Consider the following 144,179-nt stretch of genomic DNA (forward strand, 5'->3'; position numbering starts at 1 on the left):
ATTGGGGGGGTGTTTTGGGGGTGGGGGGGTTTGGTGTATTGGGGGGGTGTTTTGGGGGTGGGGGGGTTTGGTGTATTGGGGGGTGTTTTGGGGGTGGGGGGGTTTGGTGTATTGGGGGGGTGTTTTGGGGGTGGGGGGGTTTGGTGTATTGGGGGGGTGTTTTGGGGGTGGGGGGGTTTGGTGTATTGTGGGGGTGTTTTGGGGGTGGGGGGGTTTGGTGTATTGGGGGGGTGTTTTGGGGGTCGGGGGTTTGGTGTATTTGGCTGTGACGGGGCGGGGCCTAGCGTGACATCACGTGTTGTGAAGGGAGGTGGAGGCTGGAGAGAGCGCGAGAGGAGGAGGGGGCGGGGAGACAGTTTAGGCCGGGGAGAGGTTGTGGGTATAGCCTTTAGAGGCTGCTTGAGCGGATACGGTATTGACAACTGCCGGGAAGGGTACTTGGGAAGTCGGGGAGAGAGAGTCGGTATCTCCGGGAATGCCCGGGGAGAGGCCGAGGCTGTTGGAGACATGTTTTCGACATGGAGAGAGAGTAACTGGCACCCCGATATGGAGAACGCAGAGGCGGACGAGTGCAGGTACCGGCCCGAGTCCTGGCTTTAGCTTCTTGTAACGGGCAGCACCTGGGAAATCCCCTCCTCAGTCACGTTTTACAAACCTTGCATATTACTCAGTCTCCGGGTTATAATTTTTAGTGATGCCTTCTCAAGGGCAATTAGGGATGGGCAACAAATGCTGGCCTTGCCAGCGACGCCCACATCCCATTAGCGAATACAAAAAAGTAACTGACTTTACTTCATCTCTAGATTATAATTTACTCAGTAACAGGAACTGCTGTAATGACAGGTGCTTCCACAGCAAACCTGACCCTCTGCTTGGGCTACAGAAAGGCTCAGAGCAGTTGTCCAGATGGGCAAGCCGCAGATTTCCATAACATAATGTATTCTCTAGTAACCTTTGCTGAAATGTGAGACTGAATTTTGCATATTATGAGATTTATGTGGGCATAAACATGAGGATATTTGGATTTTTAAATTTTTAGATCAGTAAATAATTTCGAGATGCAGTTTCACCAACTTAAGGCTAGAAGGGCAGATAGGTATTGGTGTCTAGTTTGAATCCTTTAAGAGGTAGACTGAGGACACATATGATTATTCATTCAATCTGTTAATGCCTTGAATGGGTTTGGGAGGTTTTCACAAGCCACCATTCAAAATGATCCGACTTATCATGTATTTTGGAAGTATTCTTTTATGTATTATGAATGGTGACCTCCAAGGAAAGGGATGTTAGTGCTAGAGAACGGAATTTTTTTAATTTCAGCACCACTCCCTTGACCTTGCTACAATCATATGCCCCATCCACAGCCTCGGAAGAGCACCGTCTTGCACCATTTGTGGCATTTTTTTTCCATTTCCCAATCCAGGCATCCTGCTCTGTTTGTGAGATTGAATTAACAGAAGCATACTGTTATTGACAATGTTGATTTGTCTTGAAAAAATTGAATACTGTTGTATGAATTGAGCAGTTTTAATAAAATGAGGTTTTCTGCACTAATTCAATTCATAGAATTTAAATTATAGACATTTTGAAATAAGAGGTACAGACTACAGTGCCGAATTAGGAATAGTTTTGTGCTGCAGGCCCAGGCCCACTAGAAACTAAGATGAGGCTGCCCAAATTTATTTTGTAAGATCTTTACAGCCAGCAAAACGTTTTATCTGATTAGTCTGGGCACAATTTGAACCTGTGTTCTAGAGGAGAAAGGTCAGTATCTAACTCACTATAGCACCCTGTTACATGTTTTCTTTCCTTTCAAAAAGATTTTCTCTGTTGTTTAGGATCTTTTTGAGCTGCGCACCAACTGTGACTGATAGCACGGCTAATTTATTCCTAGGCCAGTTCTGCTGATGTTTTGCAACTGAGTGGTCTTGTGTGGTCAGGCAATCTGATTTTTCCCTGTCCATACATTGGAAACTGAATGCTGTTGGGGGATTGTGGAGAGGATCCCACATCCCAACTTGGTGGTGCTGCACTGCCGAGTGATCTTTTCTAATTGTGATTTTCTTGTTGCATGCCAGTTTATTTGCACCAACTGGTACTGCTGTTCCGCCACATCGAATTGAAGTCCTGCCACATCTGCACAGCTCTCACCAGTTAAGCACAGAATGTTATTGTCAGATCGGGTAATTGCCCATTCCTCTTTGTCCAGCGTTTGTCTTTTGACAAAATGGAAGCTTTTTTAAAAAACAAGGGTAGGGCAGGGTATCGGATCAAAATGTGATCTAGTGACTTGTGTCGTTTGTTACCAACTTCTTTGCGGAATACCCATCTTATTCAGATTACATTTTGTGTGCTAATATATTTACTGTGGTTATTTACTGAGCTGAAGCATGTTTCTCTATTATAATCTAATTCTTGCCAGTCGTTTGCTAGAGAGAATGGATGTAGCTAGATTAAATGTGTGCACATTGCTGTGCCTTGTTCATACTGGTGACTCCTCAACATAAATTATTTTTCTCTTATGGTCCTTTGTTCTGAGGTTGGCATATTGAGAGCCCAGGGTAGCTCAGCACCACTCATCCCTTTCCTGTACAAGCTGCAGCTTTTTCTGCTGTTACTGGTGCTAATTCCCTGACTGCTTGCATGATTGGTTGTACTCCCTTTATTATAGGGGTGGCTATTAGTAAGAATTCACTAATGCAGGTGATAAAGCTTTTTTTTAAACTATTGAGGACATTACATATCCTTCAAAGGTACCTTCTCCTTTACCACCAGTGTATTCTAGAACCTCAACCTCTTCTTTATTTATATACTGCCACTTAGTGACATTGTCCAGAAGCAGGGATCAGGTTTATATATATGCTGATCACAAGTAGCTTTACCTTTCTACTTTCTCTTGATTTCAAGGTTATTACTTGATCCTCCAATTGACTGTCTAACATAAAAACAGAAAATGCTGGAAATACTCAGTTTTGTGAATGGGAAATCGTATTTGACTAATTTATTAGAGTTCTTTGAGGAAGTAACAAGCAACGTGGATAAAGGGGAACCTGTGGATGTTTTGTTCTTGGATTGCCAGAAGGCATTTGACAAGGTGGCACATCAAAGGTTATGAAACAAAATAAGAGCTCATGGTGTAGAGGGGAGCATATTAACATGGATAAAGCTAACAGGAAACAGAGAGTAGGCATAAATGGGTCATTTTCAGGTTGGCAAGTTGTAACTAGTGGAGTGCCAAAGGGATCAGTGTTGGGGCCTCAACGATTTACAATTTATATCAATGACCTGGATGAAGGGACGGAATGTACAGTTGCTAAATTTGCTGATGACACAAAGATATTAGGAGAGTAACTTGTGAAGAGGATATAAGGAGTCTGTAAAGGGATATAGATATGTTAAGTGAGTGGACAAAGGTTTGGCTGATAGATTATAATGTGGGAAAGTATGAACTTGTTCACTTTGGCCAGAAAAATAGAAAAGCAACATATTTTAAATGGAGAGATTGCAGAACTCTGTGGTTCAGAGGGTTCTGGGTGTCCTAGTATACGAAACACAAAAAGTTAGTATGCAGGTACAGCAAGTGATTGGGAAAGTAAATGCAATGTCACTTATTGCAAGGGAATGGAATATTAAAGTAGAGATGTTTTGCTACAGTTATACAAGGCATTGGTGAGACCACATCTGGAGTATTTTGTACAATGTTGGTCTCCTTACTTAAGAAAGGAAAGAATTGCATTGGAACCAGTTCAGTGGAGGTTCACTTGATTTATTGCTGGGATGAGAGGATTATCTTATGAGGAAAGGCTGGACAGATTGGGTCTGTATTGGAATTAGAAGGATGAGAGCTGATCTTATTGAGACATATAAGATCCTGAGGGGACTTGACAGGGTGGATGTTGAAAGAAAGTCTCCTCTTGTGGATGAGACTAAAACTAACGGGCACAGTTTAAAAATAAGGGGTTTCCCATTTAAGACCGAGATGAGGAAATTTTTTTCTATCAGAGGGTCGTGAGTCTGTGGACCTCTCTTCCCTGGAGAGCAGTGGAGGCAGGGTCGTTGAATGTTTTTAGGACAGAGGTAGACAGATTCTTGACAAACAAGGGAGTTGAAGGGTATCGGGGGTAGGCAGGAGTCCACAAACAGACCAGCCTTGATCTTGTAGAATGACGGAGCAGATGCGAGGGGCCGAGTAGCCTCTAGTTCGTATGTTCATAGGTCTGGCAGCATCTTTGAGGAGAGAAACAGCGTTAATGTTTCAGGTCTGTGACCTTTCATCAGGACTGCCTGTCAAACATCTAGACTTAGATGCGTTTAAATTTCTTCCAGTTTAATGGAGATAAAACTGAAGCCATCCTTTTTGACTGCTTTCAGCTTTTACATTTTTCTCTTCCTGAAGTACATCAGCTTCTCTGACTGACACCTCACACTGAGCCCAAAGTGCAAAATGCGGACAGGAAACAAAGTAGGGATAAATGGGTCTTTTTCAGAATGGCAGGCAGTGACTAGTGGGATACCACAGGGATCGGTGCTAGGACCCCAGCTATTCACAATGTATATTAATGATTTAAATGAGGGAACTAAATGTAACATCTCCAAATTTGCAGATGACACAAAACTGGGTGGGGGGGGTGAGTTGTGAGGAGGATGCAGAGAGGCTTCAGGGTGCTTTGGACAAGTTAAGTGAGTGGGCTAATGCATGGCAGATGCAGTATAATGTGGATAAATGTGAGGTTATCCACTTTGGTAGCAGAAACAGGAAGGCAGATTATTATCTGAACGGCTATAAACTGAGAGGGGAAAAGGCAGCGAGACCTGGGTGTTCTCGTACACCAGTCGCTGAAGGTAAGCATGCAGGTGCCACAGGCGGTAAAAAAGGCAAGTGGTATGTTGGCCTTCATAGCGAGAGGATTCGAGTACAGAAGCAGGGATATCTTATGCAATTATACAGGGCCTTGGTGAGGCCTCACCTGGAATATTGTGTGCATTTTTGGTCTCCTTATCTGAGGCAGGATGTTCTTGCTATAGAGGGAGTGCAGCGAAGGTTTACCAGACTGATTCCTGGGATGGCGGGACTGAGGTATGAGGAGAGATTGAGTCGGTTAGGATTATATTCACTGGAGTTCAGACGTGTGAGGGGGGAGCTCATAGAAATCTATAAAATTCTAACAGGACTTGACAGGGTAGATGCAGGAAGGATGTTTCCGATGGTGGGGAGGTCCAGAACCAGGGGTCATAGTCTAAGGATATGGGGTAAACCTTTCAGGACTGAGATGAGGAGAAATTTCTTCACCCAGAGAGTGGTGAGCCTGTGGAATTCGCTACCACAGAAAGCAGCTGAGGCCAAAATATTGTATGTTTTCAAAACGGAGTTAGATATACCTCTTGGGTCTAAAGGGATCAAAGGGTATGGGGTGAAAGCGGGAACAGGCTACTGATCAACCATGATCATCATGAATGGCAGAGCAGGCTTGAAGGGCCGAATGGCCTACTCCTGCTCCTATTTCCTGTGTTTCTATGTTGATAGATGCAGAATCAGGTTTTCTTCGCCACATCTATTCCCTTGTCTAAACTGTTGTCTTCACCTTTGCCGTAACCTGTTCCCTGCTGCTGCTGAATCTATTGATGCATTTATCGCTTGAAACCCGACCTCTCTTAGGCCCTCCTAGCAGGCCTCCCAGCTTCTACTCTCTATAACTTGCAATTAATTCAAAATACTGCCACCTGCATTCTTCCTTGCTCAAAGTCTTGTACTTTTATAGTCCCAATATTGGCCATGCTTTCTTGCCTCACTGTGCTCTTTTGTTAATTTTGAAATCCTTGCCCTTATTCAAATTCTCTATAGCCTTACTCCTCCATATTTCAGTAACTTGCATCAGGCCTATGTTACTGCTTGCACACTTCACTCCTCTGTCACTTTTGTATTCCTTGCTCCCTGTCCTCTTCCATCCACCATTGGTGGCCATTCTTTCAGCCACCATGCTATTGCTTTTTGGAATTCTCTTCCAAAATTTCTCCGTTCTACTTCCTACCTCCTTGCTTTCAAAAGCCTCCTCAATTCTCTGTCGCAAGTCTTTTGGTTCCTAATTCCATTCTTCCCTGCCGCCCTGTGTCTTTTTATCTTCTGCTCTGGTAAGTCTTCTGATGCCTGATTTTCAATGTGCGGAATAGTATATAAATTCAAATTGCTGTAGATACAGGTTTTATCGTGGCTTGCGTATTTATATACACGGCTCGAGGGGCTGAATTGCCTACTCCTCCTTGTTCTTATATACACAATCCATGTGTTGAGTTCGATTTGCTAGCTGGCCTGCGACTTGCAGTAATATAAATGGACTGTTCAGGCAATTATCTGAAATGAGTGAAGTTCATTTTAGGGAATGGTCCTCATTTAAAGGAACCAAAATGCCTTCTCTTAGATGGCTCTATTTTCAAGGTTGGTTTAATGGCTGTTTATTTTGAATCCCTCTCCACACCATGCACTACTTCTGGCTGTTAAACTGATGCATTCTTTACACGCAAGGTCATTAGAGGAGTTGATTAGCGACTGTTGACCATACAGTATAATGAACTTTTTATTTTGCACAACGTAGTATGCCATCATTTGTTGTAATAGAAAGTGACCTGGGCAATGGGGCCAAGAACAACTGAATTTTGAAGCACGTGTTCTTAAATGAGGTTATCTAGCCTAAGTCTTAAGTTCGTCATATGTCTTTTGCTTTTTCAATCTACTGCAGGCAAGAGCATTGGAAGCTCCTGGGACGACTGAAGACTACTGTAGAGGGGCTCCTGTCAACAAACAACCCCAATGTCTGGTCAAAGTATGGAGGATTGGAGCGACTCTGTAAGGACATGAACAACATTATGTGTCATGGACTCCTAGAGGACGAGGTCTGGTTATTGTATTTTCCTCTTGCAGTAGGGTGGAGAGCTTGCTACGATTAAAGCTTAATGACTTTTATTTATAGTAGCAAACAGAACTTGAGTCCATGAATTATTTAGCCATTGTAATCAAGAATTCCAAAGAAACTAAATTATCATACTTTTTGGTTCTCACTCCACACATTCCATTGAACAGACTAGATTGGTGAAGGAGTTTTGGTTAATAGTAACCTTTACAAATGGATTCAGTTTGTTTGAGCCATGGGAGAAAGTAACTCAAATATGAAAGGGCTTTTTCTTTTACGATCGATGTGAGAGACTGCAGCAGATTAAGTAATTTTTTTTGGTTGCACATTATGATTAATGCTCCTTTGTGATCGTTTTCTGAGGTTAGTAATTTGCACAGTTACTATGGTAACAAACAAGGAAATGGCAGAGACTTTGAACAAGTATTTTGCATCTTTCTTCACAGTAGAGGACATAAAAAGCATCCCAAGAATAGTAGAAATCAAGAGGCAAAAGGGAGGGAGGAACTTGAAACAATCATGATGACTGGAGAAAAAGTACTAGGAAAACTAATGGGACTAAAGGCTGACAAGTTCCATGGACCTGATGGCCTGCATGCTAGGGTCTTAAAAGAAGTGGCTGCAGGGATAGTGGATACATTGGTTGTAATCTTCCAAAATTCCACTGTTGTTTGTGATATACATTAATGATTTGGAGGAAAGTATAGGTGGACTGATTAGCAAATTTGCAGACGACACTAAGATTGGTGGAGTAGCAGATAGTGAAGGGGACTGTCAGAGAATACAGCAGAATATAGATAGATTGGAGAGTTGGGCAGAGAAATGGCAGATGGAGTTCAATCAGGGCAAATGCGAGGTGATCCAATTCAAGAGTGAACTATACAGTAAATGGAAAAGTCCTGGGGAAAATTGATGTCCAGAGAGATTTGGGTGTTCAGGTCCACTGTTCCCTGAAGGTGGCAACGCAGGTAAATAGAGTGGTCAAGAAGGCATACGGCATGCTTTCCTTCATCGGACGGGGTATTGAGTACAAGAGTTGGCAGGTCATGTTACAGTTGTATAGGACTTTGGTTCGGCCACATTTGGAATACTGCGTACAGTTCTGGTCGCCACATTATCAAAAGGATGTGGATGCTTTGGAGAGGGTGCAGAGGAGGTTCACCAGGATGTTGCCTGGTATGGAGGGCGCTAGCTATGAAGAGAGGTTGAGCAGATTAGGATTATTTTCATTAGAAAGACGGAGGTTGAGGGGGGACCTGATTGAGGTGTACAAAATCATGAGAGGTATAGACAGGGTGGATAGCGAGAGGCTTTTTCCCAGAGTGGGGGTTTCAATTACTAGAGGACACGAGTTCAAAGTGAAAGGGGAAAAGTTTAGGGGGGATATGCGTGGAAAGTTCTTTACGCAGAGGGTGGTGGGCACCTGGAACGCATTGCCAGCGGAGGTGGTAGATGCGGGCACGATGGAGTCTTTTAAGATGTATCTAGACAGATACATGAATGGGCAGGAAGAAAAGAGATACAGAACCTTAGAAAATAGGCGACATGTTTAGAGAGAGGATCTGGATCGGCGCAGGCTTGGAGGGCCGAAGGGCCTGTTTCTGTGCTGTAATTATCTTTTGTTCTTTTGTTTTTTTGTTTATTCCAGCGGATTGGCAAACTGCAAATGCAACACCCCATTCAAGAAAAGAGAGAGACAGAAAGCAGGAAACTATAGGCCTGTTAGCCTAACATCTGTCATAGGGAAAATACTGGAATCTGTTAAGGAGGTAGATGCAGGACATTTACAAAATTATAATGCAGTCAGGCAGTCAGCATGGTTTTATGAATGGGAAATCATGTTTGACAAACTTATTACAGTTTTTTGAGGATGTAACAAGCAGCTTGGATAAAGGAGAACCAGTGGATGCAGTGCATTTGGATTTCCAAAAGGCATTCGGTAAGGTGCCACATAAAAGGTTACTGCACAATATAAGAGCTTATGGTATTGGGCGTAATATATTAGCATGGATAGAGGATTGGCTGACTGACAGGAAGCAGAATTGGGATAAATGGGGCACTTTCAAGTTGGCAAATTATAACTACTGAAGTGCCACAGGGATCAGTGTTGGGGCCTCAGTATTTGCAATCTGTATTAACGACTTAGACAAAGGGACCAAGTGTATTGTACCTAAATTTGCTGATGATACAAAAATAGGTCAGAAAGCAAGGTGTGAGGAGGGCACAGCATGTCTCCAAAGAGTTAAGTGAGTGGGCAAAAAAGTTGGCAGATGAAGTATAATTTGGGAAAATGTGAGGTTGTCCACTTTGCCAGGAAGAATAGAAAAGCAGAATATTTAAATGGAGAGAGACTGCAAAATGCTGTGGTACAGAGGGATCTGGGTGTCATTGTACATGAATCACAAAAAGTCAGGATGCAGGTGCAGCAAGAAATTAGGAAGGCAAATGGAATGTTGGCATTTATTGCAAAGGGGATGGAATATAAAAGTAGGGAAGTCTTGCTACAACTGTACAGGGCGTTGGTGAGACTGCACCTAGAGTGTACTGTTTTGGTCCCCTTTCTTAAGGAAGGATATACTTGCATTGGAAGCAGTTCAGAGAAGGTTCACTAGGCTGATTCCTGGTATGAAGGGGTTGTCTTATGAGGAAAGGTTGGGCCTATACTCATTGGTGTTTCGAAGAATGAGAGGTGATCTTATTGAAGCACATAAGATTCTGAGGGGGCTTGACAGAGTGGGTGCTTACAGGATGTTTCCCCTCATGGGGGAATCTAGAACTAGGGGACATAGTTTCAAAATAAAGGGTCTCCCATTTAAGACGGATATGAGGAGTAATTTCTTCTTTGAAGTTGCTAATCTTTGGAATTCTCTACTCCCAGAAAGCAGTGGAGGCTGGATCATTGAATCACTTCAAGGCTAAGTTAGACAGATTTTTGATCTGCAAGGGAGTATAGGGATATGGGGGGACTGGCAGTAAAGTGGAGTTAAGGGTTCAATCAGATTATCCAAGATCTTATTGAATGGCGCAGCAGGCTTGAGGGGCCAAATGGCTTACACCTCCTAATTCTTATGATTGCATTTAATAACTCAAACTTTTGCAATTGGGTTGTAACTTGCATCTTGTAGCACTATACAACTGGGCCTTGCTGATTTGATTATGCTCCTATGTAGTTTTTAACATCTGATGGAGTGTCGTTATGTTATTGCAAAACTCCACAGAACAATTTTACAAATGATTTAAAAGGTTTTTTTTACTGCTGTTACGGCCAGGTGAGGAGGGGCTCACAGTCGCCCCTTTTGCCCATCCTCTTATTTGACCGCATCAGGGTTTATTCCTTTTTAAACAGTGGTTGTACTTACCACCTCTGAGTGTTTTACCTTTTACGTTTTAATTTGATCGTGAAAGAACCAGTTGGGCAAGTTTTAAGTTTAAACAAGAAAAAGGTAAGTTGATTACACTTAAAACTCTAACCCTGATCTAAAAATAATTTAAAAAAATACGCTGCACATTCACGCACGCATTTACACGAGGATCACACACACGCACAAATAGATTACATGGTGGAAGCTAGGTTTTTTGGTTGGATTAGAGTCCAGAATAAATAAAACTTAAATGCACAGTCTGTGGACTTGGATGATTTGCTGATCTTCCGGCTGAAGCTGCACTCTTGAACTTTTCAGCTGGTCAGAGTGCACTTAGTAGCTGGCCCACTTGTCTCAGGGTTTTCTTGGAGGCAGACTTGTAGGTGGCTCTTTTCCCTTGGTCTCTGTAGCAATCTGTAGGCTTGCAGGGTCCACAGTCGCAGACAGTTTTCAAACTTGATGTTTTCTGGAGAGGGAGAGAGAAAAGGGAGGCACACAGCCTTTTTTGCTGCTGCACACTCAGTTATTGTTTGTCTCTTGTGTGCAACAAAACTCCCAGTTTTACACAGCCTGGGGAGACAGTCACATGGTTCTCTCAATCCCTGTTGTTTCTAATGAGGTCCAAACTTTAAAACCCAAAACCCCTCTCAGGTGGTGCTGCCAGTGTTTATCCCCTGGAAGGACATCTCCACTCATGAATGTCTCAAGATGGCTTTGAATGTTCCGCTAATAAGGGTGATCTGGATAATCTACTTAGTTGGCCAAAGCATTGTCCTGGCTGGGCTTCTTGTTAGACTTGTGTCTCCAATTTGATGTTCTGGAATGTGAGGTGTTTCGGATGCAAATGGTTGTTAGTTTTTTAAAAAATTAACTGTAGGATTTTATTCCCATTCTAAGGTTAATGTAAGTTTCCAGCCGATGAATTGATATCCCATTTGGGATATTGTGTTTTCTTGACAACTGCACATGATTTGGCTCAACTGAATCCAGAATGAAACCAGAGTTTAGGTTTTGCTTTGGACTATACTCATGATGCACTAAAGCTTTTCTTTCTTCTCTTTATCTTTTTCGTCACAACCTAACACAAAAATTTGAAAACTTGTCTGATTATGTTTCAGAGTAAGAATTGTGTAAAAGACCTGCTAGGATGATCTATCAGTTTTTCCTTCAACTACTGTTACTAGTTTCTTAGAGAGAGTTCAAAGAAAATTTCCAGGTCCTTCTCTGTGAGGAGGGGGCTTCATTGTATTTTGCAACTTGACTAGGTTTCCATGAACTCAATAGTCTTACTACTGGGTGTACTATATCATGGAAGCAATATTTTTACTCAAGTTGTTTGGTTTGTACAACATACTGGAAATGTGTTAAAATTCTGTAGCAGGTTAAAGTGTAAATTTAAATTCAACACCTTTGTCAGAAACTTCTAGTGGTAGCCCACAGATGGTGACAGTAACTGGAATTGAGTTAAGACTATTTGAGCTTACATTGTTTATCTAAACTTAACTTTCCTGACATAAATTGGAATAGATTTTGACGAGGATCCCATTGGATAAAGCACCATGTTCTGGTGCATTGTGCTTGGACAAAGGAGGAAGGTGTTTTTATGTCACTGAGCTTCAAATTAAATTTTTTTGCTGTGTAACTCTGTGCTGAGCTGTTTTGGGATGAGGTGGTCCTGTGAATTTTCCCTTCCCTGTCAAAAGGATTTTTGAGGCTCCAAAAGAAATATTGCTATAAATTTATAAATATCCTTCAATACATAGAACTCACAATCAGTGTCAGTGAGAATAAAAGTTTCCTTTATTTTTTGTGGTAACCTGTTGAAACTAATTAACGTGGGTATGCTGCAAGACTATGATATAATAATTAAGAGGTGTAGATGATCTGAGCAACTAAATTGTGTATCATTCTATTTGAAAGTCTAATAACTGGCTCCATGGCTATGTTATGTGAGTGCAACTGCAGTACTGTTGCACTATATGACTCATACTGCAGATGTGGGGGGTTTTTACTTACTGTTTAAAATAACAGTATGTCAGATGGCTCCTTACCACACTCTATTCAAGCGAGCTATTTTTCCTTCCTCTTGGGAATTAGCAGCTTCACCCGTATATGCACAGCTCAAATCAGGAACTTGAAGAAAATGATTGACACAAATCCATATGTCGTGATATGGTATATTAGACTTTTAACAAAGTGTGGAGTCTTTTAGTTTTGTATTCCTGTTGCTTTGATTGCTGTTTGTTGGAGCCACTGCATTTATTGTGACAGAAGAAAACAGTATGTATTTTACCAGAATTGTTTTTTAATTCATTCATGTGATGTGGGCATCACTGGCTAGCACAGCATTTATTGCTCATCCCTAATTTCCCTTGAGAAGGTGGTGGTGAGCCGCCTTCTTGAACCGCTGCAGTCCATAAGGGGTAGGTACACCCACAGTGCTGTTAGAAAGGGAGTTCCAGGATTTTGACCCAGCGACAGTGAAGGAATGGCAATATAATTCCAAGTCAGGATGGTGTGTGGCTTGGAGGGAAACTTGCAGGTGGTGGTCCCATGCAATTGCTGCCCTTGTCCTTCTAGGTGGTAGAGGTCGTGGGTTTGGAAGGTGCTGTCTAAGGAGCCTTGGTGCATTGCTGCAGTGCAACTTGTAGATGTGTCAGTGGTGGAGAGAGTGAATGTTTGTGGATGGGGTGGCAATCAAGCAGGCTGCTTTGTCCTGGATGGTGTCGAGCTTCTTGAGTGTTGTTGGAGCTGCACCCATCCAGGCAAATGGAGAGTATTCCATCGCCCTCCTGACTTGTGCCTTGTAGATAGTGGACAGGCTTTGGGGAGTCAGGAGGTGAGTTACGCGCTGCAGGATTCCTAGCCTCTGACCTGCTCTTGGAGCCACAGTATTTATATGGCTACTCCAGTTCCGTTTCTGGTCAATGGTAGCCCCTAGGATGTTGATAGTGGGGGATTCAGCGATCGTAATGCCATTGAATGTCATGGGGAGATGATTAGATTCTCTCTTGTTGGAGATGGTCATTGCCTGGCACTTGTGTGGCGCAAATGTTACTTGCCACTTATCAGCCCAAACCTGAATATTGTCCAGGTCTTGTTGCATTTCTACACGTACTGCTTCAGTCTCTGAGGAGTCACGAATGGTGTTGAACATTGTGCAGTCAATATTCATTATTTTAAGTGTATTTGACTATGGGCTTATGTAACAAAATGCCAAGCAGTGGACAAAAATAGGCATAGATAAAGAAGGATCTTTTGTAGAATATATTTGATTCTGTACTCTGCACACCATACGAACTAGGAGCAGAAGTATGCCTTTCGAAACTGCTCCACCGTTCAATAAGATCATGGCTTATCTGTTTCTGTCTCGAATTCCACACTCCCATCTACCCCCGATAATCTTTTATTCCCTTTCCTAACAAGAGTAGGTTAAGTCTGTATTTGTAGGGCGGCGCAGTGGTTAGCACCGCAGCCTCACAGCTCCAGCGACCCGGGTTCAATTCTGGGTACTGCCTGTGTGGGGTTTGCAAGTTCTCCCTGTGTCTGCGTGGGTTTTCTCCGGGTGCTCCGGTTTCCTCCCACAAGCCAAAAGACTTGCAGGTTGATAGGTAAATTGGCCATTATAAATTGCCACTAGTATAGGGAGGTGGTAGGGAAATGTAGGGACAGGTGGGGATGTGGTAGGAATATGGGATTAGTGTAGGATTAGTATAAATGGGTGGTTGATGGTCGGCACAGACTCGGTGGGCCGAAGGGCCTTTTTCAGTGCTGTATCTCTAAACTAAACTAAACATAATTTTGTGCGAGCTGCAAGGCAGTTATTGATACGTCACTTGTTGACATATTATTGTGCTTAGATGAGAATTAAGGTATTTTAAGGCTGTGTGCGAAGATAAGTAAGTACTTAACAACTTTCAGGGTTTGCTTTTGGAGTAAGGTTGCCATTGTGACTAGAGGACTGCTACCCAACCCGAACCCGACGGCATGTGTCGGGGTCGGATTGGGTCCAGCTCTTGGGCTCGGGTCGGGGCGTGTCTGGGTTGTGCTTGGGTTGAGTCAGACCGGACACACATGGTAAGTGCTCTGCAGACAAGTATTAAAAATAAAAAACTTACCTGAGCTGGGAGTCGGGGATGAAACTGAGTCTGCGCAGTGAGAGTGCTGCTTCGTGGAGCTTCCCAGTCGGCAGGTAAGTTAAGGGTTGGTCGGGGCGGGTTCGGGTTAGGTCGGGCTCGGGACAAAATCAGAGGGACTCGGGCCAGGTCGGGTTCGGGTCGGGTTCTTTTTTCCGCACCTGAGCAGGCCTCTAATTATGACTGCTAGTAATTGAGGATGAATCTAAGAGAAACTAAATGTCAAGAGTAGACTGTTAATGTTAGAGTTCAGTATGTAAATGTTTAATTATGATACTTTTCCAATTAAACAGGTATATTCACAACATAAAGATTACTGGCCATTTGTGAAAGATGTCCACTGGGTTCACACTCACCTTGCTCATATTGAGCAGGTAAGCCAGAGAGACTTGTATACTATTATTGTTAGTATAAAATATTGACTGTTTTGATGCTTGATCTATTTATTTTTATTTAGAGATACAGCACTGAAACAGACCCTTCGGCCCACCGAGTCTGTGCCGACCAACAACCACCCATTTATACTAATCCTACATTAACCCCATATTCCCTACCACATCCCCACCATTCTCCTACCACCTACCTCCACTAGGGGCAATTTATCATGGCCAATTTACCTATCAACCTGCAAGTCTTTGGCTGTGGGAGGAAGCCGGAGCACCCGGTGGAAACCCACACGGTCACAGGGAGAACTGTTCATTGTGCTTAATCCTTTGACTACTCCAGTGGGATTGTTTTACAGACAAATAAGCTTTCACTTTCTCATGTTTCTCTGTTAATTTGTTTTTTTTATTGCTATGATTTCTTGTTTTGATAGCTGCCGAAGCAAATTAGCACTTAGTCTTGAAATGTATTGTAGATTTTCATGCGCTCTTTGTCAATGTATTGACAAATATGACTCAATTGTAGTATTTCCCACTTTGCAGGCAGTTTTATAGTAAAATGTACCAATACCTCCCTTTTTCAATGAACATAATTGTTTTAATCCTTCAACTTTTGAAACGTTCTCGTGGTCCTTCAAATTCAGGTGTACTATCTTGCTATATGGAGCTAAATGATGCAGGGAGATGCCGTTGGTCGGGTGTTTTTCTTATTTCTGTGCTGGCTCACAGAAAGTTGGTTGGTTTTTGGAAAGAAGTTGGCTTTGAAAGCAGCTGGACTCAGGAGCAGAAAGGCCATCAGGAACCAGAAGTGTAAGGCCCAGGCTCAAGCTGGGAAATCCAGATTCATGAGGTGTTGACAGAGAGTGGGAGGTTGCCTTGCCGAAAGCTAGAGGGAGAATCCCCAGGAAAATCTCATACCTCAAAAATTAGCTGGCAAACTAAGGAAAATCAAAGTGAATTCCCAAAAGCTGTGGTACACTTTGGATTGGTCCCAGGAGAACTGAACAAACCGCCAAGATCCTGTAAAGTATAAGGGAACACTTGGGGTGGAAGTAAAGGTCAAGGTCAAATTTTTTTTTTAATTCATTCATGGGATGTGGGCGTCGCTGGTGAGGCCAGCACTTATTTCCCATCCCTAATTACCCTTGAGAAGGTAGTGGTGAGCTGCCTTCTTGAACCGCTGCAGTCCATGTGGGGTAGGTACACCCACAGTGCTGTTAGGAAGGGAGTTCCAGGATTTTGACCCAGCGACAGTGAAGGAACGGCGATATAGTTCCAAGTCAGGATGGTGTGTGACTTGGAGGGGAACTTGCAGGTGGTGGTGTTCCCATGTATTTGCTGCCCTTGTCCTTCTAGTTGGTAGAGGTCGTGGGTTTGGAAGGTGCTGTCTAAGGAGCCTTGGTGCATTGCTGCAGTGCATCTTGTAGATGGTACACACTGCTGCCACTGTGCGTCGGTGGTGGAGGGGGTGAATGTTTGTAGATGGGGTGCCAATCAAGCAGGCTGCTTTGTCCTGGATGGTGTCAAACTTCTTTAGTGTTGTTGGAGCTGCACCCATCCAGGCAAGTGGAGAGTATTCCATCACCCTCCTGACTTGTGCCTTGTAGATGGTGGACAGGCTTTGAGGAGTCAGGAGGTGAGTTACTCGCCTCAGGATTCCTAGCCTCTGACCTGCTCTTGGAGCCACGGTATTTATATGGCTACTCCAGTTCAGTTTCTGGTCAATGGTAGCCCCTAGGATGTTGATAGTGGGGGATTCAGTGATGGTAATGCCGTTGAATGTCAAGGGGAAATGGTTAGATACTCTCTTGTTGGAGATGGTCATTGCCTGGCACTTGTGTGGCGCGAATGTTACTTGCCATTTATCAGCCCAAGCCTGGATATTGTCCAGGTCTTGCTGCATTTCTACATGGACTGCTTCAGTATCTGAGGAGTCACGAATGGTGTTGAACATTGTGCAATCGTCAGCGAACATCCCCACTTCTGACCTTATGATTGAAGGAAGGTCATTGATGAAGCAGCTGAAGATTGTTGGGCCTAGGACACTACCCTGAGGAACTCCTGCAGTGATGTCCTGGAGCTCAGATGATTGACCTCCAACAACCACAACCATCTTCCTTTGCGCTAGGTATGACTCCAGCCAGCGGAGGGTTTTCCCCCTGATTCCCATTGACCTCAGTTTTGCTAGGGCTCCTTGATGCCATACTCTGTCAAATGCTGCCTTGATGTCAAGGGCAGTCACTCTCACCTCACCTCTTTAGTTCAGCTCTTTTGTCCATGTTTGAACCAAGGCTGTAATGAGGTCAGGAGCTGAGTGGCCCTGGCGGAACCCAAACTGAGCGTCACTGAGCAGGTTGTTGCTCAGCAAGTGCTGCTTGATGGCACTGTTGATGACACCTTCCATCACTTTTCCATCACTTTACTGATGATTGAGAGTAGGCTAATAGGGCGGCAGTTGGCCGGGTTGGATTTGTCCTGCTTTTTGTGTACAGGACATACCTGGGCAATTTTCCACATTGCCGGGTAGATGCCAGTGTTGTAGCTGTACTGGAACAGCTTGGCTAGGGGCGCTGCAAGTTCTGGAGCACAGGTCTTCAGCACTATTGCCGGAATATTGTCAGGGCCCATAGCTTTTGCAGTATCCAGTGCCTTCAGTCATTTCTTGATATCACGTGGAGTGAATCGAATTGGCTGATGTCTGGCATCTGTGATGCGGGGGACTTCAGGAGGAGGCCGAGATGGATCATCAACTCGGCACTTCTGGCTGAAGATTGTTGCAAATGCTTCAGCCTTATCTTTTGCACTGATGTGCTGGGCTCCCCCATCATTGAGGATGGGGATATTTGTGGAGCCACCTCGTCCAGTTAGTTGTTTAATTGTCCACCACCATTCTCGGCTGAATGTGGCAGAACTGCAGAGCTTAGATCTGATCCTTTGGTTATGGGATCGCTTAGCTCTGTCTATCCCATGCTGCTTATGCAGTTTGGCATGCACGTAGTCCTGGGTTGTAGCTTCACCAGGTTGACACCTCATTTTGAGGTATGCCTGGTGCTGCTCCTGTCATGCCCTCCTGCACTCTTCATTGAACCAGGGTTGGTCTCCTGGCTTGAGTGGGGGATATGCCGGGCCATGAGGTGTGTTCTGTTGCGGTTTAAGAGTTTTTAAATATATGTCTTCATGTTCTGTTAAGATTTTAAGTTTAAAGTATGTATTTTAAATTATAGTGTCAAGTTAATAGTGTATTTTGCTTTGTTAAACTGTGGTGCACTGAAGTTTTTTGTTTAAAACGTGAAATGTCATGGCGAGATTCTTATAGTAATAACTGCGAGTTTGAATTTCTTTTTTAAAAAGTTACTGGTCTGTAATGGGATCCTTCTTTTTCTTTTGGGCCTCCTTATCTCGAGAGACAATGGATACGCGCCTGGAGGTGGTCAGTGGTTTGTGAAGCAGCGCCTGGAGTGGCTATAAAGGCCAATTCTGGAGTGACAGGCTCTTCCACAGGTGCTGCAGAGAAATTTGTTTGTCGGGGCTGTTACACAGTTGGCTCTCCCCTTGCGCCTCTGTCTTTTTTCCTGCCAACTACTAAGTCTCTTCGACTCGCCACAATTTAGCCCTGTCTTTATGGCTGCCCGCCAGCTCTGGCGAACGCTGGCAACTGACTCCCACGACTTGTGATCAATGTCACACGATTTCATGTCGCGTTTGCAGACGTCTTTATAACGGAGACATGGACGGCCGGTGGGTCTGATACCAGTGGCGAGCTCGCTGTACAATGTGTCTTTGGGGATCCTGCCATCTTCCATGCGGCTCACATGGCCAAGCCTAACAATGGGATCCTAACAGTGATTTATGAGCACTTCATCCTCATTTTACCATTCTTAATTATTTCCCGAAATATTATCATTTTGAACAAAAAAGCAGTGTTTAAGATGTGCTTCGTTTTTGCATTTGTTATAATGGCTCCATTTTCAGCTGAAACTACACTGTGTTCCAGGCATCTCATTTCTTCCACATGCACAATTGCTGTCAATAATGGGTTTGCAATCAGCATAACTTTAATGGGACATGACAAATGGTATTTTTCTGAATGGATGGAAAATCATGCCATGGGAAGTGCTCTCTGAATGACTGTTGGCATGACAACTTAAGTTTCCAGAGGCATTGCTGGGAATATCAGAGTATCCAGATTTGTAACATTTATAAATTCATTACCAATTGCAACTTAAATTTCCAAAGACAATCTGGTTTTGCACTCCAATCTGTGCCATATTATGGGATGCCCTGTTTTTGTTGACCAAAATGAGGGTAAATGTAATTGTTAACAGAAGTTGTACTTTTATCGATAAAGCTGGATCTTTTTCATTATAAAGGCTGTAACTAAAAGTTAAAATGGACATGATTAAAATTATTTTTGGGATTAAAACAAAGTGATCAGTAGTCCCGATTGAACCAGATGAATAAAGCCCTAGTTGTCATTCAAGCATTATTTTTTAATGCCTCTTTCGTCTTTGGTTTTTTGGGAAGTGAAACTACTGCACGTTTAATTCAATTGTGCTATTTTAGAACTTTACAGAGGAAATTAAGCTCACTAGATTTGCATTTAGGAGGACTGCCAATGTGGTGGCACAGCATATCGGAGATCTTCTGTGTCGCACTGCATGTTCATCGGGTGATTTCCTCCAAATTAATTCACCATTTAAAAACTGAGACAAATAACAAAGCAGTGAGTGGGGTATCAGTGATCAAGGGAAAATGTGTAGGAAGCAGAGTAAAAACAGCCTATTTAATTTGCCGAGTTTGGGGGATGGGGGGGTGGGGGGATGTTGGTAGGGGGAGCAAACTACTCAGCATATATATTTAATATCCACCTCCAATCCTTGTTTCCTTTCTTAACCTTAGTCTTATTAGTGTTTGCACTTCCTTGGCTCAGTGACTACTGAAGGAGATTTTTTCTTTTTTAAAAAAAAAATTGATCTTTTGGGTTAAATTTCCCTTTTTTGTAGTTCAAGTAATAGGCTGTGGCAATCCTGCAGAAGAATTTACGGTCTGACTGTTCAAGTATATTTTACCTGTAAGTGGTGACTAATTCAATCCTTTTCCAGTATTGGAGAAAATAGAGCCACAATCTCGAGAATGGCTTGGATATTAGCACGTGGAAATAGTAAAATAGGCAAATTGGAGAAATGGAGTAAAGCCAAGTGGATTGGAGAAGGATAAGTGACAAACCAGAGAACCGAGAAAAGCCAATGTTTTTTTTTCAGTAACAAAGAGATTGGTGTGTGCTTTCTTTTGTGATATCACTAAGATAGAAAAGAATTGAAGACAAAGCAATATAAACCCAGTCAGATAGGATGTTGAACTTGAGCTTTTAAAGCCCTGTAAATTAGAGGAGGGAGGAAGGTTTTGACATCCACATTTCAATGCTGAATTGTTTCTTTTCCCAACCAGAGAAAAGGTGTTCAATTTAAGGGGAGTTGAACTGAAGCAAATGATTTTGTAATTTAAGTTTTTTTTGTTTCTCCCTTCAGTTTATGGACAGTGACGAACATTCTGTCCCAAAGAGTAATCCTCAGAAAGCACAGTACTGGCTCTACCACAGCCTTCAATTCCACTGTCTGTCATCACAGCTAAGGCCATTGCTCAGCAACTGTGAACACACTAGGAAATTCTACAAAGGTACAACTTAACTTAATGCACTGTAGACTAATATATTATGTAGGATTGGAACTTAAAACTTCTTAATGCATAAGATCCTGAACATGCATAGCTTAAAATTGAGATTTTTTTACACTTTAGGCTTGAGATTCTTCACTTCTAACCCATAAATTGGACACATTGGTATAAATTATCTATAGCTGTGAAATAAGTATTGTTATGAAAGTGTTTCTGTTTTTGTTAAATATATTTTTTGAGGAATTCATAGTCAAACTGAAGAAGTGTTGGACCAGTTTTTTTCCAGGAGAATCATAAAGAGGACACTGAAAGGACTTGTTTGACAACAACATTTACTTGTTGTCACATGACTCAAGTTAAAACTAGGACAGAAACCCTGGCAACTGTGGAAGATGTGTGTAGAGAAGTGACAGGTTGGAAGGTGGACTTTGTTTCTGGCTTCATTTTTGAATTATTTGAAGCTGGGAATGAACTGTTTAAAAGGGGTTGGAGTTTAAAAAAAAAAAAACATTTTAACTGAAAGAACCCCAGCTCAGCTCAGCCCAGCCTGTTCCATCTCTTTAAAAAGCCTGCAGAAGAAGTAAAGAACTCCCAAGGAGGGGCAAGAACACCACAACCCAGCTCAGTTTTCCAGAACCTCTCTAAAAGACCCTGAGAAGTCCACGGTGTCAACTCATTTCGTCTCCTGTCTTTGAAGAAAAGCCTGCTATATTCTCAACGCCGCCTGAAAAGAACTGTTCTAAAAGGTCCCAGTGTCCCATCTACGTGTACTCAGAGGCCAGACTGTATGCCAGTTTGGAACACAACATATCTCATCTGCTGTTTCTTCAAGAATGAGAAAGTATTCAGCCCAAGTATTTTTGTCTGCAACAGAGCTCTAAACAAAACTCTCTATTTTTCCGGTTAACTGGTGTGAATGTCAGTGTGAGGGGCTAAAGTAAAAAGGGAACTTCAATTTGTGTGTTTGTGCTTTGCATCTTTACTGGTTAAGACTTGTTTTGTAATAAACTGATAAATTTTGTTGTTCATTAAAGAAACCTGGTTGGTGTGTTATTCTGGGATAAGAAGTCTATGATTGACCTTCTCAGTAAGTGGGAAAACGTTTAATATGGAGGGTAGGCGGTTCTTTGGCCTCCTTAACTCGAGAGACAATGGGTAAGCGCCTGGAGGTGATAAGTGGTGTGTGGAGCAGCGCCTGGAGTGGCTATAAAGGCCAATTCTAGAGTGACAGGCTCTTCCACAGGTGCTGCAGAAAAATTTGTTTGTCGGGGCTGTTACACAGTTGGCTCTCCCCTTGCGCTTTTGTCTTTTTTCCTGCCAACTGCTAAGTCTCTTCGACTCGCCACACTTTAGCCCCGCCTTTATGGCTGCCCGCCAATATAGAGGGTAGGCGGTGGCGTAGTGGTATTATCACTGGATTAGTAACCCAGAGACCCAGGGTATTTCTCTGGTGACATGGGTTCGAATCACACCACAGCAGAAGGTGGAATTTGAATCTAATTAATAAATCTGGAATTAAAAAGCTAGTCTAATGATGGCCATGAAACCATTGTCGATTGTTGTAAAAACCCATCTGGTTCACTAATGTCCTTTAGGGAAGGAAATCTGCTGTCCTTACCTGGTCTGGCCTACATGTGACTCCAGACTCACAGCAATATGGTTAATTCTTACATGCCCTCTGAAATGGCCTAGCAAGCTGCTCAGTTGTACCTAACCGCGACAAAGTCAATAAAAAGGAATGAAACTTGACGGACCACCCGGCATCGACCTAGGCACCAGAAACGACAACGGCAAACCCAGCCCTGTCGACCCTACAAAGTCCTCCTTACTAACATCTGGGGGCTTGTGGCAAAGTTGGGAGTTGTCCCACAGACTAGTCAAGCAACAGCCTGACATAGACATACTCATGGAATCATACCTTACAGACAATGTCCCAGACACTGCCATCACCATCCCTGGGTATGTCCTGTCCCACCGGCAGGGAGGGAGTTGCCCTGGGAGTCCTCAACATCGACTCCAGATCCCATGAAGTCTCATGGCATCAGGTCAAACATAGACAAGGAAACCTCCTACTGATTACCACCTACCGCCCTCCCTCAGCTGTTGACTCCGTACTCCTCCACGTTGAGCACCACTTGGAGGAAGCACTGAGGGTGGCAAGGGCACAAAATGTACTCTGGGTGGGGGACTTCACTGTTCATCACCAAGAGTGGCTTGGTAGCACCACTACTGACCGAGCTGGCCGAGTCCTACAGGACATAGCTGCTAGACTCTGTCTGCGGCAGGTGGTGGGGGAACCAACACGAGGGAAGAACATACTTGACCTCGTCCTCACCAATCTGCCTACCGCAGATGTTTCTGTCCATGACTGTATTGGTAGGAGTGACCACCGCACAGTCCTTGTGGAGACGACGTCCTGCCTTCACATTGAGGGTACTGTCCATCGTGTTGCGTGGTACTATCACCGTGCTAGATGGGATAGTTTCAAACAGATCTAGCAATGTAAAACTGGGCATCCATGAGGCGCTGTGGGCCATCAGCAGCAGCAGAATTCTACTCGACCACAATCTGTAACCTCATGGCCCGGCATATCCCCCACTCTACCATTACCATCAAGCCAGGAGACCAACCCTGGTTCAATGAAGAGTGCAGGAGGGCATGCCAGGAGCAGCACCAGGCATACCTCAAAATGAGGTGTCAACCTGGTGAAGCGACAACCCAGGACTACTTGCGTGCCAAACTGCGTAAGCAGCATGCGATAGACAGAGCTAAGCGATCCCATAACCAACGGATCAGATCTAAGCTCTGCAGTCCTGCCACATCCAGCTTTGAATGGTGGTGGGTAATTAAACAACTAACTGGAGGAGGTGGCTCAACAAATATCCCCATCCTCAATGATGGGGGAGCCTAGAACATCAGTGCGAAAGATAAGGCTGAAGCATTTGCAACAATCTTCAGCCAGAAGTGCCGAGTTGATGATCCATCTCGGCCTCCTCCTGAAATCCCCCGCATCACAGATGCCAGACTTCAGCCAATTCGATTCACTCCACGTGATATCAAGAATCGACTGAAGGCACTGGATACTGCAAAAGCTATGGGCCCTGACAATATTCCGGCAATAGTACTGAAGACCTGTGCTCCAAAACTTGCAGCGCCCCTAGCCAAGCTGTTCCAGTACAGCTACAATACTGGCATCTACCCGGCAATGTGGAAAATTGCCCAGGTATGTCCTGTACACAAAAAGCAGGACAAGTCCAACCTGGCCAACTACCGCCCCATCAGCCTACTCTCAATCATCAGTAAAGTGATGGAAGGTGTCATCAACAGTGCCATCAAGCCACACTTGCTTAGCAATAACCTGCTCAGTGACGCTCAGTTTGGGTTCTGCCAGGGCCACTCAGCTCCTGACCTCATTACAGCCTTGGTTCAAACATGGACAAAAGAGCTGAACTCGAGGTGAGGTGAGAGTGACTGCCCTTGACATCAAGGCAGCATTTGACAGAGTATGGCATCAAGGAGCCCTAGCAAAACTGAGGTCAATGGGAATCGGGGAAAACCCTCCGTTGGCTGGAGTCATACCTAGCGCAAAGGAAGATGGTTGTGGTTGTTGGAGGTCAATCATCTGAGCTCCAGGACATCACTGCAGGAGTTCCTCAGGGTAGTGTCCTAGGCCCAACCATCTTCAGCTGCTTCATCAATGACCTTCCTTCAATCATAAGGTCAGAAGTGGGGATGTTCGCTGATGATTGCACAATGTTCAGCACCATTCGTGACTCCTCAGATACTGAAGCAGTCCATGTAGAAATGCAGCAAGACCTGGACGATATCCAGGCTTGGGCTGATAAGTGTCAAGTAACATTCGCACCACACAAGTGCCAGACAATGACCATCTCCAACAAGAGAGAATCTAACCATCTCCCCTTGACATTCAACAGCATTACCATCGCTGAATCCCCCACTATCAACATCCTAGGGGCTACCATTGACCAGAAACTGAACTGGAGTAGCCATATAAATACTGTGGCTCCAAGAGCAGGTCAGAGGCTAGGAATCCTGAGGCGCGTAACTCACCACCTGACTCCCCAAAGCCTGTCCATCATCTGCAAGACACAAGTCAGGAGCGTGATGGAATACTCTCCACTTGCCTGGATGGGTGCAGCTCCAACAACACTAAAGAAGCTCGACACCATCCAGAACAAAGCAGCCCGCTTGATTGGCACCCCATCTACAAACATTCACTCCCTCCATCACCGACGCACAGTGGCAGCAGCGTGTACCATCTACAAGATGCACTGCAGCAATGCACCAAGGCTCCTTAGACAGCGCCTTCCAAACCCACGACCTCTACCAACTAGAAGGACAAGGGCAGCAAATACATGGGAACACCACCATCTGCAAGTTCCCCTCCAAGTCACACACCATCCTGACTTGGAACAATATCGCCGTTCCTTCACTGTTGCTGGGTCAAAATCCTGGAACTCCCTTCTTAACTGCATTGTGGGTGTACCTACCCCACGTGGCCTGCAGCGGTTCAAGAAGGCAGCTCACCACCACCTTCTCAAGGGCAATTAGGGATGGGCAATAAATGCTGGTCTGGCCAGCGACGCCTACATCCCATGAATTAATTTTAAAAAAAATTTTGTGACCTGTGGAGAAGTGGAACTAGAATAAACAGTGCACTCCTCCTTCCTCCGACTTAAAAGTCGGTGGCGAACCTGCTTCCGCCTGGCCTGAGGATCCGTCCAGCATTTTTCGGTTCCCAGGATTTAATTAATTGTTCCAAAGTGGGATGTCCATCTGCTTGAGGGAGGAAGTCCCGCCTCCTTGAGTTGCCAGCCAATCAGCGGGCCCGCAGCTCTTAGTCCCAGCAATGCCACTACTGGGACTGCAGTCCACCTGATGCCATGGATCCAAGAGGGAAGGTAAGTTGGGCTTGCCTGGCCTGGCAGATCGGTCCTTCCCTGGTGAGGCTGGAGTGGTCGTTTTCAGGGGAGTGTGGGGTGGGTTGTGAGGCTGGGGTGGCCCTCAATTGGGCACCCTGTGCCCGACTGCATGGCAGCTATTGCTGGGCGGCCTTTCACGTTGCCAGCACGCCCGCTTGCCATGGGTAAAATACCCATGGAGGCAGGCGAGGGCCCGTAAGTGGCTGTTAAGTGGCCACTTAAGGGCCTTGATTGGCGTCGGGCGCACAGGCCGTTTCCCCCCCCCACGATTCTGCAGTCGGGCACTGCAGTGCCGAATGTCATGGTTAAGAAATACGAAACCTACAAGGGCTGGTTTTTCAATTTTAATTTAATTGGATGGGTCGTGGTGGGCCATTGATTTCCTGACTAGCACTCCATACAAGTACTCAACTAACAAGAAGCATTCAATTGGAATCAGCCCAAATATGAAAGTCTGTTGGGCTTACTCTGAAAGGTACATACTGTTGATCAAGGCCACTGGATGAGTAATGAAGTGCCATATGCTGGAAGAGAAAGGTTGTCTGAACATTTCTTGGAGAAGCATACTTCTGTATTTGAAAAAGGTGATGTGACAGAAGGAGTTTGAGGAGAGCGAGAGTATAAGTGGAGAGCAGTGGGTACTTCAGTTAAGTGACTTATGTAAAAAATAAAGATAATTTCTCATCGTATAGAAAGAGCAGGAATTGACTTTATATCACATTATACTTAGATTATTGCTTCAGAACCTTTTTTAAATGAACTTCATGAAATTCAAAAAATCTCTAAAATGAACTCTGACTGCAGCAGTGAATTTTCATTGTAGATTTTGAAATAAGGATTCACAATAACACCTGTATAATTAATAAATGGCACATATCTAGCAGAAGCTTTTAATGAAGTGCAGTATATTCATGAATTGAAAAATATTAAATCTGAAGTGCTGGCTGTGTTCTTTTAAAGGCTAAATCACATATAACAGGGCTCAGGACCTAATGTTACCTAATGTATTAGTTATTGGAACAGATTCTTCTGTGTTGTCTCTAGTTTACCATAAGTTTGATACGAATAAAAATCATTGTCGGCTGTTTGTCTCTTGCAGACACTGCTTTTCTGTTGAGCGACTCCCATGTGACTGCTATGTTCCAATATCTGGAGGCTGTGGAACTGAATGATGCTAAAATTTTAGCTCAGATTGACACATCTGTGGTAAGACTGGCCTTTTCCTTAGAAAATAATTAACTGTGCACACAGACTATACTGCAGAGCTTTTTTTTTAAAACACAAATGATGTTTGTAACAGAAGCCAACTTTGAGATCAGAATCATGTCACAGATTTATTCAGGCTTCCGGAGATGGTTCCAAGCTCCAGTACACTGTGTATTCATTTTTCTCTCTCCAGTTTTGGATTTTCTTTTGTGCCCCCCTCACCCCTACTCCTCCATTCCTGAAGACTTTGAAGCACGTTGGAATGGGTTTTAGCTCCCCGATGTCTTGTCCAAGTGGTTATTTTACATTTGAGACTGGCCAGTAAGGCAACTGGCTATCAGTCTTCTAATTCCATACATTGGCTACAATGCTGTTAATTTTGTAAGAGAAAAGATTTTATCTGAACCATCAGAATGCTGCCCCTGAGTCGATATTTGTGCTCTGTGCTGTGCTTCTTGTCCTTGCAAAATCGCGGGCTGAAAAGCTTCTGGCTTTTCTGCTGTCCTTTTTTATAAACAGAATGAGCCAGGGAACACAGCTCGGTGTATGGCGATGCAGTATTCCTTGCTTGATCAAACTGGACTCACTAAAATAGCCACATATTTGTGTCAAAGGGAACAAGACTGCTGCAGCTTTTCAGGTTGTTAAGTTCAGCGAGATATGGAGCCAGCACTTGAGAGAGATTTCTGATGCAGAGATTGGGAGGAAGAGACAGGGTTGGAAGTATATACTCAGGAATACGATTTTATTTCTATCAAGTTTATTTTCTACCACCTTTGGGGTTTTGAGTCAGCCGTAACTGAAAATGGGGTTGTGACCTGCTTCCAGGCCTCTACTATTACTACTTGTCAATTTGCTAGGTGTGCAAGAATACCTAGAGACATCTCTAATTTTACCTATCACTAGCAGAGAGTTGTTTGACTTTGACCTTTGCTTTTCCACAGCAGTATGAGTTAGTTACACAACTTTGCATAGCACAGACCCTAGCTTCATCCTTTGTAATTTTACAGACAAATGATCAATCATGTTGTGTATAGCATCATCCAAGGTGACAAGGTTAAGTTATTGTTTCTCCCTGCACTTTAAATTCAAAGATCCACATACTCTGTACTGTTCCATGTATGTTTATTGCAGCCTGTATTTATTTTATTTAGAGATACAGCACTGAAACAGGCCCTTCGGCCCACCGAGTCTGTGCCGACCAACAACCACCCATTTATGCTAACCCTACAGTAATTCCATATTCCCTACCTACACTAGGGGCAATTTATAACAGCCAATTTACCTATCACCTGCAAGTCTTTGGATGTGGGAGGAAACCGGAGCACCCGGGGAAAACCCACGCAGACACAGGGAGAACTTGCAAACTCCGCACAGGCAGTACCCAGAATCGAACCCGGGTCCCTGGAGCTGTGAGGCTGCGGTGCTAACCACTGCGCTACTGTGCCGCGCTATAGAGTGTTGCAGCTGAGCATTTGAGGGAAAACAAAAAATTGAGTGGTATTTTTCCAACACATGTTTGAACCTCAATGGTAGTGTCCACCTCTGCTCTTTTTTTTTTCACACCTCCACCTAAGCATTGCTTGCCAAACCACTGCAGTGTTGCTTGAACAACCTAATGGAAATGCCCCATCCAGCTTTCACCTAGTTTGTGTGGAGATACCTAGCTGTGTTTAACACATTGCCATTAAATATTGCAAGAATGGGAAACTTTAGAATGCTGGTTGAAACCCAAGGATCTCCAGGTTTTACATGTAAGAATCAATATTAGTCAATTTTTTTTTTAAAAGAGAAAATTTTCATGGCACCAAAGTGAGTTTGTTGCATTGAGTAGCAATATCTACACAATGAATGTTCCTGGCTTAGGTCTGCCAAAGATTTAATGTACCTATTGCTTGTGGTTAGACAAGATGGCTTGCACAATTAAATACTCACCGTATCATGAGTGATGTGGCAGGAGCACTAGAAACATATTCAAATAAGCTGACCCCACATTATCAGGCCAAGTCTGTTCTTTTGTGAAATAGGTGCCCAGAGCATCTGAAGTTGCTTATTGGCCCCATAGTGTCATATACAAGAATAAATGCTTACATTGAAAACATTTAAAAATGTTCATTCTAAGGTATATGTTGCTTGGGTAATATTATGTTTTCTAAACCTTCAGCCCCAAACTACTATGATTTTCACAGTAACATCACTGGTTAGCCCTTAGCTGGAGTATTGTGGACAATTCTGGGCACTACTCTTCATGAAAGATGTAAAGGCTTAGAGAGGGTACAGAGGGGGGGTTTTCCAGAATGTTACCGGGGATGAGGGGCATCAGTTATGAGGAGAGGTTGAAAAAGGTAGGACTGTTATGTTTTTCTTCGAATGGAAAAGGTTAATAGGTGATCTACTAGATGTTTTCAAGATGATAGGTTTTGATAGAGTAGATAGAGAAAACTTATTCCCTCTGGTGTGTTGGTCAGTAACCAGAGGTCATGGATTTAAAATCATTGGCAAAAGATCCAGAGGAGCGATCAGGAGAGTTTTATTTTTACCGAGTTGTCAGGATCAGGAACACAGTCTACCTGAAAAGCTGCTGGAAGCTGTTTTCATAATTTTAAAAATGGATTTGAACAGATTCTTTGATGGGAAATTTACAGAGTTGAGAGCAAAAAGGTGAGGGTGTGGGAAGAAGCGTTACTGCTCTTTAGAAGTGCCAGCACAGGCATGATGGGCCGAATGGCTTCCTGTTGCTGTAAGTTTCTATGAAAAATGTTAGAATTGCAAAATTCAATTCCTAAAATGTTGCTAAAAATTTCGCATTATCTTGTATAGTAAAATAGAAATGTACTTTGTTTCTTTTAAATCTCTGGCCCTATTTCATTATTGACAAAGTTTTTTTTTGTAAGGAATCAAGCCAGTGTAAAACAGCCAGCCATAAGAAAGTGCATGGCTAAAATTTGCAGTTGATAGTGCTGTAAAATTTGTTGTATTACAGCAGTAGCATCCAAAGGGAGCCAATTATGAATTGATTCATGTATAACCTTTTCAGTTCCAGAAATGAAGATGAACCATAATCTGCAGTGTGTTTCTCATCTTAATGTATTTACAATGTTTAGTTTGCAAGGAAGTGCAATTCCTCCTTACCAATGGTGAAAAGCCAAAGTCTGACTGCTCTACCTGGAACCAAGTGCTTGTCGCTTGCAGAGGGAGGCCATCAAAGACATACAACCTCATATACCAATCTCTCAGGTCATTCTACTACTTTGAACATTTCGGGTAAGTGAAGAATAATTAAAAATGTTCGTTGTGTATCGTGCATACTCATGAATGGGCCTAAGGCTGCTACTTTGGGTCTTGAAAAGTACTCAGTCTACCTCAGATTACACAGGAAGGGTAACGCATCTTTGAGCACCAGGTGAAGCTAACCATTTCACACTGCTGCTGTGCAGTAGCAACATAAGTGGTATTATCCATAAAAAGGATGCTGCCGCCAACCCAAAAAGACGTTCTGCCTACCACACAAATGAGTAGCGTGGTATGTGAATTCCAGTGCTGGTGCGATGCCAGGTACATAGGCTGTGCATCCCAACGACTGGCGGATGGCATCAAACAGGACGTCCCTTCGGCTATTTGCAAAAGGAAGAGTACTGACCCTATTCAACCAGCCCATACTTGCAAAACTCAGAACACAGTGTCTAACATTAGATTGGGCAGCATTTACTGAACAATCCTGAGTGTGCTAAGAATTACGCTAACAGCCATTTTAGGGTTATCAGTAGGGCTCACAATGTGACTCACTTACGCTTGCTAGAAGCTACATATATTCATATACAAAGACCAGTCCTCTGCAGGCAAAAGGAACATGTCCAGGCATTGAGCCTTTTTTGAAGTAAACAAAAGTGTGAGTGACCGTAGTTCCCTTGTGCATTGTTTTGTTTGAGATACAGCACTGAAACAGGCCCTTCGGCCCACCGAGTCTGTGCCGACCATCAACCACCCATTTATACTAACCCTACACTAATCCCATATTCCTACCACATCCCCACCTGCCCCTATATTTCCCTACTACCTACCTATACTAGGGGCAATTTATAACAGCCAATTTATCTACCAACCTGCAAGTCTTTTGGCTTGTGGGAGGAAACAGGAGCGCCCGGAGAAAACCCACGCAGACACAGGGAGAACTTGCAAACTCCACACAGGCAGTACCCAGAATTGAACCCGGGTCGCTGGAGCTGTGAGGCTGCAGTGCTAACCACTGCACCGCCCCTTTCTCCAAGGCAATGCCGCGACCAACCAGAGTCAACTTGCCAACCAATCAGCACCCTCTTCTCATGCAGTAAATTGTTGCTGCCTTTGAAATTTGGCATTCTTGCATCTGTCCTGATGACTGCAAGATGAAAAGCTTTGACAGCCTTTTTTTTCAGCAGTACTCAAGTTCTGTACTACCAAATGAAAAATGTATTTTTTGTTTTTAGTCTTTTTCTTCCTCCTCCTGGGATATTATGTTAAATATAAGAATAGTTTTGGAAGAAACTTGAGTATAATCTGGAATACTTCCAGAAAATAAAGTATTTTACTAGTTCAACCTTTTGAACTATGTTGACCAGATAATTTGTTTCAATCGTTTGAGCTGCCAACTAGTTATCTTATTAGTTGGATGGTTGGTGTATTGTTGCCTTCTATGTGTCGGTCTGCAATTCGTGCCAAAGTTTTATCTGCGTACTTAAGCAATGTAATCTAATACGGTTATAACAAATTTATTTTTCATCATTACTGTTCATGAGCCAAAACTGAAATCTTAAAAGACTAGTTCTTCAAGTCTTTGCAGAATTCCCCGAAGCTGTTAACAACTAGAGGGTATAAATCTCGAGTTACATTTGTGAGAATGTAAATCATCCTAACTATGTACAAATAATCAACCAAACCTCACTGAACTTGGCCCTTGATCACATAGTCGATTTAGATGGTGGGTTTCTCGCACTCCTTTCCTTCTCTTCCACCACCACCACCACCCCCCACCCCCCCATCAGTTAGAAAGGGCAACTGGAGTAAAAATCCAAATGAATACATTGCAATATATGAGAATTTTATTCTCATGGCAATGTGAAATGACAAATAAAGCTATAAAAATTCGAGCATTTGGACAAAAATCAAGTAAAACAATATGAATAGACATTGAAGTAAAACTTCCAATGTCCTGACTTTGCTCGTCTTCATTGAGAAATACAGTCTAGTTCTTGCAGATATTTGTTTTACTCAAGGAAAATCAGTACATGAATTGGACAAATAATTTATTTTCAGCAGAAGCATAAATTGTCTATAGTCAAGCATGCAGTATAAATCCATTTGAATTGTAAAAAATGGAACTGATCCTTTCTCTCTTTCTCTTCTCTCATTGATATAGGTGCTACACCACAAGATTTCATTAAAATAAGTTTTGTTCAGCAAGAGACCAAAAAGAGGGCTCATTTGACATTTTTTCCAGATTCCACAGACACACTGGTACCAGATCAGGTGTCTCGCATCCACCAATTCAGTATTGGCCCCTCTATAGAACCATTTTCTCCAGTCAGTGAGACAACAATTAGTACCCCAGTTAGCCATGGCGAGGACTCTTGGGGTGAAGTACAAGATGAGGGATCAAGTGAAATGGATGATGGACCAGAGTATTTGGCTATTGGAAACCTGGGACGGAGGGATCACAGTTCAAGCCAATGCAGCAATAGCTCCTCCTCTTGTTCTGGAGGTTCACAGAAACTAGTTTCATCTGCAGGGCAAGTTTCTAAAATCACTGTGAGCTGCAGTGAATCTCTACTGAATCTTCCAAGACGTTCCAGCTTCTCTGAAACCCAGAATCTGGAACAACATGGCAGTTTCAAGAAGAGCCATATCCGATCCCATTCTGATACTGGTATAGCAACGACAAAGGAATCAGGTACAGTGAAATTTATTTCAAAGATTTATGTACATCAAGATTTACCTGCTGCAAGGCATGATGATTAGAATTTTCTTTTAGTCATGCTTTGTGCTAACTAAAAGAATGAGGTGGAAAATGTAATTATTGGTAGCTCCCTCAATGGATGGTGCTGGTACTGAGGCCTGTAGACCATTTCAATGCCTGGCCTGTACTTCATCCTCTGATGAAAAGGTGATCAGGTTCAGCCCTACGTTAAGTCTCTGTGTCTGGACTATCGAGGAGAAAAGTCAACCAGAGTTCCTACTCCTAATGTTTATCCAGTGACCTCTTCCAATACAGTATGTGAGTGGCAGGTGAAAACAGGACAGGATAGACTCCACCATGAGTTCCTGTGGTTGGTAAGCCTGCCAACGTTTCCTGTTTCAACTCTGTAAGGGTGCTAACTTAGTAAAGGCATCATTTGGTATCTGAAGCTTGGGGAACCATGCCATTCTATGAGGCACTACCTTCAGGAAAGAGTGATTGGTTTGAAGTTGGAAATCAACTTAATCTGAAAAATGAATTCTCTAAGTCTGTGTACAGACCTCAGCACTCTCCACATGAAGTGGTAGGATAGGCTTGTGCACTGTTCCACAAGGTTAATTGATTTTGGCAGATACCAAAAAAGAAAATTGGAAGAATTGTCACTCCAGCTGTTCTTTGTGTCTGGTTTTAGAGCTGTGTTGGTGGAAGCCTGAGGAGGTTTTTTGCTTGGTTTCAACTCATAGGTTGTACATTATCTAAGGAGGCTTTAAAAAGCAAGAACAAATGCTGAAAAAACTCTCGTCCAGTTAAGAATCTTAATATTAAGTAACTGAACAAAAATGTTTATATGTGCTTTGTTGCACTTAGTTTGCAGCCTTTACAAAACAATGAACAGCTGTTGTTATCCAATATGTAATGAAACTAATCAGCCAGAGTATTACAATAATCGTGTCTGGTTCCAATTTTTGATTTCTGGTCTAAATTGACGTTTACACTTAGCTGTAGGGACAGGTTTCACAGTCTTGGCCTGGTCATTTGGAGGAGGGAAAGGAAACTAGAGAAAGTTGCCTTCTCACATTACAAAGGTGATGCTTTGTGGCAAGTGAGCCAAGAAGTAATGTTAACTGAATGTACAGGTGTGTTCATGAGTTATAAAATATTGCAGTGTTGGCTTAAGAAAGTAATTATTTTTGGATGGGGGAGCAGAGGGAGCAATAGTCTAATTTGGCACTAACCTCTAATCCTTCTGTCTTGTAACCTTTCATTTCCCCATTTTTACTCTTCGGCTTTCTCAAGGAGACCTCCGGAAAATCACTATTATAGTTGAGGACCCAGTAGAAGGTTTGCATATGGCTGTCATAAATTTCATTTTCAGTATGATGAAGCAGCATGCAGTCTACACCATAACTATACCAGCAGTGTCAGCTTTATCATATGTAAAGTGCAGAAATGGAACTGTTTGGTGGTCTATGTTTTTGAGGTTGCTTCAGCCAATAAAATTCCCCCTTTACCGTCTTTCTGTGATATTTACCAATTAACTCAAAAAATTAGTTTTTATTTTTTAGAAGGATTTTTAGAAAAGTTAATATAGCTTACAGTTTCAAATGGGAATAAAATCTTTATTTAGCTCATCCAGATAATTGAACGTAAAGAAAAACTTCATTATTTTATAATACAATTAAATATGCATTTAGTCTCCATTATGTCCATACTCAGGCCTGCATAGTCCACAATTGCATGGTGTGTGGCTTCAGTATTCTGTATGTTTTGCTTGTGCTGACACTTAAGAAATTGTGTGCGTGCACGTGTCTGTCCTAATGGCAAATGCATAGATAGCATTACCAATGAAAAAGTAATCTACTTCTAGGTTGGGGGGGGTGTGGGGGAATTGCACCTCGCAAAAAGTAAAAGATTTTCTACAGAAATTTCTTCCATTTCCCCGGTAAAAGTGAATTTCTCCAGAGACCTGACAGTAAATTCAAAAATGGAGACAAAAAGTCTCTGAGTTGGCTATGAAATTTAGTTTTTGATCAATTTTAAACTAGAGTGCTTTACAATTTTCTTTGCCTGTTCCTTGAGGGGAAAAAAATGCCTCTGTTGGCTTTTCCCATTGTGCCACTTTGCAAGCTAGAATATTTGTGAGGAATTGCAGTTCCATCAATGGGTGGTGCAACTTGTTGGAACATCAGTGTTGTTTTCATAATATGAAAATAGTACCTCAAACCTGCAGTCAAAAAACCCACTTGAATTTCCTTCAGTCCCGAGTTCAGCAGTAGAACATAATGCACATGTAGGAGACATTAGTGCCACAGGCAGTGCTAAAAATTCCATTTAGGAAATGGTTTTTGGAGGCTGCTCCAAATGGGGCAGGACTGCCAAAAGTGAACATAAACAATCAGAGCAGCTACTTTTCTGAATCATGGGTGGCTGACCTCTGCAATTTTCTCATTGCTGGCCTGAACAAATCATGGAAGGTCAGTGATTAGAAAGGTGGCTGCGATAATGCTATACGCTGCCCTTAGTGTCTTTCTTGTCGGTAATGTTCTGAAATTCATGCACAATGTAAATGAATTGCAATCCTGAGCAACATGAGACCGATTACATTGTAGACATGTTTCCAGTATACACAGGTCATAATGTTTCTTTTGCCTTTTTCCTTGGAGGTGTCAGTTAACTATATGGGTGTGACTAGAACTTAGGTGCTGCTGTCTGACTGGAATTTCTTGATGCACTACTTTGGTTGACTGGTGCCACCTGAAATTAAAATTTGTTTTATTACCTCAGTAATTGGATTGTTTAATCCACAGCTACTATTTTAAGAATAACCTCTGAACTAAATAAAAGCAACTGCAGAATAATTGGTAAAATAAATATCCTGATGAGGCTTGATTGTTGGCTTTTAAATGATTGTGTAGAAAGTCATGGTCTTGAAATGAGTTATTTCAAGATGCTGAGGCTGCATGTTCCCCTCCTCTGATCTAATTGAATCTTCTTGTATCTACTGAAAACACTGAAAGGAAGCCCTTGGAAAAATGTTTCAATGTTAAGCACTATTTAGGCCAAAATTATCTAACATAATTATGTAAATTGCAGAACATACTTTTTTCTAAACCCTTCCACTGATATTGGTTGATGCTTACTTGATATGACCACAGGCACCACTTCTGTGCTTAACTTTACATTTCATACAATTGTGCAGTTCTTTTTTTTTCTAGTTTATCTGACTTGCATGGTGGAATCAATTTCAGTGTTTGTTTTTGTAAGTATGGATATTGTTTTGCCTCTTGTCCTCCCTCTGTGGTGAGATTCCCTTTTTTTTTTGTTTGCCCTGGCTCCTTGAAGCCAGGTTCCAATGTCAGGCAGATTACTTAAACAAAAAAGCTTAACTTGATCTTTAAAAACGCTCCTTTTGTTGTAAAGCATGTTTTCCTATTGTCTTAATGTAATACTGCCAGTATATTCTGATTAACATATTTTTCGATTCCCAGTATAGGAATATAAATCTCAAATTGGCTGACACTGTGAAATGTAATTATTTAAGAATAAAAGCTCCTGCAGTAAAATCAAGTGTCTAGACTGACTGACTGTTTTCTATTTTAGAATCACACCTGGGAGTCAGAAACCTGAAGGAATATGGTCCTTTCTCAGCTCAAAGCTGTGAGGTCAGCACTGCTAGCTCTCCCTATATGGAAGCTGGTAAATGCTATTTAAAATAGTTTTTGTTGCTGTTTTAAGTTGTGTGCTAAATTTCTTTTGCTTTGGATATTTCTGGTCATACCTAGGGATTTGGTAGGTCATAAGAACGTGGGAACAGGAGCAGGCCATCCAGCCTGTCGAGCCTGCTCCGCCATTCAATTAGATCATGGCTGATCATCTACCTCAACGCCACTTTCCTGCGCTTTCTCCACATCCTTTAATGTCAATTGTCTCTGGAAATCTATCGATTTTCTGTCTTGAACATGCTCAGTGATTGAGCTTTCGTAGTCCTCTGGGGTAGAGAATTCCAAAGATTCACCACCCTCTGAGTGAAGAAATTCCTCTTCATCGCAGTCTTAAGTGGCCTACCCCTTATTCTGAGACTGTGTGCCCTGGTTCTAGACTGACCAGCCGGGAAAACTCCTGTCTACATCCACCCTGTTTTGCCCTGAAAGAATTTTGTAAGTTTCAATGAGATCACCTCTCATTCTTTGAAACTGTAAAGAATACAGGCCCAGTTTCCTCAATCTCTCCTCATAAGGCAATCCTGCTATCCCAGGGATTAGGCTGGTGAACCTTCGTTGTGCTCCCTCTATGGCAAGTAAATCCTTCTTTAGACAAGGAGACCAAAACTGTGCACAATACTGTAGGTGTGGTTTCACCAAGGCACTATACAATTACAGCAAGACATCTTTACTTCTGTACTCAAATGCCCTTGCAGTAAAGGCCAACATGCCATTTGCCTTCCTCATTGCTTACTGCACCTGCACGCTAGCTTTTAATGATTCATGATCAAGGATACGCAGGTCCCTTTGGATTTCAACACTACTCAACCTCTCCACCATTTCAGAAATACTTATCTCTTTTTTTTCTACCAAAGTGAATAACTTCACGCTTATTCACATTATATTCCATCTGCCATGTTCTTGCCCATTCACTTAGCCTGTCCAGGTCCGCTTGACGCCTCCTTGCATCTTCCTCACAACTTACATTCCCACCTAGTTTTGTGTCATCAGCAAATTTGGAAGCATTAATGTTATGAAAGTGCTTCTATTTTTCTGATTTTTTTTTTTTGGAGGACTCCTATCTTAGAATTATAGACATTGGTTCATTTGGAAAAACTGAAAAGGTTCCATGGATATGTTTTTTTTATACTGTGTAACAGCCCCGACAAACAAATTTTTCTGCAGCACCTGCGGAAGAGCCTGTCACTCTGGAATTGGCCTTTATAGCCACTCCAGGCGCTGCTCCACACACCACTGACCACCTCCAGGCACTTACCCATTGTCTCTCGAGATAAGGAGGCCAAAGAAAGAGACGGTGAACCGCTGAAAACACGGCTCAGTGGTCCATATAAAGTGGTCAAAAGAATTGGTAAAGTAAGTTACTTGATTGACACCCCAGATTGCCAGAAAAAGAATCGGCTGTGTCATATCAATATGTTAAAACAATATCGCTAGGAGCAGAATAAGCAAGCAGAGGTATGTCAGGTAGTAAGGACAAGGAAGGATGAAAGGGATAATGAGGATGAGGTAGAAGGAGGCCTAGACAATTCTCAAATTGAACCTCCGACTATCAGTTTAGCTAATACTGAATTGTTAGAGAGATTAGACATTATGCTTTCATATTTAGATGCAGAACAATGAGAAGACCTAAAAAGTGACTCACAGCATTTAAAGGAGTCTGTAGGGACAGCCCAGGATGTACAAACTGAGCCATACATGATGTGGATGTAGGGGAATCCTTTTACTATAAAATAGCATCCTTATCACGTAAGTCCAGCGAAACAGGCCCAGGTGAAAGCCGCAATCCAATACATGTTGGAAAACCACCTAACTGAACCCAGTCAAAGCAGCTGGAGATCCCCAGTCATGTTAGAGCCGAAACCTGACAGTTCAACTAGATTCTGCATAGACTACAGAAAGGTTAATGCAGTAACAAAGGCAGACTCTTACCCAATTCCTCACTTGGAGGACTGTGTTGACAGAGTGGGCAATGCCACGTTTCTTACAAAAATAGGTTTGTTTAAGGAATACTGGCAGGTTCCTTTAACACCCCGAGCTAAAGAAATATTGGCCTTTGTCACGCCAGACAGTCTTTTCCAATGCCGAAGATGGAATATAATGTGAAAAAATGTGAGGTTGTCCACTTTGGTAGGAGGAGTAGATGTGCAGAGTATTTCTTAAATAGTAAGAGATTTGAAAGTGTAGATGTACAAAGGGACCTAGCTGTCCTTGTCAATAAGTCACTGAAAGCTAACATGCAGGTGCAGCAAGCAATTAGGAAGGCTAATGGTATGTTGGTCTTTATTGCAAGAGGATTTGAGTACAGGAGTAGCGAAGTCTTGCTTCAATTGTATAGAATCTTGGTTAGACTGCACCTGGAGTAGTATGTGCAGTTTTGCCCCCCTTACCTTCGGAAGGATATTGCCATAGAGGGAATACAACGAAGGTTCACCAGCCTTGTTCCAGGGATGGTGGGATTGTCCTATGAAGAGACTTTAGGGAAACTGGGCCTGTATTTTCTAGAGTTTCGAAGAATGAGAGGTGATCTCATTGAAACCTACAAAATATTTAAAGGGATCGACAGGGTAGATGCAGCTAAGATGTTTCCCCTGGTTGGGGAGTCTAGAACCAGGGGACATAATTTCAAAATAAGAGGGAAGCCACTTTGGACAAAGATGAGGAGAAATTTCATTACTTAGAGGTTTGTGAATCTTTGGAATTCCCTACCCCAGAGGGCTGTGGAAGTTCAGTCATTGAGTATGTTTAAAGTAGAGATTGACCGATTTCTAAATACAAATAGGACGGCGCAGTGGTTAGCATCGCAGCCTCATAGCTCCAGCGACCCGGGTTCGGTTCTGGGTACTGCTTGTGCTGAGTTTGCAAGTTCTCCCTGTGACCGCGTGGGTTTCCGCCAGGTGCTCTGGTTTCCTCCCACAGCCAAAGACTTGCAGGTTGATGGGTAAATTGGCCATTGTAAATTGCCCCTAGTGTAGGTAGGTGGTAGGAGAATTGAAGGAAGGTGGGGATGTGGTAGGGAATATGGGATTAATGTAGGATTAGTATAAATGGGTGGTTGATGGTTGGCACAGACTCGGTGGGCTGAAGGGCCTGTTTCAGTGTTGTATCTCTCTATGACTCTAAATGACATAAAGGGATATGGGGATAGTGTGGGAAAAAGGCATTGAAGTGGATGATCAGCCATGGTCGTATTGAATGGTGGAGTAGGCTCAATGGGCTGAATGGCCTACTCCTGCTTCTATGTTCCTCTGAATGATGCCATTCGGGCTAAAAAAAAAAATGCCCCAGCTACTTTTCAGAGACTAATGAACCAAGTGGTAGCCAGTGTCCCTAACTGTGTGGCTTACCTTGATGTGCTGGTATACAGTGACACTTGGAAGGCCCACTTGGAACAACTAGAAGCTCTGTTTAGAAAATTACAGTCTGCTGATTTAGTGATGAACCTTGCCAAAAGTGAATTTACAAAAGCGAGGGTAACTTGCCTCAGGCATATAGTAGGACAAGTGTTGCCAAGAGCAGCAAAAGTACAAGCAGTGGTGGAGTTCCCTGCCATTAAGACTAAGCAAGAAATCATAAGGTTTTTGGAGATGTATGGTTTCTACTACAGATTTGTACCAAATTTTAGTACTATGACTGCTCCACTTACTGCTTTTCTTTTTTTGAAGCAAATCAAACGAGTATGGTCAGGGGAGTGCCAAGCATCTTTTGAGAAGCTGAAAGCCATTTTGATTAATGAACCAGTGTTGGCTTCCCCACATTTCACTAAGTCCTTCAAGGTAGCAATTGATGCTCATGACCTGGGGGTCAGTGCAGTCCTATTGAAAGATGAATTAGGCATAGAAAGGCCAGTGGGATACTTTTCCAAAAAGCTAAATCGCCACCAAAAGAAATATTCAACAGTGGCAAAAGAAACCCTGGGCTTATTACTAGCTCTTGAGCATTTTGGAGTATATATCCGCCATGACTACAGAGAGACACTGGTATATACTGATCATAACTCCCTAGCCTTTGTGGAAAAATTCAAAAACTAGAATGCTAGACTATTTCGATAAAGTTTACTATTGCAACCTTTTCACTTAAAGATTATCCACGTAGCGGGAAAAATAATGTAATTGCAGAGGCTTTGTCTAGAATTTAACTTGGCTTTGAGTTATCTGAGTGCAAAAAGGTAAGAAGCAGAATTGTATTAGTTACAGGTAAAGAGTTGAATGAGAATGAATGTGTAAATGTGTTTTAAGATTTTTCGTCTTTTTTCACACTTTGTAATGAAACGCATTTTAAAATGGTGTTTCATTCCTCCAAGAATGGAGGTGTTATGAAAGTGCTTGTTCTTAAAAATATTTTTTTAAGCACTGGTACTTTAGAATTATGGACATTGGTTCATTTAGGAAAACTGAAAAGATTAGATGGATGTGTCTTTTTGCAAGGGTCACTGAGAGGTCTTGTTTGAAAACAAACCTTTACTTTGTATCACATGCCTTAACCTCAATAAACGACAGAAACCTTGGTGACTTGGGGAAGATGTTTACAGAGAAGTGACATGCCAATATTTATGGTGGTCCGGAGGTTTTGTTTTTGGGATATTGTTTTGGTTCAATTGGGGTGTGGACTGTGTTGAAAGCAGTTGGGTTTGTAGTCTGCTGAAAAATACCCAGCTCCTCATTCTCTACGTTTTTGGAAAAGCCCTGTGAATCCAGTGTGTGAGCGCTAAACCCCTGATGCCGCTTTACTCCTGAGAAGCTCCTGGAAGGCCTGCCAGATTAATTCCTGACGCCACCTGAAAAGAATTGCTCCAGAAAAGATCCCAGTGAGCTGTCTCTGTGTACTTGGATGTCAGACTGTGGGCCATTTTTGGGACACAACATTGCTCAATCCTTTTCTTGAGGAGTTCACAAGTATTTGGCCAAAGTATTTTTTCTTGTCTTTTTTTGCAAAAGACCTCTACAGAGAATATTTCTTTTCTGTGTGTGTGTGTTTTAAAAAGGGAACTTTCACATTTCAATCTGTGTGATAATGCTTTGCTGGATAAGTCTTGTTTTATAATAAACTGATAATTTTGTTTATTAAAGAAACCTGGTTGGTGTATTTTATTCTGGGACAAAGAGTAGAGTATATGATTGACCATATCGATAACTGGGTAAGCATTTAAATATATGTTGTGACCCGGAGAAGTAGAATTGCGGAGAGTGCACTCCTCCCGCCTCGGTTGTAACATACAGCTAGAAGGTCATGAGGCATGTTCCAGAATTTTCAATAAAACAATTTTCAATTAATTGAGGACTGTTGCAAATTTTCTCTTCCACTTTACACAAAGGTACTAGCTTAACTAATTTGGCAACTTCTAGTATGTTCCTGTAATTTTCCTGGACGAGCAGCTAAATCACGTTTTTGTGCTATAGTACCGAACATAAAATCATTGTACTAATTAGAACAGCTCATGAGTAGCCCAGTCTATTCAGAGATTTACAAGTTTTTTTTTAAATCTAAAATTTAGATATGTATGGAATCTTCTAGTTATGTAGTTTGGGACCTCATATTTTTGCTGGATTTCTTTTAGACTCCAGGTTATTTTGCTTCATCTGGTGCAGAATTCCAGAGTTTACTGAGATTTTGGCATTGAGTGTTACTTTATAATAAAACACTTAGAAACTGGGCTGGGAAACTAGGCAATAAACAGTCACAGACTAGCGAACATTAATGTCTTCAGTCCTGTTGCCCCAGTGATTCAACTTACACTTGCAATTTTGGTTTACTTTGTTCTAGAAGGTACCCATTACACACACCGTTCTGATGGAATGTTTCGCCGACCGTCACAGGGCCAGTCTCTGATCAGTTATTTATCGGAGCAGGACTTTGGAAGCTGTGCTGATTTGGAAAAGGTATATTTATGTTTCCTTCCTTAACAATAAATATGTGACGTATTTCTGTTCTTTTTTAAAAAAAATTTATACTTCGTGCACTGGAAGATTTTAAAGGTCGAAATAAAGTGGGGCGTAGTGGTATTTTGGGCTTTCCATCAACTATGGGCTGCATGTTACCATAGTGCAGCGCTCTGTGACGGCGCACTTTGAAGTTTGCGGCCTTCCGACACAGAAGTGCCACCGCAGAGCCCTCATGATATCGCCTGCGGGGGTCATTTAAATGGAGGGGGCCCAACGACCACCCCCGATGACGTAGAGTGGGTGGCCACCACATAGGGGCCAGCGCCATTTTTAAAGGTATTCAAGATGACATTTAAACCCTCACACCACACCCCCCCCCACCCAAAGATGAATCAATGGATTAGTTGGACATTCCCCCCCAAAAAGGTTTTTTGGTCTGATCCTGACCTCCCCCAACCCTTAGCTACTTTGAACCTTGGCCCCTTCCCACCATCCCCCACCCGCCACCCCCCACCCCCCCCACCAATCAAAAGTCTTTTCGCCGCTTCCCACCCCTGCCCTGAAATTTGCACTCCTCCCCTCTCCCCATCAGTGTCTCGCCTCGGAACTCTGTACGTTCCTCCAAAGGGTTGCGGTCATCGCTGGTAATATCACTGTGGGATGGGTGCCATGACCAGGTAAGTTCATTATCATTTAATTTACATTGTCGATTATTCAAATGAAAGCTGCACCACCAAGCAGCGGGGGTGGGGGCTGCACTGAGGCCCTGCCGCTGCCAGTAATATGCAGTGGGGCTTTCTCGGCGTCGTGTGTTGTGGTGGCCCGCTCCCGCAAATATTTTACGGGCCTCCCCGCCACGATCCACGATGTCGAGGGGCTGGTAAAATCCAGCCGTATGTCTTTTAATCCTGATTTATGTAAATTCTTGGGATTCACCACTTATTCCTGGTCAGTTTTAGTTCTGTATTTAAAAAGCTCTTGCCTGTTGGCTCATTTTCTTTCATCACCACATCAATTCTTTTTTTTTTACTCATTCAGGGATGTGGGCGTTGCTGGCTAGGCCAGCATTTATTGCCCATCCCTAATTGCCCTTGAGAAGATGGTGGTGAACTGCCTTCTTGAACTGCTGCAGTCCATTTGGGGTAGGTATACCCACACTGCTGTTAGGAAGGGAGTTCCAGGATTTTGACCCAGCAACAGTGAAAGAACGGCGATATAGTTCCAAGTCAGGATGGTGTGTGACTTGGAGGGGAACTTGCAGGTGGTGGTGTTCCCATGCATTTGCTGCCCTTGTCCTTCTAGTTGGTAGAGGTCACGGGTTTGGAAGGTGCTGTCTAAGGAGCCTTGGTGCATTGCTGCAGTGCATCTTGTAGATGGTACACACTGCTGCCACTGTGCGTCGGTGGTGGAGGGAGTGAATGTTTGTAGATGGGGTGCCAATCAAGCGGGCTGCTTTGTCCTGGATGGTGTCGAGCTTCTTGAGTGTTGTTGGAGCTGCACCCATCCAGGCAAGTGGAGAGTATTCCATCACACTCCTGACTTGTGTCTTGTAGATGGTGGACAGGCTTTGGGGAGTCAGGAGGTGAGTTACTCGCCGCAGGATTCCTAGCCTCTGACCTGCTCTTGTTGCCACGGTATTTATGTGGCTACTCCAGTTCAGTTTCTGGTCAATGGTAGCCCCTAGGATGTTGATAGTGGAGGATTCAGCGATGGTAATGCCGTTGAATGTCAAGGGGAGATGGTTAGATTCTCTCTTGTTGGAGATGGCCATTGCCTGGCACTTGTGTGGCGCGGATGTTGCTTGCCATTTATCAGCCCAAGCCTGGATATTGTCCAGGTTTTGCTGCATTTCTGCACGGACTGCTTCAGTATCTGAGGAGTCACGAATGGTGCTGAGCATTGTGCAATCATTCCTTCTTAAACTTCCTGTTTCTCTCAAGGTGCGCACACCTGGACCACCTACAGCACAGTTTGGATGGTGCAGTGCAGTTTCTTTTCTACTCTGATCTAATATTTGTACTGGGCTTCAGAGGCACTTTCTGTATTGCAGTAGCATGATGTTTCATTTTCTAACGTGCGATTATATGAGCTCAAAATTACACTCGCAATGCTAAATTATACTTTGTTTTGTTCTGTGAGCTCTTGCCCACCCAGATCCGGATTTAACAACGTGACTGATGTGTTGTGGGCAGACTTGTGGCCCAACTGCTTGGATTGGGTTTAGGTCCCAGGGTAAAAGGATAGATTGCAATCTATTCCGTTTCAGTCCATTTTGTCTTTCTCCTAATTTCAGGGCTAGTTTACATGGTGATAAACAGGTTGTTGGAAATTTTTATCATCTGTGAAATAGATAGGTTTAGGATAAACATCAGTTCATTGTAAAATTATGTTTTGTTTTCGGACATGTTTGACTTTTAATGCCTCCATTTCTCGTGATTCACATTTTAAGTTGACGTAGATTTTAAAATGCAGTTTGTACCAGATACCAAATTGTTAAACATGTTAATAGCATCCTGCTTACTGAAGATTCAGTCTGTGCAGATGTGCAGTAAAGCTGTTTTGGGTCTTTTAAAGTAACTGAGATCGAAATATGGGCCAGTAAGTTTTTAATCATTTGAAAGTTGGCTAACTTCTTTATTCTATCTTTGCTTAACCTACATTTTTTTACCAACCAAATATAGTTTAAAAGAATATGAATGTGATAAAGCTGGCCTGAGTCTCTTCATCCATGGTGCGGACATCCACAATGAGCTAGGAAAAGTAAGAAGAAGGTGCAAGAGGCCCAGTTCTGAACCAAATTCAAGAGAAAAGTAGTGTTTCTTTGGGAGATGACTCATAAGATGAATCCAAGGACAAAGACACAGGATTCATGCTTAAAATTATAAGCTTGATAATTATCTTAAGTTATTGTTCAGGGAGGAAGGATCTTCCAAAGTCCTCTTACCTGACTTTGAGCTCCAAACAAGACCCTTTTTCTTTTGGAGATGCGAGGGCCTAGAACTAACTGGGTGCTCCCATTTCATCAGCTGCAAAGATGTCTAAAGTTGGCTTTCGGAAAATAAGTATCCTAGTCTAATTTGTGGTTTGGGGATTCTCTCATTAATCCTCCTCTTCTGTCCCTCCCTGTTGTATTTACAAAAGATATTGATAATTTGTAAACTTAACCCTTTGTTTAGGAGAATGCCCATTTCAGTATCTCTGAATCACTGATTGCTGCCATTGAACTGATGAAATGCAATCTGATGAAGAAACAAATAGCGGATGATGATGAAGAGGACAGTGACAAAGAAATAAGAGAACTAAAACAAAAAATCCGTATTCGACGGCAGCAGATCCGCACAAGAAAGCTCCAACCTGGAATCCGGGACGCTGAGTCAGACAGTATGTATGGCTGTGTAAATGTGGTATGTTAATAGGTCAAAACCTTTTGAATATTGAATCAGCCCCGATATATGCTGAAGTGGCAGAATCTTGGAATGCAAACCACAGGGTATGTAAATTTAATTTCCAGCACTGATGAAAAAAAATCCATTTGCCTTTGTTGACTAAGTAGGTGGTACCTTGGGGGATGGTTTCATGGTAAATTGTGTTATCTTTGACGAATTTAGCAGTATGACCCCTGTCATGCTATCCAGTTACAGAGGAGTTTTAACAATGTTGTTGGAGGATCTCGGAACAAAGATAATCTGTTGTTTGCTCCTAAAAGTACACTTTTTTTAAAGCATGGAACCATCCTGCATGAGAAGGAAATAACTACAAAAGAAATGCATGAGGAATGAGTATATAAAAATGCATAAAATGTTGAATTGAATCATTCTGTTCAACATTCTTCACCGCTGCAGATAAACAGGGACCATAGCAGAAATTTACTTCAGTGGAATAATCCTTTAGGAAGAAAAATTGAAGTTGGATAGCAGTATTGAATCAAGATATATAATTTCAAATATGACTTAAATCATGGTAAAATGCAAAACTCTTGAGAGGTCTTCAAATTATTAAAATATTAGAATATCTACATTCTACTATGAAATCAATATCTGATAATTTCTGGTTTTAAAAAATATCAAAATTGTAGTTGAGAATTCTGAGTCAGTAATACCAACTTGCAAGGGTTTCTGGAAACCGATAATGTGGTGGAGCTGAAGCACCATCTCATCCTGAGTGATCTGGAGTCACGTCAGAATTTAAAAAAAACATTTCCAACTGTGACCCTCTAATGTGCATAGACACATTCTGAATTGCTGTAAGATGGATTTTCTTTCCTTCCAAAATTTTATATCAAACATTTAAGGAAGGAAGGAAAAACTTCCATTTATATACCACCTTTCACAACTTCAGGACATTCCACAGTGCTTTACAGCCAGTGAAGTGTAGTCACTGTTCTAATTTAGGGAAATGTGGTAGCCAGTTTGCATACAGCAAAGTCCCACAAATATTGAGATAAATGTCCAGTTATTTGTTTTTAAGTGGTGGTTGAAGGATAAATTTTGGCCAGAATTGTGGGGAAAACTTTCGCAGCTTTTCAAATAGTGCCATGGATTCTATTCTGCCTACCAGAAAGGGCAGATGGAACTTTAGCTTAAAGTCTCATCAAAAGACATTACTCTCTCAGTACTGCACTGAAGTGACAGCCTTGTTTATGTCACAAGTCTCTGGAATGGGACTTGAACTCATTGCTTGCCTCTGAGTCAGAAAGTATTCAGCCATGGCATATGGTAGTGTTAATTCTTCATGGGCTTATCTACATGCTTATTAACTTTCCATTTAGTTGAGTTGCTAAGTGAGCCCCTAGTAAATTGCAACATTTTCACAAAAATGTTTTCTCCTCTACAGCCTGCACCACAGAGAGTGGGTCCCCTATTAGTTCCCATGATTCTGCACCACTATCAGATTCTGGATCTACTGATGGAGTGGATGAATTTGAGTTAAAAGGTATTGTTATAGCTAAAAGAACAAATTGTGGAACAGGAGTTCATTTTGCTTATGTAGCTGCTCCTTTCAGTAGACTATATATAAATGCACTGTCCTGGACTTGCCCCAACTGTTTAATTTTATGAGAAAGGTAAGTAACCATAGATGAAACTTGTAAGTAGACAAAATTCTGAAAATCTTCCATGAATTATGATAATTCGTAAAACTCCAGGGTATCTACATTATTCCACAAATGACATTCTAATGGTCTGAGGGGATCAAAAACTCATGTTCGCTGTCTGTTTCATAAGCTTATATATCGCAATTATTATTGATTCATTGCTTGTGAATTAAATATCTTTGGCATTTGGTTCATATATCTAGCACTTGGTGAGGGAGAGCAAAGGACATTCTTATTATAGTCTTCCTAGTATTATACTCAACTTTTATTGAAGAACTTGTTCAAGTTGGGTAACTTTCATTTTAAATATTTCAGAACCTGGATTCTGTATCTCAGTATTTTCTCCAATGAGAATAAATTCAATTCTGTTAACATCTGCTTTGTAAGTTTGTGTTCTGAACACTGAAAGCAGCTTTGTTAGTATTCGCTGTGCTCCAGTGCAATTACATCCTTTTTGAAGAAGTCATCACTGTTTAGGGCAAACACATTTGACAAAGGGCATCTTCGTCACTTAAGCAGGATGGACTATAGCCAATTCAACTATCATTGGTTACTTTATCCAGAGCTTTTCTTGTCATTCAGTTTGGACTTGATACTCTATTTTGCTATACATTGTCATCCATCTCCACTTGTAAAGATTTTTTTGAATGGGAAATTTAAATTAGCCATATTTGCACAAAAAATTTGACTTTGTTTTAGAACTTGAATTGTAAGCTCATCAAGAGGATGGTGCTTTAAAATAGAACTTTTAGTCTAGAGAAAGGGTCAGATGCTCTCACTTCGGGTATGTTGCCAAGTCTATGCAGCATGAGCACTCCCAAATATGAGGAAAGAATGCTAAAGAACACATCCAGAATGCAGATGTTAAGCGAAAATTCAAAACCAACAAAAAAGTCAAGGGAAGAGCTGTTTGTCTATTCGAAAGCACCACATGATAAAGTTGGATCCCAGAAGACTGAGCTCAGCTACAAACAGACAAGGAAAGAAACACCAATTATATTGTATTTTATTCTGTCCAATCTGCAGCAAGGTATTCATGAGACCAGAAACAGAGACTCCATCGAATTTTGTGATGTACTTCAAAATATCAAATTATCCTCCTTTTTCCTCCTTCCCCAAATTGACGACCTCTTGCTTGGTTAGATACACAGCTGAGAACATTCTAACATTGGTCACAGGTTCTTCCTCTATCTGTACTCCTTTAGTAAGAGAAACTTACGCTGAAGATTATTAGTGATCATTTTTTTTTACAAGGTTTGTCTCCATGTGTTATCATGTGCTGTGGTTTATCAGAATTAACAACATCTCTCAAACTTCTTGTACCCGAATCTTAACCACTGTTAATTTTTTGTGGCTATATATACATAACATTAATGCAACTGACTGGCATTAAATGTGAAGTAAAGAAAATCTGACCGACAGTGCCTTAAACAGCTGTATAGTTATTGCACTCCAAAAATGGTAATTTGAGGGTGCCATTTTCACAAATAGTTTGACATCTGCAAACTCAACAAGGAGGTTTTCTGTTAATTTTTTTTCTCTTCTCCACCCTCTCACCACTTCATCAAATGGCATAGTTGGAGCAGTGTCACAGCTGAAGTTGTCTCAAAATCTGTTCGTCGTTGATCTGCGGTGAAAGTGGGAATGGGAACTGGTCAGCAATCATGAGTGTACAACATTTTGAGGGGAAAAAATCTTCTAATGACTCTCAAATTAAGTGTACTTTTATTTTAAAAGTTCTGCTGTTGAACATTCCCTTAAAGTGTAAATTCTGTTTTATTTTTTCTGTTAAAGCCATGATATTTTTTTAATTCAGCACAGTAACCATTAAGTGGATAAGTACTCCAGAGTGGTAGTTGTAGTTTAGTTTTGGTTTTATTGGGCAGTACTTTACTACCAACCTGCCTACTGCTCTTAAACTGCTGCTGGGAAAAGCCGTTGGAATGATGTGAATCTTATTGTCACTGTGTCACACAGATTGTATTGATGAGTCAAACCTCATTCATATGTCAGCGAATGGGCTCTCAGCATCAATGGCATCATTGTTTTCAGGTATTTCATTAGTGATTTAGATGTTTGATTTTTGTTCCCAATGCTTGTTTTCCACAGTACTTAAGGGAGAGCTCAGTCTGCTAACAATAGGTTTTTAAATTTTCTCATTTTTCCCCTTTTAACTTCACTCATATTTTTTTGTGTTTCAGTCCGATTTTCAATGAGCGCCTAACACAATCCTCGAAGACTTATTTATTATTTTCAAACTTTGTCATTTCAAAATAGCAATGAGTGTGAGATGTAAGGCAGGTTTTGTGCTAAAAGAAATAGTGAATCCTTAACATTAGACAGATGAGGCCTGCATCCTATTAAAGATGAAAAAGTATTGCTTTAGTGCTCTGTGTATTGTCAGGCAAAGGGACAAAGTTCTGTCTTTCTAAATTTGAAGGAAAACTTTGGTTTCAAAAGACTTGTACTTAATGCACAGTACATGCGAGTGTCCAGTTTCTCTGACTTCTGCTACTGTTGGATGGTGCCATGCCGTAACCAAGTGCTTCCCCACATGGAGGCAGAGTGGTTGAGAATTGGTGGGTTGAAAGTTGTCTTTGGGCAACTGTTCTATTCTGGAAAGCCAGTTGGTGAAGGATGATATTGGAGCCAATATTTACTCAATCTTACATTTGTTTAGAGTGAAACATTACAAGCATACACCTCAACTCAATCACACACCACTTTCAGTAAGTTGTCTCTTTTATATATGCTCAAGTGAAACACCAATTAATGCTCTCCACCAGCACATAATTAAACGCAGTTGATATACAATTAACAACTGCTGCATGTAGGCAGCCAAAAGCAGCACTGAATGAGGTCTGAGCAGGCTGATGGCATGGGAGAGAGAAACAATAGAGGGCAGAAAAAATAACTTCTACCATTACAAAAAAAATTGGGATTTGTTATTGGAACAATTATTTTGTGTGCTTAAATAACAGTTAATTAAGGGTGAAGTTATTTAAACCAAGTCCTGAAGGACCACAACAGCGCTTATTTTCTGAGTGGTGATCCCTTTATTTTGGCACCTGTTTGGTACCTTAGTAATTTTTACCCCTCCCTTTAATGTAGCAGTTCCATAGGTATCAGTCGCCCTTGTCCAAGTGGCCATTTATCATCGTATCAATGTTATTAACAAGCGAGGCTAATACAACTCTAGAATTTCAATGCACTAAGTTTCTGGAAGTTGTCTCCAGGTAGCATTTTGGAATGAGGACCCCTGGGTGGTTGATTTTGCTTGCTCTAATTTGGAGATGTTCAGACCACTTTTGCCTTCAATGCTACCTCAACAAAGATCATCCAACTCAGTGCAGCTATTGGGGATCTTGAGTGTTGTGTTTATTGATAAATTTGTAGTTTTTTTTCCTTTGGCAAATTTATAATAAAAGACTTCAGCTCTCCCTAGAGTTCTCTGGCTCTCTGTTTTGTGTTGGTTTTTGTTGTAGTTAGGCTCCAGAAAGGACCTTTCCTTGAGAAATGTAAAAGTCTATTTATTATTTGGGGTAGGTGGAATCTTATCTTTACACTCTATTATACTGGTGTGCAGTTACTAAATCAGAGTAATGCTTAATGTTCTTCCATTTTCATTTAATTATCATCGCTGGCAAGTATACGGGGAATGTTGGCAAAATATGCTAAACTCACTAATTAGGAAAAGTGCCTCTGAAAATAATTACTGTGAATTCTCCTGTACTGCCATGACACAGCTCAAAATTAACTGATCATCTAGACCAGGCAGTAAGTTTCTCAATAGACCAATTGCCATTTGAGTTTCTCTGGTCTGATGTATTGGGAAAGCATTCCAGTGTTTGGCACATTCATTGTGTAGTCCTCATGCATACGATTAAGATCTCTTCCTACGGCATTTTGCAAATAGGCCTGCGACTTGGGGGTAAAAAGTAGATTACATATGAATTCTGTCATGTTGGCAGACCACGACTGTGACTGAATCCTGGCTTCTGTAGATTCTGCAGTCTTGTGAGCCCTGCTGAGAGAGATAATACAATTAATTACATTTGCACGAATGGTGAAATTCACCATCTTTTGTTCCAACCTAAAGCATCTGGTTCATATTCAGCACATTGATTTTAACATTTAAATTTGTTCTCCCATGCAGTCAGACTGCATGGGAGTTTTAAAAAAAAATGACAGTATATTTCTTGCAGTTTTAATGGGGTAACTTTTAAAGTTTGATCCTACTATGTTACAGTTTTAAACTGTTAGCTGTGTTCTAAGGAATGGTCCTTTTGCAAGTATTGTGCTGTCTTAGTGTTCTCCATTTTCACTGGATTTAATCTGAATGTGTCCATTGTTAAACTTGATGGAAGTTAGGTTTGTTGCTGAGTGTTCAATGTTGCCACTTTTCAACTGCTTTTTGAATATTGTTTCAGGGTTAGCTAACCATCTGATTCAACTTAGTGCTCTCTGGGTTTGAATTTACTGTAGAATCTTTTAGCTCAGTTGACATTCCTGTTCACAAGAATTATTTTGTACAGTTTTTTCAGACATGTGCCAATGACTATGCATGATAAAGCTCAACAAGACGTAACAAATAAGCTGCTTCAGTTTCTTTACCGTGAAGAGAAAGTAATTTGAGCAGTGTTGACCTATTATTGTCTATTGGTCACATGGCCTCTTACAAGTGTTACCTACATGGCATTTACACCCAAGGGCTTTTTTGTTAATTTGCAGTTTGCAGGATGTGCTAACTATATAGTGGAGTATAACTCCCTCATTTGATATTCACTATGTGGAAGGAATGTCACCTTTTATAGTGAAACAAATTTGGCAAAATCACAACTTCTCCATTGCTATTTCACAGTTGTGTAAAAAGTTGATCACACCACTGGACAGTCGGTCACTACAATTTGCTTGAATTAATGTTTAAAATAGTTCTGATTTTAGTCCTGGCACATTTTTTCTTTTCCTTGGCTAAAGTGGTGAACAAGTGGCATTTAGGGTTTTAACCAATGTCACTGACGACTCGGAATAGCACAATGATTTCTTTTCTCCACTTCCCTGGTCCTGTTGGAAACTCATTATGTAGGAAGTAACAGGCATAAGCATGTGTCCTACTGTTCTGTGATCCAGTATTTTAGACATTCAGTACAGTGTGCTGCTCACATTTCAGTGCCATTAATCCATTGGTTTTGTTTGAAAATCTTCAGTTGATTTAGTTGAGTTCCAGATTGTAAATTGCATTTTTGGGTTTACATGCAGTAAAATACAACTTTGCCTAGTTCACTCGCACTCTGAAAATTAGGATCTGTATTTGCAGAAGCTTTATTTAAACTGTTTCAAACTGCTGTATTAGTATTGAACTATTCCTACATACGTTTGGAAAATGGCCTTTTCGGATCAGGCTGTAATCCTTGAGTGCATGTCTTGAGTGCTGTGTGTTTGTTTTATTTTCCAGATGCAGATATTAGGAGGAGTTTGGCTTCAAGGAACAAGTCAATGATGAGCTCAGAGTCCATGTAAGACTGAATAAAATCTGTAGTAGAAACATTTTCACTTAGAGTTCAACTCTGCATAAATCTATGTATACTTGATGTGAAATGCCAAAGCGTGGACAAATTGCACTTCGAGGTAGTAAATTTCACCTTCGCTGTCTTATAGAACCCTCCTAATTTTAATTTATATTGATTTGTCGCAATTATAACAATTCTTCAAAGCTGCTGACCCATTCCCACCAACTCTAGGGAGTACGCTTTAAGTCAAATTATGAGCCACTAATCTAAAAGGTGCTGATTACTACATGATATGGTATAACCTCCCAGATTTAGTTTCATTGAGGTTGCGTAGAACAAAAATAAGTAATAGGTCTATAATCTGATTTATTTGCTATAGTACTGCTATTATCAAATTTCTTTTAAATTGCTTGTCTCACTGACTAACACTGTATAAATGGAGTACTGATCCTTTGTTCACACCATCCTCAAGGATTCATTCTTGGATCCCTTCTTTGCTGTTTCTTGGCAACACCACAGACATGGATCAACTTCCACATGTATTTTGGTGATACTCAGCTCTAGCTCTCTACCAGTTCTCTTGTCCCCTTCTGTCTTTGTGCTGTCGAACTGTCTGACATCCAGTCTTGGATGAAATGCAATTTTCTCCAGATAAACATTTTTGGGTTTACATGCAGTAAAATACAACTTTGCCTAGTTCACTAACACTCTGTGAAAATTAGGATCTGTATTTGCAGAAGCTTTATTTAAAGGACTGAAGCCTTGTCCTGGATCCCCAGCACAAAATCGGTAACCTTGTTAATGACTGCATTCAGCTTCTTGGCCACTGTCTAAGGCTGAACCAGACTGTTTGCCACCTCAACATCCTGGTCAGTCTTGAGCTAAGCTTCCAGCCCCATTTCCCCTCCATAACTAAGGAAACCTACATCTACCTGTGTAACATCACCCGCTTCAGCCCATGAACTGGAGACCATGAATAACATTGTTCTAATGTAAATGAAGCATATTATTTCAAAAATTCAATCATTAGTAACTAATTAGAAATTAAAACCGGAAACTACAGCATTAAGTCAAGGCATAAACAGACTTCTTTCTGTTAAATTTAGGACTATTATGTACTTCCTATTGAGGGCAACAAAATTTCAGCATTTCTGGAGTTGGGCTTGAAAATTTGGAAGGCATTATTAAGCCCCAAGTCAATAGAAAATGCTTAAGGCTACAAACTTATGATGTGAAACATTACAATATATTAATTAAAACTGAATAAATGGTCCATGCTGGAATAAAATTGAATAGATCTAACTCCTGTTTAAGTCTTCTGATGAGGCTGCTGAACAGAGGAATAACAACTTCGACTGAAAGATAACTTGCCGCAAATGGATACTTGATGATGGCTTTGGCTTTCTGGCAAAGCCATAAGAAACTGTATAAAATGGTCATGTAGTTACAAATGAGGTCATTTAGAAATGTACACCAATGAATCATTGTGGAACATCAGGGAGGATGAGTGTTTCCTGGATTGTACATTCCAGGAAGTGGTCACCCCTGGCAGCGAGAGTTCAGAATAGTAAATTAGTGGCCATTCAGAAGAGTAGGAAGAGGCAGAAAGTGCGGGAGTCTTCAGGGTGTGTGCCAGTCTCAAACCGGTACGAGGCATTGGAGACTACTGCAATGACGCATTGAAGGAGTGTAGTCCAGACCATGGCACCAATGTGCAAGGGACTGCACAGGAGGGAACAGCCAGGAGTAGAAATGCCATCATCATAGGAATTTTTATAGTTAGGGGGTCAGACAGGCATTTCTCTAACTGCCATCGTGAGTCCCGCATGGTGTGTTGCTTCCCTGGTGCCAGGGTAAAGGACATCACGGAGATGGTGTCGAATATTCTGCAGGGGAAACGGAGTAAGCCAGAAGTTGTTGCACACGTGTTGAAATCCTACAGTCAGTCAGATTTTCAGGAGGTAGGGAGGAAGTTTAAAAAGTAGGACCTTGGAGTAATCCAGAGATTACAACCTTCCAGTGCCACTTGCTCGCAAGAGTAGGAATAGGAAGATCAGGAGGATCAATGTTTGGCTTGAGGCATGGTGCAGGAGGGAGGGCTTCAGATTCCTGGGGCAGGTTGCATCTCAACAGGACTGGGACCAATGTCCTCATGGAGAGGTTCACCAGTGTGGTTTGGAGGCTTTAAAATAAAGTGGCATGGAGTTGGGCACCGGCATATGGAAGTAGAAGAGAGGGATAAGGTGCGTAAAGGAGTTAGTGCAAGAGAAGGAAGTAGTACCGTATTAGATAGTAGCAGACTAAGAAGGGCTACGAGGAATACAAGGACAGGTTTAGAATGCATGTATGCAAGCGCACAAAGTGTGAATGAATTCGGTGAGCTACAAGCACAAATAGCCGTGTGGGAATCTGATGTAATGACATTGATGGAAACGTGGCTTAAAAATGGTGAGGACTGGGTGCTTAATATTCAAGGATACAAAGTATTCAGAAAAGATAAGGAAGGAAAAATGGGAGGTGGGGTGGCATTACTAGGGAAGCCGTTGTGTTGGAAAGAGGGGATGTCCTTGAGGGGGCCAAAGACATTTGGCTAGAGCTGAAAAGCAAAAAGGGTATGATCACATTATTGGGGGTATTCTTTAGGCCTCCAAATAGTGAGAGGTATTTAGAGCAGCAAATCTGCAGGGAAATTAGAGATGCGCAAGAACTGGGCGACTTTACCCAAACATTGAGATAATTCTAGAGTAAAGGGTAAATAGGGGGAGAAATTTCTGATATGTATTCAGGAGAACTTCCTTCATCAGTATGTTCTGGATTTAACTTGGAAGGAGGCATTGCTGGGTCCGGTGCTGGGGATGAGTTGGGCCAAGTGTCTATGAGGGAGCAGTTGATTAAGAGTGATCATTGTATCATAAGGTTTAGATTAGTAATGGAGAAGAGCAAGGAACAATCTAAAGTAGAACTTCTAAATTGGAAGAGGGTTAATTTCGATGGGATGAGAGGGGATCTAGCCATAGTAAAATGGAACCGAAGTCTGACGGCAAAAGCGGTAACAGAACAATGGGTAATCTTTTAAGGAGGACATGTTTAAGGTACAAGCTAGATAGGGATAGCCAATGAGCATGAAAGATGGGGAAACCAAAGTGAGGGCTCCTTGGATGACTAGGGAGAGAGAGAATATTATGAAACAAAAAAAGAGGGTGAATGATGCATGTCAGGTGAATTCTTCATGAGAATCGGGCCAGATACAGTGAGTTGAGAGAGGAAGTGAAGAGTAAAATAAGACTGGCAAAGAGCGAATAAGAATAGAATGTCGGTTAACATAAAAGGGAGCTCAAAACTCTTCTGCCAGCATGTATCTAAAGAGGCGGGGTGGATCCTTTTAAAGACAAAAGAGGGTGATGTATGCTTAAAAGTACAGGGCAAGGCTAGAATACTTAATGAGTACTTTGGATCAGTGCTTACTACGGAGGAGGAGGTCGTCAAAATATTGATAGAAGTGGCGATGGTAGATAATGGATGGGGTGAAAATTGATAGGCAGATGTACTGGAAAGGCTGGCTATGCATAGAGTGGATGTCACCTGGTCCGAATGGCTTGCATCCCAGGTTGGTAACGGAAGTAGGGCTTGCCCTAATCTTCCAATCTTCCTTAGATTTGTGGGTGGTGCTAGAGGATTGGAGAGTGGCAAATGTGACCCCCTTATTCAAGAGAGGGTGTAAGGACATTCCTAGTAACGATAGGCTGGTCAGTTTAACATCAGTGGTGGGTGAGGTTTAAGAAACAATAATCTGGGAAAAAATCAGTAGGCACCTGGAGAGGTTTGAGTTAATTAAGGAGAGTCAGCTCAGATTTGTAAAAGGAAGATCATATTTGACTAATTGGATTTTTTGATGAAGTAGTAGAAGGTTGATGAAGAGAATGCAATGTATGTTGTCTATATGGATTTTAAGACACCGTTCGACAAAGTACCACCTAAAAGACTGGTAAACAAAATTGAGGCTTATCGAATAGGAAGATTAATGTCATCTTGGATAACAACTTGGTTTAAGGACAGAAAACAGAGTTGTGGTAAATTGTTTTTCAGACTGGAGGATGGTAGACAGTGATATTTCCTAAGGGTCAGTGCTAGGACTATATATAGATAGATATATATGACTTGAATCTTGGAATACAGAGTAAAATTTGCCAGTGATACCAAACTTGGAGGTGTGGCAAACAGGATGGTATCAATCGACTGCAACTGTATGTAGGTAGGCTTGCAGAATGGGCAGACAAGTGGCAGATGGGATTTAATAGAGAGAAGTGTGAGGTGAAGCATTTTGGCAGAGGCAGTTTGGACTTAATGGCATAGTTCTAAAGAGTGTGCAGGGGCAGAGAGACCTGAGGGTCCATGTGCACAGATCTTTGAAGGTAGCAGGACATATTGAGAGAGTCCTTAGCAAAGCATATGGGATTTTGAGCTCATATATGGTTGGAATGAGTATAGTGGGGGAGGCAGTAGCGTAGTGGTATTGTCACTGGACTGGTAACCCAGAGACCCAGGGTATTGCTCTGGGGACATGGGTTCAAATCCCACCACAGCAGAAGGTGGAATTCAAATTCAATTAATAAATCTGGAATTAAAAAGCTAGTCTAATGATGGCCATGAAACCATAGTCGATTGTTGTAAAAATCCATCTGGTTCACTAATGTCCTTTAGGGAAGGAAATCTGCTGTCCTTACCTGGTCTGGCTGACATGTGACTCCAGACCCACAGCAATGTGGTTGACTCTGACATGCCCTCTGAAATGGCCTAGCAAGCCACTCAGTTGTATCTAACCGCTAGCACTGTGGGTTTACCTACCCCACATGGACTGCAGCGGTTCAAGAAGGCAGCTCACCACAACCTTCTCAAAGGCAGTTAGGGATGGGCAATAAATGCTGGCCTGGCCAGCGACGCCCACATCCCATGAATGAATTTTTAAAAAAGCAGGGAAGTTATGTTGAACCTTTATAAAGCTCTGGTTTGGCAAAAACTAGAGTATTGCATCAAGTTCTGGTCGCCACACTCCAGGCAGGACATGAGGGTCCATGAGAGGTGCAGAGGAGATTTACCAGAATGTTTGCAGGGATGATGGATTTTAGCTACAGGGTTAGGTTAGAGAAGCTCGGATTGCTCTCCTTCGAGCAAAGGAAATTGAGGTGAGTTTGACAGAGGTGCATAAGATTATAGGAGGTTTAGATAAGGTAGACAAAGAAAAGCTGTTCTCATGGTACAAGACCAGGGGACACAGATTTAACCTTTTGGGCAAGAGATGCAGTGGGGCTGTGAGAAAGAACTTTTATGCATTGAGCGGTAATGACTCTCTGACTCTAGGCAAAATAAAGTTGAAGCAAAGCATCACTCGACATTGGGGAAATACAGTTGCTAAATGTGGTTTGACATGGAGAGGTGGTAGGTTTAAAAAAAAAGATTTGCTTTCAAATTTATTGTCAAACTATATAGCTGAAATGGAGCTGATGTGCACCAACCAGTGCAGATTGGAATTCATTAAATTGGCTAAATTGCAATTCATAGACACAATGACAGTCGCCAAAACTTAATGTAGCAATGGCATCTGATGTGTGTCTCTTTTAGCAATTTGAAAAAGGCTGTGTTTGCTGACAATGCAACCACTAGGTGGCGCAGTAGTGGCACATGCACAAATGCAGCTTCATCGACTGAAACCTCACTGTCTGCGACTTCTTGAGCAGTTGCCAGTAATAAAAATGGCGCTGCTCAATTTGACATAAATTGAAAGTTTTGGGCAAAGGATACAGGGGAATATGAAGCACTTTTTTGCGCATCGGGTGGAAATGACCTGGAACTCGTTGTCCACAAGGATGGTGGAAGTGGAGACGGTCAATGATTTCAAGAGGAGGTTGGATGGCCACCTGAGAGAAATAGACTTGCAGGGATATAGGGATCGAGGCAGGGAGTGGGATTGACTGCAAAGCTCTGTGAAGAGCCGGCATGGACTCGATGGGCAGAATTGCCTCCTTCTGTACCGTAAATGACTCTATGACCTGGAACTCACTGCCTACAAGGGTGGTGGAAGTGGAGACAATGAATGTTTTCAAAAGGAAATTGGATGGGCACTTGTGGGAGATAGAGTGGGGAATGGGACTGACTGGATTGCTCTACAGAGAGCTGGCATGGTCTTGGTGGACCAAATGGCCTCCTCCTGTGCCGTTATGACTCTGGCTCTATGATATCACCATTTGCTAAAAGAGGACACTTGTGCCTACCCAATTTTTTTAATAGTATAGATAGAATGGTATCTTCCAGTTTCTTGCTCTGTATTCCCCTCAATGTAGAGTGTTGTTTGATTTCACAGGCTCTTTATTGCAGCAAAATACTTAAAATCTTTGTTCTGAATAAAAATGAGACTTTCAGAAATAACAATGTTGCATTTTCAGGTAAAATTTTGTGGTAATTGTGTATTTTTGTTGCAGTTCATTCTCATTCCTGCATTCAAACTCGGCTGAGGCAGTTGCCATGGGTCTGCTCAAACAGTTTGAGGGCATGCAGCTTCCTGCTGCTTCTGAGCTGGATTGGTTGGTTCCAGAGCATGATGCTCCTCAGAAGGTAGGAAATAAATTAATCTCGCCACCTTGCAAATATAGAAAAACTTGATACTATGACTAGTGGCTTGGTAATCACTGCTAAATGAAACCAGTAGTTTTAGAATCCAGGATCCCACGAAATTTCATAAAATAAAATGTACCTGGCTTTCTACATGTAAATTAATATTAAAAACAGTGGCAGCTTGATTATTCACTTTGCAGAAGGTACTCCTAGTGATTGTGGCACAGTGGTTAGCACCGCAGCCTCACAGCTCCAGGGACTCGGGTTCGATTCTGGGTACTGTCTGTGCGGAGTTTGCAAGTTCTCCCTGTGACTGCATGGGTTTTCGCCGGGTGCTCTGGTTTCCTCCCACAGCCAAAGACTTGCAGGTTGAGAGGTAAATAGGCCATTGTAAATTGACCCTAGTATAGGTAGGCGGTAGGGAATATGGGATTACTGTAGGGTTAGTATAAATGGGTGGTTGTTGGTTGGCACAGACTCGGTGGGCCAAAGGGCCTGTTTCAGTGCTGTATCTCTAAATAAAAATAAAGAATAGATCATGAAGTCACCAAAGAACACTGCTGATCACTCAATTAAAAATGTGTTGCATTTCCCACCTGACATGCACTCCGTTCTCTCAAGTAGCACTTGGCAATTTTGTTGCTTTTTGCAAATTTAGCTGATGGTGGACTAACCATTTTAGTTCTCTGTCAAGTAACTTCCTTCTTGTAGCTTTTGCCAATTCCAGACTCCTTTCCGGTATCTCCTGATGATGGTGAACACGCTGATGTTTACAAGCTACGAATCAGAGTGCGAGGAAATTTAGAATGGGCACCACCTCGGCCACAAATAATCTTCAACATTCACCCATCGCCCAAGTAAGCTTTTATACACATACCTGGCTAAACTTTCTCTACATTTACACAGTTTTAAAAAAATATATAAGTTGAGACTATATATGGTAAGATAATGTTTTTGTCGTTAAAGGAGGAAGGTGGTTGTTGCCAAGCAAAATTACCGTTGTGCAGGATGTGGTATCCGAGTGGAGCCAGGTAAGTAATGTTCAGGAATTTCGCAATGTGGTGATGAAGTTGTGCTTATACTTGCTTATACTTCAATATCCTACTGCCTGTAAGGTGTTGTACTTTATTTAGAAATTCTGTTAATGTAAATATTTTATTTTTGTAGCTAACAGTTCCCCCCACTTCTGCGCCCATGATGACTTCCACCCAGAGAGAATGGGCGGTAGGTTTGCTGCCAAACCACTGCCTTGTGCCTTTTAGTATTCGGTTTAAAAATGATACTGCTGGATGCTGAGAAACAATTTTTGTTCAACCATTATAGAAAATAGATTGCTCATTGTTTGAGAGGAGAAAGAATGAGCCATATCCTCACAAAAAATACATGTAGTTTACTGTAGACTTACATTTCTTTGAAAATTCTTCTGTACTGTGGATTTTGATGCAATTCCATGGTGAAGTTACTCTTTCCCCAACAGCTCCTGAACTTGCAAACTTTTCCTCCCTTTTCCTTCCAGACTACATAAAGAGACTACGGTATTGTGAATATCTCGGGAAGTATTTCTGTCAGTGCTGTCATGAGAATGTCCAGTCGGCAGTTCCAAGCCGTATATTGCGGAAATGGGACTTCAGCAAGTATTATGTCAGTAACTTTTCCAAGGATTTGCTGAGTAAAATATGGAATGATCCACTCTTCAATATTCAGGACATTAATAGTGCTTTGTATCGAAAGGTGAAGGCTCTGGATCAAGTCCATGTAAGCAATTTTAAGACATTTTCCTTATTAGGACTGTAAACTAGATTATTTCAATGATTAGAATATGCAGCTTTCCTGATATGTGTGAAAGAGGAACAATGGCAGTGTCTGTGGCATGAGTGCACCATTATTGTTGTATTGCCACCAGTGTGGTATTCATTTTTAGTGTTTATAGTTAGTATCTTAATTATAGTTTTAAAAACATCCACAAATACACTGTGCTCCCCAGATTATTGATAAATTCATTTGTATGCAAAATTATTTTCAAGTGTTAAATTTGTTCTATCTAGTGAGTTAAAATAACAATGTAGAATATATTTTTGTTCATCAGTAGTCTGTAGGGTCTAAATATTGTCACGGGATGTCAGTTTTTCTTTTGCTTACTATATTTCATAAAGTATCTAGCAATAATCTTGACATATAACTATCAATCCTGCTAATTTTCAGCTGACTCTGCATTATGCAAAGGTGTGAGAATTGTTTTGTCCCATTATAATCCCAGTGGGAAGGCGTTAAAAATTTCTCTGATAACTCTCAGTTGGCTGCCAGTAAACCTATTCTGTAGTTGCCTACAGGGGGATAGCAAGATTGAAGCTTCCCCCAAGCTGTGCTTTGTTTATTTTTTAGCAAAACATATAATTTAATAAATACGTTAAATCTTTTCTATTCTTCAAAACATTTTCAGATGCTGAGAATCCAGCTTGTTCACATGAAGAACTTATTCAAAACCTGCCGGCTGGCAAACAAGTGAGTTAGGTTTTTGTAAAAATAAACATTTTGATTCCTTCCAGTTTCCATATTTGCTATATCACTTCTGTGAAATATAGCATAGAGAAGGGAGGAGAGAGTGAAGGTTGATTTGTGATGCTGCCGCTGGCTTGATAATAGAGTATTGTATTCAAGTACCGCCAGCTGGACATGCAAATTTAACTAAATGTGACACATTGCTATTAGTAACAAGACTACCAAATCTCCCATGTATGGACAGAAAGTGACCTTCTGATGAAAGGTCACTGACTTGAAACATTAACTGCTTCTCTCTCCGCAGATGCTGCCTGACCTGCTGAGTATTTCCAGCATTTACTGTTTTTATTTCAGATTTCCAGCATCTGCAGTATTTTGCTTTTATCCCTCATATATGGAGTTTCTTTGTCATCAAAAAATTACTGCACAAGATATACCACATATGGATTCCATTTATTGAGTACTGATGTACATTGCTTGAAAAACTGTGCAGAAAATTGCTTTTAGATTATCTACTGCCTGAAGCTAAAGACCAGTTCTATGAACAACTCCATAACATCATTAGCAGCATCCCCAACACCGAACACCTATTCCTGCTGGGGGACTTTAATGCCAGGGTTGGGGCCGACCATGACTCATGGCCCTCCTGCCTTGGGCGCTATGGCGTTGGAAGGATGAATGAGAACGGGCAGAGACTGCTTGAGTTGTGTACCTATCATAACCTCTGCATCACCAACTCGTTCTTTCACACTAAACCCTGTCACCAGGTTTCATGGAGGCACCCAAGATCACGTCGTTGGCACCAGCTAGACCTCATTGTCACAAGGCGAGCCGCCTTAAACAGTGTTCAAATCACACGCAGCTTCCACAGTGCGGACTGCGACACCGACCACTCCCTGGTGTGCAGCAAGGTTAGACTCAGACCAAAGAAGTTGCATCATTCCAAGCAGAAGGGCCACCCGCGCATCAACACGAGCAGAATTTCTCACCCACAGCTGTTACAAAAATTTCTAAATTCACTTGTAACAGCCCTTCAAAACACTCCCACAGGGGATGCTGAGACCAAGTGGGCCCACATCAGAGACGCCATCTATGAGTCAGCTTTGACCACCTACGGCAAAAGTGCGAAGAGAAATGCAGACTGGTTTCAATCTCATAATGAAGAGCTGGAACCTGTCATAGCCGCTAAGCGCATTGCACTTTTGAACTACAAGAAAGCCCCCAGCGATTTAACATCCGCAGCACTTAAAGCAGCCAGAAGTACTGCACAAAGAACAGCTAGGCGTTGCGCAAACGACTACTGGCAACACCTATGCAGTCATATTCAGCTGGCCTCAGACACCGGAAACATCAGAGGAATGTATGATGGCATGAAGAGAGCTCTTGGGCCAACCATCAAGAAGATCACCCCCCTCAAATCTAAATCGGGGGACAGAATCACTGACCAACGCAAACAGATGGACCGCTGGGTTGAGCACTACCTAGAACTGTACTCCAGGGAGAATGCTGTCACTGAGACTGCCCTCAATGCAGCCCAGCCTCTACCAGTCATGGATGAGCTGGACATACAGCCAACCAAATCGGAACTCAGTGATGCCATTGATTCCCTAGCCAGCGGAAAAGCCCCTGGGAAGGACAGCATTACCCCTGAAATAATCAAGAGTGCCAAGCCTGCTATACTCTCAGCACTACATGAACTGCTATGCCTGTGCTGGGACGAGGGAGCAGTACCCCAGGACATGCGCGATGCCAACATCATCACCCTCTATAAAAACAAAGGTGACCGCAGTGACTGCAACAACTACCGTGGAATCTCCCTGCTCAGCATAGTGGGGAAAGTCTTTGCTCGAGTCGCTCTGAACAGGCTCCAGAAGCTGGCCGAGCGCGTCTACCCTGAGGCACAGTGTGGCTTTCGTGCAGAGAGATCGACTATTGACATGCTGTTCTCCCTTCGTCAGATACAGGAGAAATGCCGTGAACAACAGATGCCCCTCTACATTGCTTTCATTGATCTCACCAAAGTCTTTGACCTCGTCAGCAGACGTGGTCTCTTCAGACTACTAGAAAAGATCGGATGTCCACCAAAGCTACTAAGTATCATCACCTCATTCCATGACAATATGAAAGGCACAATTCAACATGGTGGCTCCTCATCAGAGCCCTTTCCTATCCTGAGTGGTGTGAAACAGGGCTGTGTTCTCGCACCCACACTTTTTGGGATTTTCTTCTCCCTGCTGCTTTCACATGCGTTCAAATCCTCTGAAGAAGGAATTTTCCTCCACACAAGATCAGGGGGCAGGTTGTTCAACCTTGCCCGTCTAAGAGCGAAGTCCAAAGTACGGAAAGTCCTCATCAGAGAACTCCTCTTTGCTGACGATGCTGCTTTAACATCTCACACTGAAGAATGCCTGCAGAGTCTCATCGACAGGTTTGCGTCTGCCTGCAATGAATTTGGCCTAACCATCAGCCTCAAGAAAACGAACATCATGGGGCAGGATGTCAGAAATGCTCCATCCATCAATATTGGCGACCACGCTCTGGAAGTGGTTCAAGAGTTCACCTACCTAGGCTCAACTATCACCAGTAACCTGTCTCTAGATGCAGAAATCAACAAGCGCATGGGTAAGGCTTCCACTGCTATGTCCAGACTGGCCAAGAGAGTGTGGGAAAATGGCGCACTGACACGGAACACAAAAGTCCGAGTGTATCAGGCCTGTGTCCTCAGTACCTTGCTCTACAGCAGCGAGGCCTGGACAACGTATGCCAGCCAAGAGCGACGTCTCAATTCATTCCATCTTCGCTGCCTTCGGAGAATACTTGGCATCAGGTGGCAGGACTATATCTCCAACACAGAAGTCCTTGAAGCGGCCAACACCCCCAGCTTATACACACTACTGAGTCAGCGGCGCTTGAGATGGCTTGGCCATGTGAGCCGCATGGAAGATGGCAGGATCCCCAAAGACACATTGTACAGCGAGCTCGCCACTGGTATCAGACCCACCGGCCGTCCATGTCTCCGTTATAAAGACGTCTGCAAACGCGACATGAAATCGTGTGACATTGATCACAAGTCGTGGGAGTCAGTTGCCAGCATTCGCCAGAGCTGGCGGGCAGCCATAAAGACAGGGCTAAATTGTGGCGAGTCGAAGAGACTTAGTAGTTGGCAGGAAAAAAGACAGAGGCGTAAGGGGAGAGCCAACTGTGCAATAGCCCCAACAAACAAATTTCTCTGCAGCACCTGTGGAAGAGCCTGTCACTCCAGAATTGGCCTTTATAGCCACTCCAGGCGCTGCTTCACAAACCACTGACCACCTCCAGGCGCGTATCCATTGTCTCTCGAGATAAGGAGGCCCAAAAGAAGAAGAAGAATAAGATGTACATTGCTTGAAAAACTGTGCAGAAAATTGCTTTTAGATTATCTACTGCCAACTTGCAATTGTTTCTCAGAAATACTTTATAATTTCAGCTTGAAGTATTTCTTTAAAGCCTTCCATGCCTCAGAATTGCTGTAACTTCTTTAAATCCTCCAACTTGAATGGTGTTGGACAGTTGGTATTTACACTGCACTTTGCAGTTGCTTGTTTAGACCCACACTGTGTTTTAAGAGGATGAAAACTTATTGCACGAATTCTTAAAGCCAGTGACGGACTGTATTTTCTAGCAGAGTTTACGATTTCAGTAATTAATGCACAAATATCATCCTTTCTCTTTTGTGTTGTGGTGAACTCCAGCCTGTAATGTAGATTGTGGGAGGACACCATGTGGTAGATCTTCTGAGTCCTCACGTTTGGAGAGGCACCTCACTACCAGCACGTATTGGAAAATCCTAAGCATATTGCCCACAATTTTCTGTAGATTCATTTCACTTCAATCGACTAAAAAACATGTGTTCACAGTGCAGTGGTTGAGGTACTCAGAAAATGTACCCTCGTTGCTTCTCCATCATCCAATGCAACATGGACACCTGTGGTAATGTGATGATTCGTGCAGTCTACCATTTTGCAGTCTAATTTTCTACAGAATTTTGGCTCCAGAAAATTATTCAATCAACGATCTGAATTTTGGAGATAGTTTGAATTTTCTATATGTCAATCTTTGGTTATTTTCTTGGTCTGCTCCTTGCCCCAAATGTTAACATTCACTTTTTGTTTTGACACAATCCCGGGCTGTTTAGCAATTTGCACTGACTTGTTTGACCAGTCTGTTAGAGTAAAGACAATGTTTCTGAGGATGTTCCTTGTTCATTGTTTGGTTTACATAAAAAGTGGGAAGTTGGAGAATTCAGCACATGCAGAATGGCCACTCGAGTGAATGTTGTTAGTGTCCAATCCTGCGCACTACACTTTAGGAACGGTGTGAAATCCATGGAGAGGGTTCAGAGGGAATTTGCTAGAATGGCATCAGAGATGAGGAACTAAAGCTATGTGTATAGACTAGAGAAGCTGAGATTATTCTCCAGTGAAGATTAAGGGAAGATTTAATTGAGAGGCTTTGATAGAGTAAGTAGGGAGAGACTGTTTCTATAGTGGGGACTGTAATAGCAAAATTCTTCACCTGCAGTTGAGTATGAATTGTCAAGTATTTTAACAATTATTTAAATTAGCATTTAAAAAAGGAAGACAGTCTTCAAGAACAGAGGAGACGCATTGGAGGAGTATGATGTTGGTTGACTGTGTCAAACACTGCAGAGAGGATGAGGAGGAATAATGCAATATAGTCACAGAGAATGTCATTCATGACTCTCCTTAAGGGCTGTTTTGGTCCTGTGGAAGTGACAGCTAAATCACGATTATCAGCTATATTGATGAGCTTGCTATTTTAATTGAGATCTATTTTAAAACTATTGTGTTGATGCGCAAAAGCTGTGTACTGTGACTAGCTGTGTACTGTGACTGTTTAATTTTAAACTGCTTCTGAAGGAGTAGCAATCCTTAAAATGCACAATATTATTGGAGCAAGTGGCAATGTCAAAAATCTTTTTTGCCAGGGCAGTAAAGGTCCTTTAATCACAATTGTAGAATATTGTAATATTCATCCCTTGTAGTCTGCTGGACAAATTTGACACAGAACCAGGCCACCTGACTGAGGATCATCATCTATATTCACTGAATGATCTCACTGCTGTAAAGAAAGGGGAATTGGCTGGAAGGCTGAAGGAACTGGTGAAAATAGGAGCAGCACACGTGGAGAACTGCATGGTATGTACAAAAGAAACCATTAATATGACTATATATGCCACATATTCAATGTAAATAAGCAGAGATTCATTTAAATTATGTAGTTTGTACATAAGCATGCAACAGTATTGTAAATAAGCACATAATGCCTTCAAAGGATGTGAAATGTGTGTGACTTATGAATATTTCCACTATTTTATATGGTAGATTGAGAGAGATATGTGCTGTTTTTATTCTAAATACTTAAACTAATGGTGTTTCCTATGAATAATCCATTTGGAAGCTGTCTTCTGAAGTGTTCTGACTTTATTTTTTTTTCCAAAAATATACTTTATTCATAAAAATCTGTAAACAAATACATTTCAAAACAGCTCCAAGTTGACATTCCAGAAAGTGCAAAGGAAATCAGTTTTCTTCAATACAGAAGTGAGTTGCCTCATAACCCTTCCATTCCATTTTACATGCAATGTACATTTTACAGCAAAACCATATTTTGGTGCATACAGCCTGAGGGGTTTTCCATGGGTTCCAGTCCCTTGGTTCACTATGGTGGGAGGACCTTACACAGTGGTATTTCCCCATTGGGCCTTTGTGGCAGCTGCACCAAGCTTTAGTGCGTCCCTCAGCACGTAGTCCTGGACCTTGGAATGTGCCAGTCTGCAACACTCGGTTGGTGGACAACTCTTTGCACTGGAAGACCAGCAAGTTTTGGGCAGACCAAAGAGTGTCTTTCACTGAGTTGAAAGTCCTCCAGCAGCAGTTGATATTTATTTTGGTATACGTCCCTGGGACTTTATTGTTTCCTTCATGGTGGGATTACACTGCCCATGAATGGGTTACATCCCATTCAAATAAGGGTTTGACTTTAAAGTTTCCTCCTCTTAGTGAGGCTGCCAACTAAGATTTTGAGCCGCGTTAACTGGAGCACAGCAATTTTATGATTCACAATATTATTCATAGCTTCCATTTTGTAGTCACATTGAGTCCTCTCACTTACTAGTTTCTGCGATTTAAGAATCCACACAAGCAGATATTCAAATCTAGGAGTTTGAATTGTTAGTATTTTATCAATTCTCACAGTGCTATTTGCTGAGGCTCTTTGTAAGTTGATTGGAAAAATCTCTTTCTAAATTGGAGAGCTTTGTAAGTGACTCATATCTGTCTAAAGGAAGCACATATTTTGAGGGTGAAATTACTTGGTGAATTATTTTTCATGAATTAGTTAACATTTTAAGTGGCATTTCTATGTTCACTGTCTTTAATGTATTTAACCTGTTCGGGTTCATGACTTTATAAGAATAGTAAATATAGAAATGTCATTTTACCATGTTAACATTTGCTAAATACCACAGGGTAATTTCTATTCTTTATATTTTCATATCCCTCTTTTTTTTTTCCATCCTGCTCTTCATGTTGCATGATCTTTAAGTTCTGAACAAGTTGAACTGTGGCTATCCAACAAATCCTGTATAGGAGAGAAGGTTTCAGTGATGATGTGCTCCTCTTACTTTATCATGAGTACAATTCAAAGCTGGAAAAATATTTAATTTTATTCCTTGCCAGTTTGGGAAAAGGCAAGTGCAAATTTCTCCCAGGACTTTGAAATCTTGCGCATTCAAAACCTATTTTGTAATTCGTCTGACTCTTTTTAGTTATAAACTACTCTTTGTAGAGTGAATTCCTATTGTAGCTAGAGCATTGTTTTAAAAACAAAAATAACCGGCATGTTTTTACTCAGCTTTGTCAGGCTAAAGGCTTCATCTGTGAATTCTGTGGTGATGGTACTGATATCATCTTCCCTTTTGAGCTGCACAAATGTAAACGATGTGAAGGTGAGTGTTTTGAGATTGCACTAAGCTAAGCAATTACACCGTACTCTGTGAGTATACAACTATTAAATATCCATTCAAAAGCAATTAGTGTCTTCAAATCTCAAACCATTTACATAAATAGTATGTGGTAAATTATCTGCATATTCTATTTATGGTGCAGCTGCTTTTTGTCATGTTTGCCCAGTGCAAAAAAAAACTGTTAGTCATATCAACAATTAATTTTCCATGGATTTGTTTTGAGAGGTAGCATTTTTACTTGTAACATTTTTCTGTTCTCGATCTCAATCCATTACTTCTATTTTTTTTTCTTCTTCTCTTGGGGGCTCTTCCCACCTCCTCCTCTTGTTACCCAATTATGCCACCTTACAAGTTTCCCTCTATGGTACTTTGCTCCAAAGTTCTTTCCTCTGCCTCCCTACTTCCTCCTTTCCTGTATGCTGTCCTTGGCCACATCATCCAAAGAAACTGGTTCAGCTTCCACATAAACTGACAAAATTCAGTTCTATCTCTGCATCACCTACCTGACCCCTCCACTACCTCTGTGGTGTCTGGTTGCTTGTCTAACATCCAGTCTTGCATGAGAAGCAGTTTCCTCCAGTAAACATTGGACAGATTGAAGCTACCACTTTTTTATTTGTTCATGGAATGTGAGCATCACTGGTAAGGCCAACATTTGTTGCCCATCTTTAATTGCCCTTGAGAAGGTGGTGGGAGTCACCGCCTTGAATTGCTACAGTCAGTATGGTGCAGATAGACCCACAGTGCTATTAGGAAGTGAGTTCCAGGTTTTTGACCCAGAAACAATGAAGCAAACCATTCACAACTCCTCATATACTGAAGCAGTCCGTGTAGAAATGCAGCAAGACCTGGAAAATGTCCAGGCTTGGGCTGATACGTGGGAAGTAACATTTGCACCACACAAGTGCCAGGCAATGACCATCTCCAACAAGAGAGAATCTAACCATCTCCCCTTGATATTCAACGGCATTACCATTGCTGAATCCCCCACCATCAACATCCTGGGGGTTATCATTGACCAGAAACTGAACTGGAGTAGCCGTATAAATACCGTGGCTACAAGAGCAGGTCAGAGGCTAGGAATCCTCCAGTGAGTAACACACCTCCTGACTCCCAAAGCCTGTCCACCATCTACAAGGCACAAGTCAGGAGTGTGTTTGAATATTCTCCTGGATGGGTGCAGCTCCAACACTCAAGAAGCTCAACACCATTCAGGATGAAGCAATCCACTTGATTGGCACCCCATCCACAAACATTCACTCCGTCCACCACCGATGCACAGAGGCAGCAGTGTGTACCATCTACAAGTTGCGCTGCAGCAACGCACCAAGGCTCCTTAGACAGCACCTTCCAAACCCGTGACCTCTACCACCTAGAAGGACAAGGGCAGCAGATGCTTGGGAGCACCGCAACCTGCAAGTTCCCCTTCAAGTCACACACCATCCTGACTTGGAACTATATCACCATTCCTTCACTGTCGCTGGGTCAGAATCCTGGAACTCCCTTCCTAACAGCACTGTGGGTGTACCTATCCCACATGCACTGCAGCGGTTCAAGAAGGCAGCTCACCACCACCTTCTCGAGAACAATTAGGGATGGCAATAAATGCTGTCCACCCCGCGATGCCCACATCCCATGAACGAATAAGAAAAAAAGCAATATAGTTCCAAGTCAGATGGTGTGAAATTTGTAGGGGAACTTGCAGGTGGTGGTGTTCCCATGGGTCTGCTGCACTTGTCCTTCTAGATGGTCGAGGTCACAGATTTGGAAGGTGTTGTCAAGTTGCTGCAGTGCATCTTGTAGATGGTACACACTGCTGCCACTGTGCATTGGCGGTGGAGGGAGTGAATGTATAAGGTGGTGGATTGGGTGCTGATCAAGCGAGCTGCTGTGTCCTGGATGGTGTCGAGCTCCTTGAATCTTGGAGCTGCACTCATCCAGGCAAGTGGAGAGTATTCTATCACATTCCTGATTGTCCCTTGTAGTTGGTGGACAGGCTTTGGGGAGTCAGGAAGTGAGTTACTTGCCACAGAATTCCCAGCCTTTGACTTGCTCTTGTAGCTACAATAATTATATGGCTGGTCTAGTTATGTTTCTGGTCAACAGTAACCCCCAGGATGTTAATGGTGGGTGATTCAGTGATGGTAATGCCACTGAATGTAATGGAGAGATGGTTAGATTCTCTTGTTGGAGGTAATCATTGTCTGCCACTTGTGTGGCACAAATGTTTCTTGGTACTTCTTCGCCTAATCCTGAATATTGTCCATGTCTTGCTGCATGTGGGAACAGACTGCATCAGTTTCTGAGGAGTTTCGAATGATACTGCATCGTGTGCAATCGTCTGTGAACATCCCTACTTTTGATCTTATGATGGAGAAGAAAGTTGTTGTTAGAGCAGCTGAAGTTGGTTTGGCCTAGGACGCCATCTTCGGCCACTGCCACCAATTCCATTCTCTTCACTATCTCTATTTATATAAGGTCATAAGAACTAGGACAAGGAGTAGGCAATTCAGCCCCTCGATCCTGCTCCGCCATTCAATACGATCATGGCTGATCTCATCTCAGCCTCAACTCCACTTTCCTGCCCGTTCTTCATAACCCTTCAACCCTTTACTAATTAAAAATCTGTCTATCTCCTCAAATTTACTCAATGTCCTGGCATCTATTGCGCTCTGGGGTAGTGAATTCCACAGACTCACGACCCTTTGAAGTAATTTCTCCTCATCTCTGTTTTAAATCTGCTTCTTTGGCCTCCTTATCTCGAGAGACAATGGGTAAGCGCCTGGTGGTAGTCAGTGGTGTGTGGAGCAGCGCCTGGAGTGGCTATAAAGGCCAATTCTAGAGTGACAGGCTCTTCCACAGGTGCTGCAGAAAAATTTGTTTGTCGGGGCTGTTACACCGTTGGCTCTCCCCTTGCGCCTCTGTCTTTTTTCCTGCCAACTGCTAAGTCTCTTCGACTCGCCAAATCTGCTACCCCTTATCATAACCTATGACTTCTCGTTCTAGATTGCCCCACCAGAGGAAACATCCTCTCTACGTCTACTTTGTCAACCTTAATCATCTTATATGCCTCAATTAGATCTCCTCTCATTCTTAAACTCGAGAGAGTAAAGGCCTAAACTGCTCAATCTCTCTTCATAAGACAAACCTCTTATCCCTGGAATCAATCTAGTGAACCTCCTCTGAACTGCCTCCAATGCAACTACATCCCTCCTCAAGTAAGGGGACCAAAACTGTACGCAATACTCCAGGTGCGGTCTCACTAACAGTTGCAGCAACACTTCCCTACTTTTATATTCTATTCCTTTAGCAATAAATGCCAAAATTCCATTTGCCTTCCTTATTACCTGCTGCACCTGCATACTAGTTTTCTGTGATTCATGCACGAGGGCACCCAGATCCCTCTGCACCGAAGCACTCTGAAGTTTCTCTCCATTTCGGTAATTTGCCTTTCTATTCTTCTGACCAAAATGAATAAACTCGCACTTATCTAAGTTAAACTCCATCTGCCAAATTTTGGGCCATTCACCTAACCTATCCGTATCCATTTGTAAATTCCTTTATTGCAACTTACTATCCCACCTATTTTAGTGTCATCTGCAAATTTGCCTATAGTACCTTCTATCCCTACATCCAAGTCATTAATATAGATTGTAAATAGTTGGGGACCGAGGACCGAACCTTGTGGCACCCCACTAGTTACATCTTGCCAACCAGAAAAGGACTCATTTTATCCTGACTCTCTGTTTTTTGTTGGTTAGCCACTCCTCTATCCAAGCTAGTAAATTGCCCCTAACCCCATGTGATCTTACCTTGTGTATTAACCTTTTGTGCGGCACTTTATCAAATGCCTTCTGGAAGTCCAGATATACTACATCTACAGGATCCCCATTATCCACTTTGCTTGTTCCAGCTTCGAAGAACTCTAGCAAATTAGTCAAACACCATTTACCCTTCATAAACCCATGCTGATTCTGATGGATTGCGTTTTGACTTTCTAAATGACCTGTGATTACTTCCTTAATAATGGATTCTAACAATTTCCCAACGACAGATGTTAAACTAACTGGTCTGTAGTTTTCTACTTTCTGCCTCCCTCCCTTTTTGAATATTAGCTTTATATTAGCATTTTTCCAATCCACTGGAACCTTTCCCGCATCCAGAGAATTTTGGAATATTATAACCAATGGATCCACTATCTTCGCTGCCACTTCCTTTAAGACCCTAGGATGTAGGCCATCAGGCACTGGGGACTTGTCTGCCTTCAATTCCAATCGTTTGCTTTGTACTTTTGCCCTAGTGATGATTTTTCCAAGTTCTTCTCTTTCTATAACCTCTACATTTCCTGTTACTATTGGGATGGTACTAGCGTCCTCCACCGTGAAAACTGAGGCAAAATACTGATTTAGTGTCTCCGCCATTTCTGTGTTCCCCACTGTTAACTCCCCAGTTACCACCTCCAAGGGACCAACATTCACTTTAGCTACTCTCTTCCCTTTTATATACTTATAAAAGCTTTTGCTATCCGTTTTTATAATTTGTGCCAGTTCTCTTTCATAATTTACCTTTGCTCTTTTTATTATATTTTTAGTAACTCTTTTTGTTGATCTTTAAAAGTTTCCCAATCTTCCAGCCTGCCACTGGCCTTTGCAATATGGTCATAGAGTCATAGAGAGATACAGCACCAAAACAGGCCCTTTGGCCCACCGAATCCGCGCCGACTATCAAGCACCCATTTTTATACTAATCCTACATTAATCCCATTTTCCCATCTCATCCCCACCTTCCCTCAATTCTCCGACCACCTACCTACACTAGGGGCAATTTTAACAATGGCCAATTTACCTATCAACCCGCAAGTCTTTGGCATGTGGGAGGAAACCAGAGCACCTGGAGGAAACCCAGGTGGCCACAGGGAGAACTTGCAAACTCCGCACAGGCAGTACCCAGAACCGAACTAGGTCGCTGGAGCTATGAGACTGCGGTGCTAACCACTGTGTCGCCTTAGTTTTTGTCTTTGTTATCCTTAACTTCCTTGCTTAGCCATGGATGTTATTTCCCCTTCTTGAATCTTTCTTCCTTTCTGGAATATATTTTAGTTGGGAGGAATTGAATATCCCCTTAAACATCTGCCACTGCTCATCAACTGTCTTACCTTTTAGTCTTCCTGCCCAGTCCACTAGGGCCAAATCTGTCCTCATGCCTATATAATTACCTTAGTTTAACTCCAAAACACTAGTGTGGGACTCCAGTTTCTCGCCCTCAAACTGAATTTGAAATTCTAGTATGCTATGATCACTCTTCCCTAGGGGATCCTTCACTATGAGGTCATTAATTAATCTCAGCTCATTACACAATACCAAATCTAGAATAGCTTGCTCCCTGGTTGGTTCCACAACATATTGCTCCAAAAAGCAATCTCTAATACTTTCAATGAACTCTCTCTCGAGGCTACCCTTGCCAATTTGATCAGTCCAGTCTATATGCATATTAAAATCACCCATGATTATTGCAGTACCTTTCTTAGAAGCCCCTAGTATTTCCTGGTTTGTACTGTGCCCCACAGCAGAACTACTGTTTGGGGACCTATAGATTACTCCCACCAGGGACTTCTTTCCCTTGCTATTTCTTAATTCTACCCAGACTGATTCAACGCCTTGATCTCCAGTGCCTATATCATTTCTCACTACAGCACTGATCTCTTCCTTTACTAGCAAAGCTACACCTCCTCCTTCTTCCTGCCTATCCTTTTGAAATACTGAGTACCCTTGGATATTCAATTCCCAAACCTGGTTTCCCTGCAACCACGTCTCAGTAATCGCCACTAAATCATATCCATTCATCTCTATTTGCACTGTTAACTCATTTATTCCTAATGCTTCGTGCATTCAGATACAAAGCCTTTAAGTTTGTTCTATTATCAAATTTCCCTACTCTTGTACGATTCATTTTTTTTGAGTTTTTACACTTTATTTTGTAACTACTATACATCAAGGCATAGTACAACAGATCAATGTACAAGATCTTCTCATGACCAGCATCTGAGGTGCCTCTAAATTGTTGGTCTTTGTGAAACATCTATAAACAGAAGCATCAGAGTCCATTTGCCATGTAAGATTCAATGCAGCCTGATTAGTACTGCATCTTCAGCAGTTGTTCACCTGGACCTCTGCCTCATGTAATATGACGTTCACACGTTCTGTCCCTCCCTTTTATTTTCTGGAAACAATCAGCCTCATCACTAACCTGCACTCCTGCCTTCTCCTTTAACTTTGACTTCCTAATTTTCCATGCAACTGAACCTTTCTTCCCCCGCCTCCCCCACTATTTAGTTTAAAGCCTTATCTACAGCCCTAGTTACGCAATTTGCCAGGACTCTGGTCCCAGCATGATTCAGGTGGAGCCCATCCCATGAATTTGAACCCATTTCTCCCACACGAATCTTTGAGCCACACATTTACCTCTTTAATCTTATTGACCCTGTGCCAATTAGCTCATGGCTCAGGTAGTAATCCAGAGATTATTACCTTTTTTGGTTCTGCTTTTTAATTTAGCCCCTAGCTGCTCATATTCCCTCAGCAGAACCTCTATCCTCATTCTACCTATATTGTTGGTACCTATATGGACTATGACAATTGGATCTTTCCCCTCCCACTCCAAGTTCCACTGCAGCCTAGGTGAGATATCCTGAAGCCTGGCACCAGGTAGGCAACAGTGCCTTTAGGATTCTCGATCCTGGCCACAGAGAACAGTGTCTATGTCCCTCACTGTACTATCCCCGATTGCGAGTACATTTCTCTTTTCTCTCCCCACTTGAATGGCTCCCTGTACCACAGTGCTATGGTCAGTTTGCTCATCCTCCCTATAGTCCCAGCTCTCGTCCACACAGGGAGCAAGAATCTCGAACCTGTTGGACAAGGACAAGAGCTGAGGCTCCTGCAACACTACCTCCTGGATCCCACTACCTGCCTCACTCATTGTCACACCCTGCTGTCCCTGACCACTGGCCGAATTCACGGTAGTTAATCTAAGGCGTGTGACTGTCTCCTGAAACACAGTGTCCAGGTAACTCTCCCCCCTCCCTGATGTGTCGCAGTGTCCGAAGCTCAGACTCCAGTTCATCAACTCTGAGCCGGAGTTCCTCAATCAGCAAAACACTTGCTGCAGATATGGTCACTAGGAACCACAATGGGGTCCACCAGCTCCCACATCATGCAGGTACAACACATCGCCTGTCCCTGCATCTCTATTTTATTTAAATCCACTTTAGTTTTTAGTTTATATACTAATGAATCTATCAAGTCTTACTCTATATTTGATTTCAATTAAATTTAATTTAAAAGCTTACTTGTATACTCACCCCGGCGCATTGCACTGTTGAATGTGACATCACTCTGATGTCACTTTTCGGTTTTTCCCCGGCTGCGCTCCAGCTGCTCCCGCTGTAAACCTCCGCTCCTCGGGCTGCTCCTCTCTCTTTGCATTTTCGGTGTCTTATGTGACCCCGTAATGAGCTTTCAACCACTTACTCCATATTCTCTGCCTCCACCCCTGCCTCAGTGCACTTGCTGAAACTCACGTCCATGCCTATGTCATCTCCAGTGCTCCTGTGACCAACCTCCCTTTGTTCGGTTCCTCGAATTCTGGCTCTTGTGGATCCCTTCCCTCCCTTCAACCCACCATTGACAGCCATCTAGGTCCCATGCCCTGCAATTCCTGCCAAAACCTCTCCACCTCCACTACTCTCTAATTCTTAAGACCACCTTCAAAACTCACCTCTTTGACCAAGCTTTTGAGCATCTCTCCTAATATCTCCTTTGTCTTAAATAAAAGCAAACTACTGCAGATGCTGGAAATCTGAAATAAAAACAAGATATGCTGGAAATACTCAGTAGATCTGGCAGCATCTGTGGAGAGAGAAGCAGAGTTAACTTTTCGGGTCAGTGACCCTTCTTCGGAACTGGCAAATATTAGAAATGTCAAAGGTTATAAGCAAGTAAAGTGGGGGTGGGGCAAGAGAAAACAAAGGAGGTGTAGATTGGACAAGGCCACAGATTAGCTGACCAAAAGGTCATGGAGCAAAGGCAAACAATATGTTAATGGTGTGTTAAAAGACAAAGCATTAGTACAGATAGGGATGACAGCGCTTCTGATATGTCTTCCTTTTTCCTCAACCAAGGATTCCCCCCCACTGTTGTTGACAGGGCCCTCAACCGTGTCCGGCCCATTTCCCGCACCTCTACCCTCACCCCTTCCCCTCCCTCCCAGAACCGCGACAGGGTTCCCCTTGTCTTCACTTTCCACCCCATCAGCCTCCATATCCAAAGGATCATCCTCCGCCATTTTCGCCACCTCCAGCGTGATGCCACTACCAAACGCATCTTCCCCTCCCTTCCCCTGTCAGCATTCAGAAGGGATTATTCCCTCCGTGACACCCTGGTCCACTCCTCCATTACCCCCACCACCTCGCACCTTTCCCTGCAATTGCAGGAGGTGTAATACCTGCCCATTTACCTCCTCTCTCCTCACTATCCAAGGCCCCAAACACTCCTTTCAGGGGAAGCAGCAATTTACTTGTACTTCTTTCAATGTAGTATACTGTATTCGCTGCTCACAATGTGGTCTCCTCTACATTGGGGAGACCAAGCGCAGACTGGGTGACCGCTTTGCGGAACACCTCCGCTCAGTCCGCAAGCAGGACCCTGAGCTTCCGGTTGCTTGCTATTTCAACAGTCTCCCCCCTCCCCCCTGCTCTCATGCTCACATCTCTATCCTGGGCTTGCTGCAGTGTTCCAGTGAACACCAACGCAAGCACGAGGAACAGCATCTCATTTACCGATTAGGCACACTACAACCTGCCAGACTGAACATTGAGTTCAATAATTTCAGAGCATGACGGGCCCCCCATTTTACTTTTGTTTTTAATTATTCTTTTTTACATTTTTTGTGTTTATTTTATTTCATTTCATCTTAGTTTGTTCAGTTTGCTTACCCACTTTTTTTTTCATGTTTGTACTTGCTGCTGTTCAATCTTCAGTCCGTTAATACCCTATCTGTACTAATGCTTTGTTTTTCAACACACTATTAACATATTGTTTGCCTTTGCTGCATGACCTTATGGTCAGCTAATCTGTGGCCTTGTCCAATCTACACCTTCTCCTTTGTTCTCTCTTGCCCCACCCCTGCTTTACTTGCTTATAACCTTTGACATTTCTAATATATGCCAGTTCTGAAGAAGGGTCACTGACCCGAAACGTTAACTCTGCTTCTCTCTCCACAGATGCTGCCAGACCTGCTGAGTATTTCCAGCATTTCTTGTTTTTATCTCCTTTGTCTTGGTGTCCATTGTTTTATTTGATTACACCTCTGTGAAGCACCTTAAGATGCTTCCCAGGTTAAAGGAGCAATCTAAATGAAAGTTGTTGATTTTTCTCTCATTAACTTCTTATGTCCATTCTATTTGGGAGTTTGGGATGGTTTGTCCTGGAGAAATTTCCCATCCAAATTCTTTCTCGTAGACACTGGGATTTGGATTCTGTTGTTGCCTTGCTTCAGCATTTATAACACATTTTAAGTGTTAACTGTTATTACAAGATAAGTTCACTTTTCATGTTGTAAGAATGTCTTCTGAACCAGTATTGAGGGTTTGAATAAAGTGTTAACAGAAAATTATTTATCTTTTTCTCTGCAGAATGTAAAGCATGTTATCACAAGTGCTGCTTTAAATCAGATCAGTGTCCTAGGTGTGATCGGTTGCAAGCACGCAAAGAACTGCTTGCCAAACAGACCATAGAATTGTACTTGGAGGCTGAGGGTGAAGAGGAGGAGAGCTCACAGAGTACAGTGACTGAGTGAGAAAATGACAGCAGAAGTTAACAAAGCCACGTGAAATTTTGGATTGAAGCAGAACTGGCACCATAGCCAGCACCGATACTGCATAGCTATATTGAAGATGCAATCTATTGCCTTCCAGGAACAGAAACTTTAATTTAGTGATAGTGTCTTTGCTTATGAAATAGTTAACAACTCCTCATTCGTCCTTGTTGTTTAACAATTTTTGTTTATTTAAAAGTTTTTAGAATATCTATTTGCTTGAATGTCTAAAGGTTTTTTTGGGAGAGGAGGTGGGGAGGAGGCTGTCAAATCCTGATCAATCTGGTATTGTGTGCATTATCATAGTCACTATCCTACTCTTGCATTCCAGGAGCTGTATATATTCATGCCAGAGTTGAGGGTGTTTTCAGTCAGCTGAACAAAATTGCACATGTCATTCATACATCTGCCATTCACATTCTATCCATTCTGCCTGAAGGCAGATATATTGAGGTCTTGCAGAGTCAATTAAGGCGATGCCTGTAAACAAAAATTCTCGCCTCTGGTATTGGGTGTTCTAATTTGTTTGTAGCACTTAAATGTCACTATGGCATTGATATTTTTATCAGTGCTGCAGAGATCTTATCTGGTATTATTTTAGGACTAGAAACTGCAATGCTGGATGATGCCAAAGGGAGTCTTTAGTATCCCATTCATCAAACTTTCATAATTAAGATTTTTGGATACTGCAGAGTTAAGTACATAAAGTTGATTTGTGTTACTGCTCCATTTGAGATGCTGTCTAATACATAACACTTGCCAAGAATGAATAGAAATTTATTTTAAATTCAGGATATATAGGATAGCAAAAGGACTGTGTTCAAGAATGAAGGATTTGGCTTGCATGTAACAGTTTTGTTTCTTCTTTGCCAGCTATCAGAACATAATGTTTTTAATATCATTCAGCCAGTTTATTGGATAAATGGAAACAAAAACAAGAAATGCTGGAAATACGCAGCAGGTCTGGCAGCATCTGTGGAGAGAAAAGCAGAGTTAACGTTTCAGGTCAGTGATCCTTCATCAGAAATGGTCACTGACCTGAAACGTTAACTCTGCTTTTCTCTCCACAGATGCTGCCAGACCTGCTGAGTATTTCCAGCATTTCTTGTTTTTATTTCAGATTTCCAGTATCTGCAGTAATTTGCTTTTATATTAGAAATGGGTTGATTTGAGGAGTCTCAGTACTATTCTTTTTGAGCAGACTATTCCATCGTGCTGTTGCAGGGATGAATTAACTGTGATGGATTAAACCAATCCCTCATAAAATGCGGTATGACGTCTAATGTGATATGCATGTCTACTCTTTTAGACTCAATTATAAGGATGAACAGATTGTTAGAAAGTGGTATTGAATATCTTCAGGAAGCAGTTCAGATGTTTCTTGCTATTGTTTTGTGTTTGGCTGGTATATTTCTGTACAGTTGATATTTTGTGCATTAGTAGCAAGGTCATTTACTCAGTTCAATTTCATTCACTATTGTGCAGTGTAGCATCCTGTGTGGTGAATAGTTTGGAGATTAATTTTAGTAAATTTTTGGCACAGAAAACAAAATGGAATTGGGGTTAAACAGAACGGAAAGGAAGGTGAGAAAGAAATGTTGCTTATGTTGAGGTTTTTGTAATTGTACTATTTAAGATCTAAACTGGTAAACCCATTTACTCATGCAGCAAAATCTCTCTGTTCACCAGTGCAGGGTGGCAAGGTTTGATGTTTCATTGTAATATAACTTAGATGGAAGAAACACTGTGGTCAGTTATTATGCCCATATCTGATACTCTTGGCTGAACTCAGAAGGGTAATATTGTGGATGAAGTTATGGACAAACTTGTTTAGCAAGTATTTGATAAATCAAAACAAAAAAAGTAGCATTTCAAAAACTTCAGTCACCACGTGAAAGCTGCCTTCGTTTTTATCCTAACCTACTGTAGAATTCCAGAATTCCAAATTACTTCTTTCTAATCCCACTTTGTCCAAAGGAAAGTTGTCTTGTATGAATGGTGCTGTTGTTAGGTTTGTAAAAACTCATCCTTTTAGTTGTTATTCTCACCAGCTTGATATTTTGGAGCTTTTTTCCTCATTTTTGTTTAGGCCATTCTCATTGCTCCAGCAATCCTTTAATTACATTGTTTTCTTTCAGTTCTGTTTGTGCTGTATGCAAAATATGATTGTTAGATCCATTGCAATCCTTATATAAAACAAACGTTCTTGTCTGTGTCATCCTATTACCATGGTAAAGCTAAATCTTGCATTCCTTTGTAAAAGGAGATATGCAGTAGCTTTATGAAGTTTTGAAATAGACTTATCGCCTCCTAAGATTCCCAGTTCATAAAAAGTACTGGATAGGTATGTGTGAATTACACAATTGAAGGGGCTCACATGATGTATTAACCCAAAAAGGTGAAGCCTGAGTTTTGTAAGTATCTGAATCTCGTTTGAGCGATCGAGTGTTTTTTAAATCCGGTTTTAGTCTGTGTTGGAGTCTCTGTCCAATGCAGGATCTTGGGTGCTGTGGTGTTCTTTTGGATGGTGTATTATAAAGAGATTATCCATCTTCCAGTTAACTGTTTGTTTCATTGCATTAGTTGGTTTGCCAAAAGCACACTGCTTGCATCGTACAGTGGACAGTTATCAGTTCTTAAATAAATAACTTGCAACCATTTTTGTATGAATAGGAATTCACGGAAATAATAGTACAAAGGAAGTGTAATCAAAAACAGTTAAGTGAACTATTATGTTTATGCTGGCATAAGGTAGAAGCAAGACCAGTTCTGCAGAGATGGTCACTTATTTGTAATGACATTTGCAAATCAGCTAAAAGTTTGTGATCTGGGCCCATAACCAAGATTTACAGGACCTGATGCCTAATAGGCAAGTGATGTGATACTGAGCCAATGGACAAAGGTATAATCCCCGATTGTGTTTTTAGATGATCTCGTCTGAAATAACAGTATGTTTTAGCATTCCTAGGACCAGGAAGGGAGGAACTGGCCATGGATTTTACACTCTTGACTGCTCTGACTCAAACTGAGAGTGCATGCATGTGGATGCTTGAAGGCGCAGTTGGATTGGCTATGATGGTTTTAAGGGTTAAGAGCATGCAACTTTCTACCAGTTACATAGGTGAGAAACAGCTACTTCCATGAAGTCCTAGTGGACTGCTGCTGCCTGTGCAACCATAGCTCAGATAATTGCTTCCTGGAAAATAGGAGTAAGGTGATCATTTCAAAAGGTAATTAACAGGAACATTAATTCACCGTTAAATAAATGGGTGCAACTTTTCCCTCTAATTTTCTCGTCAAAGGGTTGACTATTTCCTGGGTATGATCTCCAGTACTTTGCAGTGGCCATTATTTATAGTAATTTCTGGTCTGGATGAACTGAGTCATTAGAGAAACTGGACAGATTATGACACAGAATAATGACAGGATTTTAAAAAATTCTGACAATTTATTCTTTCATTGCAGTTTTTATGTTTTTGTTTGGTTTTTTAGTTTTGCACAATAAATTTACTGATGTCTTTAAACTTCTGTGACAGCCACCTTCAAAATAACTAAGCTTGATGGAATTACAAGGACTTTTCCTAATACATTTTAGCTTGTCAGGACTGCATTAAAATATAATTTGATGCCAACCAGGGGCAGATCGCATACTTATTCTAAAGTGTTCCTATGCTTCTCAGTCATCAGTGATTTAATCTTCAAATGAATTAGATAGCTCAAAAGCACTTGTTGAATTACTAATGTCTCCAACACTGTCATGATTTACATTCTGACAAACATTTTCTGAAATAGATTAATATGAAAGTATGCTGTCTTAGAATATTGAGCATTTTGCTATTGGTGTTTGTAATTTTTTCTCTCAATTGCTCAATTTCCCTGTTTCCCACTGCCACCCTCACTGCTCAGATCTTCAACCAGCATTGCAAAATATTGGGTCCATAAACATAAGGGAAAGGAGGAGGTCATCATTTTGTATTCAGGCAAACTGACCAGCCAATTTTTCTCTCGTGCTGTTGTATAGCATATGCACTCTAGCAGTCCGGACAAGAAATAGGCTCCGAAACGATCAGTGTGCTTTGAACATTCTTCTTTGCAGCATGTGGATTTTCTTTTTTTCCACCTCTTTTCTCCCCCGCAAAATCTATGTTAATCATTTTATGCTGTCTATTTATAATGTATAGTTTTGTGATACCAGTTACCCTTAGGCTTGTGAAATTTTATTTGTTAATTACTCTGTGATCTCATGAACTGAATGATAAAGATGAAAAATATTTTTTAAGATAACAACAATAAATGCAATTAAAACAATTTTGTGCTGCAGACTTCCCTTCAACTGAGTACACTTGATAAATTTGCTAGAAGTTGTGGGAAGAAAAATCAGGTATGCACTTAGCAGTGTGTTAACTCTGTTTAAAAGGGGGAGGATGTAAGAGGATTTAAGTTTTGATTTGGTTATTGCAAATGATGGTGTCTAGACATCTTAGGGCAGACCATGTGAATGTATGTAATTCTTTAAAAGTTCATTAATCTGTCAGTCTCAACCATATAATGTATACTCCAGTAAACAGCAAATCAGGATGATGTGAAAATAGTTATTGAACACTGTTCTTTGAATGTCTTAAGTTGTTGTAGAATGTAAATTTATATAGCGGCTGCAAAATGCCCTATGATAGTGAATCATTCCTTTTTCTGAAGTGGGGGGGGCGGGGTTGCGTCTTCACATTTTAATTTTTTATAACGCAGGTGTGGTTAAAAAAAAAATCCACTGAACAATATTTTGTTCAATAACTATTTAACAATTATACAACCAATTCTTCAATGTCTTCTAAGCTAACTGACTTTTCTCAATATTTTCAAACGTTTGTCTTTGTTCATCTAACAACAATCTAGCAGAGTTAATTCCTGGAAGAGCACTAAAAACCAACAAGTGGTTGAACCATGAGGTTGTATGGAGATAAACTACATATCCTACTCGCTGCTCAGTTTGTATCCTTTCTACACCGAACTGCTAAAACCTTAATTCATTAGCAGGTCAAAGGCACATAAATGATCAATCTTCTACATGATACTGGTTCTCCTGAGCTGCTGACTGTTTTTTTTAAGTGTTAGGTTATTTCAAGATTGCACAACAGAAGTTAAGCACTCTGGTCCATATATTTGGTTCTGTTTTGTTTGTAGCAGGTTTTGAGACTGTTTCAGGAAGTTCATTTATTGAGATAAAATTTATACATTTTAAACTGGAAAAAGCAGGATTACAGGAATTTTCTATTATGTTGTATATTAGTTTGTAATTTCTATGAATAAAATGTACAGAAATGGTTTATACGAAGTCAAGAAATATTCTGACTAGCACTCCATGAATTTAATATACAGGGTGTATCAGTTAGCAGATACAGCACTGCCTGTTATGGACCCCTATCGAAGTTGAATTTCAACCCCAAGACGACTTAATTTAACTATATAGAATGCAGCAAACCAAACTCAATTCAATCAGACCGATGTAAGAATGGTACCAGTCCTTCTGAGGACAAACATTGTGTTATTTATAGAACTCTGCATTTTCTAGGAGGCTAATATAATAGTCCTTTTTCAAAGTTTAATATTGTAATGAATATCTGGAAAGATGTGCTAAATTACTCACTTCACAAATCCAATGCATCATTTCCAGTTAAATCTATTAAATCCAGGCTTAAGCATACAATTTCCTGAACACTTGCAGGTTTTTAAAGCTGTCATTACTTGTTTTATGCTTTCCTAGTTTTGAATAGCAGTGTGCTCATTCTAAATGTCATACAGTTGAATGGCAAAGAAAAATATTTTAAATTAATGAAGCTGAAAAGCAAAAGCACTGACATTGATATTTAAACTGTACATGTTGTGAAAAAGTGTAATTTTGTAAACAGTCCTATTCTGGAAAAGATTATTTGATTCTCCTGTGTGGTTTGGACTGGAAGCAAGAAAAGTGTATTGTTACATGGTAACATATTCAGCAACCCACCACAATAAAAAATATTACTTCCAAATGTATGATTTTTTAAAAAATTAAGTACAAAAGTTTTAGTACTTGGACAGGACCATTTTCAATCAGCAATTTTTTTGTTCTCAGGACAAATCAAATACAGCTTTTATTGCATTTTTGTAACAAATTGTAATCCTACATAGTTGGTGCCTAATTTATATGGAGCATTGACTCTCTTTTTCTCTAAGGATCTGCCATTATCTGAAAAGTCAGTATTGTAATGTAGGAAAAGCAGCAGCCAAGGTCCCATATTTTATAGCAAGTTTTTTTTTCTCAGTCTGCCTTCAAAAAGGCAAGTACACGTGCAGAAGACAAATACCCAGTTCAGATCATAAGAGGATACCATAATTAAACACCCCTGAAATACACTATTTTATGGTTATTAGGCAATAGAGGTATAATTTAAATTATCCAATGTAATCAGTAAATTCCCACTTATTTTTACAATGCGTAGTTCAAATTAGTAAATTATCCTTGCCAATTTACTGGAATGGGTCAAAATTTGACTTGTTAGCAAAAAGCTGTTGTGTGTCCAAGAGCAAATTGTATTTATATTACACCTTTAATGCCTTCCAAGACACTTTACAGGAACGTTAAACAAAATTTGACACCGAGCCATATAGGAGCTATCAGTCACAGACATTTATGGCATAGGAGGCCATTCGGCCCATTGAATTCACGCCTGTTCTCCACAAAGCAACCCATTCAGTCCCACTCCCCTGCTTGATCCTCATAGCTCTGCTAATTTATTTCCTTCGAGTGCCCATCCAATATAGGGCAGATATTTAAGTATGGTTAAAGAGGTAGGTTTTAAGGAGTGTCTTTAAAAGGAAGAAAGAGAGTTGGAGAGCTTTAGGGCTTTAGCTTTTGAAGGCCTGACCACCAATGGTGGAGCAATTTATTTTTTAAAAATTGGGTGCTTAAGAGGCCAGAATTGCAGATTTGAGTGCTGTCGGGCTGGAGGAGATTACAAAGATAGAGAGGGGTAAGGCCAGGGAGGGATTTGAAAACTAGGATGAGAATTTTAAAATGGATCCTGGTTAAGCCACACCTCAAATCTAAGTTAGTGAGCACAGGGGTGATGGGTGGTCAGGAGTTGGAGTGAGTAAAGATATGGGTAGCTGAGTTTTGGATGACCTCAACAGGATAGAAAACCTGTGTTTTAAGACCACTGGATTCTTGCCACTTGCAACTATGCTCCCAGAGCTGCTAAGATCAAACTGATTACGTATGTCTTGATTAACCTGCCTTCACGTGCTCTGTCATCTAATATTAAAGAAATGTAAGGGAACTGGAAATCTGAAACAACAAAATGCTGTACAAATATTTTTAAGAGAAAAAACAGGTTAATGTTTTGGGTGTATAAACTTCATTAAAGTGACTGCATTGAGATGCAGTGTTCCATTTAAGCCACTGTGGTGTGCTCTGGCACTATAACATACTGCTAATTCTGCACAGCTATATAGAAGAGCCCAGAACTGCTCAAAAAATAATGAATTCACAGTATTTGCCATTACTGGCGTAGAAAAACCCAGCAATTGGTGGTGGAGAAATATGCCATGAGTTGTGAATCAACATGAATTGCTGGATGATTTGTACCATTCCACTGTTAGCCTTGCAAGACCAGGAACTTGCCAGCAATCTTATGAGAGTTAAGAAATGGCTGGATTTACACAGTGATTACAAATCAATCTTGCTGCAGCCATTCAAGGTTGATATTTCATGTCGTAAGGACCTTGTTCATGCTGAGAGTTTTGGCCCTGACATGCCATTCGTGGAAGCCCAGAAAGGCAACAATGGCAACCGGAGTCTTGCTTCTGCAAGTCATAAATTGTTCTAGTGGTTCTTAAAATGTATTTTTTAAAACGTTTAGTCTTTTCTCTTGCTCTCAATCCAATCTTTCTGTCTCTAACTAATTTCACTCTAAGGGCAGGATTTTCCCTGCAGGCTTCAGCACCCTGCTGTCAGGCTCAAATGGAAGCCAGAAACACTCACTAGGTGGGGACCACTCGCTCACTTGTGATTTTCCCCGAATTGACTAATTAAGAAAGGCAGGCAGGCTCCCAAAACCTGGAAAATCCTAGTCAGCCTCCCACAAGAGGCCTTTAGTTTAATTGGCTACTCACCACTTGTGGGTAGGTAGCTTTGCCACCCCCAACCCACCTCCTGGAGGCAGGATGGAACCAAGAAGTGGCGTGCCAGTTGATGCGAAATTTCGTGCCTGCTCCTATTGGGCTAAAAATTTGGCTGCAATTCCTATCCTATTTCCTTCTCTGTCATTGCTCTGTTCTTTATCTTTAAATTTCACTAGCTAAGATCTCGGATGCCTCATTGACATCACTGTGCTGTTTTCAATTTGCATTTCCTGGTTGCATGGGTGACCCCATGGACTTTGGCAAGGACAGCAGCAGAGGCCCCTGGTAGGAACATCTCGGCAATTACCCTGGTATATGTCCCATATAGTTGTGATGACCTATGCATCACAATACAGGCACTCCCTACCCATTCAGAGCCATGTCGTCATTTGGGTGAGGCAAAAATTACACAAAACAGCAAGGAGACAAAAGAATGTCAATGGTCAGGAGTCGCAATGGATTCTTCAATATTGGTCTACTGCCTTTGGGGATCAAGGAGTTTCATTCAGAGCATTTTACGAGAACGAATAAGTGAGGTATAGCATATTATAGGGTAGATGAAACAAAGCCTATGAAGAGAGTGGGTCTAATTAGTCAAATGGGTTTTTCTTATTCTGCACTTGTTTTAATGTATAAAATCATATAACACGATATTTCTAAATCTACTTCCCAGACCACACACTATCCTGAATTACATATTAAAAATAGACAAAGAAACTTCCAAAGCACTTGATCTTTATGAAAACATGCACACTGATCTACAATGCAAACGCAAAATACTGTGGATGCTGGAAATACTCAGCAGGTCAGGTAAGGTCACATCTCCACAGATGCTACATCAGCTTTTTACCCTGATCTACAATGGTTTTGTAAACGTCTTGTGATTGTATTTCCTTTCGAACTGGCCAATGTCAAATTTCCTCTTACAGCCATTATAATTCATATAACGAATCTTGCCAAAGACAGGTCGCTCTGCCCAGCCTTGGTCATGGATTCCACATATTGACCACATGCAGCCTGAGAGAGAAAGGAGTCGAGCACAGGTAATTAGGAATGGATATCTAATAAATGCAGATTTATTGGTGAGTTGATTAGATAGTGCTAAAGAGAAACAGTGGTGGTTCATCAGAAAAATGCATATTGGGAATGATTTTTGTTTGATGACCTTCCAACAAGGTTTTAACAAGGCTGAACTTGTGCAGCATTTCACAGCTGCTGTTACTGAAACAGGAAGATCATATTTCAGGTCAGAATTAGAAGAGCTGAAGATCTGTGCTGGGTTTCAACAAGTTAGAGGTGTAATGTGGGTGCAGCATGACTATCGGGGTCGATCATTTTCATACCACTGAAATTTCTGGATCAAATGGAAAGGGGGCATTTCCTCTGCCCTTTCTTCATCACATGTGAAAATTAAATGCATAGCTTAAGGTATTAGAATTCTGGTCATTTCTGCCCCCATTTGACATAATTACCAATCGGTGTAGCTTAGAGAAAACAAAACTAAAAAAAACCCTGTCATGAGCAGATCCACGCTAAAGATGGTGGCTTCCGTTGCCAACGTCAGGTTTTCCTGCATATTACATAGGAACATAGGACTTGGGAGGAGGAAAAGACCATTTGGCCCTTCGAGCCTGCTCTGCCATTCCATAAGATTATGGCTGATCTGGTTGTGAACTCAACTCCACTTTCCTGACTGCCCCCCATAACCCTTGATTCCCTTGCCCATCAAAAATCTATCTAGCTCAGCCTTAAATTAATTGACCCAGCCTCCACTGCTTTCTGGGGAAGAGAATTCAACAGACTAACAACCCTTTGAGAAAAAAAAATTCTCTTCATCTTAGTCTTAAAAGGGAGACCTCTTATTCTTAAATTGTGTCCCCTGGTTCTAGTCTCCCTCACAAGAGGAAATATCCTCCCGGCATCCAGTCTATCAAGTTCCCTCAGGATCTTATATGTTTCAATCAGATCACCTCTCATTCTTCTAAACTCCAACGGGTATAGGCCCAACTTGTTCAACCTTTCTTCATAAGATATGCCCTTCATCCCCAGAATTAGTCACGTGAACCTTCTCTGAACTGCTTCTAATGCAATTATATCCTTTTTCAAATAAACAGACCAAAACTGTACACAGTACTCCAGATGTTGTCTCACCAATGTCCTGTACAGCTGCAGTAAAACTTCTACTTTTACACTCTATTCCCCTTGCAATAAACACCAACATTCCATTTGTCTTCCTAATCACTTGCTGTATCTGCATACTAACTTTTTGTGATTCATGCACCAGGACACCCAGATTCCTCTATCCCACTGAGTTCTGCAATCTCTCTCCATTTAAATAGTTATACAGTTTTTCTATTCTTCTTGCCAAAGTGGACAAGTTAATTTTTTCCCACATTATACTCCAGTTGCCAAATTTTTGCCCACACTCTTAACCTCCTTGACAACTAATTTTCCTTCCTATCTTGGTCATCAGCAAACTTAGCTACCATACATTTGGTCCCTTCATCAAGGTCATTGATATAAATTGTAAATAGTTGAGGCTCCAGGACTGATTCCTGTGGCATTCCACTAGTTACAGCTTGCCAACCTGAAAAAGACCCATTTTAACCCTACTCTCTGCTTCCTGTTAGCTAACCAGTCCTTTATCCATGTGAATATTACCCTGACACCATGTGCTCTTATCTTGTGTAGTAACCTTGATGTGGCACCTTATCAAATGCCTTTTGGAAATTTAAGTACACCACATCTACAGGTTCCCCTTTATCCACCTTGCTTGTTACTTCCTTGAAGAACGCTAATAAATTAGTTAAACACGATTTTCCTTTCAAAAACCATGTTGACTCTGTCTGATCCCATTATGATTTTCTAAGTATCCTGCTATAATCTCCTTAATAATAGATTCTAGTAATTTCCCGATTACAGGTGTTAGGCTAACCGGCCTATAGTTTCCTGCTTTCTATCTCCCTCCTTTCTTGAATAAAGATATTACTTTTGCTATCTTCCAATCCGCTTTTTCCAGATTTTCCAGAATGTAAAGAAATTTGGAAGATTATAACCAAAACCTCTATTATCTCTACAGTCACTTCTTTTAAGACCCTAGGCTGCAGGCTATCTGGTCCTGAGGACTTGTTAGTCTTTAGGTCTAATAGGTTTCTCAGCACCTTTTCCCTGATGGTGATTGTTTTAAGTTCTTCCCTCCCTTTCACCTCTTGATTTCACAGGAATTTGTTTACTACTTCTTGCTTTGAAAAGCTACAGAGCTGCACTTTAAATTGCTAGAGTGAGGAGCTCTTTGAATACCAATATATTTCAACCCCCATAAGGGATACCACAAATCAGCAAGGTTTTCCCTATGGGGATTTCCCCTATTTCCAATCTTGATGTAAAGGGAAGGAATTCAAGAACAGAAAAGAGCATGAGGCAGCGTAGAGGATGGGTCCATCCTGCGATTACCCCGCAATAAGTCTATAGGCGCCAGGGATGTTTTCAGTTCTGCCTTCATCAAGTTTGATGGTGGGAGAGTCCAGAACCAGGGGTCATAGTCTAAAGATACAGGGTAAACCTTTCAGGTCTGAGATGAGGAGAAATTTCTTCACCCAGAGAGTGGTGAGCCTGTGGAATTCACTACCACAGAAAGCAGTTGAGACCAAAACATTGTATGTTTTCGAGAAGGAGTTAGATATAGCTCTTGGGACGAAAGGGATCAAAGATATGGGGGAAAAGCGAGAACAGGTTACTGAGTTGGATGATCCTTCCAAACTGCAGCCGGGGAAGTATGCCACATCAGGCAGACAGCTGTCCAAGACTACATTGGTCACTGATTCCATCTTCAGGACAGCTGAGGGATTCACCCATTTTGGAATGACTCCTGGGCAGTAACATGACAGGGCTATTTAGTTCTAAGATGCTGCTGGTTTCTCCAAATTTCAGGAGGCAATAGATAGTACCCACATAGCACTCCGATGTGGATCCATTTCATTTCCTGAATAGAAAAATTCCATTCCCTCAATGCTCAAATGGTCTGTACTTCGCTGTTCAGAAAGGAATGGGAAAGGAATCCCAGGAGATTGGCTCTTCTTGGGAAAGAAAGGTAACATTTGCTTATTCCAAAGGGCAAGAAAGGGACTGGAAATTATGGCCGGAGTTTTATGCCCCACCTCCCGCTCGTGGGGGGGGGTGGGGGGGAGGTGCTGTTCCTGATGCCTTCCCGCCCCCACTGCAATTTTACATAGGGGGGTAGTGGTGAGAAACAACCCACCCACCCCAGGCCAATCAAGGCCCCTAAGTGGCCAATTAACTACCACTTAATGGCCTCCTCCCACTGGTATTTTACCAACGATGGCCAGGCGGCAAAGGCCCCTAGGAGGCTGTGGGGTGGGGGTCCTCCTGATTGGGCACCCTGTGCCCCACTAGGACCCCCCCCCCCAAAAACCCCAACTGACTCCCAACCCTTGCCTCGCTTGGCCCCAAAAACATATCTTCTTTCTGGGGCCGTTGTCCCTCTTGCTTCCATTTCAGGGTGCAGTCCCGGCAGTGGCCACTACTCCCAGTGGTGTTGCTGGGACTAGGAGCTGCTGATTGGCCAGCAGCTCCATTAGGTGGGATTCCCGCCCAGGGCCAATTAAGAGCCTTGGGAGTGAAAAATCCCATTGTGGTTCCACAGGCCTGGCAGAGGCGGGCCCACCCCCGACTCTTCGGCTGGTGGGCAGGGCCACCCACCCAATGTAAAACTCCAGCCTATATATTTATACAAGATGTTTAGAGTCTGTTACTTTTAACTTTTCCAAGTACCCCTGTATGAGAAAGAAATATTCTTGAGTAGAGACACTTAATATGCACAGCAAATTTATTAGATAAATATAAGGCAACTTTACAATTACCTGCATATCCATTTGGATCTCTGCCATCCAGTTGATAACGATCATTCAGGTAGATGGAGAACTGCAAAGCTTCTTCAGGAGAAGTGGTCCACTCCAGAATCTTTTTAGCCCAGTACATTCGTAGAAAACCATGCATCTTTCCTTCATGGACCATCTGAAGCTACAGAAAACAAAAAAAAATTGCAGCTGAAAGTACAGGATTTCACATGAATGGGGGCGGGGGGATAGGAATGTATGTTCATTCTGGATGAATAAATCAAGATTGGCTGAATGACTTTCCTCATTTGCAAGTATCCTATGAAATTGATTTTTCTTTTAATTTCTGGAACTTGTGATTTTTAAAGCCTTCTCATACTTTCAGAACTGATTAATATACATCAGTACCATAAACTTGAATACAATATTGTGTTCAATGTTATTTCTAAGATGCACATATGCACAGCTGTGTATTGAAATAAACAAGCCGCTCAAACTTTATCCGTTTGTCAGGATAAATTTCCAGCAGAATGCAAGTTATGACTTTTAAACTGCTCTTGGACAAAAATGTGCTCAGAAGGGTTTATAGCCCATCCAGTACAAAGAAAATTTAGAGGCAACATTAATAGTATTTGTACGTACCTGTGCAGCATTCCACAAAGGATCATGTGTTCTCCCATCCTCCAGTTGTTTCAGTGTGTAAAGATGTGACCTTTGGTCTTTGCTGTGCATTTTCAGAGTGTTCTGTGCCCAGGCAGAGGCACCTGAAAGAAACAGGTAACCAAGGGCCAGATTTAACCATCTGCAATAGTGGTTTTTAAAAAAAAGTTTCCTCACGTTCTCTTGCCAATCAAATCCTCAGAATCACAAAATACTCCACTTCCTAAAATGTAACGTGAGACATTTTAACTGCCAATCGGCTTCCAGCAAGAAATGAGAACGGCAATTTTAACCTTGGAGTCTTGTTAATATGCCACTGGTCCACATCACACCTGAAATGGGCTGGAATTGGACATGGTAAGGCAGCTGGCCTCTGGGGGGAAAAGTAATCTGACAACCAAGGGTCACCTGCCAACACTCAGGAGCGGGGTGGGGGTGGGCCTGGGCCATACCCAGGCCACAGATGGCCTTGTGGGGACTGGAGGAACACTGTCCTGTCCCCACAAAAGGGAGTTTAAAATTTGCCTTTCGTGGCCTTTTCTTCCCAGCAAGTCCTGAAAAGTTGTGGCAGTTTCCCTGCTCAAGCTGCCAAATAAAATTGCTGTTGGAGTCCAATTGATGCTTTTGGACCCTGATTAGCATTTCTAAAGTAGAACCTTATTAGTTTTTGGCAGGTGGGCTAAGCCACATATCCAGAAACGCCAATAAAAATCATGCAATAGGATCTAGTCGGCTCGAGGGCAGGCAAGTAACCAGTGTGTTTAGAACTGCCCGCCTAGCCAATTGTTACCTGGTGAATGGGGTTAAGATTACACCCCAAAACTGTATTTTCTTAGCAGTACACAGTGTTAAACCAACATAAAAAGAAAAGGGAGCATTATATTAGATTCCATAGATCTGCACGATGAGGATTTTTAATTTAGTTTTAGTTTAGTTTAGAGATACAGCACTGAAACAGGCCCTTCGGCCCACCGAGTCTGTGCCGACCATCAACCACCCATTTATACTAATCCTACACTAATCCCATATTCCTACCACATCCCTACCTGACCCTATATATTTCCCTACCACCTACCTATACTAGGGGCAATTTATAATGGCCAATTAACCTATCAACCTGCAAGTCTTTGGCATGTGGGAGGAAACCGGAGCACCCGGAGGAAACCCACGCAGACACAGGGAGAACTTGCAAACTCCGCACAGGCAGTACCCAGAATCGAACCCGGGTCCCTGGAGCTGTGAGGCTGCAGTGCTAACCACTGCGCCATCAAAAGAGAATTTGTTATTCAACCTGATTGAATTCAATAATTATGAATATCTTGTAAGATTCAAACAACAAAAGTTGGCAGAGTGATGTGATCCCTCATTATTCAATACTCCACTTGAGCTAATACGAACCAAAGCTAATCCTCACCTTCAATCTTGTCATACTGGTTATTATAAAAACAAAAATTGTCCGCCAGCTCCCGCCGCACCACGGCTTCCTCAATATAGCTGTCCACACTGTCCTTGAACTTGCTGTGGTATTTCTTTATCTCCAGGATCACGCGCTGAACTGAAATCTGACCTGCAAAAGGAGATTCAGATACTCCCCCTCAGAATCATTGATATTATTACAGAACTGCCTTACAGTAATCTGGGTGAACAGCAAAACTCCTTGCTTTTTCAGAATCAATCATGGAAGGAGGCCATTCAGTCCAATAAACCAATATCAGTACTAATTCAAACTGGGGGTTTCTAACCCAATTTCTTTGCCCTTTCCCTGATACTTTAATATTCCTTTTCAAAATACTTATCCAATTCCCTTTTAAATGATGTCACACTTCCTGTCACAGTGCTAAAACACTGCATATTCTAATTGTGCACCATCACTCTACTCTTGATCATCAGTAAAGTGATGGAAGGTGCCATCAACAGTGCTACCAAGCAGCACTTACATAGCAATAACCAGCTCAATGACGCTCAGTTTGGGTTCCGACAGGGCCACTCAGCTCCTGACTTCATTACAGCTTTGGTTCAAACATGGACAAAAGAGCTGAACTCAAGAGGTGAGGTGAGAGTGACTGCCCTTGACATCAAGGCAGCATTTGACCGAGTATGGCATCAAGGAGCCTTAGCAAAACTGGAGTCAATGGGAATCAGGGGGAAAACTGTCTGCTGGTTGGAGTCATACCCAGTGCAAAGGAAGATGGTTGTGGTTGTTGGAGGTCAATTATCCCAGCTCCAGGACATCACTGCAGGAGTTCCTCAGGGTAGTATCCTAGGCCCAATCATCTTCAGCTGCTTCATTGATGACCTTCCCTCCATTATAACGTTAGAAGTGGGGATATTCTCTGATGATTGCACATTGTTTAGCACCTTTCGCGACTCCTCAGATACTGAAGCAGTAAGGTGTAGAAATGCAGCGAGACCTGGACAACATCCTGGTTTGGTAGTAACACCACTTATCAGCCCGAGGCAAGAGTAATGCATTGTCAATTCATTCCCATTACTGCACAGGTCTTATCATATTATTAAAGTTTTCCACATACCGGAAATTAGCCAAATTAAACACTTAATTAACCCCCAAAATAAACACACCAAACAGGTATCTTAAACAAAAACAAACTAACTATTTATTAATAAACTAAATCTTAAACGATACAGAGATAAATCTATGTCTGAAAAGACTTTATAACCTCTTATTCCTCCTAACCCTCACGCACCCACACCTGCATTCAAAAACTAACGGTTAATCGGTTCGAAAATGATGTTTTTAAATTAGAGCTGTTTCTTAGGAATAATAAAACAACTGGGCTGAAGGTCCTGGTTTGTTACTTTCCTGGATTAGTGAAGTGTCCCAGAGTCAAATAGTTAGATGCTACTCGAAATCCCCAGGCGAGTTGATTAACAGTCTGTAATGGATAGGCGTTCAAGGCACTTTAGCAGCAATAGGTGTCACACAGATCTTACAACAGGTAGTATAACAACAGGTCTTTTTAGATTTTTGAATTAGCAGTCTATCAGTAGAAACTTTACTGAGTTTCCAGAACTTCCAAAAACACAAAAGACAACAGACAGTCACTCCTGAGGCAGAGACTTCTTACTAGAGACGGGAGTAAAAAGGAATTTACTACCTCCAATAATGCAAAGATTCCTTTCCAGGCATCATTTCCTCTGGCGAAACACAGCCTGTAGGTCAATATAGATTTTCTGCTGAGAGGGAGACAAATCCTTTTGTCAAAGAGAGCACGCTTCGCTGGTCTACCAGATCAAACCGGTTCTAGCTAGTCTTTACACACAGTTAAACTGATACAATACGGCATGTGACCACAGCACTCTTGCTTTTGCTTAGGAACAAGCTTGTAGCTCGCACACTCTGTTCCCAGAGAATATTAAAACTTCTTTCAGTCTGAAAGGCACACAGATCCCCTCTTAGTTTTTAAACAGAGAGAAAAAAAACACTTCCATGACAGTGGCAAGTAACATTCGTACCACATAAGTGCCAGGCAATGACCATCTTAAACAAGAGAGAATCTAACCATCTCCCCTTGACATTCAATGATATTACGATCGCTGAATCCCCCACTATCAACATCCTGGGGGTTACCATTGACCAGAAACTGAACTGCAGTGGCCACATAAATATCATGGCTACAACAACAGGTCAGAGGCTAGGAATCCTGCGGCAAGTAACTCACCTCTTGACTCCCCAAAGCCTGTCCACCATCTACAAGGAATACTCTCCACTTGCCTGAATGGGTGCAGCTCCAACAAGAAGCTTGACACCATCCAGGACAAAGCAGCCCACTTGATTGGCACCCGATCCACAAACATTCATTCTCTCCATCACCAGCGCACAGAGGCAGCAGTGTGTACCATCTACAAGATGCACTGCGGCAACGCACCAAGGCTCCTTAGACGGCACCTTCCAAACCCGCGATCTCTGCAACCTCGAAGGACAAGGGCAACAAATGCATGGGGACACCACAACCTGCAAGTTCCCCTCCAAGCCACACACCATCCTGACTTGGAACTATATCGGCATTCCTTCACTGTCACTGGGTCAAAATCCTGGAACTCCCTTCCTAACAACACTGTGGTGTACGTACCCCACGTGGACTGCAGTGGTTCAAGAAGGTGACTCACCACCACCTTCTCAAGGGCAGTTGGGGATAGGCAATAAATACTGGGCCTAGCTAATGCCGCCCACATCCCATGAGTGAATAAAAAAAACTTGTGTAAAAAAAAATTCTCTAACTTATCTTCGCTCTTCTAGTCATGATCCTGAGTCCATGCCCCTTTATTACCGATTTGCCAGTGAAAACAATTTTTCATTATTCACCTTCTGAAAACCTTTACAATTTTGAAAACCTTTAATAAATGTACCTTTAACCTTCCATTGAAAAGCTCCAATCGTTTCGACCTTTCTTTGTAACTACAGCTTCTCAATCTGGGTAGAATTTGTGTCAATCTACAATATTCCCCTTCCAAGGCTCTAATATTCTCTCTATTATGTGACATTAGGTATGTGGCATACTCCACCTGTAGCCCAACTAATGTCTTGCACAAATCCAACATTATTTTTAATGCCCCTATGCATAAAACAAAAAAATAGCATTTGCATTTTTGAATGGTCTTTTCTGCCTTTAACAATGTATATGCATTGTTGGTCTCGCTGTTCATCCACCCTTATGGATCTTGCCATTTAAGATATTCTTCCTTGCACTACTTTTTTCTCCCAACATGTACTATTTCACATTTTTTTGTAATAAACAGCATGTGCCATCTTTCTGCTTATTTTGTTATCCCATATGGCCTGCTCAAATCTTCCTCAGATTCTCATGCCCCAATTTGGTTTCATTTTAAACTTTTAAAACTATACCCCTTGTGTTTATTTTCCAAATTTTTACATAAATGGGAAACAAAACAGATCGCAGTTCAGATGATGGAGGCACACTATTACCTGCATCCGACGTATATCTTGTGTCATGCTAGGCCCCACCTGCCAAGAATGAGGCACATTATTTTTGCATTGAACATTGATTTTAAACTGTTACTGGGTGAGGGGAGGACTTGTTGAACAGATCAGCCGTGGTTGGAAGGGATGTTTGCATATTTGCAGATGGTGTTTGGAAGGGCAAAGCAGCCATTCCCTGTCATTCAACCCACAATGGACTTTTGATCACCAGACTTTGAAGGTGGGGGAGCTCACATTCCAAGTTGACTGCAGGACATTGAATCTAAATAAAGGAATCTACGAAAGTATGAGGCACGAGTTGGCTATGGTAGATTGGGGAATTTTACTAAAAGGGTTGAGGGTGGATAGGCAATGGATAATATTTAAAGAACGTGTGCATGAAGTACAACAATTATTCATTCCTGTCTGGTGCAAAAATAAAACCGGAAAGGTAACTCAACTGTGGCTTACAAAAGAAATTAGGGATAGTATTAGATCCAAAGAGGAGGCATATAAAGTTGCCAGAAAAAGCAGCAAGTCTGAGGATTGGGAGCAGTTTAGAATTCAGCAAAGGAGGACAAAGAAGTTGATTAAGCGGGGGAAAATGGTGTATGAGAGTAAACTTGCGGGGAACATAAAAAGTGACTGTAGAAGCTTCTATAAATATGTGAAGAGAAAAAGATTGGTGCAGACAAATGCAGGTCACTTACAGTCAGAAACAGGGGAAATTATAATGGGGAACAAAGAAATGGCAGAACAATTAAACACATACTTTGGTTCTGTCTTCACAAAGGAGGACACAAATAACCTCCCAGAAATGTTCGGGAACCAAGGGTCTAGTGAGAGGGAGGAACTGAAGGAAATCAGTATTAGTAATAAAAATAGTGCTAGGGAAATTAATGGGGTTAAAGGCTAACAAATCCCCAGGGCCTGATAATCTACATCCCAGAGTAGTAAAGGAAGTAGCCCTGGAAATAATGGATGCATTGGTGGTCATCTTCCAAAATGCAAAAGACTCTGGAGCAGTTCCTACAGATTGGAGGATAGGAAAATATAAACCCACTATTTAAAAAAGGAGGGAGAGAAAAAAACAGGGAACTACAGACCAGTTAGCCTTACATCAGTCGTGGGGAAAATGCTAGAGTCTATTATAAAGGATGTGATAGCAGAACACCTGGAAAGCATAAACGGGATTGGGCAAAGTCAGCATGGGTTTACAAAAGGGAAATCATGCTTAACAAATCTACTGGAGTTTTTGAGGATGTAAGTAGTAGAATCGATAAGGGAGAACCAGTGGATGTGTGTAGTTGGATTTTCAGAAGGCTTTTGATAAGGTCCCATGTAAGAGGTTAGTGTGCAAAATTAAAGCACAAGGGATTGGGGGTAATGTACTGGCATGGATTGAAAATTGGTTGACAGACAGGAAACAGAGAGTAGGAATAAACAGGTCTTTTTCCAGGTGGCAGGCAGTGACTAGTGGGGTACCACAGGGATCAGTGCTTGGGCCCCAGATATTTACAATATATATTAACGACTTGGGTGCAGGAACTAAATGTAACATTTCCAAGTCTGCAGAAGACACAAAGCTGGTGAGGGGTGGGGGGGGGGGGGGGGGGGGGGGGGGGGATGTGAGCTGTGAGGAGGATGCAAAGTGTAATTTGGACAAGTTTGGCGAGTGGACAAACGCATGGCAGTGCAGTAGAACATGGATAAATGTGAGGTTATCTACTTTCGTTGTAAAAACAGAAAAGGTAGATAATCTGAAAGGTAGCAGATTGGGAAAGGGGAGGTGCAATGAGACCTGGGTGTCCTTGTACACCAGTCGCTGAAAGCAAGCATTCAGGTGCAGCAAGCAATTAGGAAGGCCTTCATGTTGACCTTCATTGCAAGAGGATTTGAGTACAGCAGCAAAGATGTTTTACTGCAGTTATACAGGGCTTTGGTGATACTCCACATCTGGAGTATTGTGTGCAGTTTAGTTTCCTTATCTAAGGAAGGATGTTCTTGCCATGGAGGGAGTGCAAAGAAGATTTACTAGGCTGATTCCTGGGATGGCAGGATTGATGTATGAGGAGAGATTGGATCGACTACGCCTATATTCAGTAGAGTTTAGAAGAATGAGAGGGGATCTCATAGAAACCTGTAAAATTCTAACAGGACTAGACAGACTAGATGCAGGGAGGGTTTTCCCGATGGCTGGGGAGTCCAGAACCAGGGGTCACAGTCTCAGGATATGGGGTATGCCATTTAGAACCAAGATGAGGAGAAATTTCTTCACTCAGGAGGGTGAACCTTTGGAATTCTCTACTGCAGAAGGCAGTGGAGGCCAAGTCATTAAATATATTCAAGAAGCAGAGATATATATTTCTTAATGCCAAAGGGATCAAGGGATATGGTGAGAAAGCGGGAACGGGGTACTGAATTAGATGATCAGCTATGACCTTTTTTGAATGGCATGGCAGGCCCAAAGGGCCGAATGGCCTACTCCTGCTCCTATTTTCTATGTTTCCATGCTAAGATGGCCGAATGCACAAACAGACATCATCAAACCAGCTAGTAACATGACTAACCTGCTGGGCAACCGGAGTTTTTTGAATTTGTACAAACAACTTGGCCAGAAAGCAGAATGTTCCTGGACTGAGAAGATCTCTCCTGGCTGGCTCGCCACAGCCTCTCCTGTCTGCCTGCTCCCATCTCTTTCTCACAAGCCTCTGAATCCACTGAAGACACATGAACCCCAAGAGAGAAAAGTCTCCTACAGCGAACAAGGTTTAAGAAGAATACTAGGCCCCAAAGAAAAGCAAGATCTACCTACAATCAAAGACTCTACAGTGAGCTTGAGGAACCGTAACAAAAACTCTTCAGATTTTGCCTCAAACATTTCCACTTTATTTTTCTTCTGCTCTTTTCTGCCTCTATTTGCATGCGTGTATCGCGTATGCATGCTAGCATGGGGCGCGGCGTGTATCCGTAGGCGTTAACCAAATTAGACTTTAAGTTCAGGTTTAATAAATTTCAACGTTTCTTCTTTAAACCTAAGAAAGCTTGTTTGTGCTGGTTTCTTTGCCTCATAATTGGAAAGCGATGAACAAGGATTCACCAAGGGGGGAGCTAAAAACAGTGTGTTTAAAATTAAACCCTGTTACAGTATGACCAGGTGAAGGCTGAAAGGGAACCCTAGATCTTTTTCTCACCTGGTCGTGACACTTGCTAATTCAGAAAATATCCTCTTACCTTTACTCTTTGCCTTAGCTGTTTTTCTATCTTATAGGGCTATATTTTGTTTAAACCCTCAGTTTTGGTAACGAGTCTTAGCAAATGCCTTCTGGAAATCCATATGTACAATTTTCACATTTAACAACTTCCGGCTATTTTCCCAGATACAGTATTAAGAGTTATATTAAAATGTTACTTCAAAGTAACAATGGCAGAGGATGGAGAATGTGCGTTCAAGCTACATGGATCCATGGATGAGGAGAGAGTTAGGAGGTCAGACGCTAGTTTCCCTGTCAAGCAAGGGGAGAACAAAAAAACAACATTTTCAGGTGGATTTCGTGCAAAAACTAGTAATGGAGAGAAGCAGTGACATATTACAATGTTTATGAGAGTGCAGACTGGGCCTGGAGAGAGAGATCAGCTTCAGTGATGAGGCTGAGTAGAAATAGTTAAGTAAGTTCACGAATAAGGATAGTGCAGTGTATCTATGTTATGTTTCTTGTTCATAAATAAGGAACAGATGTTGGTTGAAGAATTAAGTTCAGATTTAGTTAGTGTTGTTTCTCTGTATGTAAAATCAAGCAGTGTTATGATTTGCATCTGCTGTCATCTGACTAAGGCATTATCAAAAGATTGAAGGAGTGCAGCGAGGACAGGTCCATAGCTTACAAATTTCATTTCAGTTACAAAGAGTGATCTGGTTATGTCTCTGAGTTATGTTGTATAATCAGATATTAGGCAGCATTGGCACAGTCACTTTGTAAATTCTGTTATTTACTCAAAGGGTTCAATTAAATTATTCAGACACATTCTACCTCTGAAAAATAAATCCCTGAATCGCCCATGGCTAAGCATTCCCTGATTTCATCCCATATTTATGGATGGCAGAGGTTTACCCAGAACCAAGGTAAGACTAACTTACTTATTATTTCCTGGCTTATTTTTTTCCCCGCTTTATTGAAAAGGGTTCTAATATTTGCTACTCTGTAGACCTTTGGCACAATTTCTATTTGCAAAGATTTTTAGAAAATTATTATTGGTGTTTCTATCTTCTGCCTCACAGACCTCCTTCAAGGATTTTTGGGATGCAACCCACCTGGGCTAGTGACTTTTCTACTTTCAGTCCCATTAATTTTTTTGAAATGCAATTTCCTTTTGAGTATATATTTCTACTTGCAGCCCTTTTGTAGGATATACTTACTAACAAAGTTTCCAAACATTTTGTCTCAAATTCTCCTGCACTGTTTTAGAGGCACATCTATTGAGCTCAGTACAGCAGTGAAGATATCTCCAGAAACGCTTCTGAGAATGAAAGAAAAAAGAAGTCTCTGGATTCCCAATGTTAAATGCTTCCAGGAGACTCACCAAAGTGAAACCATGGTGACATGTTACTCAAGGCAGCCTTATTTGGGTTGTTTCTGTCTGTGCTGAAGTGCTTGAGTTGTTCCTTAATGAATGACTCCAGTCTAGTTAGACCTGCTGCAGTCCCTGGTTTGGCCCAGTCAACTTCCTTAACTGTGCGGTCTACTTGAAGGCTTGCATAGGCCGCATCCCAATCAATCAGCTGGAAAGATCAAAACAAATGAAAGCTAACTACAAATGACTGGGATTATTTAGAATAATGAAATCTTTAGTAGAGAGCAAGTAATCAGTCAGATACGGTAATCATATAATCCTTTTTAAAGTAACAAAACCAAATCAGCAGTAAATGAGAAGACAAGCACCAAATTCTTAATCACCTAAAAGATAGTTTAACTCACACAAAATTATTCTTGTTTCAAAGCTGAAAACCTGTAGAATAATTACATTTTAAAAATTGTTGCAATATGATAAAACAATTTTGGAATATCCAGTCAAACTTAACTACTGTACATAGTTCCTTTAGATGAGCCGTACTATGCTTCCTTGTTTTGGTGGGGCAGGCAAAAAAGGATTAGGACTGATTTGATTGCCAGGGATTCAGTAACTAACTGTACAGCATGGCAAGGAAAATAAAATGCATGGATATTTAACAATAAAACAAAAATCTTGCAGTGTGGATAAACTAACCGGACATACTTAAAGCAAGTATTCAATAAAAGCACTTGTATATCTAATGAAGCTGTTCCATTTGAAGATTATGAAGATCTCCAGCTAGTTTTGGACCCAGAATATGTTAAGAATCTACTTATACAAAAACAATGTTATATCAGACTGGTTATTAGAATGAGGAAACTGGCTTCAGGGCAAACTTTCATTTTGTTTGATCCAAATAGCCATGTAGCAAGATCTGACCAGAAATATTGAAATTCTTATGTCATAGTCAATGGCACAAGAGAAAACCTGAAATCTCTAAACTGGTCTATCTCTTGGGGTTGGATTTCTTTAACTAAGCCATGTCAAATGAATGGGTTCTCAATATAAGCAGAACTCATTAGAATACAACTGGAACCTGATCATCCCAATGAATGAATTTCTAGTTATAAAATTGGCCAGCAAACTTTGGGGGCTACTGGAAATAAATATAACAGGGTTTTGTAAATCACTAGTTAAAATAAAAAAGCAACTTTTTTAATGTTATGTAGAAGTTATGATTTTTAATAATTATGCACATTCCTGGTGTTATAATACTGGCCGTTCAGACAGCAGTAATTACACACCTGTGCAGAGTCAAACTAATTTTGTTTCTATTCACCATCATTACATTCTTAATTGTGGAGTTAATACATTAAATTGTCTCCGTACTCTTATAATGCTCAGTTAATCCAGTGAACTTCCAGATTAAATATTCTATGATACCAACCTGTGCTTTCAGCGGAGAGGTATAAGGATGCTGGACAACTGCAGGAAAGTCTGTCAGGAATTGGGGTAGTTTGTCATGAATTTTCTTCCTGATTGTTCTGGCACTGTATTCCTGTTTGTCTGAGGCTACCCAGCAGGGTACAATATTGTGAGCATCAACCTAAGCATTGTAAACAAAATACCTGCACATTATAAAAAGATTAATGGAAGTGAGTTACAGCAGCATTCTTTATGTTGCGATGCCTTCCTATGTACAGTCCGGAACTTAGTCAGTTTCCGTTCCTCTACAAAATAATGTGGAAATGTATCTCCAACTGTCTCGGAATAAAAGTCCTCTGAGGAGTACAGATTAATTACTGGTTTATTCTTTGCACCATATAGCAATATATAATTTTAAAACTTGCATTTAATTGAATCCAGCACTTAGATAGTAGAAACAATGTGCGGCAACAGCGAGTAACATTACCAGATCTTGTGATGTACAACACAAATCCCAGGAGCTGATGTCTCTGTACACGATACTGGTACAGTGAGACCCGGAGTACTGTGTGTGATTCTGCTTGCCCTGCTATAGCAAGAAATATTCAGGCACTGGAGACGGTGCAGCAAAGAGCAACCATCTGACACATAACTGAAGACATCTGAGCTAAAGGAAGGGCTGAAGGCCCTCTGCTGTGCCTTTTCTCCTGTAATGTGAACAATCACATTACAGTTTTTAAAAAAACTTTTGTTTGCAGAATAGATTTGGGGATGAGTAAAGGTTAAATGTTTTGTTTTCAAAAAAATTGTATATGTTTCAAAAATGCAGGGAAGCTTGAAGTGTTTATGAGGCAGGCATTGGACGTTTCTATAATGGCCATGGATGTCATGCTCATCTTAGATGGCCAACAGATATTCACATCCATTGTAATGAAACAATTTTATTCATAAGGGCACAGCATAAGGTGTCTGCTGAGACTATGCTTGTGAAAGAGGGTATAGTCAATTTGTCTGACAGATCTGCTGTGAATCCCAGGATGAATTCCTGGACAGAAAAGTGTCAGAGACGTTGGCCTTTAGCTTCTTGGGGTCAGAATTAATAAAAAGAATGGAAAAAAACAAAACATGTTCATGGCTGTTCAGGTTTTGAACAAAGGACTACAGGGGACAGTCCTTGTCCCAGAGCAGGAGGTCAGTGTTTGCAGTTAGACATAGTTTGAAAGAAAGGTAATGCCTCAAACAATTCAGCCCACAAAAAGCACAGGGTACGTGGCTTATTATTTTCTTCCACTTTCATGGAGAGCAGCGAGACTGAGTGAGTTAAGTGGAATTTGTTTTGACTTTTAATTCGTATGCTCACCTGTCTGTAAATAAAACATCTTAATAATTCATGTCTGTCCTTGTTTCGCTAAGTCCTTCTCAGTCAGCCTTCAGAAACATTAGAGTCATAGAGTTATACAGCACAGAAACAGGCCCTTCGGCCCATCGTGTCCGTGCCGGCCATCCAGCACCCAACCATTCTAATCCCATATTCCTGCACTTGGCCCATAGCCTTGTATGCTATGGCATTTCAAGTGCTCATCGAAATACTTCTTAAATGTTGTGAGGGTTCCTGCCTCCACCACCTCTTCAGGCAGTGCGTTCCAGATTCCAACCACCCACTGGGTGAAATTCATTTTCCTCAAATCCTCCCTAAACCTTCTGCCCCTTACCCTAAATCTACGCCCCCTGGTTCTTGACTCCTCTGCTAAGGGAAAAAGTTTCTTCCTATCTACCCTATCAATGCCCCTCATAATCTTGTACACCTCAATCATGTCCCCCCTCAGCCTTCTCTGCTCCAAGGAAAACAACCCTAGCCTTTTCAGACTCTCTTCATAGCTGAAATGCTCGAGCCCAGGCAACATCCTGGTGAATCTCCTCTGCACCCTCTCCAGTGCAATCACATCCTTCCTATAGTGTGGTGCCCAGAACTGTACACAGTATTCCAGCTGTGGCCTAACTAGCGTTTTATACAGCTCCACCATAACCTCCCTGCTCTTATATTCTATGCATCGACTAATAAAGGCAAGTATCCTATATGCCTTCCTAACCACCTTATCTACCTGTGCTGCTGCGTTCAGTGATCTATGAACAAGTACACCAAGGTCCCTCTGACCTTCTGTACTTCCTAAGGTTCTACCATCTATTGTATATTCCCTTGCCTTGTTAGTCCTCCCAAAATGCATTATCTCACACTTTTCAGGATTAAATTCCATTTGCCACTGCTCCGCCCATCTTACCAGCCCATCTATATCTCCCTGTAATCTAAGGATTTCCTCCTCACTATTTACAACACCACCAATTTTCGTGCCATCTGCGAACTTACTGATCATGTCTCCTATAGTCACATCTAAATCAGTAATGTACAATACAAACAGCAAGGCTCCCAGCACCAATCCCTGTGGTACCACTGGTCACAGGCTTCCAATCACAAAAACAGCCCTCGACCATTACCCTCTGCCTCCTGCCACTAAGCCAATTTTGGATCCAATTTTCCAAATTGCCCTGAATCCCATGGGCTCTTACCTTCTTAACCAATCTCCCAAGTGGGACGTTATCAAAAGCCTTACTGAAATCCATGTGTACTACATTTACTGCTTTACCCTCATTGACACATCTAGTCACCTCCTCGAAAAATTCAATCAGGTTAGTTAGACACGGTCTCCCCGACAAAGCCATGCTGACTATCCCTGATTAATCCCTGCCTCTCCAAGTGGAGATTAATCCTGTCCCTCAGAATTTTTTCCAGTATTTTCCCAACCACTGATGTTAGACTCACCGGCCTATAATTACCTGGTTTATCCCTGCTACCCTTCATGAATAATGGTACCACATTTGCTGTCCTCCAGTCCTCTGGTACCTCTCCTGTTGCCAGAGAGGATTTGAAAATTAGTGTCAAAGCCCCTACTATCTCCCCCCTTGCCTCACATAACAGCCTGGGATACATCTCATCTGGACCTGAGGATTTATCCACTTTTAAGCCCGCTAAGACAGCTAATACTTCCTCCCTTTCAATGCTAATATGTTCAAGTATATCACAATCCCCCTCCCTGATCTCTACACCTACATCGTCCTTCTTCATAGTGAACACAGATGAAAAGTAATCATTTAAAACCTCACCTATGTCCTCCAGCTCCGCACAAAGATTGCCACATTGGTCCCTAATGGGCCCTACTCTTTCCCTGGTTATCCTCTTACCCTTAGTATACTTATAAAATGCCTTAGGATTTTCCTTTATCTTGCCCACCAGTGTTTTTTCATGTCCCATCTTCGCTCTCCTAATTACTTTTTTCAGTGCCACCCTACAATTTCTATACTCCTCTAGGGCCTCCACTGTTTTCAGTGCTTGGGATCTGCCATAAGCCTCCTTTTTTTTCCTGATCCAATCCTCTATATCCCTTGACATCCAGGGTTCCCTGGGCCTGTTAGTCCTATCCTTCACCTTAATGGGTACATGTTGACTCTGAACTCTCACAATTTCCTCTTTGAATGACTCCCACTGATGTGATGTAGACTTTCCTACAAGTAGCTGCTCCCAGTCCACTTTGGCCAGATTCTGTTTTATCATATTGAAATCGGCCTTCCCCCAATTCAGTACCTTAATTACTGCAGAAGCATACATGATGACACATGTGAAAGACATGACACCTAGCTCAAATCACAAGGGTGTCCTATTGTTATATTCCTGAATTACACTATTGTTTAAGAAGACATTGGGTTGTTTGAGCACACCTCTGAAAGTAAGGAATTTGGACCACTTATAGTTGTGACTAGTACCCATGTATACAAGGGAATATCTAATATAGTCCAAAAACTTGATTAAAATCTCCTCTAGGCTGTTTAAAATAACGCAGAATCCCTAAACAAACTGATAAATTTTAGTGCAAGATGGCCACACCTTTTAGAACCAGTTTAGGAGGAGGGAAGGTACACTTACAGCTCAGCTTTAACTACTTTAGACAGGAGGGTGGTGAATGTGTGGAACAGACTGCACAGGAAGGCAAGGGAAACACTGCAGAAAAACTGAACAGGAGAATTGGATAGATATTTCTGGGCATTTAAGGGATTTTAAGTTTTGAGACTGGGCAGAAAGGTTACAAATTCTTTTCTAGTCCTATACTGTCCTATGTTCCTAACCATATACGGATATTTAGGCTGTCATATGGAGATGGGACATCTGTATTATAGTGTAATATAAGAAATGCAAGTTCTTTTTTTTCTTCAAAAGCACGTTTCAAGGTCTCAGGACATTCCAAAGCATTTTACAGTCACTGTTGCACTGTATAAAAAACGGCAACCAATTTGTGCATGGCAAGCTCTCACCAACAATGAGATATTGACCAGATAATTTTCTTTTAATGATGTTGGTTGAAGGATAAATCTTATATTGAAATGACATTCTTCACCATTAAAGCTCCTGTGATGAAAGATGTAAACATTTTATGTTGCATAATAACTAGCTCCACGTTTTTCAGAAGACAACTGTTCTTTTGAGAAATTCTACATGCAAGATAACAAACTACGATGGTCCCAACAGGCTATTCTACAAGACAGAGTGAACCTTACAGTATTGACATGCTGCATGGACAATGCAAATTTCAGGCATTTAAAAGATCTCTTTCACTGAAGGAAAAAAATACACTAATACCTGGACAAATTGTAAATCTTCCGGTAGGTTGCGTCTCACATCATCAACCCACTGCAGTGGGAGTCGCAATGGGGAAAAATCTGTAACCACACCTCCAATGTTGTGTTCTTTGACAAACTCCAGCAGCACATCTTTGGCAAATCCAGTGAGCAGATGGAAATAAATATTCAGCTGTTTGCACTCCTGCATGTTAAGACCAGCAATACAATCAGTGTTTCATATTCTGGATCATCAAATTGACCAGCACTATTTATTTTCCTCCTCCTCTTTTGCCCAAAGCCTTTTCTCCATTCTTCTCTCTTTAAATTATAAAAAGGTAATAAGAAGGATTTATCCCAATTAGAACATAAGAACTAAGGACATAAGAACTAGGAGCAGGAGTAGGCAATTCAGCCTCTTGAGCCTGCTCCACCATTCAATACGATCATGGCTGATCTCATCTCGGCCTCAACTCCACTTTCCTGCCCGTTCTCCATAACCCTTCAACCCATTACTAATTAAAATCTGTCTATCTCCTCCTTAAATTTACTCAATGTCCCAGCATCCACCGCACTCTGGGGTAGTGAATTCCACAGACTCACAACCCTTTGATAGAAGCAATTTCTCCTCATCTCTGTTTTAAATCTGCTACCCCTTATCATAAACTATGACCTCTCATTCTAGATTGCCCCACCAGAGGAAACATCCTCTCTACGTCTACTTTGTCAATCCCCTTAATCATCTTATATACCTCAATTAGATCTCCTTTCATTCTTCTAAACTCTAGACAGTAAAGGCCTAAACTGCTCAATCTCTCTTCATAAAACAAACCCCTCACCTCCAGAGTCAATCTAGTGAATCTCCTCTGAACTGCCTCCAATGCTATTACATCCCTCCTCAAGTAAGAGGACCAAGTCTGTACGAAATACTCCAGGTGCAGTCTCACTAATGCCTTGTACAGTTGCAGCAACATTTCCCTACTTTTATACTCTATTCCTTTAGCAATAAATGCCAAAATTCCATTTGCCTTCCTTATTACCTGCTGCACCTGCATATTAGTTTTCTGCGATTCATGCACGAGGACACCCAAATCCCTCTGCGCCGAAGCACTCTCAAGTTTCTCTCCATTTAGACAATAATTTGCCTTTCTATTCTTCCAACCAAAATGGATAACTGCACACTTATCCACTTTAAACTCCATCTGCCAAATTTTGGCCCATTCACCTAACCTATCCATATCCATTTGTAAATGTCCTATTTCTTTATTGCAACTTACTATCCCACCTATTTTAGTGTCATCTGCAAATTTGGCTATCGTAACTTCTATCCCTGCATTCAAGTCATTAATATAGATTGTAAATAGTTGGGGCCCGAGGACCGAACCCTGTGGCACCCCAACTAGTTACATCTTGCCAACCAAAAAGGACCCATTTATCCCAACTCTCTGTTTTCTGTTGGTTAGCCACTCCTCTATCCAAGCTAATAAATTGCCCCTAACCCCATGTTATTTATGTCTTTCTTCAGGTTCCAGACAAAACATCAGAAAAAAAGGCAAGAAAGCTGCAGGGTCATGTCAAAATGTAACTGGTTCACTAATCTCCTTCAGAAAAGTAAATGTAAAATCCCTACCTGGTCTGATCCACATGTGACTGCAGTCCCACACTATGCAGTTGATTCATATTGCCCTCAGAAGTATCTTAGCAAGCCATTTTGTTGTAAAAACAAATTGCTACAATAAAAATGATCCAATGCCTCTGGAGAAACTAGGAATGGACTAGGAATTCAGCAATACTAGGTGTGTTTCTCACTGCTCCCTGATCGCATTGTGACAATGTGACATTACTATCAATGGGTGACAGCAACTTCTTGCCGTCAAATGCACAAAAATGTCCCAAAGTATTTGCAGAGGAGAAAATAAGTGGGAATCTTTGTTGGGGCAAAAAGGTGGTGACTAAAAACTTGATCAAGGAGATATGCTTTGAGAAGGATTTGGGAAGGGAGTTCCAAATAGGCTAAGGTTCCTGAAAGCTCCAGCTGTGAAGGGGAGGTGAGGTGGAAAGAGTGGGAAATGTACAGGATGCCGGAGTCAGAGGAGTGAATGTAGGAGGGGATTTGGGGTTCAGAAGGTTGCAGAGTTTGGGTGGGTCATTTAAGGAACTTCAGTTGAAATCACATTACAAAATAGCCTACAAGACAAAAACGAATATAATTTTTGTTTCTTATCACTGCATCACTGGATTTATAAAATGACTTCAACAATCTCAATGTTCTAAAGCAATTCACAACCAATGAATTAATTTTGAAGTGTAATCATTTTTGTAATGCAAGGAACATGTGGCAGCCAATTTGCCCACAGGAATGAGATAAGTGACTAATTAAACTATTTGGTGGTGTTGATTCAGAGATAAATATTGGCCAGGTCACTGGGAGAACTCCCCTCCTTTTCTTTTCATAGTGCAATTAGATCTTTTATGTCCACCTGAGAAGGCAGAATGAACCTTGATTTAACATATCAACACCCCCAGCAGTAAAACACTCTGTTAATAACGTACTGAAGTGTCAGCCTAGATTATGTGCTAAAGCCTCTTGTGGGACTTGAATGCACAACCCACAGAGCTACCACTGAGTCAAAGCTGACACGTTACATTTCCAGTATATACTAGAGCAGAGGGTGTTGCAAGTGTGTGATCACACAAGTGAAATGTACAGTTCCACCACCTTGTCTCATCAAGCCAAATTTGTGTTTTATTTTACAATCACTTACAGCTGAGATAGGTGTAGAGTGTAAAATCTCCTTGACATCATTATTCTTCTCCTGAAGTCCACCCATTACAAATTTCTAGAGATTTGAAAATACTGGTACAGAATGTGAATCAAACAGAATAGCTCAGAGTATTTACCTCAGCAACCTCCTGGAGTCCTTTCAGCATGAAACCAAAATGGCGGATGGTGGCATCTAGGAACTTGGGCACCAGGCAAAAGCAGACATGGAGTGGGAGTTTATGCTTAAGAGCCAGCCATTGTGCAAATAAAAAAGCCCAGTTATCTGTGGGAATAAAATTATTCACAATTTGTCAGCAAGATGATATATTATAATGACATTGATTGCATTCCACAGTAATGCTAAAAGATATTGTTTACTTATTCCGTTATAATCGGAGAGAGATTTCTTAGTAAGGTTGCATATAGAAATACTCTACATGTTAGATTTTTGGATAACTTAATGAAACCTGGGACTGGACAACACTCACACCAAAACCCTTTCACTCCTGTTTGTTTAAAATTAACCTTTCATAGCACTACATACAGCCAGAGATAAGTTTGTTCTCTCACAGACTTTATATATCCAATCACAATAGAATCCAAGTTCTTGGGATGTCAGCGTCGCTGGCTAGGCCAGCATTTATTTCCCATCCCTAATTGTTCTTGAGAAGGTGGTGGTGAGCTGCCTTCTTCAACCGCTGCAGTCCATGTGAGATAGGTATACCCACAGTGCTGTTAGGAAGGGAGTTCCAGGATTTTGACCCAGTGACAGTGAAGGAACGATGATATATTTCCAAGTCTGGATGGTGTGTGACTTGGAGGGGAACAAGCAGATTGTGGTGTTCCCATGCATCTGCTGCCCTTGTCCTTCCAGGTGGTAGAGGTCATGGGTTTGGGAGGTGCTGTTAAAGGAGCCTTGTCAAGTTGCTGCAGTGCACCTTGTAGATGGTACACACTGCTGCCACTGTGGTGGAGGCAGTGAATGTTTAAGGTAGTGGATGGGGTGCCGATAAAGCAGGCTGCTTTGTTTTGTACGGTGTCTAGCTTCTTGAGTGTTGAAAGAGCTGCACTAATCCAGGCAAATGGACAGTATTCCATCATACTCCTGACTTGTGCCTTGTAGATGGTGGACAGGTTTTGATAAGTTAGGAGGTGAGTTACATGAATGTTCTGTATCAAGTTTTTACAACAAATATTATGGCAAATACCCATATAGAGCTTTCAATAGAATACATATAGTTAACATGGAGTGTAATGAAATGTCCTTTAACTTCAATAAAAATTACCACCCAGCCAGCTTGGGGGAGAGTGGAAAGAGACTAAATAATTTGGATGAGAATACTGTCTGTGTTCAAGGAAATAAAACAGTAAATATCAGCATAGTGAATAAGTTGTGCACATGTGCATAATAGGTGACAATGAATGCAAACCATGTATGTTGAATGTAATGTACAATGATTATAAAATCAACTGAAAAATAAGAAATTAATGGTTCATACGTATTTATTTATGGGATGCATTCTAGAAATTATGTTAGTCCAACTCTTGTGAAATTTGATTAAAAACATTCTCCTGATGAACAAGCTGCAACAGGTCTCCATTTAAAATGTAAACATGTTTCCTGCTTGGCGATGACAAGCTACAACTCCCACAGTGACCTACCTTGTACTCGCTGGTCACGTGATATCCAGTAAATAATTCCCTGACAGTTCTCCCTGATGCCCTCTGTTTTAGAAAGAAGACGAACACGTTTTCTGTTATAACTAAATTCTTCCACCGATTTTGCTGTGGACAAATGTGACTTTTTAAAGCTTTCCAATAGATCCTCCTTTCCTGAGGTAGATGCCTCAGTCTGGTGTTCAACTTTCCTCTTTTTACTGCTGCTAGCTTTGGATAACTCTCTCTCATTCAGTCCTGGAGCAATCTCTCTCACTTTTCTCTTTTCCTTAGCACGGATGTTCAATGCTTCTTTCTGACTGGAGTCACTGTGCTTGGGTTCCTTTTTCAATTCCTTCTTGGATGTTTTCAGACTGTTGGAGGAGCTGGAAAATGCTGTTGCCTTTTTAACTGATTTTCTTTCAATTTTCTTGTTGTGGTCAGAATCATCAGCATCACATCCGGACTTCCTGTTGGCCTGTTTCCTGTACTTAGACATGTTGCTTCTTCGTTTATCACTCTGCAGCCTCACGCAAATCAAAGGCCTGGAGAAACAAATGACAGAATGTCCATGACAAAATGACCAGCAAGTGTTGCTGAATAACCTGCAAACAGAAAAAAGGAAATAGGTTTCCAAGGGTTTTACCATTTTATATTTAATAATATCACAGGGCTTCCACATCTGATGAGTCACTTACCAAAATGTTCCCATACAGCTTCGAACATCTAATGCATTTTCCTACATATCTAAAAATAAACAGAACTAAAAAAGGTACATCAACTACGATAAATAAAAAATGCAATGGGAGTGTTTATTAGTTACTATTTGCAGTTAATTTACACTAGAATAACCAAATGCAAACAACCTAAAATGAAGTAAAAATAAAATTGCTAAACTTGCTGCTTGCCTGCCATTGGGATAGTTGTCATGTGTCAACAATGCTGCCTGCCTCTCAATGAGCTGAAGGGTGTTAGGATTACATGCAAATTGAGATTTTTGTCTAATTTTGGTTTGGTGCTTGTTTCTTTAAATTCATTACTTTAAAGGCTGACAGCAGTTCAAATCCCTGTACCAAGCTTAGTTTTTTTTTTAATGTTGCAAGTTTCACTGGTTACAGGTTTAAATCAAACATTAATAATGCTGTATGACGAGTTCAGCTTGTGACTGACAGTTCCTATTCAAAACCTAGGAAGTTCCAGGAATACTTTCCTGGGATAGAAAAGACCAATTCTATCTGATTACGAGGTGGAAATCAGTTTGAAAATTTTAGAGGAGAAACTGGCCAATGTAAAAGTCAGCTGTCACCACCTGTAAAGCTTCACATTGTGGGCACAGCCTCAAAAACACAGGACTTACAGGTCACTCATTAGGATAGAGGGGCAGAAATTTGTTTGGTGCTATCAGGCTTAGGTTGATTCCTCAGGGGTAGGCAGCGCCACAGGCCGCTACCTACTCAGTTCACGCAGGTTTCGTCATTGATATCAATGGAGAATGCTGTGCAGGCTACAGCACTGTTTGCCCACAGGGAATCGACATAATCTACACAAGTGAATTTACCCCCCCATCGGAACAGGGATCAGCCCCTCAGCTTATTCTGCCATTTAATTTGATCATGGCTGATCTCTTCCCTAACTTCATCTACCCGCCTTGCTTTCATAATCCTGAATATCCTGGCTGGGCAGGTGGTTGATGTGTAAGTGGGGGAGCACTTTAGGACCAGTGACCTTGGCAGATAAGATAAAGCTGAATCCTAAAAGATTCTATATTAAGAGTAAAAATGTAGCTAGGGAGAGAGTAGGTCCCCTTAAGGATCAATGTGGCAATCTATGTGTAGATGCCACAGGAAATGGGCGAGGTCTTAAATGAATACCTCATCTGTATTTATTGTGGAGAAGGTCATGGAAGCTAGTGAGTTCAAGGGAGGGAACAGCGATATCCTGGAGCATATCAACATTACAAACGAGGAGGTGTTGGAGGTTTTGAAGCGCATTAATAATCCCCAGAGCCTGACCAGGTGTTTCCTAGGATGCTATGGGAAGCAAGGGAGGAGATTGCTGGGGCCCTGGCAGAGATTTTAGTATCATCATTAGCCACAGGTGAGGTACCAGAAGACTGGAGGATAGCTAATGTTGTGCCTTTATTTAAGAAGGGCAGCAGGGGTAAGCCAGGGAACTACAGGCCGGTGAGCCGTACATCAGTGGTGGGAAAGTTATTGGAAGGGATTCTGAGAGACAGGATTTATCTGCATTTGGAAAGGCATGGTCTGCTGATTAGGGGTAGTCAGCATGGCTTTGTGCGTGGGAAATCATGTCTCACGAATTTGATTGAGTTTTTTGATGAGGTGACCCAGAGGATTGGCGAGGGCAGGGCGATGGACGTGGTCTACATGGTCTTTAGCAAGGCCTTTGACAGGGTCCCGCATGGGAGGCTGGTCTAGAAGGTTCGAACACATGGGATCCAGGGTGAGCTAGCCAACTGGATACAAAATTGGCTTGGTGATAGGAGGCAGAGGGTGGTAGTGGAGGGTTGTTTTTCAGATTGGAGGCCACTGACCAGTGGTGTGTGGCAGGGATCGGTGCTGGGCCCTCTGTTGTTTGTCATATATATTAATGACTTGGATGTGAATGTAGGGGGCATGATTAGTAAGTTTGCAGATGACACCAAAATTGGTGGTATAGTGGACAGTGAAGAAGGTTGTCTAATGTTACAACAGGATATAGATAAACTGAGTAAGTGGGCAAGGGATTGGCAAATGGAATTTAATGCAGACAAGTGCAAAGTGATGCATTTTGGGAAGTTAAACCAGGGCAGGACATATACAGTGAATGGCAGGGCCCTGAGGAGTGTTGTTGAGCAGAGAGACCTTGGGGTGCAAGTACATAGTTCCCTGAAAGTGGCAACACAGGTAGACAGGGTGGTGAAGAAGGCGTGTGGCATGCTTGCCTTCATCGGCCGAGCACTGAGTACAAGAGTTGGGACGTCTTGTTACAGTTGTACATAACGTTGGTTAGGCCGCATTTGGAGTATTGTGTGCAGTTCTGGTCGCCACACTACAGGAAAGATGTGATTAAGCTAGAGAGGGTGTAGAAAAGATTCACAAGGATGTTGCCTGGTTTGGAGGGCTTGAGTTATAAAGAGAGATTGGATAGGCTGGGTCTGTTTTCCCTTGAGTGAAGGAGGCTGAGAGGGGACAATGATAGAGGTATATAAAACTATGAGAGGCATAGATAGGGTAGATAGCCAGAGTCTGTTTCCCATGGTAGGGGTGACTAAAACTAGAGGGCATAGATTTAAGGTGAAAGGGAGGAGGTTTAAAGGGGATCAAAGGGGCAAATTTTTCACACAAAGAATAGTGGGTATCTGGAATGAGCTGCCTGAGGAGGTGGTGGAGGCAGGAACAGTAGCAACATTTAAGAGGCATCTGGACAGGTACTTGAATGAGCAAGGCATAGAGGGACATGGAATTAATGCAGGCAGGTGGGATAGGCATTATGGTCGGCATGGACAAGATGGGCCGAAGGGCCTGTTTCTATGCTGTATGACTCTATCCTTGGTTAATAAAAGTCTATTAATCTCAGTTCTGAATTTTTCAATTGACCACACTTCCAACAGCTTTTTTGGGGAAAAAAAAGAGTTCCAGATTTCTACTACCCTTCGTGGGAAGAAGTGCTTTGTGACATCATCTCTGAATGGCTTAGCTCTAATTGTAAGTTTATGCCCACCACCAGAGGAAATAGTGTAGGTAGAAACTATCAATTCCTTTAATCATCTTAAACACCTCAAATAGATCACCCTAATCTTCTATACTCAAGGGAATACAAGCCTAGTCTATGCAACCTGGTTAAACACTTATTTTTAGGAACATAGGAGCAAGAGTAGGTCATTCAGCCCCTCGAGCCTGCTCCACCATTCAACTAGATCACAGCTGATCTTCTACCTCAACGCCATTTTCCTGCACTATCCCATATCCCTTGATATCTTTAATATTTAGAAATGTATCGATCTCTGCCTTGAATATACTCAATGACTGAGCCTCCACAGTCCTCTGGGGTAGAGAATTCCAGAGATTCACTGGAGTGAAATAATTCCTCCTCATTTCAGTCCTAAATGGCCTACCTCTTATTCTGATATTTTTCTATGCAATTTGATCCATTTTGATGTTTGTCATTTAAAAAAATAACCATGATTTGTTGCAAGTTATAAATTACACTTCTAAAATACGGCCTTTGTTTTATGAGATGCAATTCTCAGAATTGCTGTCGATTATTGCTTTACTGAACAGGTGTGTTATCTCTTATCTCTGGTTATCAAGTTTGATTAATATAATCATTAGCTGTACAGGACTACACACACTCGCCAGCTGCCGCTGCATATACCTTATCTTTGGTTTCGTTGTTTCTTACCTGTTCAGGTTCATGCAACTGTCAGAGGCAGGCGCTTGATGTCCAGCTCTCAGAGCCTTGTTGGAGCTGCCTCCAGTCTCTTTGTTCAGTGTTGAGTTATATAAGAGCCAGAACTGGAACGTGTGCAACTTTCTCAATGTTATATAATTCTACTGGGCTTCCGCACCCGCCCAGCGAACAGCTTCCGCCTACTGAGAAGAAGGAGACAGTTATGTTTGTTTAAACTATGAGGCGCACATTTTCAACTTTAAGCACATGTGTGGTATGCATGTTAAACAAATATTATGAGCGATAAAAGTCTAAATATTTTAAGGGGACAAAATAAAGTCGCAAGATAATTATGATTAAGAACGGCGAATCTGTCCATCTTCGTTCATGATACATGCCAATGCCCACCTTACATCATTCTCTTCAACTGCTCTTCATACTGACGGCTGGAAACCGCTGCGATTTACTGCTTTGTGCACAATGTTTTAGTGCATGCACAGATAGGGCGAGGATGATGATATTCGGAGTTCCAGGTTAGCGGTTTCCCTCGCTGTTGAGAAGAAGCTGGTTAGTGTTTTTGCAGCAGCGGGAAGTACGATCAGCAGCCTTCAGCCATATTCTGATGCCTTAACTAATGGAAGCTGCGTTTTATTCTTGTCCAGTGGAACTTGGCAGGCTTTGATCTCCAGACAGCTTTATATCCACAAAACTTCGATGAAGTAACGTTAGAACAACTACTCTCACCACAGGCAAACAAGGCAAAGAAAGGCTTGCATTTATATAGTCCTGGGGAAAATTGATGGACAGAGAGATTTGGGTGTTCAGGTCCATTGTTCCCTGAAGGTGGCAACGCAGGTCAATAGAGTGGTCAAGAAGGCATACGGCATGCTTTCCTTCATCGGACGGGGTATTGAGTACAAGAGTTGGCAGGTCATGTTACAGTTGTATAGGACTTTGGTTCGGCCACATTTGGAATACTGCGTGCAGTTCTGGTCGCCACATTACCAAAAGGATGTGGATGCTTTGGAAAGGGTGCAGAGGAGGTTCACCAGGATGTTGCCTGGTATGGAGGGCGCTAGCTATGAAGAGAGGTTAAGTAGATTAGGATTATTTTCATTAGAAAGACAGAGGTTGAGGGGGGACCTGATTGAGGTGTACAAAATCATGAGAGGTATAGACAGGTTGGATAGCAAGAAGCTTTTTCCCAGAGTGGGGGATTCAATTACTAGGGGTCACGAGTTCAAAGTGAAAGGGGAAAAGTTTCGGGGGGATATGCGTGGAAAGTTCTTTACGCAGAGGGTGGTGGGTGCCTGGAACGCGTTGCCAGCGGAGGTGGTAGACGCGGGCACGAAAGCGTCTTTGAAGATGTATCTAGACAGATACATGAATGGGCAGGAAGCAAAGAGATACAGACCCTTAGAAAATAGGCGACATGTTTAGATAGAGGATCTGGATCGGCGCAGGCTTGGAGAGCCGAAGGGCCTGTTCCTGTGCTGTAAATTTCTTTGTTCTTTGTTCTTTCACGACCTAAAGCCACACCAAAGCGCTTTACAGCCAATTAAGTACTTCTGAAATGTAGTCACTGTTGTAATGTAGAAAGTACATACTCATAAAAGTTTTAGATTAGAAGTACTAAGTTAGCGCCCTTAAAAAATATTTTGGGTCATCCCTAAAAGAATCAAACTGGAAATATAATACTGCAGCTACTGGAAATCTGAAATCTAAACAGAGAATACTGGATACACGCAGCAGGTCAGACAGCATTTATGGAGAAAGAAATATAGAATTAATATTTCAAGTCGATGACCTTTTGCCAAATTGGTCTTGTTCATTGGGTTGAAATTGAACTGTGTGACATTAGTATTGAAAAATTTCAGTGTGTTCATATCAAATTTGTGTGCAATTAAAATATTTTAAAAACTTCTAAGGAGAACTCTTCATACAAGGAAAATCTGACTTGACAGATGTCTACAATAGTTCACAAATTTGGAAGTAAATCAAAACTGTGGCCAGAATTTTGTGGAGGTGGCTGGAGTCCCTGGGTCAAAGGTGGGGGCGGTGACCCCATTTCGCAGGACCTGGGTTTGCATTTTGCTGGTGGCAGCCAACTAAGTGACTGCTGACGAGGTCACCATCCTATTAAGGATGGTGGCCCACCCCAAAAGCTGCTGGACCAATCAAAGGGCTGGCAGCTCAGCAGCGTCACCAGGAGACCTAGGGCCTACAGAAGGAAGGTGAAGAAAATTTTTTAAATAATCAAAGCGCCGAGAGCTGAAGGGGAAATCCCTCCGGGACAATCATTGGGATTGCGGTCCCCTCTTTGCTGTATAAAACATTCGGCTCCTGGGCTGCTGCTGGGAGGCCGTCTCCATTTAGTTGGCAGCTTCCTCAAGTGGCAGGGTCAACCCACCGAGGGATAGCACTGTAAAATGGACCCTAATTGGGCGTTTAAGTGTGGAAATTGTAGTCATAGAGTTATACAGCACAGAAACAGGCCCTTCGGCCCATCATGTCTGTGCCGGCCATCAAGCACCTAACTATTCTAATCCCATTTTCCAGCACTTGGCTCGTAGCCTTGTATGCTGTGGCGTTTTAAGTGCTCATTTTTAAAAAATTCATTCATGGGATGTGGGCATCGCTGGCTGTGCCAGCACTTATTGCCCATCCCTAATTGCCCTTGAGAAGATGAGCTGCCTTCTTGAACCGCTGCAGTACATGTGAGGTAGGTACACCCACAGTGCTGTTAGGAAGGGAGTTGCAGGATTTTGACCCAGCGACAGTGAAGGAACGGTGATATAATTCCAAGTCAGGATGGTGTGTGACTTGGATGGGAACTTGCAGATGGTGATATTCCCATGCATCTGCTGCTCTTGTCCTTTGAGGTGGTAGAGGTCGCGGGTTTGGAAGGGGCTGTCTAAGGAGCCTTGGTGCGTTGCTGCAGTACATCTTGTAGATGGTACACACTGCTGCCACTGTGCTTCGGTGGTGCAGGGAGTGAATGTTTGTGGATGGTGTGGCAATCAAGCGGACTGCTTTGTCCTGGATGTTCACAGAATCGCAGAGTGCAGAAGAGGCCCTTCGGCCCATCGAGTCTGCACTGATGCATTAAAACACCTGACTTGTCTACCTAATCCCATTTGCCAGCACTTGGCCCATAGCCTTGAATGTTATGACGTGCCAAGTGCTCATCCAGGTACTTTTTAAAGGATGTGAGGCAACCTGCCTCTACCACCCTCCCAGGCAGGGCATTCCAGACCGTCACCACCCTCTGGGTAAAAAAGTTCTTCCTCAAATTCCCCTTAAACCTTCTGCCCCTCACCTTAAATTTGTGACCCCTCGTAACTGACCCTTCAACTAAGGGGAACAGCTTCTCCCTATTCACCCTGTCCATGCCCCTCATAATCTTGTACACCTCGATCAGGTCACCCCTCAGTCTTCTCTGCTCCAGTGAAAACAACCCAAGCCTATCCAACCTCTCTTCATAGCTTAAATGTTCCATCCCAGGCAACATCCTGGTGAATCGCCTCTGCACCCCCTCCAGTGCAATCACATCCTTCCTATAATGTGGCCACCAGAATTGCACACAGTACTCCAGCTGTGGCCTTAGCAAAGTTCTGTACAACTCCAACATGACCTCCTTGCTTTTGTAATCTATGCCTCGATTGATAAAGGCAAGTATCCCATATGCCTTTTTCACCACCCTATTAACCTGCCCTTCTGCCTTCAGAGATCTATGGACAAACACACCAAGGTCCCTTTGTTCCTCGGAACTTCCCAGTGTCAGGCCATTCATTGAATACTTCCATGTCACATTACTCCTTCCAAAGTCTATCACCTCACACTTTTCAGTGTTAAATTCCATCTGCCACTTTTCTGCCCATTTGACCATCCCATCTATATCTTCCTGTAACCCAAGACACTCCACCTCACTGTTAACCACTCGGCCAATCTTTGTGTCATCCGCAAACTCACTGATCCTAACACCCATTTATATAAATGACAAACAATAGAGGACCCAGCACAGATCCCTGTGGTACGCTGCTGGACACTGACTTCCAGTCACTAAAACAGCCGTCTGTCATCACTCTCTGTCTCCTACAGCTAAGTCAATTTTGAATCCATCTTATCAAGTTACCTTGTATCCCATGTGCATTTGCTTTCTTGAAAGGTCTCCCATGTGGGACCTTGTCAAACGCTTTGCTGAAATCCATGTAAACTACATCAACTGCACTACCCTCATCTACACACCTGGTCACATGCTCAAAAAATTCAATCAAATTTGTTAGGTATGACCTCCCTCTGACAAAGCCATGCTGACTATTCCTAATCAAATTTTGCCTCTCCAAGTGGAGATAGATTCTCTCCTTTAGAATTTTCTCCAATAGTTTCCCTACCACTGACGTGAGACTCACTGGTCAGTAGTTCCCTGGCTTATCTCTACAACCTTTCTTAAATAGTGGGACCACATTAGCTGTTCTCCAGTCCTCTGGCACCTCCCCCGTGGCTAGAGGGGAATTAAAAATTAGGGTCAGAGCCCCTGCAATCTCCACCCTCACCTCCCACAGCATCCTGGGACACAAATCGTCCGGACCTGGAGATTTGTCCACTTTTAAGCCTTCCAGAACCTCCAATACCTTGTCACTCCCTATGACAATTTGCTCAAGAACCTCACAGTCTCTCTCTCTTTAAGTTCCATATCTACATCCTCTTTTTCTTGGATGAAGACAGATGTGAAGTATTCGTTCAACACCCTACCAATGTCCTCTGGCTTCACCCACAAATTTCCCCCTTGGTCCCGAACGGGTCCTACTCTTTCCCTGGTTATCCTCTTCCCGTTGATATACTTATAGAGTATCTTGGGATTTTCCCTACTTTTACCAGCCAGAGCTTTCTCATATCCCCTCTTTGCTCTCCTAATTGCTTTCTTAAGCTCCATCCTACACTTTCTGTACTCCACTAATGCTTCCATTGATTTGATCTCCTTGTATTTGCTAAAAGCCTCTCTTTTTCTTCTCATCGTACCCTGAATGTTTCTGGTCTTCCATGCTTGTTGCTTGTTGCTCCTACCTATTACCCTAGAGGGGCAGGTTCTCTGGGCCTGTACCCTCCCCATTTCCTTTTTGAATGCCCCCAACTGCTCTTCTGTAGATTTCCCGAAAAGTACCTCTTTCCAGTCTACCTTGGCCAGATCCTGCCTTATTTTACTAAAATTCGCTCTCCCCCAATCCAAAACCTTTTTTTGCTACTTGTCTATTTCTTTCTCCATAACAAGATTAAATTGTACCATGTTGTGGTCGCTATCACCAAAATGCTCCCCCACCAATAAATCAACCACCTGTTGTCGAGCTTCAGGAGTGTTGTTGGAGCTGCACCCATCCAGGCAAGTGGAGAGTATTCCATCATACTCCTGACTTGTGCCTTGTAGATGGCGGACAGGCTTTAGGGAGTCAGGTGGTGAGTTACTCGCCACAGGATTTCTAGCCTCTGACCTGCTCTTGTAACCATGGTATTTATATGGCTGCTCCAGTTCAGTTTCTGGTCAATGGTAGCCTCTAGGATGTTGATAGTGGGGGATTCAGCGATGGTAATGCCATTGAATGTCAAGGGGAGATGGTTAGATTCTCTCTTGTTGGGGATGGTCATTGCCTGGCACTTGTGTGGCGCAAATGTTACTTGCCACTTATCAGCCCAAGCCTGGATATTGTCCAGGTCTTGCTGCATTTCTACACGGACTGCTTCAGTATTTGAGGAGTCGCGTTTGGTGCTGAACATTGTGCAATCATCAGCGAACATCCTCTTATGATTGAAGGAAGGTCATTGATGAAGCAGCTGAAGATGGTTGGGCCTAGGACACTACCCTGAGAAACTCCTGCAGTGATGTCCTGGAGCTCAGATGATTGACTTCCAACAATCACAGCCATCTTCCTTTGCGCTAGGTATGACTCCAACCAGCAGCGAGTTTTCCCCCTGATTCCCATTGACTCCAGTTTTGCTAGGGCTCCTTGATGCCATACTCGGTCAAATGCTGCCTTGATGTCAAGGGCAGTTACTCTCACCTCACCTCTTGAGTTCAGCTCTTTTGTCCATGTTTGAACCAAGGCTGTAATGAAGTCAGGTGCTGAGTGGCCCTGTTGGAACCCAAACTGGATATCACTGAGCAGGTTATTTCTAAGCAAGTGCAGCTTGATGGCACTGTTGATGACACCTTCCATCACTTTGCTGATGATTGAGAGTTGACATATGGGGCGGTAATTGACTGGGTTGGACTTGTCCTGCTTTTTGTGTACAGGACATACCTGGGCAATTTTCCACATTGCCGAGTAGATGCCAGTGTTGTAGCTATACTGGAACAGCTTGGCTAGGGGTGAGGCAAGTTCTGGAGCACAGGTCTTCAGTACTATTGCCGGAATATTGTCAGGACCCATAGCCTTTGCAGTATCCAGTGCCTTCAGTCGTTTCTTGATATCACGCGGAGTGAATTGAATTGGCTGAAGATTGGCATCTGTGATGCTCGGGACTTCAGGAGGGGGCCGAGATGGATCATCAACTTGGCACTTCTGGCTGAAGATTGTTGCAAATGCTTCAGCCTTATCTTTCGCACTGATGTACTGGGCTCCCCCATCATTGAGGATGGGGATGTTTGTGGAGCCACCTCCTCCAGTTAGTTGTTTAATTGTCCTCCACCATTCACGACTTGATGTGGCAGGACTGCAGAGCTGAGATCTGATCCGTTGGTTATGGGATTGCTTAGCTCTGTCTATTACATGTTGCTTATGCAGTTTGGCATGCAAGTAGTCCTGGGTTGTAGCTTCACCAGGTTGACCCCTCATTTTGAGATATGCCTGGTGCTGCTCCTGTCATGCCCTCCTGCACTCTTTATTGAACCAGGGTTGATCTCCTGGCTTGATGGTAATGGTAGAGTGAGGGATATGCCGGGCCATGAGGTTACAGATTGTGATTGAGTACAATTCTGCTGCTGCTGATGGCCCACAGTGCCTTATGGATGCCCAGTTTTGCATTGCTAGAGCTGTTCGAAATCTATCCCATTTAGCACGGTGATAGTGCCACACAACACGATGACGGTATCCTCAATGTGAAGGTGGGACTTAGTCTCCATAAGTCCTGTGCGGTGGTCACTACTACAAATACTGTTATGGACAGAAGCATCTGTGGCAGGCAGATTGGTGAGGACGAGACAAGTATGTTTTTCCCTCGTGTTGGTTCCCCCACCACCTGCCGCAGACCGAGTCTAGCAGTTATGTCCTTTAGTACTTGGCCAGCTCGGTCAGTAGTGGTGCTACCGAGCCATTCTTGGTGATGGACATTGAAGTTCCCCACCCAGAGTACATTCTGTGCCGTTGCCACCCTCAGTGCTTCCTCCAAGTGATGTTCAACATGGAGGAGTACTGACTCATCAGCTGAGGGAGGGCGATAGATGGTAATCAGTAGGAGGTTACCTTGCCCATGTTTGACCTGATGCCACGAGACGTCATGGGGTCCGGAGTCAAGGTTGAGGACTCCCAGGACAACTTCCTCCCTATGTAAACCACTGTCCTGCCACCTCTGCTGGGTCTGTCCTGCCGGTAGGACAGGACATACCCAGGGATAGTGATTGCAGTGTCTGGGACATTGTCTGGAAGGTATGATTCCGTGAGTATGACTAAGTCAGGCTGTTGCTTGACTAGTCTGTGGGACAGCTCTCCCAACATTGGCACGAGCCCCCAGATGTTAGTAAGGAGGACTTTGCAGGGTCGACAGGGCTGGGTTTGCCATTGTTGTTTCCGGTGCCTTGGTTGATGCCGTATGGTCCGTCCAGTTTCATTCCTTTTTATTGGCTTTGTAGCGGTTAGTTACAACTGAGTGGCTTGCTAGGCCATTTCAGAGGGCATGTAAGAGTGAACCACATTGCTGTGGGTCTGGAGTCATATTTAGGCCAGACCAGGTAAGGACAGCCGATTTCCTTCCCCAAAGGACATTTGTGAACCAGATGGGTTTTTACAACAATCGACAAATGGTTTCATGGCCAACATTAGACTAGCTTTTAATTCCAGATTTATTAATTAAATTCAAATTCCACCTTCTGCTGTGGTGGGATTCGAACCCATGTCTCCAGATCAATACCCTGGGTCTCTGGGTTACTACTCCAGTGATAATACCACTACGTCACTGCCTCCCCTTCTAAATACTTCTTAAAAGTTGTGAGGGTTCCTGCCTTCACCACCTCTTCAGGCATGTGTTCCAGATTCCAGCCACCCTGGGCAGCCTGTCTGCTTTTGGTCCCACCGTTGGTAAATTGCCCCGATGGTGGGACTGCATTGGGGAGTCAATCTGATGTGTTTGCCTGTGATTCGGGGGTGGGGGGTGGATGCAGGATGTTAAAATTCAGCCCAGCAAGTGGAATCACAGCAGTAAAAATAATGACATAAACATATAAGTATGCTGGGTCACTCAATCTGGTCAAAGTCCCTTGAATTTGGAAGAGATTATTATTATTCTTCGAACTTCATTAAATTACTTCATGCCAAAGATGTTTACACTGCCTATAAATTTGAAAAAGATGAATAATTGAGATATGAAAGTGCAAGTACAAGTAGTTTATGCCTTAATCAGGACAATTAGCATTTGGCTTTTTATTACTACATGCAGCTGGTGAATGACCACAGCAGTTCATCATGTAGGTCAATGTCTGTAATCAGTAGTCACGATTCCTTCCCTCTGTAGCTGCCCTTTGTGCTACCTGTATTTGAACCAGCATGGCAAGTCAAAAGCAGGCTACTGAGCAATAGGGATTATCCACTCATGACATGATTCATGACTCCATTCTGGAAGCCACATGCACAGCAGTCCTGGGCTGTAGAAATCTGGGCTCGCTGGCTGACAGGCAATAACAAGGACATTAGATTAGAGATACAGCACTGAAACAGGCCCTTCGGCCCACCGAGTCTGTGCCGAACATCAAACACCCATTTATACTAATCCTACACTAATCCCATATTCCTACCAAATATCCCCACCTGTCCCTATATTTCCCTACCACCTACCTATACTAGGGGCAATTGCTAATGGCCAATTTACCTATTAACCTTGGCAGAGTGGTAGGAGTGGGAGCAGGATGATATCATCCTGGGAGAGAATAGCAGGTTCAGGCTTCACTCTCCCATGGCAGCACCTCAGCAATCCTACTGATCTGTTGGCGAAAAGATTGATGAACTGCTGTGAGGCCTGGGAAGCCCCTTTGAAGAGTAATATCCAGACCCATGAAGCTAGCAATCTGAGCTTCCACTGCAGCACTCAGACCTTTGATCGAAGCTGCTTGTGTTGCAATGGAAACTCTGACATTGGCCTTCAGTAAATACAATATGGTGGGTTCCCTAGGTGTGCTGATGGAGGTGACTACCCATTCCATGTTGGAAAGCATTGGTTCCAAGCTCTGTGCAAAGCCCTATACCAAGTTGGTGCCAGACTCCTCTGCTCCTTGGCATTGTGTGTAGGCTTTCCAGCATACCAAGCCTTTGGCTCTGTACACCCAACAGCCTTCTTCCATTGCCTGGCCCATCCAAGTTCTTACCTGAGTCCTTTGCAGTAGAACTAGTGTGTGATCTTGCCCTCACTTGAGCTGGCACCAGTGCTGTCTTTTCTTCCTGCCCTGGCTTCTATACACATGTCTCACCACGTACAGATCCTTCCTCTATCCCATTGCCTAAAATACACGCAGTGGTGGCTGTGACTGTAAGGTTACACGACGTTGTCTGTTCATCTTCACTTCCTACTTCCTCTTCCTCCACTGACAGGGCAGGTTTCAGTTCTTAGGTATCTGAAATGAAAAAAGGGACAAAGGTTGGGTTGGGGTGAGGGGAAAGGTGAAAGGTGAAAGTAAGAAATGCAAACTTACACCCTCTGCAGCTTCTCAATCAGAAGTGATAGAAGGATGAGGGAGAAGTGGAATGACATCAGGAGGATTAGGAATGTTAATACGTTCACAGAATCATAGGATTATTACAGCACAGAAGGAGGCCATTCGGCCCATCATGTCCGCACCAGCTCTCTGAAAACACAACTCCCTCAGTTCCATTCCCCTGCCTTCTCCCTGTAACCCTGCACATTCTTCCTTTTCATATAACAGTCTAATTCCCTTTTGAATGCTTCAGTTGAACCTGCTTCCACCGTGTTCTCAGGCAACGCATTCCAGACCTTAACCATTCGCTGCGTGAAAATGTTGTTCCTCATGTCACTTTTGCTTCTCTTATCAGATACTTTAAATCGGTGCCTTCTTGTTCTCGATCCTTTCATGAGTGGGAACAGTTTCTCTCTATCGACTCTGTCTAAACCCCTCATGATTTTGAATACCTCTATCAAATCACCTCTCAGCCTTCTCTTCTCCCAGGAAAACAATTCTAACTTCTCCAATCTATCTTCATAACTGAAATTTCTCATCCCTGGAACCATTCTCTTGAATCTTTTCTGTACTCTTTCCAATGCTCTCACGTCTTTCCTCAAGTGCGGCTCCCAGAATTGGATACAATACTCCAGCTGATGCCGAACTAATGTTTTATACAAGTTCAACATAACTTCCTTGCTCTTGTACTCTATGCCCCTATTAATAAAGCCCAGGATACTGTATGCTTTATTAACTGCTCTCTCAACCTGTCCTGGCACCTTCAATGACTCATGCACATGTACACCTAAGGCCCTCTGCTCCTGCACCCCCTTTAGAATTGTACCCTTTATTTTATATTGTCTCCAATGTTCTTCCTACCAAAATGAATCACTTCACATTTCTCTGCATTGAACTTCATCTGCCACCTTTCTGCCCATGCCCATTCCAACTACTTGTCTATGTCCTTTTGAAGTTCTACAGTATCCTCCTCACAGTTCACAATGCTTCCAAGTTTCATATCATCTGCAAACTTTGAAATTGTGCCCTGTACACCAAGGTCTAAGTCATTACTATATATCAGGAAAAGCAAGGGTCCCAACACTGAACCCTGGGGAACTCCACTACAAACCTTTCACCAGCCTGAAAAACATCCATTAACCACTACTGTTTGTTTCCTATTACTCAGCCAATTTTGTATCCATGTTGCTACCATCCCTTTTATTCCATGAGCTATAACCTTGCTCACAAGTCTGTTGTGTGGCACTGTATCAAATGCCTTTTGAAAGTCCATGTACACCACATCAACAGCATTGCGTTCATCAGCCCTCTCTGTTACCTCCTCAAAAAACTCCAGCAAGTTAGTTGAACATCATTTTCCCTTAAGAAATCCATGCTGGCTTTCCTTAAAAAACTTGTATTTATCCATGTGACTATTGATTTTGTCCCAAGTTATATTTTCTAGAAATTTTTTCACCACCGAAGTTAAACTGACTGGCCTGTAGTTGCTGGGCTTATCTTTGCAAACTTTTTTGAACAAGGGTGTAACGTTTGCAATTCTCCAGTCCTCTGGCACCACCCCTGATTCTAAGGAAGACTGAAAAATTATGGCCAGTGCCTCTATGATTTCCACCCTCACTTCCGTCAGTATCCTTGGATGCATCTCATGCGGTCCTTGTGTTTTATCCAATTTAAGTACAAACAGCCTATCTAGTATTCGTCTTTAGCAATTTTAAACCCCTCTAGTGTCTGACTTACCTCCTCTTTCAATGTTGCCTGGGTTGCTTCTTCTTTCTTGGTAAAGACAGATGCAAAATATTCATTTAATATCTCAGCTATGTCCTCTGCCACCATGTGTAAATCCCCTTTCCGGTCCCTAATTGGCCCCACTCCTCCGTTTACCACCCTTTTATTATTTATATGCCTATATAATACTTCTGGATTTCCTTTAATGATAGCTGCCAGTCTCTTTTCATGCTCTCTCTTTGCTTTTTCACGTCCCCTGTGAACCTTCTATATTCAGCCTGGTTCTCAATAGTATTTTCTACCTGACATCTGTCATAAGCACACTTTTTCTTCTTTATCTTAGTCTCTACCTCTTTTGTCATCCAGGAAGCTCTGGATTTGTTTACTCTCCTTTTCCCCTTCGAGGGAAGATACCTTGACTGTGCCCAAACTATCTCTTCTTTGAAGGTAGCCCATTGTTCACCTGACAGCTTTTGAGTCTAATTTATTCGCCCCATCTCCATTCTTACTCCATTGAAGTTAGCCTTCCCCCAGTTTATTATTCTTACACTGGATTGCTCTTTGTCCTTTTCCATAGTCAGCCTAAACCTTATGATACAATGATCACTATCCCCTCTGAGACATCCTTTTTCTCCAGTGCTGCAATGCTCTCCTTAATCAATACTGCCACCCCTCTGCCTTTTTTCCCTTTCCTATCTTTCTTGAACACCTTGTATCCAGGAATATTTAACATCCAGTCCTGCTCTTCTTTGAGCCAGGTCTCTGTTATAGCCACATCATATTTCCACATTGCAATCTGCACCTGTACTTATTAACCACATTCCATGCATTCACATACATGCTCATTAACCCTGATTCAGACTTTATTACTTTCTCCCTTACTCTGACCCCACCCAATAATATACTATTCCCTACTCCCATGCTATCTATCTCCCTCAGTATTCTGTGCATCTTGGTATTCCTTTCTAAAATTTGCTCCTGTTTCCTCATTAACAACCGCTTCAGCCCAGCCAGTGGCCACAGCCTTAGTAATGCTCCTTCCCTTGATGGCCAGCATTGTCTCCTCCATGAGGGTTAAAACATGCAGGCACATGTGTCCTCTAGTTCTTTGCAGCTGCCTGCTGTTATGCACTACCTTCTCCTGCAGGAAATAGGGAACTCTGTCAGTAAGTGTCTTGCAATATGTTCAGGAGATGTGGTTGAATAACTGCCAGTCTGTGTGATCTGTGAGCTGTGTGTGCTAGGTTTGCAATGGTGCTAAGTGTGTAAGGGGGAGTTAAAGCATATGAATGTTGAGCTGAGTGCTGATTGATAGAGATTTTTGGTAGATGAATGATGGGGGTTTAGTGAACTGAGCGGTGGATGAGGCTCCACTGCTACTTCTACCCACTGCCTCCTGAGCATGTGTCTGGAGGGTCTCCTGCCCCTTGTGGACAGAGGACATCTCTCCTTGCCTCCTCTTCCACCAAGGCCTCTCGTGCACTATCAGAAAGGTTTGGTGCAAGCTTGCTCACATGTTTAGCCCTTCTTCAATCTTTCAGAACACCAATTCAGTTCTCAATGGACACACACCACACATTCTAGCTGCAGTGCACCTTCCCTTTAAGAGGTGCAGGCTGCATTTAAGTAGTACTATCCACTATGATATCGGGCCCTCTGCTGATGCATGCAGCTAATGAACATTGTAGGTAGTACCGGCTGCATGCAGCTTTCATATAAAACAGCGGGCAGCGTGAATTTACCATGCTGCCTGCAGTGCAATTAATGGGTGTGGGTTCATCATGTATCACGATCCCCATGCCCATTTTCAGGTTATATCCAATTTACTGGGGAGTTCATGGTGCAGCATATTAACATATAGTTGAATATATTTCAGGGCTATAATGTGAACAGTTGCCTCAAAAAGTTATAAAATCTGCCACCAAATCTGGTGTATCTGCTCTACTGGCCATGCCTTCTGGATTTCATGCTCTGTTTTCAAGGGATCACAATCCAAGCATAACTTTGTGGAATCAGCCCAAGGTCCCAACTACTTAGCAGGGAAATACAACTGTATGATCTATTCCAGTGTGAAAGAGTAGGTGGTGGAGGGAGGACAGGGAATACTTTATACCCATATACACTGGATAATAGATTTCAACTTTTTAATAGCAAACGTATTCACAATGAAGCCAATAACGTTTATGCAGTAAAAATGTAATTCTTCATGTTGGCAAAAATTGCCTTTCTCTTGAAAAAATACCTATTTCGCCATTTTCCATGTGTCTGTAAAAGGAACTCAAAATTATATGTGCTGACTAAAGAAATAATTTGGTTCAGGGTAAAATAATCGTAGAACTATTAAGTTTTATGAATTTACTGGAACTGATACGATTAACTGTACAGTTAATGTCTGGCTCGTAAAATTATCAAAGATTAACTTTTTAGGAATGAATTGTAACTAGCACAGTTAACTATAAAATAATATAAAGGCATCTCAGTTCATGTATGGCATAGGATAATAGGATCAAAATGCAACTATCTTTAGTGAATTTACTGTTATTGGCATGGTTAGTAATGAAGTCATGTCTAATCTTTGGTGGCCTCCTGACGGGCATTTAGAGAGCTCTGGTTAGGCTGCAATGGACCCAGAAAAACTGAACAGAGAATGTACGGCACTTGCTTCCCTGGTTTTTGCTCAATTTGGTGTTGGGGTCCTGAACGAGGTGTTAGGCCCCCAATTAGCATACTCAAAGTGCTTCATGCCTTTTTTTGGCAAATGCCTTGGACACCTGGAAGTTGGCAACTGCTAATTTCAAGGGGGAACAGGTGCAGTAGACTGTGCCCAAAAATTGGTCCCCTCATCGTGCATATTGCACCAAAAAGAAATCACGACAGAAACTGTTTTCTCCCCAACTAATATTGCTATAAAAAGCTCTCCTAGTGGCCTCAAGAAAACTGGTGGAAAGGCTGTTGTTGGTCATGGTGAGTCACTTGAGATGCTCCTGGCCAGCAATTTCTGAATGCTCAGGCGATTAAAGAAGGAGTGACAAACAGGGTTGCTTCAAAGGAGGTGAACACCCCATCCTCCACCAAGGCTTTTGGCAGACAATACATCAAGAAAGAGAACATGGAAAGTGACAAAAATGGGAAGAACTCTTTAACAAACTGCTAATCCCAGAACATCATCTCTCAGCCTCCTCTAGAGCAGACAAGTTGATAGAAGAGAAAGCAGCAGCGGAACAAGGAGACTGGCAGGTGGTTAAGAGAAAAACCACAAAGATAAAGACAGAAAAAAGGAAAAAGTTGCCATCCAACCTAGTGGTAAGAAGTGGCTGATGTCCCTAACAGACACCAGTGGATGCTCCTCATCAGACAAGGAAGGGTAAGAAAGCTGCCACCAGCAGAAAAAAATGGCAAGGCGTGAAGACAGTAAAGGAGGTGAAGAGTCCTCAGCTCCGAAACACTGGAAGCAGCAAACCACCCAACGCACTCCAGCCCCAGAATGTCGGGAGCAGCAAAGCGGCCACACACCCGAGCTCCGGGTAGCTGGAGGCAGTGCTGCAAACAGAGCATCTCAGCTCCGGCAGGCCAGGGACAGCGAAGTCCTCGATGAGGAGCAAAGAGGAAGAGCAGCATAATCGGGGAACAGGCCAATACTTCCTGGTTACACAATCCCCCCCGATGTCACCCAGGTGGAACAATGCTGCAGTGGGAGACCTGGAGTGGTATCTCAGTCCTGCGACAGTACAGCAGTTCATGGATACTACGGGTATGCAGGAACATACCCATGGACTGGGACTAGCATAGACAATTGGACTGTTAAGTTACACACTTTAAATGGGCTTCAAGATTGTCTTCGCCAACACACTTAACGTTAAAGCCTCTGAGCAACGTGCTTTGACCTCGCCAAGGTCAAAGCCCACCTTCTGTTTTTTTTATTTGTTCCCGGGATGTGGGCGTTGTTGGCTAGGCCAGCATTTATTACCCATCCCTAATTGCCCTTGAGAAGGTGGTGGTGAGTTGCCTTCTTGAACCACTGCAGTCCTTGAGGTGTAGGTACACCCACAGTGCTGTTATGGAGGGAGTTCCAGGATTTTGACCCAGCGACAGTGAAGGAACGGCGATATAGTTCCAAGTCAGGATGGTGTGTGGCTTGGAGGGGAACTTGCAGGTGGTGGTGTTCCCATGCCTCTGCTGCCCTTGTCCTTCAAGGTGATATAGGTTGTGGGTTTGGAAGGTGCTGTCTAAGGAGCCTTGGTGAGTTGCTACAGTGCATCTTGTAGATGGTACACACTGCTGCCACTGTGCATCGGTGGTGGAGGGAGTCAGTGTTCATGGATGGGGTGCCAATCAAGCGGGCTGCTTTGTCCTGGATGATGTCGAGCTGCTTGAGTGTTGTTGGAGCTACGCCCATCCAGGCAATTGGAGAGTATTCCATCACACTCCTGATTTGTGCCTTGTAGATGGTGGACAGGCTTTGAGGAGTCAGGAGGTGAGTTACTCGCCGCAGGATTCCTAGCTTCTGACCTGCTCTTGTAGCCATGGTATTTATTTGGCTACTCCAGTTCAGTTTCTGGTCAATGGTAATCCCTAAAATGTTGATAGTGGGGGATTCAGCGATCGCACTGCCATTGAATGTCAAGGGGAGATGGTGAGATTCTCTCTTGTTGGAGATGTTCATTGCCTGGCACTTGTGTGGTGCGAATGTTATTTGCCACTTATCAGCCCAAGCCTGGATATTGTCCAGGTCTTGCTGCATTTCTGCACATTTCTTGCAGGAATGTGGACTACCGCACAATAGCACCTACAGGCACTGGTCACAATGGTCCAAAGGACTGTCGATCTAGTCAGGAGGAAATGGTTGCTGTTCCTTCAGCCTGGGTATTGTTCTGTGGGGAGACAACTTTACCATCACTGACGCTAAGGAGGTGGTGAGCAGCTGCCTCCTTGTAGGAGGCATTGTGTCCAAAAACGTTCCTCTCTGGTGTAGAGCCCTGGCTGTAAAGCATGAGCGGCTGGCCATCTTCCAACAGCTCCCACTGCTGCTGGTAACATCCAGACCAGTCATTCTGGGTGGTCACTTCAGCTGCAGATTCGATGCGGCTGGATGATCCATCAGGGCCGACAGTCAAATTGAACACAACATTCAGACTCCTGATAGAAATGATAAAAGATGGCAAACTGCATAGATATACCTGGATGAGACCAGACAGTCAGATCCACCAACATCAAACTGGTGTTCTTCTCTGAGCACTGCCTCCTACTGGCTGACTGTCACAGGGAGACCATGGAAGCTGAACATGAAATTGTTGACCCCAGAAAACATCGCGGAGCTCAAAAGGGATTATAGAGGTTGGAGAACCATGAAACCCTTCTTTGAGTCCCCAACGCACTGGTGGGAAGGGATCAAGGCAAACATCAAGAAGTTCTTCATCCTCAAAGCTGTTCAGAAGGTGAGAGAGAGAGACAGAGGGAAATGTCTCGACCCCAGAAAAGCATGCAGAATCTGCCGATGTCAAGGAGGAGCTCCAAGAGGTGAAGTGCCAGCAGGCCTCATTCTTTGAGTTGGAAGCCTCCAAGATCATCTTCCCATCCAGAGTCCCCTCTGTGGAGCAGAGTGAGACGTGCTTGCATTTCTTCTTCTGAAAGGTACACAGAGAGAGCTCTGTGTTCAGTAGTTTGAAGGAAGTAGACGGCTCGGTAATGTCATCACAGCCAGACATACTAGGGATCAGCAAATCCTTTTATGTCAGGCTCTACTATGTGAAGTCTACAGACAGCATGGTCCCCCCAATCCTTCCTGTCCTCTATCATGGAGGTCTTAGACGACAACAAGTGGGAGAGTCTGGACAAGCTACTAACTCTGGACGAGCTGACAAAGGCCGTCAGGTCCTTCGAGATGAGTAAAACTCCTGGAAGGGATGCCTTACCAGTTGAGTTGTATTCGATTTTGTGGGACTGGATCAGCCCAGACTTGCTGGAAGTGTACGAGAGTATGCTTCTGGCTGGCAGCATAGAACATAGAACATAGAACATAGAACATACAGCACAGAACAGGCCCTTCGGCCCACAATGTTGTGCCGATCCTTTGTCCTCTGTCAAGGACAATTTAATCTATACCCCATCATTCTCCTTTATCCATATACCTATCCAAAAGCCTTTTGAAAGTCCCTAAAGTTTCTGACTCAACAACTTCCCCGGGCAAGGCATTCCATGCCTCGACCACTCTCTGGGTAAAGAACCTTCCCCTGACATCCCCCTTATATCTCCCACCCTTCACCTTAAATTTATGACCCCTTGTAACGCTTTGCTCCACCCGGGGAAAAAGTTTCTGACTGTCTACCCTATCTATTCCCCTGATCATCTTATAAACCTCTATCATGTCACCCCTCATCCTTCTCCGTTCTAATGAGAAGAGGCCTAGAATGTTCAGCCTTTCCTCGTAAGACTTATTCTCCATTCCAGGCAACATCCTGGTAAATCTCCTCTGCACCCTCTCCAAGGCTTCCACATCCTTCCTAAAATGAGGCGACCAGAACTGCACACAGTACTCCAAATGAGGCCTTACCAAGGTCCTGTACAGCTGCATCATCACCTCACGGCTCTTAAATTCAATCCCTCTGCTAATGAACGCTAACACCCCATATGCCTTCTTCACAGCCCTATCCACTTGAGTTGCAACTTTCAATGATCTATGCACATAGACCCCAAGGTCTCTCTGCTCCTCCACATGCCCAAGAACCCTACCGTTAACCCAGTATTTTGCATTCATGTTTGTCCTTCCAAAATGGACGACCTCACACTTTTCAGGGTTAAACTCCATCTGCCACTTTTCAGCCCAGCACTGCAACCTATCCAAGTCCCTTTGCAGACGACAATAGCCCTCCTCGGTATCCACAACTCCACCAACCTTTGTATCATCTGCAAATTTACTGACCCACCCTTCGACTTCCTCATCCAAGTCGTTAATAAAAATCACAAACAGGAGAGGACCCAGAACTGATCCCTGCGGCACGCCACTGGTAACTGGGCTCCAGGCTGAGTATTTACCATCTAAGACCACTCTCTGCCTTCTATCAGTTAGCCAATTCTTAATCCAACTGGCCACATTCCCCACTATCCCATGCCTCCTGACTTTCTCCATAAGCATGTTAGAATCCACGAGGAAAGGCATCATCAGCCTCATCTACAAGCAGAAGGGGGAGAGGGAGTAGATCAGAAATTGCCAGCCCATTTCACTGCTTAACACAGATTACAAAATACTGTCCTAGGTCATCTCCAATCAGGTCAAGTCTGCTCTGGAGTTGGTGATCCACACTGATCAGACCTACGCTGTACTCCGGCAGGAAGATCTCTGATATCTTTGCGCTGCTCAGGGATACGATTAGCTATGTGCGGGAGAGGAGAAGGCCTTTGACAGAATATTGCTTTCCTACATTATTGTTCTCTGTCCAACATGGGCTTTGGGGAAGGAATCTGCAACTGAATCCACCTGCTCTACACAAACATCAGTAGCGCAGTTTCAATCAATTGGTGGGAGTCGTAAAGCTTTCCGATCAAATCTGGAGTCAGGCAAGGCTGTCCTCTCTCTGTCATCTTTGTGTGTTGCATTGAACCTTTTGCTGTGCCCAGCAGAAAGGATGCAGGCATAAGAGTGGTGAGGATGCCAGGTAGTGAAGGCATGCAGGTCAAAGCCTTCCTGTAAATGGACGATGTCACCATCTTCAGAGTGGATCCACTATCAGTCTGCGACCAGTTCAAACTGGCCTCGGGAGCAAGGCCATGTTCTTTGGGAACTGGGCATACCGATCCCTTGTTCCCTTCACCTTCAGATCACACTACCTGAAGGTGGTGGAGATATGGTTTGGAGGGGCTGGGGCATGTGCCATGGTGAGACAGAAACTTGGCATGTGGAAGCGACGCTCCCTCTTCATTGCAGGTAAGAACGTGGTCCTCAAGTGTGAGGTGCTCTTGGTAATTGCTGTATGTGACACAGGTTTGGCCCATACTCCTTTAAGTACAGGAGCAAGGATGTCTTACTGCAGTTATACAGGGCCTTGGTGAGACCACATCTGGAGCATTGTGTGCAGTTTTGTTCTCCTTATCTTAGGAAGGATGATCTTGCCATGGAGGGATTGCAAAGAAAATTTACTCGGCTGATTCCTGGGATGGCAGGATTGATGTATGAAGAGAGATTGGGTTGACTAGGCCTATATTCATTCGGGGTCAGAAGAATGAGAGGGGATCTCATAGAAACCTATAAAATTCTAACAAGACTAGACAGGCCAGACGCAGGGAGGATGTTCCCGATGGCTGGGGAGTCCAGAACCAGGGGTCACAGTCTCAGGATACAGGGTATATCATTTAGAACCGAGATGAGGAGAAATTTCTTCACTCAGAGGGTGGTGAACCTGTGGAATTCTCTACTGCAGAAGGCAGTGGAGGCCAAGTCATTAAATATACTCAAGAAGGAGATAGATATATTTCTTAATGCCAAAGGGATCAAGGGATATGGGAGGAAAGCGGGACCAGGGTACTGAATTAGATGGTCAGCCAGGATCTTTTTTTGAATGGCGGAGCAGGCCCGAAGGGCCAAATGGCCTACTCCGGCTCCTATTTTCTATGTTTCTATAACCCGCTCCTACACCGCGGCAGTCATCTGAGGCTTCTTCCTCTTTATCTGGAGATCAAAAATGGACTGTGTCTGCAAGGACACGATGTATCAATCTCCAGGTAAAAGGCGAAAAACATACCTAACATCACCGTCGTCCTGATGACCACCTTTGTATGCAGCTGCGTCAAGCTGTGTCACTATGTTCTATCCATCCCTGGTGTTGCGAAGGTTGGGTGTGGCCACGTTGCCATGGAACTCTCCATTCAATTAGACTGGCTTGTGGAAAAGTTTGTGCAGAAAACCACCTTTGACTACAAGTCCATCAGTGGTCCACACATAACGTCCTCGAGGCTCTGTGGAAAAGAAGATGGTAGATCCTGTTGGATAGCTCCCTGAGCAGATGGTCAAAGTCATTTGGTAGACTGCCTCATTGACAGAACTTTCAAACAAGCACGAAAATGTAGCTTGGCTGGTTGTGAGAAGGTCCCTTCCCATCAGATCCTTCAAGCACACCTAGAGTCATACCTCAAGTGGTCTTCAAGACGGTTGCTTTGCCCACCACCTTCTGGAATGTGCCTTTGCAAAGATCTGTTTTTTGTTGAGGTTCGTTGCAAACAGCTCCGCAACGCAGGAGTTGGTGCTCCATGGGCTTTTCCCAGGGACACACGCTGAGACAAACATTACCTGCTGCTGGAGGACCATAAACTTGGTAAAAGACGCTCTTTGGTCTGCCTGAAACTTGCTGGTCTTCCAGTGCAAAGAGCTGTCTACAGCTTAGTGTTGCAGACTGGCACAGTCTATGGTCCAGGACTACATGCTGAGGGACGCACTAAAGCTTGGGGCAGCCGCCACAAAGGCTCGATGGGAAAAGGCCACAGTACGAGGCACTCCTGCCATAGTATACCAAGGGGCTGACATCTGTGTAAAGCCCCTCAGGCCTTGTTTGACATGAAATGTAAATGTAAATTGTAAATATAACCTGTAATTCTGTGTATTGAGTAACCCCAGAGTGCCATGTATGTTACTGAAAGAAATTGCACTGTATTGCACTTCATGCAATGTCAGATTTGAATTATGTAATGTAATTTTACAAATTTTATGAATATCGTTTAGTTTTTCAATTAGAAACTTCTGGATGCTCAGGCCTGTAAAGGTCTTGATGCAGATTGCTGCATCTCAACTGTTGCCTGGGCAGTCTGTCCCAACTTACTTACTGGCACCGTGTGGGTATTATTTGAGAGGTTGGCAAAGGAGTCCCCCTGGGGTGGAGAGGTGGGGGGGGGGGAATATTCTATGTAAAATTCAGTTTGGGGCCCTTAGGTTTCACTACAGTGGCACAGTGGTTACCACCGCAGCCTCACAGCTCCAGCAACCGGGTTCAGTTCTGGGTACTGCCTGTGCAGAGTTTGCAAGTTCTCCCTGTGTCTGCGTGAGTTTCCGCCAGGTGCTCCGGTTTCCTCCCACAGCCAAAAGACTTGCAGGTTGATTGGTAAATTGGTCATTGTAAATTTCCCCTAGTGTAGGTGGTAGGAGAATGGTGGAGATGTGGTAAGGAATATGGGATTAATGTAGGATTAGTATAAATGGGTGGTTGTTGGTCAGCACAGACTCGGTGGGCCGAAGGGCCTGTTTCAGTGCTGTATGACTAGACAATGATTTTGTATGGCGCTGAGTCATGGGTCCTATACCACTGTCATGTACGCCTTCTAGAGCAGTTCCATCAGCGCTGCCTCCGCAGCATCCTCAAGGTCCACTGGCAGGATCGCATCACAAACATTGAAGTCCTGGAAACAGCCAACATCACCAGCATTGAGGCTATCCTCCTGCAAAGCCAACTGCGTTGGGCGGGTCATGTTGTCCGGACGGACGACAGTCGCCTGCCCAAGATCGTGTTGTATGGAGAGCTGACCATAGGAACAGAGGGGCCCTATGCAAAGTCCCTCTCTGTGTGTCACATCGACCATTGCCAGTGGGAAGCACAGGCCATAGATCACGATGCCTGGAGATCAGGAGGGCTACAGACACCTTTAAGACTGAGCGAAGAACCAGCATGAAAGAGAAAAGGAGGAGAAGGATAGATCCAATTGCCCCCAGCAGCAACTACACCTTCACTTGCACCCGCTGTGGGAGAATCTGCCGCTCACGGATAGGCCTGACTAGCCACCAGCAGGCCTGCAACTGATGACTACAACCTTCCTAAAATGTTTGTCTGCGAAGAAATGCCGAGAGAGAGAGATTATAAATATTACCTATTTAACGTGGTGTCTAATCCACATGCATATGATTGTAAAAATAGGTAATATAAAAATTGCTGCTAAAATAATAAGCAATAACAGTGAATGGCATTGAGCAATTATAAAGATGCTTAAATAGCGATGTTAATTCAGTATATAAGTCGCATGGCAACTCAAAAACAAACTTTTTATGCAATAAAATCTTGTATAATAGCTGAGTGGTCGGGTTTGATGGGCTAAGGGGAAAAGGCAGGGGCATGGGATTGGTGAGTTGCTCTTGCAGAGAGCTGGCACAGATATGATGGCCTAAATGGTCGCCCTCTGTGCTGTAATCATTCTATGATTGTGACAAATCTGAAGTTCAGTTGAGATCTGTGCTAGGTCATTTAGCTGCTCTTGGGACATAGTCAACATTTAACGGTTCTGTTATCAATTTTTCCCTGATGCAACTATCGCAGACACCATCAAAAGCAATCTGAATGCCATACGGTGATTAGGATAAAGGGCTTTCTTTATAAATATTGCCAAATAGTGTTAAAGAATGATTTATGTGAAAGGTATCAATGGCTGCACATGTTTCTAGTGCTATGTCCGACATATTGGTATCATCCATTGTGAGCACTAGAGTGTTGCATCACTCTTCTAGGGTACCTTCTATGATTGTTTTCTTGTTTTCTTCAGTGGTGTACAGAAAACTAAATAAAGCAACAATCAATTCAACTAAACCATTTGGTGAGGCTGCACATGGCCATGACAAGTACAGGAAGAAAGAAGTCCCTTTGGAAACTGCCTTTGGATGTTTTATTATCTGGGTTCCTTCTTTTTAAAGTTGGAGACTGATTGGGTTTTCCTTCCCTGCTATCCTTTTCTCTTGAGCCCATTACTGCTTCATCTTCATCCCTGTTATCTCTCTCTAGCCTGTAAGAGTTACTAGACCCAAATTTATTCTGAGTTAGGGGTCTGCATATTAACTCATAGTCATCAGCCATTTCTGCTGCTTCTCTTACCTTTGTAACTCTTTGTTCTCAGTGGCGCAGTGGTTAGCACCGCAGCCTCACAGCTCTAGCGACCCGGGTTCAATTCTGGGTACTGCCTGTGTGGAGTTTTCAAGTTCTCCCTGTGTTTGCGTGAGTTTCCTCCGGGTGCTCCGGTTTCCTCCCACATGCCAAAGACTTGCAGGTTGGTAGGTAAATTGGCCAGTATAAATTATCCCTAGTGTAGTGTAGGGAAAAATAGGGACAGGTGGGGATGTGGTAGGAATATGGGATTAGTGTAGGATTAGTATAAATGGGTGGTTAATGGTCGGCACAGACTCGGTGGGCTGAAGGGCCTGTTTCAGTGCTGTATCTCTAAAAAAAAATGTGGGTCCTTATATTAACTGGGATGCTATTTTTAAATTCTTCCAGGAACATCAGTTCTCTAAAATTTGCATATGAGGGTTCTAGCTTGTGAGAACGTATCCAGCAATCGAAAGCCATATGTTTAATTCTTTCAAATTCAATGTAAGTATGGGCGTATCTTTTCCTAGTGCATATGAATTTCTGTCGATAGGCTTTGGGTACAAACTCATATGCATTTAGAATTTCTGTTTCAGTTTGTTCGTAATCAGAGGATCTCTTCTGATAACAAAGAGAATGTTTCATGAGCCCTACCCACAAACTTGCCTTGTAGGAGGAGAGTCCAAAATTCTTTCGGCCAGTTTAGCCTGGCAGCATTTTTCTTAAAGGAGATAAAATATGATACAACCTCCTCATTAAATTTTGGCACTAATTGTGAGTGTCTTAATACATCAAGGTTTTGCTCCAAATTGGGGATAAGGTTTGTGTGGCGGGTTAGCATTTTCACCTCGTGTTTGTAGCCTTTCTAATTCAACTCTCTGCAAGTGTACTTCTCTTTTCAACTGAAACCCCCTTTCTCCTCTTTCCTTCCGATGCTGAAACTCTCCCTCTTCTTTGTCCTTTTGAAGCTGAAACTCTCTCTCGCTTCCTTCTTTAATTGTATTTTCTCTCTTTTCAACTGAACCCTAGCTAGAGCTACCTTTTCAAACTCAGATTCTAGGCTTTCTTCTTCTGGTTCAGGGGTAAGTTTAAAATAGATAGCTAGACTCTTCACCATTTCAGGATTCTTTGCTGTTTATCCATGGGATATGTCTCCCTCCTTTACAAAATCCTTAGCACCATCTCTTTTGTTTCTAGCACCATAGAGAAAAACAGAAGAGTACAAGAAAACCTGTTAGTTTACTTTTCCACAATTTTAGAGGTCAATTTTCCTCCTGTTTCTAAATCTGTCACTTATCTGCCGGTTCAGATGCCGGCTTCGAGCCCCCAATTTGTTACTGCCAGGCGGTAAGGGATGTGGGTTGTTCCCACTGTTCACCTCCCAACTGACCACAGCAAGTGTTTTTGTTACTAGGGTTTTAACCCTTTTGTGTTTTATTTGTCAAATAAACAGACAGCAACAGGTTTTCTTGTAGATTTAAAACAGAAGATTAACTATTTAGTGAGCAATATTCATTCCTGAAATTGTCACAACCACACACACACACACACACACAAGAAGAGATAGTTAGAGAGGAAAAGGGGTGAGTGGTTTTAAGTGAGGTGGATGTTTGGGGTTCACGGTGAACCTGTTGAATCTTCTCGGAGGCCAATTTCTCTTTTAAAGTTTCAGGCCTAGTTTGTTTGTAGATTTTTCTGGTGATTGGGATTTCAGTCTGGAGACGTGATCACTCTCAGTTCTCTGCTGCATTCACAGCAGGGCACCTTCTTTGGCTTTTGCTGGATCTCTCAGCTGGATAGACTTTTGGTGATATTGTTCTGACTCTCCCCCTCTCTCTCTAGAGAGCTACTTTTTAAGGTAAAAGTCTCTCACATTTTTCCTCTGTTGGGAGACGAGAATCCCCCCCTCCCTGCGGTGACCAACAATAGACCAGGATCTGACCACTTCAAACCTTCTTTGTTTCAGACGAACCCATTCAAATCAAAAACGTTTCTTGATGGGTTCAGGATGGATGTAATTGACACCTCTTAGCTTAGAATGTATCCTTTTGTCCTTAACAGACAGTAAGACAGTTTGAATATACAGGGACAGGTTGCTTGACCTTCAGTGGAGATTTTGAAGTACATTGTTCACATTTTAAAAGGAGAAGTCAATTTTTATAACTCTTGAGTTTGGGTTCTGCATTTTCATCGCTGCACTTCACATGAGCGTTACACTCCTATCTGTTCTGCTATTTTTCATGCATCAGTGCTTACAGAATGAGAATCCTTTTTTTCCTATATGCCTGCAAATACTTTCACATTTCTTCTACCTCACTCCACTGATGTGGCTGCTCGGGCTTTGCAGGACCTTGCTTGCACGATTAATTTGGTGCAAGATGTCATGTGATATAATCAAGCACAGAATTGAGTGCTATGAGGAAATCTCTTTTGCAAGGCTCTCTGCTTCAGCGGTTTTATTCATGCAAAATTTCTAAAAGAATGTAATGATTTTTAATTACCACTATACATTTTGAAGTGTTTAAAGTGGAAAGTTCATAACTTTTTGGGCAACTTTAAAAAATGTAACACATTATATAACACACTAGGTGACAACATTTTTGCACCTAAATTTCTGCTTTGAGAATTTCCAATGCTGCAGAGGAATTAGAAGTAGATCCAATCACCATATTATTTTGCAAATTATAGTATACTGAAATAACATTGGGGTCTGAAGTCAATCTGTTTTTTACGCATGAAACAGGTGCAACAATAACAAAATTAGCACTGTGATGGACTGCACCCAGTCTGCAGGTCGCTGCTACATTTTTTTGAGGCATCTCCGATGGTCACTTGTATCACAGAATCACAGAATAATACAGTGCAGAAGAGGCCCTGCACCGATCGAGTCTGCACCGATGCATTAAAGACACCTGACCTCTCTACCTAATCCCATTTGCCAGCACTTGGCCCATAGCCTTGAATGTTATGACGTGCCAAGTGCTCATCCAGGTACTTTTTAAAGGATGTGAGGCAACCCGCCTCTACCACCCTCCCAGGCAATCACCACCCTCTGGGTAAAAAAGTTCTTCCTCAAATCCCCCTTAAACCTCCTGCTCCTCACCTTAAATTTGTGACCCCTCGTAACTGACCCTTCAACTAAGGGGAACAGCTGCTCCCTATCCACCCTGTCCATGCCATAATCTTGTACACCTAGATCAGGTCACCCCTCAGTCTTCTCTGCTCCAGCGAAAACAACCCAAGCCTATCCAACCTCTCTTCATAGCTTAAATGTTCCATCCCAGGCAACATCCTGGTGAATCGTCTCTGCACCCCCTCCAATGCAATCACATCCTTCGTATAATGTGGCGACCAGAATTGCACACAGTACTCCAGCTATGGCCTTACCAAAGTTCTGTACAGCTCCAACATGACCTTCCTGCTTTTGTAATCTATGCCTCGATTGATAAAGGCAAGTGTCCCATATGCCTTTTTCACCACCCTATTAACCTGCCCTTCTGCCTTCAGAGATCTATGGACAAACACACCAAGGTCCCTTTGTTCCTCGGAACTTCCCAGTGTCAGGCCATTCATTGAATACTTCCGTGTCACATTACTCCTTCCAAAGTGTATCACCTCACACTTTTCAGCGTTAAATTCCATCTGCCACTTTTCTGCCCATTTGACCATCCCGTCTATATCTTCCTGTAACCCAAGACACTCCACCTCCCCCAATCTGCTCGATTTCCACTTTACTTTGCATAAGTCATAGAGAGATACAGCACTGAAACAGGCCCTTCAGCCCACTGAGTCTGTGCCAATCACCATTCATACTAATCCTCCATTAATCCCATATTCCTTACCACACCCCCACAATTCTCCTACCATCTACCTACACCAGGGGCAATTTACAATGGCCAATTTACCTATCAACCTACA

The 144,179-nt window shown here is 42.5% G+C and overlaps 2 protein-coding genes across 8 annotated transcripts; one reads left to right on the forward strand and one right to left on the reverse strand.

The window, feature by feature from the left end:
• Window positions 1-357: 357 nt before the first annotated feature.
• rubcn (rubicon autophagy regulator) lies at window positions 358-79,697 on the forward strand. Of its 6 annotated transcripts, XM_068042381.1 has the most exons (21): window positions 358-575; window positions 6,735-6,888; window positions 14,697-14,777; window positions 20,315-20,462; window positions 26,502-26,608; window positions 29,713-29,872; window positions 32,004-32,534; window positions 36,141-36,236; window positions 42,023-42,138; window positions 45,318-45,522; window positions 46,975-47,073; window positions 49,211-49,285; window positions 52,689-52,749; window positions 59,220-59,352; window positions 60,064-60,209; window positions 60,319-60,383; window positions 60,869-61,107; window positions 61,793-61,854; window positions 66,896-67,049; window positions 68,767-68,860; window positions 78,570-79,697. In XM_068042381.1, the coding sequence occupies exons 1-21, from the start codon at window positions 508-510 to the stop codon at window positions 78,731-78,733; spliced, it is 2,958 nt and encodes a 985-aa protein (XP_067898482.1). In that variant the 5' UTR covers window positions 358-507; the 3' UTR covers window positions 78,734-79,697. The 6 variants fall into 6 exon arrangements, with proteins under 6 accessions (XP_067898482.1, XP_067898483.1, XP_067898485.1 ...); XM_068042382.1 differs by lacking the exon at window positions 49,211-49,285; XM_068042384.1 differs by lacking the exon at window positions 36,141-36,236.
• Window positions 79,698-87,623: 7,926 nt separating this feature from the next.
• Window positions 87,624-116,993, reverse strand: cpdp (CPD photolyase). Of its 2 annotated transcripts, none has more exons than XM_068042387.1 (10): window positions 116,826-116,993; window positions 112,428-113,026; window positions 110,903-111,048; window positions 108,024-108,206; window positions 103,359-103,517; window positions 101,942-102,140; window positions 93,836-93,988; window positions 92,404-92,525; window positions 91,786-91,945; window positions 87,624-87,922 (listed from the first exon to the last, which is right to left on the reverse strand). In XM_068042387.1, exons 1-10 carry the CDS (start codon window positions 116,837-116,839, stop codon window positions 87,762-87,764), a joined length of 1,896 nt encoding a protein of 631 aa, XP_067898488.1. In that variant the 5' UTR covers window positions 116,840-116,993; the 3' UTR covers window positions 87,624-87,761. The 2 variants fall into 2 exon arrangements, with proteins under 2 accessions (XP_067898488.1, XP_067898490.1); XM_068042389.1 differs by having other exon boundaries at window positions 112,428-112,966; window positions 116,826-116,990.
• Window positions 116,994-144,179: the final 27,186 nt, after the last annotated feature.

The sequence above is a fragment of the Heterodontus francisci genome, chromosome 11 (assembly GCF_036365525.1).
Source record: "Heterodontus francisci isolate sHetFra1 chromosome 11, sHetFra1.hap1, whole genome shotgun sequence".
Taxonomy (NCBI): Eukaryota; Metazoa; Chordata; class Chondrichthyes; order Heterodontiformes; family Heterodontidae; genus Heterodontus; species Heterodontus francisci.

Bases quoted from the DNA above. Each gene is read 5' to 3' on its own strand.
- cpdp (XM_068042387.1), bottom strand. The intron at 93,989-101,941 runs GTGAGTCTCCTG...CTCCTTTTGCAG, and splicing joins GTCACCATGGTTTCACTTTG to GTCAGATTTCAGTTCAGCGC. The intron at 91,946-92,403 runs GTACGTACAAAT...TGTTTTCTGTAG, and splicing joins CTTTGTGGAATGCTGCACAG to CTTCAGATGGTCCATGAAGG.
- rubcn (XM_068042381.1), top strand. From the start codon at position 508: ATGTTTTCGACATGGAGAGAGAGTAACTGGCACCCCGATATGGAGAAC. The intron at 42,139-45,317 runs GTATATTTATGT...CCCTTTGTTTAG, and splicing joins GCTGTGCTGATTTGGAAAAG to GAGAATGCCCATTTCAGTAT. The intron at 52,750-59,219 runs GTAAGACTGAAT...TTTTTGTTGCAG, and splicing joins ATGATGAGCTCAGAGTCCAT to TTCATTCTCATTCCTGCATT.